The sequence below is a fragment of the Hypomesus nipponensis genome, chromosome 22 (assembly GCF_054491055.1).
Source record: "Hypomesus nipponensis isolate SF chromosome 22, ASM5449105v1, whole genome shotgun sequence".
Lineage (NCBI taxonomy): Eukaryota > Metazoa > Chordata > Actinopteri > Osmeriformes > Osmeridae > Hypomesus > Hypomesus nipponensis.
This window is the reverse complement of record NC_140382.1, coordinates 17,832,501-17,952,500: the sequence shown is the minus strand read 5'-3', so window position 1 is coordinate 17,952,500 and position 120,000 is coordinate 17,832,501. Positions and strand designations below refer to the sequence as shown.

General features: G+C 47.1%; 7 protein-coding genes across 17 annotated transcripts in view; 5 read left to right on the top strand and 2 right to left on the bottom strand.

The window, feature by feature from the left end:
- Positions 1–13,038, top strand: part of arvcfa (ARVCF delta catenin family member a) — an 18,505-nt gene extending 5,467 nt beyond the window's left edge. The window contains exons 3-17 of the mRNA XM_084687058.1: positions 1–633; positions 3,165–3,643; positions 4,163–4,346; positions 4,825–4,942; positions 5,182–5,350; positions 5,788–5,805; positions 5,925–5,996; positions 8,601–8,728; positions 9,517–9,667; positions 10,162–10,354; positions 10,620–10,731; positions 11,168–11,255; positions 11,483–11,559; positions 12,004–12,122; positions 12,324–13,038. The exon at positions 1–633 is cut by the window's left edge and continues 92 nt beyond it. Coding sequence (XP_084543184.1) covers positions 1–633; positions 3,165–3,643; positions 4,163–4,346; positions 4,825–4,942; positions 5,182–5,350; positions 5,788–5,805; positions 5,925–5,996; positions 8,601–8,728; positions 9,517–9,667; positions 10,162–10,354; positions 10,620–10,731; positions 11,168–11,255; positions 11,483–11,559; positions 12,004–12,096 — 2,515 coding nt within the window. The 3' untranslated portion in view covers positions 12,097–12,122; positions 12,324–13,038. The remainder of the gene's footprint in view (positions 634–3,164; positions 3,644–4,162; positions 4,347–4,824; positions 4,943–5,181; positions 5,351–5,787; positions 5,806–5,924; positions 5,997–8,600; positions 8,729–9,516; positions 9,668–10,161; positions 10,355–10,619; positions 10,732–11,167; positions 11,256–11,482; positions 11,560–12,003; positions 12,123–12,323) is intronic.
- A 138-nt stretch (positions 13,039–13,176) lies between these two features.
- LOC146236983 (uncharacterized) lies at positions 13,177–19,147 on the top strand. 10 transcript variants are annotated; one of them, XR_014740958.1, is made up of 9 exons: positions 13,181–13,333; positions 13,597–13,646; positions 13,881–14,569; positions 14,793–14,823; positions 15,039–17,285; positions 17,400–17,734; positions 17,905–17,951; positions 18,362–18,418; positions 18,643–19,147. XR_014740958.1 is itself a non-coding variant. In XM_084687239.1 (8 exons), exons 1-8 carry the CDS (start codon positions 13,296–13,298, stop codon positions 18,363–18,365), a joined length of 3,438 nt encoding a protein of 1,145 aa, XP_084543365.1. In that variant the 5' UTR covers positions 13,177–13,295; the 3' UTR covers positions 18,366–19,147. The 10 variants fall into 10 exon arrangements, 5 of the variants coding, with proteins under 5 accessions (XP_084543365.1, XP_084543366.1, XP_084543364.1 ...); XR_014740954.1 differs by having other exon boundaries at positions 18,525–19,147; XR_014740957.1 differs by having other exon boundaries at positions 18,362–18,451; positions 18,669–19,147.
- Positions 19,148–21,457: 2,310 nt separating this feature from the next.
- On the top strand, positions 21,458–25,113 carry npffr1l3 (neuropeptide FF receptor 1 like 3). Its single transcript, XM_084687057.1, has 3 exons — positions 21,458–21,806; positions 23,346–23,445; positions 23,631–25,113. The coding sequence occupies exons 1-3, from the start codon at positions 21,458–21,460 to the stop codon at positions 24,586–24,588; spliced, it is 1,407 nt and encodes a 468-aa protein (XP_084543183.1). The 3' UTR covers positions 24,589–25,113.
- A 3,935-nt stretch (positions 25,114–29,048) lies between these two features.
- LOC146236981 (bone morphogenetic protein 10-like) lies at positions 29,049–30,941 on the top strand. Its single transcript, XM_084687377.1, has 2 exons — positions 29,049–29,406; positions 29,902–30,941. Exons 1-2 carry the CDS (start codon positions 29,049–29,051, stop codon positions 30,939–30,941), a joined length of 1,398 nt encoding a protein of 465 aa, XP_084543503.1.
- A 3,569-nt stretch (positions 30,942–34,510) lies between these two features.
- Positions 34,511–46,235, top strand: LOC146236980 (SMAD family member 4-like). The gene is made up of 11 exons (XM_084687654.1): positions 34,511–34,860; positions 36,155–36,563; positions 36,719–36,893; positions 36,977–37,006; positions 37,309–37,518; positions 37,977–38,084; positions 38,836–38,886; positions 41,036–41,219; positions 41,487–41,655; positions 42,325–42,463; positions 44,484–46,235. Exons 2-11 carry the CDS (start codon positions 36,324–36,326, stop codon positions 44,693–44,695), a joined length of 1,518 nt encoding a protein of 505 aa, XP_084543780.1. The 5' UTR covers positions 34,511–34,860; positions 36,155–36,323; the 3' UTR covers positions 44,696–46,235.
- A 124-nt stretch (positions 46,236–46,359) lies between these two features.
- Positions 46,360–70,305, bottom strand: rfx3 (regulatory factor X, 3 (influences HLA class II expression)). 2 transcript variants are annotated; one of them, XM_084687652.1, is made up of 17 exons: positions 70,190–70,305; positions 64,773–64,867; positions 63,629–63,717; positions 60,062–60,332; positions 59,329–59,403; positions 58,624–58,805; positions 58,067–58,186; positions 57,829–57,953; positions 57,482–57,597; positions 56,821–56,936; positions 54,642–54,796; positions 53,506–53,603; positions 53,066–53,215; positions 52,463–52,671; positions 51,764–51,917; positions 51,588–51,630; positions 46,360–51,066 (listed from the first exon to the last, which is right to left on the bottom strand). In XM_084687652.1, exons 2-17 carry the CDS (start codon positions 64,860–64,862, stop codon positions 50,786–50,788), a joined length of 2,274 nt encoding a protein of 757 aa, XP_084543778.1. In that variant the 5' UTR covers positions 64,863–64,867; positions 70,190–70,305; the 3' UTR covers positions 46,360–50,785. The 2 variants fall into 2 exon arrangements, with proteins under 2 accessions (XP_084543778.1, XP_084543779.1); XM_084687653.1 differs by having other exon boundaries at positions 60,068–60,332.
- A 610-nt stretch (positions 70,306–70,915) lies between these two features.
- On the bottom strand, positions 70,916–85,314 carry glis3 (GLIS family zinc finger 3). Its single transcript, XM_084687056.1, has 12 exons — positions 84,880–85,314; positions 83,241–83,424; positions 82,319–82,964; positions 81,809–82,258; positions 75,682–75,843; positions 75,390–75,500; positions 74,717–74,855; positions 74,252–74,327; positions 72,406–72,457; positions 72,234–72,312; positions 71,497–71,667; positions 70,916–71,412 (listed from the first exon to the last, which is right to left on the bottom strand). Exons 1-12 carry the CDS (start codon positions 85,247–85,249, stop codon positions 71,279–71,281), a joined length of 2,574 nt encoding a protein of 857 aa, XP_084543182.1. The 5' UTR covers positions 85,250–85,314; the 3' UTR covers positions 70,916–71,278.
- Between the last annotated feature and the right edge of the window lie 34,686 nt (positions 85,315–120,000).

Genomic DNA, 120,000 nt, shown 5'->3' with positions numbered 1-120,000 from the left:
GGACACCGGCGCCCCCAAAGACCCACCGTCAAATGAGTCCATGATCCCCAGTGCCACCCTGATCCCCACCCCCACGACCAGCCTTGCCAATGCCACCACCCCTACCAACACTATCACCACCACCCCCACCAACGTCATCACCACCACCCCCTCCAACGCCAACGCCACTGTCATGTTCAACATCGCCACCAACGCTGTGCCCTCCATTGTCACCACCGGTGACGACCCCACAAACGCCAACCTCACTGCCACCGCCTCGACCATCTTCACCCCTCCAGCCCCTCGCCCAACCGACCCTCCACCATCCACTCCTGATGTGCACGGTCTCCTCAACCTCCCTGGTTCCTACGGAGGTCTAGGGGGCGACCTGTGTATCGGGTACGGGAGCCTGTCTCGAGGGGTCCACCACAGCTATTGGCCTCCCAGGAACTACCCTCCCGGGGGTCACTACACCCTGCCTCTGCCCAGGGATAACTACAGGCCTGAGGGCCAGGACAGACCCAGGGAGGGACCAGGAGAGACCCAGGAGGTGAAGGCTGAGTACCCGGCCGGCAGCTACCCAACCCTGGGGGGAGTCCACCAGTTCAGACCCATCACCACCATGGAGCTTCTCAGGGAGCCCTCCAGAACCAGGTCGGGCCCATAGTTTCCATTTCTTGTTTAATTTCACCTTTATAAGCCTATATCAGGCAAGTCAGTTAAGAACACGTTTTATTTACGACAATGTTCATCATACAGTATACTAAATGAAGAGTTATAAACTACAGTACAGTAAAGTACAGTTCCAAATGAAATCCTACGCAAACATGACCTTGGTATGGGCATTCATACAATGTTATTGACTCAGTGAATGTTGAGTTTCTCTAGTTTCTAAGACAGTGGCGATGTTGTGATCTATAAATCAAATCAAATTTATTTGTATAGCCCTTTTTACACGCAAGCATGTCACAGAGGGCTTCACATACGCCCATAGAACTGCCCCTCAACCAACCTAAACCCTCAAGGATCTATATTGATGGCTTTGGTATTTGTCTCCATGGTGTTTGTACCTCCATGGTGTTTGTACCTCCATGTTTTCATCTTATTAGATCGAACTAAAACAACAAGGCATTTATCTGGCCTTATATTGATCTATATCCATGTGTTTCAGTCATGTTAAGAACACAGTAGCGCTGCAGCCCACACAGATCAATATCACGGCTCTTGAGCTTTCCAAAAGCTAATGCGTTACTTCAAGACTATATATTTCCCATTTAGGTTGTCATGTATTTGGAAGAATGACGATAATTTTTAGATTGTTGTAAGCCGAGGAAATATTCCCGTTCTCAACACAAAAATTCGATTCTATCCACCTTATTCCTAGCTCCCATGATCCATTTCCTGAATTATGGGCGCGACTTCCGGAGCAGGCGATTGTCATGGTAACGCTCATAAACATCATTGCGGTAACCTAATTCTGATGCGAAATAAAACATGTGGGAACACAGCCTGTTACACCAGAATCGGGACAGTTTAATCATACCTCTGCCTTCTACTATCGAGGGATGGGAGGTCGACCTGAAAAAGTGGCCTCAAATAACGTACAATAGCATATTTAGCTCCTTTATTAACTCTGTTGCTACTGACGGTGAAGCGATAAATACCCTGAAAAGCTTTGAGTCTTATCAGTAGCTAGGTACCTCCACAGCAATAAAGTTGGTCGCGTTTTAATAAAGGAGGTGGGACACAACCTTATCTACCTTAAAGCAGATATAGAGCCTAGTCAGAGCCTCAAAAATCACCGGTCCTGGGTTTTAGTTTCATCGTCAGGTGAAATAGAAACGGCTGGGTGCTCATGTGTAGCTGGACCAGCACACTACTAACCCACAAAAATTCATATATGAATAATTGCATCCCACCTTTACTGACAGTACTGGAACTAAATCGGTGGATGTCTTTCGTAGCCTTAACAAGATATGCGGATTTCCTCCGTCGGCTTTTTGTCCACAAAATGAAATGAGTACACATACGATAGTGTTTTGGGTGGTCTCTTCAAGGCTAGGTTTTTCAGCTACATTCTTTTGTAGTCCTCATCTGTTGGCAGGCGAAGATAACTGTACCGTTTGTCACAAGAAATCCATTTTGTTGTGGGTGTGTGTTCAACACACTGTCGTTGAAGCCACAGATTTAGCTAAATCTGGTTGTTAGCCAGTAACGTCGCAAACAGCGCAACAGGTAGCCTACCAGAGCTCCGCAATGACATTTTATAACAATGATAATAACAATCAAATGACAACAAGTGTTTAAAAACAAACCAGTTTTAGTTAAATTACAGAAATTACTTTCGAAAGAATCACTGTTGACGGCTAGCTGGGACTAATGTGTAGCAAACCGCAACTTCCGCTAGTCACCGGAACTTGCAACCATAATCATTTCTAGACCCCCTGAGAATAAGGTGGATAGAAAAACTGTTATAGTTAACAGCACGTGACATGTGTCTCTTCCATTGGCATCCAACCTACCAAAGTGTCTTCTTCGTCACACTGTATAAACACGTCGTTAGATAGGCCAACGGTAAATACAGTTAGTGGAGGAGAGAGTCTAGCTACATTACAGGTTCTCTATCCAGCAGACTTGTTTAATGAAAGAGCTGCACATATAGTGCAGATATAGCGTTAGCTCTAGCCATATTGGCACATCGGCGCGGAGTTTTCCACAGAGCTGCGGGGGATCGTACACACTACAGAGCAGACTGTGAACTTCCCCGGTCGGGTCCGCCATCCAGACCAGCGCCAGGGGCGTCAGTGAGGAACGCACGACAGACAGATGGGCAGCCGTTTAGGAGCAGGTGTTATCAATCAGCCTGCAGCTCCGTCGATAAATAAGGAGTTTTTTTCCAGTTGGTGACGGACAGCAGCGCTTCCCATCTGCTCGTAGACGGAAGACGGATCTGTTGACACAGCGTACTGGACACTCAATCTGCCCTTTCGTCTTTCTCAGACTGACAGTTTAAAATATCCTGAACATGAACCGTCTCAAAAATACCTTATCAAAACTGATGAAGTGACATAGAATATCATAGCTGTTTCCGTTTTCTGTCGCCCCACCTCTGTTTCTCTCTACCTCCCACTTCTCTGTAGCATGTTCTTATGTTGTCTATTTTGTTTTCTTTTGTTTCTTCTCAGAGGGGGTTACGAAGACGGCATCATCCCCCAGGTGGACGTAGACCCCGGCTCCTTCTTCCACACCATGTCCAGGGCCCAGACCCTCCAGTTGCCCCACAAGCGAAGCAGCATGGTCAGCCTGGACGGCATCCGCAGGGACCCCCGGTGGAGGGACCCCAACCTGCGGGAGGTCATCACCATGCTCAGCCACCCCATGGACCCGGTCAAGTCCAACGCGGCCGCCTACCTGCAGCACCTGTGCTACGAGAACGACCGCATCAAGCAGGACGTGCGCCAGCTGAAGGGGCTTCCTGTTCTGGTGGACCTGCTGGATCACCCCAAGGCTGAGGTCCACCGCAAGGCCTGCGGAGCCCTGAGGAACATCTCCTACGGCAAGGACCACGACAACAAGGTGGCCATCCAGAACTGCGACGGCCTCCCTGCCTTGGTCAGGCTGCTGCGGAAGTCCAGTAACATGGAGGTCAGAGAGCTCGTCACAGGTACAGAATTGCAGAGCAATCCTGAGGGGAGCTCAGTTGGAATGTGTTTGTTCAGGGAGGGAATCGAACCTCGACTTTGCCGTCAAATGCTCTAACCCAGAGGTTCTCAATCCTGGTCCTCGTGCTCCCCCTCCCTGCGTGTTTTAGATGTGTCCCTTCTCCAACACACCTGATTCAAAAGAATGGGTCGTTATCAAGCTCAGCAGAAACCTGATAACAACCTATTCATTTTAATCAGGTGTGTTGGAGAAGGGAAACATCGCGATTCGAACATGCAAGGCAGGGGAGCGTGAAGACCAGGATTGTGAACCACTGATCTATACCCCATATCAGGGTAGATGCTTCCAATGCTGACTAGAATCCTTCCAATGGGTAGAGGAAATGGCTCGGTGGTTGAAGCATGTGATTGCTGATCAAGGGGTCATAGGTTAAAATTTAAGTAAACAAAAGTTTCTGCAACCTGATGTTCTCCAACCTACATCTCAAGACTCACCCTCCTTCGTGTTCTTCATACAAAAGGAACCCTCTGGAACCTCTCATCCCACGAACCCTTGAAGATGATGGTCATCAACCACGGTCTCCAGACCCTGACTGATGAGGTCATCATCCCGCATTCTGGTTGGAGGAGAGACCCTACAGAACATTCCAGGCCCCGGGAGACGGAGTGGACGACCGTCTTCAAGAACACCTCCGGATGTCTGAGGTACGCACACTGACCGGGTCAGGGAAGCAGAGATAGGTACCCGGAAACCAAACCAACTGAATGGAAAACGTGAATGACCCCAAATGTAATAGTGTTCATTCACAGACAATTACATTACATTTACATTTAGTCATTTAGCAGACGCTCTTATCCAGAGCGACTTACAATAAGTACATGGACATTTCCCAGAGGCAAGTAGGGTGAAGTGCCTTGACCAAGGACACAATGTCATTTTGCATGGCCGGGAATTGAACCAGCAACCTTCGGAGTACTAGCCCAATTCCCTAACCACTCAGCCAACTGACTCCCACAGACACTTCTCCAAAAGCAGGACAGGGAGGAGGGGGGGATTTGAACCTGGGATACTGCGATGTGTAATCCAATGCTCCATCACCAAACTACACCTGTACCCCCATACTCCACAGCATCGCCGACTACTAGTTATCGACAGGGTCTTTCGTTGCGGTTTTGTCCCCAGGAATGTGAGCTCAGATGGGGCAGAGGCTCGCCAGAGACTGAGGGAGTGTGAAGGGCTGGTGGACGCTTTGCTCCACGCTCTACAATCCGCAGTGGCCACCAAGGACACAGATAATAAGGTAGAGACCCACGACCACCTGATAGGAATTCCAATTCAGATGAATAGAAACTGCAGCAGAAGTGCAGATAAGCGCAGAGACTGGAAGTGTCTCGGACCACAAGGTCACGAAAGGGATTTAGAAAGGGTGGGTTTACCCTCCTCTTAATGTCCTTTTAAAAAAAAATGTTGTGGTTTTCTAATTTTGTTTTTTTTCTCGGTATTCTTACTTTTGTGTTTTTTCTATTCTTACCTTCCCAGTCGGTAGAGAACTGTGTCTGCATCTTAAGGAATCTCTCCTACCACGTCCACAAAGAGGTCCCGGGGGCGGAGCGCTTTCAAGAGCCCCCGGCCAATCACGTCCCCCGATCTGGAGGACAGCAGAAGAAGAAGGCGGAGGCTGACTGTTTCGGAGGCAAAAGGGCAAAAGGTTTGTTGTCGATGTAGCAAATGAACAGGAGAAAGTGGGTTAGAACTAACTGTGCGAGAGAAACTGGATTTGTGACATTATGACCACTCAAGAATCCATTTGCCAAGCTTTATCCATTTGTGCCCATATGACATTGGTTTGGACCAATCAGCATCCTATGAGGAAATACTGGCAGCGACAGGTGTTGAAGTTAGCCTGTGATGTAGAATGATAGACAGATGGTTAATCCAATCACCTGTCAAGTATTTTTTTTTTTTTCAAGGATAACTTCCCAGATGGATATGTGTAACAAGTAAGTCAGGTTAGACCCATCAAGTTGGTGCAAGAGACAGACCTGGGAAAGCCTCTCATTGTTCCATGCTGTGCTGTTTTGTTCCCCATCATGAGTCACAACGCTTTTCCAGAACTTTCTTTCTATTTCCTCCGCTGCCTGTTAGAGGAGTGGTTCAATCAAGGTGAGTCTCGCAGCTTCTTCTCTGTGTGCTTCCTTTGTTTTCAATGGAGGTCCCATTGTGTGTAGGAGTGTGGTTTTTCCACATGTGTAAGTGTGTGTGTGCACTTGTGTGTTTTGTAGGTTGGAGAAATGGGCTTCTGGACAAGAAGTATGAAACGCTGGATTTGCCAAAACGCCGAGAACCAATGAAAGGTATGAAACACTACTGTGATGTATGACAGGTGACACTTCACCAATCAAACATGGTTGGATATCAATAAAACTGACAAATAATAACGGATCCTGATCATTCTTATTCACATGTGTTTGTTATTTGAAAGGCTAAAGTTGTGAGGTTTCACAGTTTGGCCGGTGAAGACTTACTTTTGATCCACTGACTGTTTTTAGCGTGTTCATTATGGGATGTGAATTCTACCGCAGCAGGTGCACCAGAGGCAAAGAAGCACTCTGGATAAGTCCAAACAATAGGTCAAACGGTTGTCGTGGAAACCATGCATTTCGCGTGAGGGGCCGAGCCATTGGCTCGCGTGTGTTAATAATGTGTGCGTCCATGTCTTTGTGTCTGCCTGACTTGACATTCTGGTTCTGGGAATATAGATGCACTGCTATTATGTTACATTCAGTATCATATTACAGGCTCATTAGTCGTGTCATTTGTGTTCCCAGATAGACATTTAGAGTCAGTGTTTGAAGCTCATACCTGTGGCTGAGTACATGGTCTCTATTATCATCATTGAAATGCAGTACAGCAGACCTACAATTACACCTCCTGAAGGATCGTTGTAGAACTGAGTGAACAGTTACAGGCTAGTATTTCTCACCTGTTTAAACTTTGCACAGAAAGGTGTTGGACCTGGGAAAGGTGTGTGTGTGAACCTGGACGTGTGTGTGTGTGTGTGTGTGTGTGTGTGTGTGTGTGAACCTGGACGTGTGTGTGTGTGTGTGTGTGTGTGTGTGAACCTGGATGTGTGTGTGAACCTGGATGTGTGTGTGGACCTGGATGTGTGTGTGTACCTGGATGTGTGTGTGTGTGTGTGTGTGTACCTGGATGTGTGTGTGTACCTGGATGTGTGTGTGAACCTGGATGTGTGTGTGAACCTGGATGTGTGTGTGTACCTGGATGTGTGTGTGTACCTGGATGTGTGTGTGTACCTGGATGTGTGTGTGTACCTGGATGTGTGTGTGTACCTGGATGTGTGTGTGTACCTGGATGTGTGTGTGTACCTGGATGTGTGTGTGTACCTGGATGTGTGTGTGTACCTGGATGTGTGTGTGTACCTGGATGTGTGTGTACCTGTACCCAGGCTCCCCCCAGCTGTGGTGTGTTGTCCCTCCCCCTGCTGAAAGCTGCAGTGAAGGTGATAAGGAGGCCTGCTCAGGGTTTAGACAGGAGCCGAGATGCCCAGTGGACTTGGCTGACTGATCACGTACACCTGAACAGACACGGAGGATTCCAGAACAGGTCTTCTGTCTGGGTTCCTCTTCTGGTACCTCAAGCAGGAGTCTACTCCAGTGGAGATGGAGAGAGATGCTGTTTGAAAGAGTTGTCCTTGGATAGGATTATCCTTTACATTGTTTTGTCTTTAGAAAAGTGTTGTCTTTAAGGAATGTTAGGGAGTACGAACCTTAGAGTATTGTCTTTTATACAATAGTGTTGTGATTAAATGATTGTCCTTAGATGGTACTCTTATAAAACAGTGTTGTACTGGGAGAGTATTATCCTTGGGTAGCGTTGTCGTGACAGATTATTGTCCTGAGATGATGTTTCCTTTAGAGTTGAAGGAGTTCTGTGTAAACTATCCAGTAATGAAAACAGTGAGTAATGACATTTCAAATTGAATCCAGCTCTTATTCTGCTTTCTGGGCAGACACTTTTCTATTGATAATTCATACTTAATACGTTGATGCGATGCATGCACACACAGTGTCTCAACGGTAGGCAGAAGATTTTGGAAACAAACTGCCCCTGTGGATAATCCTTCAACCATAACGGTACAAAGACTCTTCTGTGTTTTGTAAAGTTGTAATTTGCATCTATTTTGTTTTTTAGAGGCTGCACTAAACCATAACCAAAGTGTGATTAAAATATCCTACTTAATTATTTCATGGCTACTGATGTTTCAAGACAGCTATTGTTTTCCAATAGAAATGATGTTTCTCTTTGCCATTTAAAATCTCAACATCATTTAGTCTACAGTACTCTAAGATGGAGTAGTGCTGGAATATTTTGTATTCAGTTTTCATTTGGAAGCCTGGACTAGATATCTTTCATGTGTGCGTCCTTAGAGAGTGTTTGAACGAATAGTGCTGGTAATGCACCCTCCATCTGGAGCCTGGTGCTGTTAGCGTCTTGTTTCTGATGGTGTCAGCCTCAATATGCCTCAGTGAGAGCTCTGATGGTTAGGGGTCTCTCTCTCTCTCTCTCTCTCTCTCTCTCGCTTCTCTCTCGCTTCTCTCTCGCTTCTCTCTCGCTTCTCTCGCTTCGCTTCTCTCTCGCGCGCTGCCCTCTCTCTCGCGCTGCCCTCTCTCTCGTGCTGCCCTCTCTCTCGCGCTGCCCTCTCTCTCGCGCTGCCCTCTCTCTCGCGCTGCCCTCTCTCGCGCTGCCCTCTCTCTCTTCCCCTCTCTCTCTCTCTCTCTCTCTCTCTCTCCCTCTCTCTCTCTCTCTCTCTTCCCCTCTCTCTCTTCCCCCTCTCTCTCTCTCTCTCTCTCTCTCTCTCTCTCTCTCTCTCTCTCTCTCCCCCTCTCTCTCTTCTCTTCCCCTCTCTCTCTCTCTCTCTCTTCCCCCTCTCTGTGAAGGTCTGGATCTGCTGTATCAGCCCGAGGTGGTGAGGCTGTATCTGTCCCTCCTCACCCGCAGTCAGAACCACAACACCCTGGAGGCCGCAGCAGGAGCGCTGCAGAACCTCGCGGCGGGACACTGGGCCGTGAGTGCCGGGCTCTGGGGGGGCTGGAGAGTGGGGAGTGTGTGTGTGTGTGGAGGGGAATGGGCGTGTGTGTGTGTGGAGGGAGTGGGGGGAGGCTTAGTTGTGTGTGTGTGTGGGGGGGGGGGTGTGGAGGGGAATGGTGTGTGGAGAGGGTGGGGGGGAGGCTTTGGTGTGTGTGTGTGTGTGGGGGGTTTGGCAGTGGAGGGTGTGTATGTGGAGGGTGTGTGTGTGTATATGCTGTGTGTGTCTGTGTTTGAGTCTGGGGAAGAGAGGGCTGGTGTATACTATGCATGTGTGTGTCTGTGTTTGAGTCTGGGGAAGAGAGGGCTGGTGTATACTATGCATGTGTGTGTCTGTGTTTGAGTCTGGGGAAGAGAGGCTGGTGTATACTATGCATGTGTGTGTCTGTGTTTGAGTCTGGGGAAGAGAGGGCTGGTGTATACTATGCATGTGTGTGTCTGTGTTTGAGTCTGGGGAAGAGAGGGCTGGTGTATACTATGCATGTGTGTGTCTGTGTTTGAGTCTGGGGAAGAGAGGGCTGGTGTATACTATGCATGTGTGTGTCTGTGTTTGAGTCTGGGGAAGAGAGGGCTGGTGTATACTATGCATGTGTGTGTCTGTGTTTGAGTCTGGGGAAGAGAGGCTGGTGTATACTATGCATGTGTGTGTCTGTGTTTGAGTCTGGGGAAGAGAGGGCTGGTGTATACTATGCATGTGTGTGTCTGTATGCAAAGTGTTTGTTGTTTGTGTGCTTAGTATTTTGTCTGTCTCTCCATCTGTGCTCCCAGTGGTCTAGCTACATCCGAGCCACAGTCAGGAAGGAGAAGGGACTCCCGGTCCTGGTGGAACTTCTGCGTTCTGATGCTGACAAGGTAGTCCGTGCTGTGGCCATAGCTCTCCGCAACCTGGCCATCGATCGCCGCAATAAAGACCTCATAGGTAAGACATGCGGAAATATCTCAGTTCAAACATTTCCATCCAAACTTTAAAGTTTGTTCATTCAGCAGACGCTTTCATCGTGACACACGGATAGTGCCTATAGAAAGTATTTTATTGTCAGATGAACAGAACAACACAAAGTCAGACTGGGCACTAAAATTCTTATGACAAGACAATGCAAAGCAACCTCGCATAACATAACAAGTACAGCAGAAGATCAAGGATCAGAAGTGCAGTATTTCTAACTGTGTTCTGGTGGTCCAAGACAAGGAACGGCCACACAGTAACATCATCTCAGCTAGCTGGCACGGTGAAAATAATTCCACAGTGCAACAAGAATAACTCAATTCCTTAAATACAGTGCAACAAGAACATGTCAATTACTTTAATACAGTTAAGCTAGCTAACCAAGGCACAACAAAAAATGTAACTATGGTGGCAGTTTAAGCCACAGATCCTCCTCGTACACAAACAGTGTCCCTGTTTGTTCCCAGGGGGCTATGCTATGAGAGACCTCGTTAGCAACCTGCCCTGTGGCCAGCAGAGGCCAGCCAAAAATCTGGAGGGGGACACTGTGGTGGCCGTTTTGAATACCATCCATGAGATCATCACAGACAGCCTTGAGAACACCCGAGGGCTCATTCAAGGACACGCCATCCAGAAACTGATTGCCATCAACAAGACCAGGTACATTTGGAGCACACCTGCATTGCATTTGTATTCGTGTATCTGCCACTTAGATCTAAAGCGGCGTATGAGTAGTGCATTTAGAAAACACAGTAGAAGATCTAGGATCAGAAGGTTCTGACAGTTTTTCGGGACTCAAGGAGTTGTCCTTGGTTACACATGCGCGGGGGGCGAGGTAATAAGGTTGTGGTAATCTTGGAAATAAGTCAAGTGAGTACCATGCTGCTCTTGTCTCCCATGTCCTCGGGCGTGGCCGGTCTGTCAGCCAATCAGTGCGTGAGACGAAGGCAGCCTCTCACGTGTTGCAGACCGTGTGGGCCTACAAGGACCTGAGGAACAATCTGTTCAAAGCTGGCTGGAACAAAAGCCACTTCAAGGTAGTCTTCATTATTTCATTACTCACTAAATGCACTTTATAAATATGTTTTTTTTTGTAATTTAGTGGACACTTTTACCCAAATATACTTGCCAGTTATACGTGTATAGCAGACATTTATCCAAAGCGATATTTTGATCTGTAATCAAATGCTCTACTGCACCACTGAACCCAACTTTCATGCTTTATATGTAGAAATTTAGTTTATAGAAGTGACAGCAAAAAAATCCAGGATCAGAAGTGCAAAGTTAGTCTATTTTACCAGGCTCAGTGCAATAATAACGTTGCAACAACACTGCAACAAACCATCTTACAGAGCAAGATTACACAGTCCGGTGTCATGAGTGCTTCGTCTTGTTTAGTGTTCTGTGTGGTAGAGGATTCGGAGCAGCATAACATACGTGTTTATATGTGTCATCCTTTTCCTCATCACTCAGCCAACAACAACTGGAGTGCCAAAAAAAAACAAGAATACAAAGCAGGGCTACGATGACATCACCCTGCCCCTCATGGAAAAAAATCAAGGTCAGCAAAACATGGCTGTGCTGAAGTGGATGTTTTCCTATGCAGTTCTTTTTCAAAGGTCTCTGTTGCTGCCGAATCTTTCATCCAGCCAGGAATGCTTCTGTGGAACAGAATCTCTATCTCCTTTCTCTCCTTCTCTCCACCTCCTTTAAATATTTTGTTGTATTCTTCTCCGGGTGTTTGTGTGATGTTTACCCGGCTCCTGAACAATGCCCTCCCACCCACAGAAGGATACTCTGTGTCAGAGCAGGCTGACAGAGTGGCTGAGGGGCCTGGCCACGTGTTGGAGAGAGAGGCGTTCCAGGTAGGAAGTTCTGCTTGTGAACGAGGCTACCTTCTCACTGATCACGTTGCCTTGATCTTGTATCCAATTTTGTTTACATTTAGTCATTTTAGCAGACGCTTTTATCCAGAGCGACTTACAGTAAGTACAGAGACATTCCCCCGAGGCAAGTAGGGTGAAGTGCCTTGCCCAGGGACACAATAGAAAGTTTTTGGCATGGCTCGATTCCCTAACCGCTCTGCCACCTGACTCCCTCTCGTTTTTCAATAAACATAAATATCTATTTTAATACTGCAGATGTACGTAATGATGACATTTTACTAATGTAGTAGTTAATTAAATCAAGTCCTGGAGGAGGTGCAAGGTTTATTAAATTGGGGGGAAAAGCTATCATCCGTACTTGTTATCATAGGTCGGATACTCATTTGTACAACAACAACTAACGTTATATTTGTGTTCTGTCAGACGGTTCCTGAGAGGAAGCACTTTATCAGAGCTGTGAGACCTTCGGTGGGTCTCGTGGACCGCAAACCCCCTCCTCTCGACTCCTGGGTGTGAAAACTGCTGGGTGGGCTGTAGTGCAGGTACACTCCCTGTTTCACCTGAGACGGTACACCCACCTGAGGGTATTTCAGGTGGGGTTTTAGCTCCAGATGTGCCGAGATGAGATGCGTTAACATTCTTGGGTGTGGGATGTGCTGTGAAACTGTGTAAATATGTACTGTTGACATGGGGGGGGATGGAATGTTTTGTTGTTTCTCATAAATCTTTCCTTTTCTTTGCAGGAAACATTATATTGCAGATGCATATAGAGGATGACAGACATTGGTAGAAGCCATTGGTGATGTGGATCATTTTACATGGAGGAAGAAGATAGATCCTAGGCAATAGAAGCCTTTTCCTCAACAGATCTGAATAGTGTGTATACTTGGTCCTTTATTTCATGTCAGTGTCTTCAAAAAAATCTAGGAGAATTAATACTACATTTTCTACACATGTTGTATAATAGTCCAGTAGGATAAGTGGAATTATCCAGAAAAATATTCAGAATTCAAAATGCATTACAGAATCTATGCGATTAGAATTAGTAAAGCTCGCGTCAACACGACTTTGAAGTTACAGTGGAGACTACTTTTTAGAATTTCCTGACCACCCTTTGACTCTAGTGATAAACACTGTTGGTTCATTTTCCTGAAGTTGTGCAGAATTTCCTTATTTATTAATTGAAAGGCCAGTTAAAATGAGATTGTAAATGTGTAATAAGATTGTTAATATTCTAAATGAAGGCATTTATATTGTAATATTCATTGTAATACTCATGTTATTTATTAGCAATTGTGGATGTTGTTACCTTGTACCCACAAAACGGAATGGATACCTTAACATCAAAATACTAGTGTCATTTTACCAGAAGCTGAAATTCAAGATTTTTGCTTAGTGTTTGTTCTTGCATCGCAATGTTGAATGGAAATGGAAGTAAATAAAAATCGATAATTTCTATATTTTGTATGTATTTTATTGTTGTAAAAAAAGTTGTATTCCATAAAAATGTTTTTTTATGGACTTTTGAAAGTTGTTTAAGCACTGGACAGCTCCGCTTCATCTGTTTAATAAGATTAGTCCTTGAACTCTCGAGCGCATAGAAGTGCATTTTTCAAAAGGAATTGAACGTTTCTTATGCACGCTTGCTATAATCTTTGCAGTACCATATTTAGCTTCGGGCTGGTTTAAGGGTCTGCTACATTCTGTTTGCAAACATGAAGATAAATGATGCTCAGCTACTGAGAGGGAAAAGGTTGGCGAGTTAACTAGCTGTTGCGAGGTTATGTTCTTTTAGTAACTTTGCCATCACTTTATGCGGGCTAGCCTATTGTACTGTAGCGTTAGAGCTAGCTAGTTTTAATTAGCCCACTGTAAGTACTAGTAGACCAATTTGTAGCCAGGTAAATTACACCACAGCTATTAGACTTAATACTTGTACAGTATTAGCAGTTTAAAGTACAGTTGCGTTACTTCATCTTTTTTTCTGTTTATTTTCCCCTGTACTGTATTGTCAAGTAGAGTTCAAAGGAGGGAAGACAATTTGAGACCGAGTTCGTGTTTAGCAGGTGAGGATATTACGTTCAAGTCAATGAAGGGACATTTATTAAAAGGAAACATCTTAGAAATAGAAACAAATATAAAACATAAAAATGCTATACTAACTGATCACCTAGAGTTGACCAACTCACCTCACCAGACCTTTGAGCAAATACACAGTCGGCTGACGATTATCTGGATGAATAAATAAATGATATAGTAGCCTAATAACCAGCCAGATAATCTTGACCTTTATTATTTAGCTGCTCAATTGTGCAAGGATGCAGGAGAAGGGTCGTCAGCATCTCCTCTGCCCAGCCGTCACCCCCCGTCAGGCCCTAGTCCTTCTGGATGGTGTACTCTGCCTCCGCACCCTGATCTCTCAGCTAATGCCAAGATTGCCATGGCTCAGTTCCCTGGCTGGAAAGGAGATCCGTACCCCAAACCGCTGGTCAGATACACAAGAGCCCTGCCCATTGGAAGGATATCCACCGCGGGCCCACAACCACGGCTCAATCCCAGGAGACCCATACCTATTTCTAGCACCAGGACAGTCAAGTTCTCCCACCCAGAGAAGACCCAGCGTCTGATTCCGGCAATTACAAGGCAGAGGATCCCTCCCAGGGTTCAGGCAGGAGGCCAGCAGGTCAGGCCGGTCACACCCAGACCACCCACACGCAGGCTGGGTCACTCTGCGGGCCGAAGGCGGAACGCCACCCTGACCGAGGCTCAGCTGGCTGGGCGGGGGGATGGCGTGTCCCTGTTTTGCGCTGTCCGAGATCAGTTGCTGCTCACCTCCAGCTCCGAGTCCTCCCCCTCCCCTCGCTCATCCCCCTCCTCTCCTCCGCATCGATGCAGGCGCACCCGCCCGGCCTACCTCACTCGCCGCTACGTGACCCAGATGAAGCTGTACCAGGCACTGAGTAATGAGAAGAAGAAGAAGAGCAGTCAGGTATAAAAAAAATGAGGCATTAACTAAACTGAAACACAAATACAAACATTACAAGAGATATGAAACTGAATACGAACGACAATTTAGATTGACCCATAGGCTCTCCGAGTTATATTTACATTAATAGAAAACACAAGCTATTGTCAAATTTTTATCATGCAGTGCTTTGTTTTCCTGACACAATAATACCATAATATAATTTTTTTTTGTTTTAATTTCCCAGCGGACTTTAGAGGGGAATTCGATTCGAAAAGGTAGGATGGAATTAATGACCATGTAACACATTAGCCGTACACTCCCTACACAATTTTTCAATGAATACATAATCTCCTACCGACAGCTACACAATAGGGTCTACAGATAATGACTGTAGCAGTGAGATTATGTTAATAACAGTAAACACTAAAGGAGAAAAGGACGGTGGAAACTAATAATAATAATGAGGTCCTTTGGTCCTCTTCCTGAGTAGGAGCTGCCTCCTGTCGCCATGTGAAGCCTCCTCTGTGTGGAGGAGAGGGACTGTCCTCCCATAGCCTCTACAAAGTCAGCAAGAGGAAGCGAAGCCCCCAGTCTGAACAACAACCCTCGCAGCCACCCTCACGGCTGGCGAGGAGATCCAGGACCCGTCCGTGGCGTCGCCAGTTCGACAGCAGCGCCTCCGACTGCCCGTCGTCGGACGGCAGCCCCGTCCTGGCCGACAGCGGCCAGTCGCCCCGCTGCTTGGCAGCCCCAGACACACCCGACTGCCCGGGCCCATGCTCGAGCACGCCGCGTAAGGCCCCCGTGGCCTCCCAGTCGCCCTCCAGCTCTCTCTCTGGTGCCACCACGCCTTACGACACCTCAGTGATCGATCGGTCGTTCTCCAGTACGCCCTCCAGCGCCCCCACCACTCTGCTCTACCCCCATTCCTTCACCTCCAGTGCCCCTGGCACACCGCTACGCAGTCAGATACTGCTATCCAGTGCCCCTGGCACCCCACTGTGCACCCCATTATTTTCACGCAGTGCCCCTACCACGCCCCTCCCCCCTAAAGCAGAGCAGGAGAACTCTCCAAAGCGTTCTTTGTCTCACTCCAAGAACAGGATGTTCACAAATATGGTGGGGGATTCAGGCTCATGTTCAGCCAAAGAGTCCAGCCCCAAAACGAGAAACCCCGAGTCAAGATGGAGAGACAGGAGTCCCACTGGCAAGGCGTTTGGAGATCCCCACAAGGGTCCTGCAGCGGAGACTTTGAAAGTTCCTGAGAAGAAGGAGAAGACCAGGCAGACAAAGGAGCACTGTACGCCAAGAACGCGTCCGAAAGCCGGTGGAACGAAACAACCAGCAGACCTCCAGCCAAAACGCCTCAAAGCCCCACCTGAACCTCCCTCACCCGGCCGGAGCAGCCTATCAGACTGCCAGCTGTCTCCGCCTTTCTTCTTCTTCTGCCGCGAGGAGACTCCGCGCGGCCCGAGAGGCCCCGCCCACAACGCCAACAGGAAGTCCTCATGCAAGCCTCCCTCAACATCCTCAACCTCGTATTCCCCGAAAACAACGGAAACAGCTGACAGACATCTAAAAGCCAAGACTTCGGTGTCAGTCCCTACAACGCCCACATTGGCAAAGTATTTCCCTCTGCCGATGTGTCTGTTCAAGAGGCCTCCTACACCCAGGAGTTTTGGCAGCTGGGAGACTGGCTCTCCAGCCTTTCATCACTCTCCACCTCCCCAAAGTCCCAAATCTCCCGACACAGGCGTCTGCCAGCCAACCAGGAAGATCCCCTCCACTGGGTACGACCTGACGACAGCTTCCACCGGCACACCCTGGGTGCCGAAAACGGAAGAGGATTTGGGGAACGCTGTGGGACGATCCCCGTCCGTCTCCAGAGACGTGGAGAGGAGGCGCCCGCCTCCTGCCTCAGGCCCGCCTCCCGTCTCAGGCCCGCCTCCCGCCTCAGGCCCGCCTCCCGCCTCAGGCCCGCCTCCCGCCTCAGGCCCGCCTCCCGCCTCAGGCCTTCACAGCCACATATCCGTGTGGAGCAGATACTTAAGCCCGAGAGTTAAAACTCATGCGGATAAACAGGAATTATCCAGGACCCCACTCAACAGTTGGCCTGTTTGCCCATTCCAGTGTCCCAGTTCAGCCACCTCCTCCAGTAAACAGAGAGACTCCAGCATGACCTCACAGGGGAGGACAAGGCACTCTTATCAGAAACCTGACACGCCGAGACCAAAAAGTTGCCCTTCCAAGACCCAACCCTCCGGGACGCCGCTCCGCCTTCGTCCCTCAAACCCCGGCAGGAAGAGCGAGAGGAAGTCCGCCGCAACCTCCGCGTCCGGCCCTGACCCCCGTGTGAGGCCAGAGACCTGCCGTTCTCCCCGCGATTCCCCCTCTTTTGCCTCCGAGTTGCTACTTGAGAAGGCCAATCTTAGCAGCTCTGCTCCTGTGAGGGCTGGATCCGGGGAACCTCCGCGTAAGCATGGAGAGAGGGCCTCGCTTCCAAAGGCGGAGCTGGATCCTGAAGAGGGCTTCAGAGGTGACAAGAAAGCCAAAGCATCTAAGGGACAGGTGCTCTTTAAAGCCCCATTTCCATGTGCACCCAGCAACAAACTCTGTGCCTGTCAGAGGAGCCCACCCTACGCGGTGCCCGCTCAAAGGTCCCCACTTAGCAGGAATGACACATATCGACACTTCAAAAACACCAAAGCCACCCAGTCGCCTTCAACTCAGCCGAGATGTAAGTTGCCGGCGCCTGTGTTCCATTGCCATTTACGTTTTTATATGTGTGTTTGTGTGTAAATGTGTGTGTGAGGGGATCAGTCACAATTTATTCTGAACTGTCTGGTTGCAGTGGAAGAATCCGGCGACCCTCTGCCCCTCCAACCCCCCTCCTCCTCCCCTCCTCTGCTGTCCCCAGCCCCCAGCAGCCCAGACCTCATCCACGCCATCGTGAGTGCCATCAGTCTACTCCTGGGTCTGTCCTCCATCTCCTACCCCCAGCTCTACCCTGCCCCTGCCGTTCAGGGCTCCCCTGCTTCACTCCCCACAGCGGAGCTCCTTCCGCCCTCCTCTGACCTGGACCCCGCTCCCAGAACGTCCACTACAACAGCAGGCCCGGCCCGGAGCCAGTCTGACCCAGGGCTGAGCTGCAGATCATCAGACAGACCACCTTCCCACACACAGCAGGTGACATGATACCTGCATGATCATGAACACTATATGCTACCATAACACTATATATATATATATATATATATATATATAACATGTTATCTTACTTGTACAGTAACGGTAAAATATATGACAACATTTGTTAGATATTTTAATGCATGCACTGCACTCTCCACTTCTACCAGAGAGCAGGTCAGAAGATAAGTGCACCGCCACTGAAGAAAGCAGCACAGTAAGTACAGACCTTTTAGTCACATTGATCAAACTAAGTGTGTCGTCTTGAAATTCAGCCTGGCAACGGCGTATTCCTGAGTGAACAGAACACATGAATAGATTGACTGTATAGTCCTTTTTCAAAAACATGTGTTGCCCCCTTCTGAGCCTTAACCTAGATTACATAAAGGTACAATATACACACATGACTCGCGAGTACAGTATACACTAACGTGATTGGCGTGGATGATTTAGCAGAGAACGTTTGAATCTCAGAGGTTCCCATGGCGATTACATACACTGTACGTCTGGTGTCGACGATCCAACAGTCCATTCTAGTAATGAGCTCAACCTGGTTAGGCTGTAAAGGAAAGTGAACCTTGTGTGTAAGTAACCCCTGTGTTGGATGTGCTGTTGTTGTGATGCCAGGTGACAGGACATGTGGAGGAGGGAATAGCTCTCAGTGGCAGTAGAAGGCGACAGGAGGTCCGTGGTCGGAACAGGGATAGTGTGACCCAGGTTTAGGAACAAATCAACAGTCAGTGTTTAAATCAGTAGGGATTCACCCACCACTGTGCATCCGTGTACCTAGGAAGCCTGGAGCTGATTGACTCTGCTTCTGTGCGAAAGCACGGCCAGTAGATATCCTTAACTAATTCCTGATGAGAAGAACACAAGATTCCAATGTTTCTGTTTGACCCCCGCTGCAGTTTCCTGCTTCTCTGTGCTCTTACAGTCCAACTTCTCCTGATCCTATGACGCCGCCATCACTTTGCCTCGGTCGTCTGTCAAGAGGGACCCTGGTTACAGCTGTGCCACTGGGATGTAAACAAACTACGCAGAATGATCTGTTCCTCCATCCAGAAGGGAAACGATTCTCCTATTAACCAAACAGGATGGCTTCATTATAACCACATCTAACCACAAGAGGGCGCTGTCACGCCTAGGAAATACAGCCTTGGACGTTGAGTCTAATACTTGGAGGCGGTTGTTTATTGAGCAGAGGATGCATTTTATCTAAGTATATTATTTAAGAAAGATTGAAGTTTTAATTGATTAAAAGAAACCCTCCAGTTTACATAACACCAGTGTACACTGTATGAATATGTTGTTGCCATACTCTTATGATCTTTGCTGTAGAAGAAATGTCAATAACATACCACAGGCAATAACACAGGACGCTTGATGTGAATAAAGTATTTTCATTACTGTTACAACTAGAATTTCGTGGTGCATAATGTTGGATTTTAATTGGATCAGATTTGATTTTTTTTTTCTTTCAAAAATTCATAGTCATACTATTGAATAGCATGTAGCCCGTGTGGATTCCACATCGCCCTGTTTTGTTAAGTGTTGAACCACAAACCAGGGTCTACTGAAGCTCTCCTAAACTTTAAGAGAAACAGCTGGATCCGTGCTGGGTGGCCTGGTGACGCTACAGACCATCTGAATGTTGTTAGAACCATTTTGAGGTAGGGTGACATACGTCTTCAGAATATGCTTGTTGAATTGATGAAATTATCCCAGAACGCAGGAATGAAAGCCTGAAGGTCGAAAATTCAACTGCAACGAAAAGGTGTCGAGATACAGATATCGGTTTAGGAATGCACTGATTAATTTATTATTTCATCGTGAAATAATTGACTTCTTCACAGCATAGCCTCGAGGACAAGACTGACCAAATGATAACTTAATTAAAGTTAAGTTGTCATTTGTCTACAGTTTCTGCCATATAGGTTATTTCTATAGGCTCGTCGGTGTTTATAAAGGTAGGCTATTTTGTTTATATCGTTGTAATATGGAGTACTTTACTGCTCCTGTCTTGTGTGTTTTGAACACCTCTGTATAGGCTACAGCCTGCCTCTTCCAATGAGCGAGCAGCTATTCACTGATTTTCATTGAGCTATTCACGCTCCTAGGTCTGTAGCGCTGCAGAACGGTACGAGGACACGACGCTAATGGTTGCGCGTGCACTTATAAAAGCCGTTCACGTAACCTTCGCTCAGTCGGCAAGATGGCATTTCTAACTGCTGGATTTGTGTCATAAGCGCGGGCGAAGTTTAATAAAGTTTCACCGACCGTTGTTTAAGGCGACCTTCTTTTCTCCTGATTTAACTGTACAAAAAGAACATCTTACTGAGCCACCATCAGGTAGGCAACATTTGACCATTTGGATTTTCAGTGGTAGGCGAATTCCATTTAATAACGGTGTGCATTGCCTTTGTAGTATGTTCGTCCGTAAACCACGTTGAGATTAAACAAACAATACGTACATTTATTATTTATGTATTGAAAAATGTTTTTCTTGTGGGTGTAATGTAGCCTACTATTAAATTGGCTGTTTCTCAGAGAAAAAAGCCCACATTTTGGACTGTTATTGGGTGAATGGAAACCTAAAAGCTGATTCCATTCAATTGATCGATTTCACTTTCATTCACCATCTTCTAAATTAAGTTTATTAGAGATGTTTAGAATTCGACCTGTGATAGTAGGCCACATGAGCACGATCATTGGAAGTCTATGAACAGTATTCAATGTTATTATATCCTTTGCATAATTATATGATTTTTACGTGTTTTTGTTAAATATTGCATAGGCCTACTGAACAGTATAGGCTATGGATATCTTGTCTGCAAGCAGCTGCACCTTTGCACTGTAGCCTTCAAAATAATTTAGGGACGCACACTCCAATCATGTTGACGTTGTAATCTGTGTTTTTGTTGCATGCCATGTAGCTTGATGGTCAATTTTGCACAGCATTGTTTGACATGATTGGGAATTTGAAAACGTTTGTACATTCTTCTTTTACTGCACGTTTAGACAGATTGTCAACAAATTGAGATTGCGATCAATTGTTTTCTGTTTACTATGTGGATATAAGTGCTCATCAGGCCACACATAACAGACGAGGCAAATCACTTCAGAAAACACAGTTGCATTAATCGTGAAATTGTTATTATTTATCTGCAATTATTATTTATTCAAATTGCATCGCATGTATCAAAAAGTGTGAAGATCGTTAAACCATTAATCATATTTAAACGGCATGTTTATTTGCAGTTCTTGGTGTGCTTCGGTATATATGAACATGAGCAATCTTGAATCAATCAGTTGCTCAGATACCTAGATTTTAGGTAATCGGAATACCTGTGCTTCCTCTCCACTTCACTACATTTCTATTTGAGGAACACACACCTCTAAATACCATCTGTATTTTCAGCATCAACTGAACTGTGTACACATTCCACTTTGAAGTTAGCTCCACATGAAGTGATGTGGAAATATCAGTCCGTGCGTTGATTATCTATACATACTGAAAATGCACCCTTACCTTCACATGTAGATATGGAAGATAATTGTGTACTGTGTTCATTTAGCAAATGCTTCATCCAAAGCAATTTTCATGGGTTGGGGGTTGGAATTTGAGTCTAAAACATCTTGATTTGCATTTAAATGTTCTACAACTAAGCCTCAATTGCCCCCCATGGGGTGGGGTGTACTTATTTTTTTAAAGCAGAGTTAACGATGGAAGACCTGTGGCAACAGACCACTGTTTATACGACCTCTGACCTCTACCCCGTCAACCTCACCGGCCTTAGCAATCTGGAGAACTCCACAAGCTCCAGCTGGGTCACCAGCATCAAGTTCTCCCCTTACTACCAACACTCGGTAGCTGTGGCGATCATGTTCACCCTGGCCTACATGTTCATCTTCCTCCTGTGCATGGTGGGAAACGGTCTGGTGTGTCTGATGGTGGTGAAGAACCGCCACATGCGGACCGTCACCAACATCTTCATCCTCAACCTGGCCATCAGCGACCTGCTGGTGGGAATTTTCTGCATCCCAACCACGCTGGTGGACAACCTCATCACAGGTGAGGCTCAAGGTCAACCTCATCACAGGTGAGGCTCAAGGTCAACCTTATCACAGGTGAGGCTCAGGGTCAACCTCATCACAGGTGAGGCTCAGGGTCAACCTCATCACAGGTGAGGCTCAGGGTCAACCTCATCACAGGTGAGGCTCAAGGTCAACCTCATCACAGGTGAGGCTCAGGGTCAACCTCATCACAGGTGAGGCTCAGGGTCAACCTCATCACAGGTGAGGCTCAGGGTCAACCTCATCACAGGTGAGGCTCAGGGTCAACCTCATCACAGGTGAGGCTCAGGGTCAACCTCATCACAGGTGAGGCTCAGGGTCAACCTCATCACAGGTGAGGCTCAAGGTCAACCTTATCACAGGTGAGGCTCAGGGTCAACCTTATCACAGGTGAGGCTCAGGGTCAACCTCATCACAGGTGAGGCTCAGGGTCAACCTCATCACAGGTGAGGCTCACAGAGTGCTGGTTTAGCCTTGTGTGACGCGCAGAGGTACTTTGAATGGTATTATTCCTTCATCGTTGTTGTTGTGTCTCACTGAATGCTCTCCGTTTGCTAGCTTGGCTGACATCTGGAGATGACTTGTTGCCCAGGCTTGTGTGGATGACAAACGAGAACTTCCTGACCATTTGTGAAATGTGTGACTCATGGGTCTACTGTGTATCTGAGGGGGGTAGTCGCTTGTTTGAACAAAAACATAGGGCTTAGTACTGCTAGAGAACATAATCATCAGCTGTCACTGTTTGTGTTTCTCATCCATGTTTTTCTTTCAAATCTTCGGTCACCAGACAAAACAAAAGCTTTGAGAATCATCTTTCACAAAATGAAAAATGTATCTTCTGTGATCTGAAGAAAGGCGTGTTGGCAGAAGCTTTTTTAAATTATAAAAAAAATACTTCAAAATCACGTCAATTACAAGTCAGTAACATCACAAATCTCCATGTCCCATACAGAGGTTAAGTATAGCTACTTAATGGCTTTATTGAAACATAAATAAACAACTGCGCTGTACTGCAACGCAGATTTCCCTGACCTTAATCAGTCAACTAAGTCCACAGCTGTAATATTAACTCAGTAACAGAAGTCGCCATTCTTTATAAATAAAATATCATGCCTGTTGTTACCGCATGCAGACTCAAACCGATTACACCATTAATTAATTGAGATGTTGTGTTGATTTTTATGTAATGAATACTGGCAGCTGAATCATTGTTATTTAATTACAGTTTTATTTACAATTAACTTCATGAAACTGCTAGTGTCAAACTCTATTTGAGACCTTCTTTCTAGTCAACACTTTTAAGTATGTGACAGAATACATTTAATCAGTAAGGGCTATGTACATTGGTAAACTGTTAACTTTTAAAAATTGATGCAACTGTACTTCCAACTGTTGAAAGTTCTAGAATCTGACTGAATACTGCCAGAAACTTGTACTTCCAAACCTGGATTTTGTGCTTTACTTTCTCAATGCTGCTTTGGATAACAGTGTGTCTGGAATATATTGTCAAATGTCTGTCGCAATATTTGTCTCACAGGTTGGCCCTTCAGCAACGCAGTTTGCAAGCTGAGTGGTCTGGTGCAGGGAATATCTGTATGCGCATCTGTCTTTACCCTGGTGGCCATTGCAATACACAGGTAAGTCAGTCAGGTCCTGCTGGAACATTTGTGCCTTTTCACCCGAAATGGAAATTAAATTATGTTGTTTTCGAACAATGTCCCCAGAGTTCAGGTTGTCGTGAACTGTATACAGTACTGTTGTAAAAACATCTGAATGAAGGTTGAAAATTCTGACCAATACTTCTCCGGTATTTCCTTGGCAGGTTCCGTTGTATTGTTTACCCTGTCAAGCCCAAGCTAACACTGTTTGTTGCTAAGGCAACAATAGGTTTAGTGTGGGCTTTGGCGTTGGTGATAATGGTGCCTTCAGTTGTTATGCTGACGGCCGAGAGAGAAGAAGGCCACTTTGTCGTCTCCGTTGACAACCAGACCCTCCCTCTGTATTCGTGCTACGAGACGTGGCCAGATCCGGAGATGAGGAAGGCCTACACCGTGGTGCTCTTCACTCACATCTACCTGGTCCCTCTGGCCCTCATCATGATCATGTACAGCTGCATCGGAGCCAAGCTCTACTCCACAGCCGTCATGTCCAGCTCGGAGACTCCCGATGGCGTGCGAGTAGGCAAGCCTCCCATCTCGCAGCGGAAAGTAAAGGTCATTAAGATGCTAATATTGGTGGCTCTGCTTTTCACGCTGTCTTGGCTTCCCCTGTGGACCCTCATGCTGATCACAGACTACGCCAGGCCGGAAGGAGCCCAGCTCGAACTCCTGACGGGCTACATCTTTCCCTTCTCCCATTGGCTGGCCTTCTCCAACTCCAGCGTCAATCCCATCATCTACGGCTACTTTAATGAGAATTTCAAGAGGGGCTTCCAGGCGGCTTGTCGCCCCGGCTGCTGCTGCGACACGCTCCCGCTGGAGCGCAGCGTCCGCCAGAATCTCCCCCGCAGCAAGACGCAGACGCAGACCCAGCGCGACACAGCCCAGAGCGTCAACCCCCTGATCCTGGGTGTGAGGAATCGTATCTACACAGGCAGCGACCCAACTGGCTGCGTGTGCCTGGAGATGGAGCAGAAGAGAGAGGAGGGGAACATGGAGGCAGAGGGCTCGGGGGCGGAGGGCAGCAATGGCGGGCTGGCGATGAAGAGGAGTCCCTGTGTCGACGATGGAGATAGGGTGTCTGCTGTGGGGGCCGTTGTGTGTCGAGCGTGGGAGCTCTGAAGAGACGGTGGTGCGAGAGATGGGAGACTATGGGATGCTTCGTCTCTTGAGTCCTCCTAGTGAGGGATGATAGTCTAGGATGGGGGGCTGTTTCTGAGGATGTTCCGAGTACCTCTGAGAATACTTGGCTGAGAATTGTTGCTTTCAAGTGTCCAAGCCTGAAGATGTATAAATTATGAAGGGAATTTTGTTATTTGTTTACGTAAAGCAGAACTTCCTAAATTAAATTCAGGGAGATTAGAGATTATTGTATTTGATAAATACAAGTATGTTGAATCCTCAACTTGACGACCATAATATGGATATTTTCATTTTGAAGAAATGCCACTTGATGTTTACATGCACTTAATGAAATCTTACAGTGCTGTCTTGTTTTTAGCTTTGTGAAATAAATTGATACGTGTTGTTCCTTGCTGTGTCATATCAAGGATTGTACAATGTTATTATGGTTGTATTAAGTGTCAGTAGTTGACATTGCTGAAATAGACTGTTTCATAAAAAAATGTATGTGCAAAGTATTTAAACAGTGGAGAATGATAGATTAAACAATATTATTTGTGAATGACGTGGGTTATTTATTGCTCTTTTTGGAATTGAAATTCACCTCATTTCTTTATGTCCTCCCTAAATACCAATCAGGTATTATTTTTTCAATCAGACTTCCTTTCACCTGCAAATCAGACAGACAGCATATTTTCAGCAGGGAATGTTAAAAGTTATTTCTGCATAAGATTGCTGGTTGATTTGTTCTTTGAACCCCAAGTCATAGACACCTTGGTCAAGTCCTATTCAAATGCTTGATAAACTGTATTTTTAAGTGAAAAAATCATTGCGAGGTCAGAGAGAAAAATGTGCACTACTGTAAATCAGAATTAGAATCAGAATGGGATTTATTCGCCATGAATGCACAGACAAGGAATTTGCTTTGGCAGGAAGGTGCATAAACATATAGGAACCTCTAAATTAAATACACAATAGAATAAAATACAAGTTGCCGTATTTAACAATATAAAAATACAAAAGATACAAATGTTACAAAAAATACAAATGTGCAAGTGTACAAATATACAAATATGTCCTAATTAAGGTTATTTTCATTGCTTTATTACGGAATCTTTTTGATCAAAAGGACGTATTCTGATGTCAATTATCTAGCACTGAGTAATGACATTTGCATGCAATTTAAACTGACTCACCCTCAGAGTAGATTATAAATTGCGCTCTGAGCACAGACCCTCTACAGCTTTCTGCTCTGCAGGCTGACAGACCCTACCATTACAACTTCATCACCATAACAACCAGGTGCCTCACAGGCCACAGGCACAGCTGATTGGAAAATTGTCCGGAGATGTTTTCTGCCCGTATGTTCAACATTTCAATTATAAAAGGTGACTGTCCAGAAAGGTTCGTTGGTTGAGTTAATGCTATGTAGCAGCGGACTATTAGCATGTATACGATACTGTCCTGTAAACACTGTCTGATGTGGTCCTGACAAGCCAGTTTACACAGAATAACTTGTTCATCCATGTACAGATAATTGTCTGATAGCATGTCACCTCACTGAAACATTCAAGGCTCAATGTAGACTTCCTGTAATATATTCTCCCTCGGCTGGTGGTAATTAATGATTATTCTGCAGGTGTACGGCACCTGGTGTTCGTTGCGATTCAAGTCACACGTTTTATGAACAGATCCATGCAGGATGTGCATTTTTAACAACTGAATGTTTTCACGTTGTTTCAGAGACTTGGAAATTGTGCCGTTCTTTGTGTCTGGCTTTGTTGTTGTGATTTAACATAGACTTTAGATTAATTTTGTGTCAAAGTAAGTTCACTGTCATGTCGAAAGCATTCAATATGGATAAAAACGTCTGCTAAATGGCTAAATTATTATTATTATAAATTATGCTTTATCATTCATTAGTATTTGGCATCTAATGGTTCGATGTGTACTGAATATCCTGTGCCTATTGAGGAAAGATATGTTTGTCTCATTGGGAACAATGTCATTCAGATGGTTCTGAGTTTATAAGTAATGTAAACACGTTAGTAACAAAGTCTCTTAAAGGTATGAAGGTGCGCGTGTAATAGACGTGAACTTGCACCGTCAAAGGCATACGGGCCGATGCTCATCTCTCACTGTAGATCGAATACGCCACCTCTGACTTCCCATGCGTGACCACTACCAGCTACGCCAAGCTAGCTATTAGTTGACGCAGGTGGCCTGATTACATGCTTAAAGAGAGAGTTTGAACCGATACACACAGGCTACGAGAGGACAGAATTGATAGGAGAAATAGAAAAACGAATGATGTAACAGCCAACAGGTGTTTGCACATACGAAATCCCTGATTTCATCCAAACTGCTTGCTTATGTTCTTGGCTTTTCAAAGACCAAACATTTCTATCACACGAGATGTACTCTAGCAACATATTGTGTAGTGCAACTTTAATGTCAATGGTTTATGGTATGTCAAGACTAAAATGCATAACATCAATGAAATTCCTTTCATTTACATTTTTAGGAGCATTGGAGAACTGTTCATTCAAAGTTCCAATTCATGTTTAAAGCTAAGTAAATAAAGATGATAATGACTAAGAACAGCCTGGAGTGATTTGATTACAACAATCAACAGAAACATATTAAATAATTTTGAAAAGGACAGTCAGGGAACACATGCCACCCTTTGAATAACATCACAGGAGTGTTCTGGACAAGGTCAACAGACTCCATCATTGAGACAATCACAATAGCTCAAGATTGGACAAATCAAAGTGAGCTGATTATTTGATGATCAAAGAGTCTACCCCCTGCCATTGAAGTACTCGGAAGGCCTCTTAGGTTGTTTGTCTCGAGTTGTTATTTGTCTATTTTTTGGATGAGCAGCATTCTAGCAGAGGCTTGTTTTGAACGAAAGGTATGGACGTTATTCTCAGGCAGATGACTAAGCTACAATGTCCTTGTCGAAAGAAAAGGTAACTTAATGGGCAACAGTTTTTGCCTAAATACTGACTTCTTCTTACTCCCTGTCTGTCCGTTTGAAATGTCAATAAATTCAAAGATTTTCAGCAGCTCATTGTTCATTGCCTCACACTGTGGAGTGTGATAGTTGTACTACAGTTTCAAGCTAGTCTGTATTGTATAATCCCCTCACTCCCTTCCCCACCAGTGGTTGGATATCAGCAGAGATGCAATTGATATTTCAGTTGATTAACTGAGGCTGGATGAGGGTATGGGCATTTTAATGAAGCTCATCCCACAGCCTCCCCCTGCTACTGAAATATCAGAACACTCTGGGCGAAATTTCCACACAGCAGGAATACCACGGTGGATACGACGACATGTCAATCAATCACGGCTAATTATTCAACAAGCTCCAATATCTGAGCTCTTTTTAGCTTTAAATGATATACAAATGTCAAGGTAGAACAAAAGGTTTTCTAAAAATAAAGAAATATTTCAGTATCAACCATGAACACAAATGTACTATGACCTCTTGTGGGGTCCTTGCAGTACTACATTAACTTATTGCCAAATAAATTAAGTATGTAATAACAATAATATAGTGCTTTTTTTTATTATTTTTTTTATTTAACCTTTATTTAACCAGGAAAGTCCCATTGAGATTAAGAACCTCTTTTTCAAGGGAGCTTTCATTTACCAGAAGCTTACATTGAAAGTGACATTATTGAATCTGAACCTGCAACCTCTTGATCTGCCGTCAAATGTTACCACTGGGCTATAGCCATCACAGTATTGACTATTTGAACTGATCTAATATATAAACCATAACCAGAAGGTAGTTATCTTGTGATTATGCTTGAACCAACTACTGATGTTGGATGATTTGTTTTCATACATTTTTGAAGTCAGTATCTTAAATATGGATCAAAGAATGCTCTCTGGTGTCTGGCAAGTGATCGACATGGACACAAACTTTGCAGTAAGTTCTCATGTTCTCGGAGGGAAAAACAACATTGACTACAACATATAAAACTGCGGGAAACAAACAAGAAAGTGTTTTTTCCCCCACTTATCTCAGACTCCATAGTAAGTGATAAGACATAGGGGCTGTAGTTTTTGTTGTGATGAACAACAGCCGGCACTCTTTCAGTGGAGACAGCCGGCACCCTGAGAAAAGCACGCATGGAAAGCAGATACAACTCGAGAGGGGTTTGTGTTCGTCACCCGCCCCTGGCCCCTGGGGGAGGCGGGGTGGTGGGCGGTGAGCGGAGCCTTTGTGACATCTCCAAACATGTCACAGGAGCACATTTGACAACACAGTCCGGCCCTCTGCACCCAATCACAAGCTGCACAAGGACAAAGCAATTTTTCCCGTCAACCCCCTAACGCTGCTAGATAGCAGGGTGCACTTCTCTACAGGTGTTCTCTGCCGTGGAGTCGATCCTATTTCCATATCTGACATTCTCTTCGGACCTGAATCTGACCTTGAATCAACCATGGCTGCTCAAGTGTCCTGTAGACCTGTGTACAGCTACGCTCTGAGCGTCTTGCTGGTGCTGCTGCCTGGGGCAAGCCAGGCCAGTCCCATCATGGCCCCCCAGGACACTCGCCGCGGGCCTGGGGCGAGAGGGGTTTTGAACACCCCCCTCCTGGAGCAGGAGAGTGACCTGGATGTCCAGGACCTTTTGGGGCAGTTTCTGTCCACGTTTAACCTCACCGAGCTGGGGCCTTGGCCAAAACCTCGCGCCTCCCGCAAGGAGCCACCAGAATACATGCTGGAGCTGTACAACCGATTTGCCCACGATCGAACCACAGTGCCCTCAGCCAACATAATACGCAGTTTCAAGAATGAAGGTACAACTTTTTCTTTTGTAACACAATTTTTTTGTTGTTGTTAGGAGAAACAACACCAGAAGCTTCGTCATTTATTCATGACGTTGATTGTAAGTAAGGTAGTTATCATAAAGATACTTGGATTTTATTTGATCCAAGAAATTTGTTTTGTATTCAAGAAGGGTTGCTCTGCCTGGACATGAATTTCCGTACACAATTATGGTAATGAAATGCAATTAGTTTCCCCAAAATAGTTTTCTAATAGTTGCATAAATAGGCTTATGTTTTAGATAAATAAATTATGAGTTTTGAAATTTTTTGGGTTAGATTCCACCTTCTAACCATTCCTTTTAATCATTACAAAGGCTTATTTTTTTCTGTAGAGACATGATATGTCAACAAACAAAAATTCTAATTGAAAGTTAGACAACACAATTAATACAAATTCAATCAAAACTTATCTTTTAAATCTGTATGTAAATCCTATTCAGACCCCTATTGATATTTTAATTCCAGATTCCTCCCCCTACAGTGTGACTTCCATGGGTGTAAGGAGACACCCTCTGCTGTTCAACATCTCCATCCCCCCCCACGAACACGTCACCACCGCCCAACTCCGACTCTACACCCTGGTGCAGAGAGACCGCAGACGTTTTGCTGGCCTCGACCGCAAGGTTACGGTGTATAAAATACACAGCTTGGGGTTCTGGAGGGCACACGGGGGGGCAGGGAGGAGAGGGAAGGAGGAGGAGATCAGAGAGATGGAGGAGCTGGCCACCAGACGTGTCCGCGGCGAAGACGACGCCTGGGTGTCGTTTGATCTGACTCACGCCCTCCGTGCTTGGCGGAAGACGGATGGCACCACCCACAGGCTGGAGGTCCACATCGCCAGCCTGGAGCCTGAGCATGAGGAGACCCCTCAGAAGACCACAGACGGGGTGGAGAATGTGGCGGGCGTGGACACAGACCGGAGCTCCGAGGGGAAACGCAAGCCCGTCGTGATCGTGTTCTCGGACGATCAGAGCGTCCGCGAAGACAAGCGAGAGACCCAGCAGCTGATGGAACGCGACAACGACCTTCCTGCAAACCTAGACGTCAGCCAGCAGCCACTCAGGGCCGGTGACAACCGGAACGGTGGCGTCCCTGACAGTGAGGAGCAGGACAAACAAACGTCTCTAGCGCGGCTGCACTCCAACCTTATCTACGACACACCTCCCAGAGTCCGTCGCAATGTCAAGGGCGAGTCCTGCAAGAGGACGCCGCTCCGCGTGGAATTCAAGGACATTGGATGGGATTCCTGGGTCATCCAGCCCCTGGGCTACGACGCCTACGAGTGTAACGGCGTCTGCAACCCGCCCATGACCTCAGAGGTGTCGCCCACCAAGCACGCCATCGTCCAGACTCTTCTCAGCGTCCGCAGACCACAAATGGCCTCTCGAGCCTGCTGTGTACCGACAAAGCTGGAGCCCATATCACTGCTCTACGAGGACGGCGGAGTGGTCACATACAAGCACAAATATGAGGGCATGGTGGTGGCTGAATGTGGCTGTAGATAGTCCACACACCTGGGCCTGCAGCAGACACAGACTGTGGATTCATATGAAGACTGAGCAATTGTCAGTTCCACAATAAGGGCCATGTACCACAAACACATAACTATCCTTGCTTTGTAAGTTAACAATCAATAACTAAATAGCTGCTGTATCATATTTAGGGCATGGATCCTTTGTGTGGGCCCCAGAGAACGAAGGACAAGTTTGTGCATTTCATGATGTAAATTTGCTTTTGTATAGAAGTATTTAACATGGTATGAAAATTACTTAAAATGCTATTTAACATAGAGAACAAAGTTGCAGTCTTTGCATATTGTGTTGCAATAACTAGTTACTGTCTGATTTTTTTCTTTAAATCAAATCCTTTTATTGTCACTCCATCATATACACAAGTGCAACAGTGGGGGAAAGTCTTGGGTTCAGTTTCAAGCAGTGTAGCAGGGTGACAATAACACCATTACGCATCTGTTACACAACACCATGCACAATGTATACCTCAGAAATACATAACGCAGTACACACAAAAGGAGACTGATGACAATTTTTTTTTTAACTTACCGGTACTGCCTGTAATCCCAGATACGATTTGATGCAGTGAAGTATACAATAAGCTGAAAGGTTTTCTCTCCCTGTGCTAAGATGAAAGTGAAGGAGCAACCATTCACTTCAAAGACACCATATGGAGCATGACTTATATTCCTCCTCCTTTACTGTGTGTGGTTGGTGACGTACAGTTTGCTTGAGGGTCGATATTACTGTTAAACAACGGCAGAAGATACCCAAGAAATAAAATGGTCATCTGGTCTGAAGAGATGTGCTGCTTATAAGAGGCCTATCTAAAGCACATTAGAAATCCCTACGAACGTGTTTTAGGTATTTAAAACCACTCTCTGACACTCATTTCAATCTGGGTAATTGTGTACCATTTGTGCATAGCCAGGGCTCTCAAGTTTTATCAAAAGAGAAAGATACGAGAGCCCTATGTGTCGCTCTTCCTCGGGAGACGGGAAAACACTTTTCTTTACAGCTCTCAAAACATTCTCAATACTTAATTGTTGCTCATCAACTGGCTTGTATGGGATCCAAAATACCATCTCCAGCTACAAGACTATGCAGCCCATGTCATCTTAAGATTCATATACGCAAGTTCCCCTGACCTAAATGTCCTTCTTAACCATGTCATTTGGATTTTAGTAGCTACTAAAAAACACTTTCAAAACCCTTGCTTGTCAGGTTATTTCTCTCTGCCTCCAGCCCCTTTAGGCTTTCCTACTCTCCGCACCACCCCTCAAAGCCCCACATGCCAGGCCACCCCTCCCCCTTTATGCCACGGTGATAACGAGGTGTCTGGACCTGCTAACTCGTAGGCCGTCACTCAGGATGAGACGCCACTCGAAGTGGGCAGCAGTTGGGAGAGGGTGCTGTCAGATTCCTGGTCTTTGCACTCCGTTCAGCCTTCCACCTCGCTGCCCAACGGCGGCTGCTCCTGCCTGTGATCTTTATAGCCTACTTTCCTTTGTTGACGCGGACACACCGCTATCCTTATCAAGTCTGGGTCGAAGCTAAATGAAAAAAAAAAGAAGGAAAAAAAAAACCCCACACGCACAAAAAACGTCACATCATCACCCAGCTTTAGATGTCAACAGCCTGATAATGGCAACCCTAATGGAAAACCACAATGAAACTTTGACGTTTTTTTCGTCCGACGTTCATTGCCATGAATTCACCTACGTTTCTTTTTTTCTGTTGTAATGCCTCTCTATGAACTTTTGGCCTATTGTTTAGCAGTTAAAGTGGGTGACATGGAGGGTCGGCAGATGAGATTGCTCCAACAATCCCTCCATTCTTGTCTGTTTTCATTGCCTCGGGACTTCTGGTGAGAGTATGTGTTGAGAGTTAAGTGTCCAACCCATTATCGGTTTCCAACTGGACCACCAGACCGATGAAGTGAAGAGGATAGTGTTGTCTTTGGAACGTTACAACCGATGATTGTTTGAAAGTATGAGGTGCGAAGTGAACGCTGAAAGCACAAAATACACAACTGGAAAAGCCGTATTGTCGAAGAAACCACTTTTTCTAATGGGTTAAACCTTGTCTAGTGATGTGATGTATTTATAATTTTGGCTCCAAATTGTAGGGGTGGGCGGATCGATTTAAAGTAATCCTATTTGTATCAATACCAACATTGCTATCAGCATTGATCGATACTCGCGTGAAAAGATCGATAATTACGTTTACGTTTATCTTCAGTACACAACTCCCTTTACATCAGTGATTGTGCAAACACCGCTCCTCGTACTTCGCTCAAGCTCACTTTGCCCCTTCCCTGCTATGCTGTGAGTTGTTGCCGGCGTGCACATGCAGTACATGACTCAGCCAGCAGCAAACTGATGATGCACAATGGCAGAGGGAAAGAGAAGCTCAGCTTTTCAACTAATTAAAGGAAAAAATCTTTGAAGCATTCAATGAAAACGCAAATCAGAAGAATCAGAAATGTGTTTAATTGTCAAGTAAGTGTACACAAACAAGGAATTTACTTTGGTGGGCAGGTCCATACAATAAACATAAGTGTTACAATAATTACATATTAATTTTATATTTTCATTCAAATGTACATATTGGTGATTCATTGACTTCAAGTTGGAGGCATTGCTTTCCCCTACACAAAAGTAGGTCAGCTGCTTTTCAAAGTTAAAAAAAGTATCGGTATCGGCAATATTAGCCCTGTATTTACTTGGTATCGGATCGATACCAAATTTTGCAGAATCGCCCACCCCTACTACTCACGTCTATATCAATGCGACAGAGCATACATAAGGCACGGTATTGATCTTTTCTGCTCTTAGTGGCAAAGTGGAGTTTTGAACTCCACGTAGGTTTGAAGGAAATCTTTCTTTTTGGCTTCTGAAATCCTACGCGAGTGGTAAATTGCGACGGTGGGCAGGAAGGGTCAAAATGAGGACAAAAGAGCAAAAAGGAGGACACAAAACAGCGGTCCGGACAAAGGGCTGGAAAATCGGAATGTCCGGACGAAATCCAGGTGTAGCTGCAGGCAGTCATACATGCATACTGTACATGCATCAGTCATACAATCACAGCGAGGGGTCTGAGGAGAGAGGTCCGGTCTGAGGCAAGCAATACCTTAGTATTTCGGATGTTGCAATCAGAATTTGTTCGGCTCTGATTTATGCGATCTGAATTTCACTGTTCGAATTTGAGCGACCTGAATTTCTGATCGTTGAATTTTTGTATCAGATTTTTTTTTTACACTGAAATAAATTCATATTTACATTTTAAAGAGATTAAGTCAAAATTTGGTGGTAGGCCTATTTAAATTTCAATATTAAGTACTCAATGCATTTGAAATGCTTGAGAAACATCCCACGGGCCCAAACAAACAATGGCCATTGGTTAGATTTTTCTTAGATCCAATGTACATAGAGGACTGACTGTACTGAAATAAAAAAGTTGACTCACGTAAATCTACATTATTGCATGAAACGTACATTAAAATGGGAACCATTTTGCTTCAAAGTTATATACATATTTGTTTGCATTGAGGCGGTTTATTGTATGACGTCCATCTACTTTTCTGCTCTCTCTGAACCTGGGATGTAGATACCACACTTGTTTACTTTCTTTAGCAGTCGTGCTAACTCGTTAGCTATTTAGAGCTGTGCGCCAATACTAGTTACATATTATTTATACACGTTTTATTTATAGATAAACATTACATTTATTTATCCATCTAGATAAAAGCAATATACAGTTGTCCTTATTTCCTATCGATATACCATTTACTAGGTAATATCCAGAGACTGGGCTGGACTGGCAATCGAGCTAGCTCTAGCGTTTGTGGCTTTTCTCTCTTCGTCTGGGGAGCTACGGCTAACTGATCTGTGTGAGGGGAAATTGGGATAAGGTAAAGCTTACCTCAAATATTCCTTATTCAAGTACTTCTCTAGTAATATTTAGTTGTTGTTGATTTAATCAAATAAATGGTCGACAAAAACGAACGTAACTGTAATAGTTACAAAGCAAACAAGTTTTGAGTCGAGCTAGCTCTACTGTTGTCTAATTAGCTACGCCAGCTAGCTAGTTGCTTTGGGTTTCTGATAGGAGCAGAAAATCCAGAATTAGTAAACAATTGGTTAGCTAGCGTGTCAGTGGAACATGTCTGAAAGCTTACCTTTTTACTCTGTTTGCTCTTTATTCATTTTAGGTTCGAAATTACTTTATCATTACATATGCAGTCAGAAACTATTCACTAGCCTTTAACTCTGTGCAATAACCAAGCATAGGAATAGGATATTAGCTAACTAGTCGAAATAACTGATAATGAATTCATTTAGTATTCAGTTCACGACTTCAGTAATCACACCATAGATTGAATAGACGGCTTTTATTTAATCAGGGCTGGTAGCAGAGCCGAGCTCGATGGTAGAGGAAGCTGGTAGCAAAGCCTAACCTAATGCAATGAGGTACAGGCTGGTAGTGTGATGGTAGTGTAATGTGCTAAATGACTAAATGTAAATGTAAATGTGTCGTTCGTGACCGATTCGTTCATTTTGAAACGATCCAAAGACTCGTACCCGGCAGATGAACCAATCGTTCCTCCCAACCGTGTCTTCGGATCAATGATTCGTTCATCTGACAACCGGGTCTTCGGATCAATGATTCGTTCATCTGCCGGGTACGAGTTTTGGATCGTTTTTCACGTGACCTGAATAGGTTCAGAAGAGGTAACAGAAAGGATTTGTTTACTTTGTTCACTTGACCGATGACCATTTCAAATCATACAAACTGTCATGGTACATTATTTTAATCCAGGAATTTCTTTTAAAATAGTATCTGCAGGTTTACATGCACTAACATGAGAATATGATACGTGTTTGCAGTGGACGTATTTAGGCCAGGGAATACGCCCCCCCTCCCACCCCTTGAAATGAACGAATGACTCGATTTTGAACGTATGACTCATTTTACTGAACGAGATTCAAAGAACCGAATCAGTAAAATGATCCGAACTTCCCATCACTAGTTAGTTGATTAGTGGAGGAGGAGTCTTGGTTCGCTATCTTCCTCCCGAACTTTAGTTAGTTAATCAAACTCCCTTTATGAGTAATGAGACAAAAAAAAAATCTGAATTGAAATGAAGAACACCATGTTATATTAATTCACAGTGTTTACCTGACTATATGTTATTTTCCCTGCAGACTGCACTCTGTGACAGCATTGGATAGCCCTGTATCAAAAACCCGATGCCGTTCTCGCCCTAGTGTAATCCTGATATCGAGTTTATCAAGAGGGCCTTTCTGGCTTTTTAGACTCTTTTGGGAAATTGAGCTGGAAATCCTTTAACCTGTCGCAGTTGGGGCGAGCAGGATGTCGCTCACTAACACTCCCACCAGCAACGACGCATGCCTCAGCATCGTACACAGCCTCATGTGCCACCGGCAGGGCGGCGAGAGCGAGACCTTTGCCAAGCGGGCCATCGAGAGCCTGGTGAAGAAACTGAAAGAGAAGAAGGACGAGCTGGACTCGCTCATCACGGCCATCACCACCAACGGAGCGCACCCCAGCAAGTGTGTGACCATTCAACGAACCCTGGACGGGCGCCTGCAGGTATAGCTCACTGCTTGTGTTGGAGGTCTTAGAAACATCCAGCTGGTTAGTACAATACAACTTCCTACACATCTGCCTCTTCGAACTGAGGGGCCGCGTGTATTTTGGCCAGACGACCGGCGCCTTAACAACCGCTGTTGATTTGTTGTTCACAGGTCGCGGGGCGCAAGGGGTTTCCCCATGTGGTGTACGCACGACTGTGGCGCTGGCCAGATCTCCACAAGAACGAGCTGAAGCATGTGAAATACTGCCAGTTTGCGTTTGATCTCAAATGTGACAACGTGTGTGTCAACCCCTACCACTACGAGAGGGTTGTGTCACCAGGCATCGGTGAGTCGGAACTGCTGTTTAGCTGAACGGTGTCAGATGTGTTTCTGGCGTAAAAAAAAACATGAATCTGTTTATGTTTTCAGATCTCTCAGGACTGACTCTTTCAAGCTCAGGTACGGTACGCACTGCGTCATTCCCAAACGCTGTTCCACTGTGTCGATCCCACACACACTTGACAAGTTTAATAGGAGGCCATAGCTCAGTGGTTAGAGCACCTGGACTAGGTGCAGTTTCATCGGCGTATGTAAAGCCCTCTGTGACACAGCCAGCAAAAAGGGCTATAAGACTGCAGATAGAGATTGAAGATTGAAATCCCCCCCCTGTAGGCTACTGTACTGTTAGGGATCTAATGAATGACTGTGAATCTGCTGAATGAAGACATTCCTCTCGCCTTCCACCCGTTCTCGTCTCCCAGGCAACTTCACAGTCAAAGACGAGTTTGATTACGACAGCCAGCAGCCTCACACCAGCTCTGAGGTCCACCTCCCCACCGTCCAGCACCCCCCCTCCAGACCTCAAGGCTCCCAGGAGGCCTTCGGCAGTCCAACCCTGCGCCCCCCAGCCGAGGGCAGCGGCTCGGCCTCCACCTCGGCCTTCTCCAGCATCACCGCAGCTGGATCTTCAAGTGAGGTTTCCCCTCTCTCTCTCTCTGTGTCTGTCTGTCTCTCTCTCTCTCTCGCAAAAAATAGAGTTGTGACCCCTAGAATCGATTTGAATTGAATCGTGAGGTACCAGAAGATTCCCATCCTACTAACCACCCGTTGCCTAACCTAGCTGCCAGCCCAACTTATCCCCGCCCACAAAACAATTTGGTCGGGAAGTTGGGTCTGGGGGGGCACGTTTGGGGAAAAACTATGTCTTTGCAGGAGCTGTTCGGACCAATGAAATTGTCAGGGCGGGCTTTATACGATGATGGACAGATGATCAACAGTAACGTAATCAACAACGTCACCCAAAGAGCGCTTGGATTGAATTCGTTTAGACTAACTGTTACACGTCCTTCAACTGCCACCTGTGAAAAGACCACCCGTCAGTTGGCTGCTCCCAAACAAAGCTGTGATTCACGGAGGCTTTTGTGTGCAGGTTCTGCCCCCGACTGGACGAGGAACGGAAGCTTCCCGCCCACGGTGTCTCACCACCAGAACGGTCATCTGCAGCATCACCCTCCCATGACCCCCACAGGGCACTACTGTGAGTGCCCCCCCCCCCGCTACGCCTCGCAGGCCAGCGCTAAGAAGCATCCTGGGAATGGGGGGGAGGGGGATTTGATCCTCATCGAAGGGGTCCAAAGGGCGGAGACAACTTTTGTATTTTCTTTGCGTTTGTTTATATGGTCTATATGGGGTAGTCAGGTGGCTGAGCGGTTAGGGCATCGGGCTAGTAATCTGAAGGTTGCCAGTTCGATTCCCGGCCGGGGACATGACGTTGTGTCCTTGGGCAAGGCACTTCACCCTACTTGCCTCGGGGAAAATGTCCCTGTACTTACTGTAAGTCACTCTGGATTAAGAGTGTCTGCTAAATGTAAAATGTAAAAAAAAATATGGTAATAGACCTCAGGATGGCAATTTCAGTGGAAAGTTTAAAACTTGAAAAACATATACCCTTGTATTGAATAAGTTCTCCTTCTTGAGGCTTTAATGACAGTGTGCTGACCCTGGACTTGGCTTTCTCAATCTTCAGTTCCCCCCATTTAGATGTTGGTCTCAAATGTTTGGACTACTGGAGTAATGGTGTTATGTTATATGAATGCATCGATCAGTTATCAGAATAGCATTAAAGGAAGAAGATGTTAATGAGCTCCTACTCTGAAATATCCATAGTGCTAATGATGTGTTTCCATATCAACATGGGTTTGTTTTGATTAAACAACCCACGCTTCATGCAAACATTGCGGTGCTCTGAATGGCCACATATTAATGAGTCTCACCATTTCTCTCTGTAGGGCCTGTAGCCAATGAGATTGCATTCCAGCCTCCCATATCCAATCACCCAGGTGAGTGGGCCTAACTGGAAGTGGGATGTGAGTCCCTCTGGGTCTCTTTAAGAGCGTGTGTGTTTGTGTCAGTACAAGGTGTCAGTACGGTGTCGGGTGTTTCAGAAAACAAGTTAGTTGACTCAGAGTTGATAGAGACTCTGTGTAGGTGAGATAATAAAGTGTGTGTGTTTGTATATATATATATATATATATATATATATATATAGGTGGTTCGTGTTTTGTGTTCTCTCCCAGGGTGTCTGTTAGGACACAACTCGTAGACACGTCTTTCTCTTGTTGATTTATTACCCATTTAATTAGCCTGAGTTTTCCGATTTTGTATGTATGTATTTCAGAGTGTTTTTTAAAATCATGAACGCACCATTCTGCTGCATTAAAGATTGCTCACAACGAGAATAATAAAGAAAACTTAGTGCAGGTATTAGAGTAGAAGCCCAACTGTAATATCTGATATCTGTAACTGATAACTGATTGACTTCATCTGTGGGTGAGACTGGTAATCGTAGTCTGTCTCCTATTGGCTGATCCCACCACCCTTTCAAAGAGCCAGTTACTACTGCATCATACGCCGTGCAGCTAGCCTGCTAGCTAGCAGGTTTTATTCAACTAACCCAGAGTTTTTCCAGCTCTACTCTTCAACTAAAAGCTGCCCTCCGATTATGTCAGACATGGCGTGTCTGTAAGAGCTAGTTGATTTTGAAGCAAAAATACTCAGTGTGTGGAGTGTTGCTGTTTTCTCTGCAGAACCTTTTATCCGGACATGTTCTCAGTTTGAAACACGGATCATGTCATACAGTGCGCTACAATCATTTCTAATGGACTCATCACTGCCCCAGTGTCATTTAAAGACAATGTGCCTTTCATTCGTTATTCCCTTCCTCTGGGGGGGGGTCTGTTCCCTTCCTCTGGGGGGTCTGTTCCCTTCCTCAGGGGGGGTCTGTTCCGTTCCTCTGGGGGGTCTGTTCCCTTCCTCAGGGGGGTCTGTTCCCTTCCTCTGGGGGGTCTGTTCCCTTCCTCAGAGGGGGTCTGTTCCCTTCCTCTGGGGGGTCTGTTCCCTTCCTCTGGGGGGGTCTGTTCCCTTCCTCTGGGGGGGTCTGTTCCCTTCCTCTGGGGGGTCTGTTCCCTTCCTCTGGGGGTGGGCTAAAATTGATGTCAAATTTGAATATGTCCAGTAAGCACACATTTTGTGACTTGTAGCCTATGTATAAAAGCATGTACTTTCAATCAAATAGACAAAGTGCTCTGAAAATATAGGCTCTGAATGCTCTCTTATGAAGCTGAACATCACAATTGCTTGTATTTCAATTATACCTTACCGGTTATACCCAGCCCTACTTACTGGTTCAAAGTATTTTTGTGTTTTATGTTCTGTTGCCTCCCAAATGCGTTTTATGCATGTTGGATTGCACAAATGTCAAACTTGAATATTGGTTAATATTCCACATTAGCAGTTCCACTGTGTAAAAATGTCTTTTTTTTCCCCACCTGTTGCCATGCTGAAAAGTTATGTGTTCCATAGATGAGGTATTTTTATATCCTTCTGAGCCAGCTTTACTCTGGGTTCATCAAACTCAGAGTTGACTGAACAGTTCTTTACCACCTCTTCTGAAACCGTCTACCCTGAACCTTAAAAACTCAGTTGTGGCTCTGAATACGTCGACCCTGCTTTCTGAAATACATTACCAGGGCTCTGTAGGTGAGCACGACTCCTTTCACAAATACAATTAAATCAAAATGTATTTGTATAGTCTTTATATGCAAGCATGTAAGCTTCACAAATTTGTTCACTAGAGAAGAAAAAATGGAAGAAACCTTGGGAGGAGCAATTCAGTGAGGGATCTCATCCTCCAGAGACAGTTGGTGAGAGGTGCGGAACACAGGCTTAACATAGTCATACAGCAGGGAAGTGTCAATGGGCGTTAAAAAATAAACTAAATCTTGGGTTCAACTTGGGTCAGTTGGTAGTTGTCAGTATAAACAGTGGTAGCCACAGGGCTGGGGACTGATCGGCGCAGCATCACAGGTCGGGTTCACAGCAGATGAAGGGGTTGGAACGAACCTCTGCAGATGAAAAATACTATTATTATCTTTATAATAATTATAATTATTATGAGGAGGTGTGATCCTGTGGTTGATGCTACTTTAGCTCCTGAGTACTGGTGCTCCGTCGCCTACTTTGAGATGGACGTGCAGGTGGGGGAGACCTTCAAGGTGCCCTCCAGCTGCCCCGTGGTGACTGTGGACGGCTACGTGGACCCTTCAGGAGGAGACCGCTTCTGCCTGGGCCAGCTGAGCAACGTGCACCGGACGGAGAACATCGAGAGAGCCAGGTACGGAGCCTGCGGATCCACCGCCATTCCCCTCCCCACCCCTCCCCCTCCCCACCCTTCCCCCTCCCCACCCCTCCCCCTCCCCACCCTTCCCCCGCCAAAACAGCACGTGTAGAAAGTACGCCGGAGGGTTAAGGATGAGAGTAAAGGGCCTCGTACCGGTTCTGTGTTTGCGGCAGAAGCAATCGATACTGCAGGGAGCAAACACAATCCATTGTTCACTTTCTTAAGGCCCTTCTGATGACGTCGAGACCTTTCCCCTCGCAGGCTCCACATCGGGAAGGGCGTGCAGCTGGAGTGCAAGGGGGAGGGGGACGTGTGGGTGCGTTGCCTTAGCGACCACGCCGTGTTTGTGCAGAGCTACTACCTGGACAGGGAGGCTGGCCGCGCCCCCGGAGACGCCGTGCACAAGATCTACCCCTCAGCCGACATCAAGGTAGGTAGGAGGGAAGAGGGGAGGTAGGGAGGGGAGCACAAGATCTACCCCTCAGCATACATCAAGTTAGGAGGGAGGGGACCGGGGGGGAGGGGGAGGTAGGGAGGGGAGCACAAGATCTACCCTTCTGCCTATATCAGTGCAACATGACCATCAATACTACATGGCACCGTGTGTACAGTGCAACATGACCATCAATACTACATGGCACCGTGTGTACAGTGCAACATGACCATCAATACTACATGGCACTGTGTGTACAGTGCAACATGACCATCAATACTACATGGCACTGTGTGTACAGTGCAACATGACCATCAATACTACATGGCACCGTGTGTACAGTGCAACAAATCATATTTTTGCACTCATATCCTAAGTGCTTTTTCTCAATTTATATTCTATAACACAGTATTACCAGTGCCCTCCCCAAATGTACAACTTATTTATGATAGATTTGGATTATTTATCATAGGTTTAGATGGTCTCGGCTCGGAAACTGAAAGATTAGCAGGATCAAAGAATTCCAATGTCCTTCTACTTGTTACATATTCAAATAAATGTGAAACTTCCCATAAATCCAGGATTGTGGCTGTGCCTCAGGTTGCTTCCCTGCCTCGCCGTACCTCCCCCCTGCCTCACTTAACCCTCCTCTCCTCCCTGGAGCAGGTGTTTGATCTGAGGCAGTGTCACCGGCAGATGCAGCAGCAGGCGGCCACAGCGCAGGCTGCGGCGGCTGCCCAGGCTGCGGCGGTGGTCGGGAACATCCCCGGGCCTGGCTCCGTGGGGGGCATTGCCCCCGCCATCAGTGAGTACCCTCCCTCCCTCCCTCCCTCCCTCCCTCCCTCCCTCCCTCCCTCCCTCCCTCCCTCCCTCCCTCCCTCCCTCCCTCCCTCCCTCCCTCCCTCCCTCCCTCCCTCCCTCCCTCCCTCCCTCCCTCCCTCCCTCCCTCCCTCCCCCCCCCCACCAGTCATGTTCCATGATATTTTGCCTCACATCTGCCAGTCGAGTGCGCTGAACACTGAGTTGCGTCCGCCCTCAGGTTCACTAAGCCAATGCTTTCTTTGAAGGACATTTCCAAATATGTTAAAGGTACAGGAGAAAGTCAAGGGTCTGAAGCGCTAGTTTTATTTATCCTTGTTTCGGTGGTTAGAGATAATCATCGGTGTACTTAAGAGCTATGACTCATCCATCCTCTTTCTAAAGTTGGTCTGCCTCCTACGCCACCTTGTGACAGGTGTCTTTTCTGTTCTTGTGACCGTCACCTCCGAGGAAGGTGGTGCTTTATGTTAGCTGGAAGGGTTTTTATGTTTCTGCAACTGAGCTTCCATGGGGCGCCTCCCTCCACAAAGATACGCCCCCTCCCCCCCGCCTCTCTCTGTTTCTTCTTTCTGAAAATCTTCTCTGAGACCGGAGAAGCATTTCGTCCTTGTCACACCTGGTCTCCTAACAGCCGGTCCTCAGCCTTGGGGCTCAGGGCTGCTCCTGGTGACCCCACCATGACTCCTGCTTCACTGACCCTCAGATCTTCTTCCCCCATTTGAACCTGGTCTCTGAACTGGAGATTTCTGAAGGCAATCCTGAGTTCTGTCTCTGTGTGAACTCCCCTTTATGAAGAAGGCTCAGACAAACCTGTTTGTCTTCCAATCCCTTCAGCGGGACTTTTATGACATCTTACTATAAAGGCAGGAATCTTTGTCTTCCTGTGGCTTGATTATCGAGAACCGGGCACTGAATGATGCATTGCCTCCTCTGAACCAGGCCTAGCCTGGGTCTCCCTTCCCCCGGGCCCCTCTGGTCTGGTGCCACCCTGGTCCTCCACTCCCCCCCTTTGGGAAGATATTTCTTCCCTTCATGCAAATACTTCACGTCTCACTAAATCAGCAGATGTTCCTATCCAAAGAGGATAGTGAATGTAGTGAGCACAGTAGAAAACTAAGGATCTCAAGTTTACTGTTCAACAATGTTTTGGTGGCAAGGAATGGGCCATTTTTTGTGTAATTTTTTATTATTATTCAGGCATTGCAACAAAAATGCAATCCCAAGTTTCTCAGCTCTTGCTGTGATGAAGTGTCATCTTGACTGCAGCTCGGTCACATCGCTTGTCTTACAGGGATGGGTTCTGACAAAGTGTTTGGGTCGACAAAGTGCTCTCACTGTGGGTTTGCTCACTTCAGGAAACCACTTGGAGGCTTGAAGTTGAATGCTGTTCACTCCTGCTGAGGAAACAGAGTGAGGGAGGAACTGTGCCTCGGTCAGCGTGAGGAGTCATAAGTATTGATGTGGAAAAGTCCAAAAAATAATAATTAAGTAAAAAAATACAAATGAAAAATCCACGGTAGACGTTGCCACGGCAATGGCGCCTGGAGTTGTCGACGGGGGTTCCGCTCCATTAATAGATCTGTGGAGACGGGGGACTAGAAGCTGCTGTATTAAATCAGACAATTGGATGTTTTCTATATATTTATTTCTTTTTTCTCTATAAGCAATTATGTTCCTGTGAGGTGGAACTGTGGAGCTGGGGTTCTGCTCTGCCGAAGTCCCAGACGTTCAGGGCTGGCCTGTCACACGAAACAAACCACCTCATCGTCCCCTACCCTCTAAAGCAGGGCTCTTCCACCCTGATCCTCAGGAAACCCCTGTCCTGCATGTTCTAGATGTTTCCCAGCTCCAATACACCTAAATGGTCATTATCAGGCTTCTCCAAAGCTTTATAACGACTCGTTCGTTACAAGATTTAGTGACTCACTTAGGCTTTATTACCTGTTTTAAATAACGCTTAGTTCCATCACCTGTACCCAGAGTATTAACACAAGTCGTCCCCCCAGGCCTGTCTGCAGCGGCGGGGATAGGAGTGGACGACCTGCGCAGGCTGTGCATCCTGAGGATGAGCTTTGTGAAGGGCTGGGGGCCAGACTACCCCCGGCAGAGCATCAAGGAGACGCCCTGCTGGATCGAGATCCACCTCCACCGGGCCCTGCAGCTGCTGGACGAGGTGCTGCACACCATGCCCATCGCTGACCCCCAGCCCCTGGACTAGCCTGACAAGCCTACCCTACCCTGAAACCATGAACCCAGCCTCTACCCTACCCTGAAACCATGGACCCAGCCTCTACCCTACCCTGAAATCATGGACCCAGCCTCTACCCTACCCTGAAACCATTGACACAGCCTCTACCCTACCCTGAAACCATGGACACAGCCTCTTCCCTACCCTGAAACCATGGACCCAGCCTCTACCCTACCCTGAAACCATGGACACAGCCTCTTCCCTACCCTGAAACCATGGACACAGCCTCTTCCCTACCCTGAAACCATGGACCCAGCCTCTACCCTACCCTGAAACCATGGACCCAGCCTCTACCCTACCCTGAAACCATTGACACAGCCTCTACCCTACCCTGAAACCATGGACCCAGCCTCTACCCTACCCTGAAACCATGGACACAGCCTCTACCCTACCCTGAAACCATGGACACAGCCTCTTCCCTACCCTGAAATCATGGACCCAGCCTCTACCCTACCCTGAAACCATGGACCCAGCCTCTTCCCTACCCTGAAATCATGGACCCAGCCTCTACCCTACCCTGAAACCATGGACCCAGCCTCTACCCTACCCAGCTCAGTGGGATCTTTGGAGAAGAGGGCACCTGAACCACTGCTTAGCTTCAGAAGAGGAACAGAGGGTTTTACCCCAGCTCACTGCAGTGTCACAGTCTCCCTACAGCGTCCAATCCAGATGCATCGAGGATTGGCGGTTTGTGAATTTTACGACGGTCGACCTTGAGTTGTTTTGAAGGGGTTTTAAGTCTGTCGCGACCGTGGATTACTATGTTCAAAATGGTTTTAGAGATGACGTACAGCTATTGGCCAGGTTTCGTTAAGAAGCTCTTAACGCTAAGAGCTTCTTAGGAGCATTCTAAGAGCACTCTAGAACACTCTTAAAACGTTCCTAAGAAGCTCTTAGCGTTAAGAGCTTCTTAATGAATCTGGGAAATCCGGCCATTGTTGGGGTTATGAGCTTAATGGGTGCACTCTGGTGATTCTGTCATTCACTGGATGCCTACTGGTCTGACCTTGACTAGCCTTCCCTAATGAACTCCACCACCCACAACCTCCAACCCTTTCCTACCACCTACATTAATGGTCAAGACATCCCTGAGTAATGAATTGAAAGGTTTTGAAAAATGTCTACCACCACTTGGAACAATTTTGATTGTTAATTTTTAGATTAGATGTGAGGTAGGATTTTTAAGATGGTGTACTGACACCAGGTTTAAGGTTACAGACTATCAGATCAGGTTAGTATTATAAAGACTGAATGCTTCGTTGCTGGTTGATATCAATAAATCCAAACATACTTTTGGCGTTTGGCTCTATGTTGACAGTTTTCAAATAACAACTTTTTTGTACTTTTTACTATATTTCCAATGACTAACCCTAAAAAACTATTGTTCTGAAAATATATGTATTTAAAAATGTGGTAAAATGTGTGCTTGACCATGCTTGTACATTGCTATACCTCATTCAACTATTACCCACAATTTATTAAAATAAATTCAGAATATTGTTTGCCAAAACGCCATGTTTTCTTTTAAAATGATCTCCTTGTGGTCTCAAAGATAACTGTGACAAACATGCCTATAGTGGCAGTCTAATGACAAAACAGCTGGCAAGACTTTTCAACAAGGAAAAAGTTTATTAATGTAAAGACAAGCCACAAATCTTAAGAAAACCACACTAATAAGCTAGCCTGAGCTCAAGTCTGAAATATTCAGAAAACCAAACTACATGTGTCTTTTAATATTTCCTATATTTTCATCATTACGACACACTAAATGTTATTATATACCTTTATAAATATAAAAGTTCCCCAGTGTTCCTCATTGTTTTATGTAAAATACACGATACAAATCACCCTACACGTATTGGTTTGCTCTTGCCGATTTGAGAAGATATATACTAAGAGGTAACTTGAAACAACACACAAAAGAAAGTCACATGAGATATATGTGTGTATATATATATATAAATACAATACATTATCCGAAAAGAAAGATCAGATGCCAACATATCTGAGTAAATAAAATGCATTCAAACGGAACAAATAGTTAAGACACTGTAAATAAATATTCTTCCTTCCCATGTGGACTTATTTACATAACGTCTGAGGTGAACTCTTACCACCTCCAGGTGACTCCTCCACAGCCGACTGCTTGTGCTTGCTACAGCTGACTCCTGCTAGTCTGTCAAATGGCACTTAAAAAAGGTCGAAAATCTAGTAGTCAAAAACCGAACTGAACAAAGCAGTGGTCAGTAAGCACCCTAACAATAATTGTACAGTGACCGTAATAAACAATGATAGTGCAGTGAGGGGATATCCTAATCCAGCACGTTTTAAATATGCCTGTTGTGATTAGTGATAAAATATGAAGAAGTCCCAACAGTGGATATGTGGTCCACTGTCCACCAGTCCCTTCCAGTGTTTGAGATTGTTGGACAGTTTGAATGAAAAGCTGAGGCTAAACGTGTGTGAGAATGTGTTGAGACATTTCCCAGATCTTTGTACGCCTATATGAGGACACGTAATTAGCTCATGCACTTTAGGTTGTGTGTATGTGTTTGTGTGTGTGTGTTTGTGTGTATGTGTGTGTGTCTAGAAGGGGATTCCCTGGACAGTTGTCCCCATCTCAGGGATGAGGATCTGGGGAAGGGGCCAATGCCTGGGTCCCCCCAGGTCCAGTTCCCCCAGGCTGCCGTGATCCCAGCAGGCCTTCCTGCGTAGCGGGGTTCGGAATGAGCTGATATGTTTGCAGGCTGCAGGGGTTCTGTCACTGTTAGGATATCTGGATCTTTTAGGGTTTGGAACGGGCGTCTTTGCGAAGAAAATTGTTACAAAAGCCAAATGGAAGGCTGTCTAATACAGGATGTTTTAAACACGCCCCCCCCCCCTCCCCCATTTCAAATAAAATCTAAGTATGTATTGGCAGCATTGGCTTCTGTCCAGTGATTAAACAGATTGGATTTGTGAGGTTGAATAAGTCTATATTTACTGTCTGGCACATGTTCAAAGAAATTGTAAATGTAAAATAGACCAACAAATAGAATCTAGCAGCACAAAGAAGGCATGCAGAAAAAAAAATCACGTAAAAAAGATTATAAAGCACATATTTAGGTAAAAAAAAAAAAGTCTGTAAGCCATTTGGACTCCAGGCACAAATGATCACACAAATTTACATTTACAGTATTTTCTTTATATGACAACCAACCATAAGATTTCAGTTCACAAGCCATCTGTAACTGCATGTAGGGTGACTGTTGAATGAAGGTTGTCAAAATAAGATCCATCCTCCAATGTGGACAGAATGTAAACCAATGTCCAAGGTTGTCAATTACCTGTAGGGCCATTCTCACACACACACACAACCCTTGTCAAGAACAGTACAACAGGCCAGGAATATAAAGCACACAACAAACATGATTGCCATGTGGAAAGTACCAAATGCATCTAAGCAATGAATTCAAATTTACCCTCACTGATATATACACATATCAACAAGAAAATAATTTTTCGTTAATTTTGTTTCAAACTTGAACAGTAGAATTAGTCATTGATTTCATTTCAAGACTCAAGCATGAATGCAGGTGCGTAAGTATACACCATGAACATAGTCAAATAAAAGCACAATAAATATCAATAAATAAAGTCTATGCAAAGCATTGGTGCAGACAGTTTTCCAGATATGAGGCAAAAAAAAAAAAAAAATCAGTAGTAAGAAGTTTCTCATTCAGCACATTTCGCTTTTAGAGTTTTTCCATAACGCAAAAAGCTATCAAGAACAATTCAAGTACAAAATCTGTCTCCAGTCTAGTCAAGATGCTGGTCTCCAGGCCCCTCCCATTTCACAGTCAATCCACCAATTACAAAAGAGCTACTAAAGAAACCACCACAGGGAACAAATCAGATCAACCGTAACAACCACGAGAAAAAGAAACTAACTAAATGAGCACATGGAGCGTTTCATCCTCATATATTTATATATATATATCTTTAAATATCAGAAAATATCTACTTTTGGTCCACTATATAAAAGATGCACTTTAAGCAGAGACAGACAGACAGGGGGGGGGGGGGGGTATCCAATGGAGACTTAGTGGTGAGGGCAAAGAAAGGAACTTGGTTTAGTGTTTAAGAGATTAGTATAGTCCGATTGATTGTGTGTGTGTGTGCGCTGCATGAATTGAAGGGCTGGCACCACTGGTGTGAGGTAGGGTGACTAGTGGACATGTTCAAACACACATGCTCAGACACGCTTGTGTGCTTTCAAACACGCAAAAAAAACAAAAAACAATCAAAAACATAACATTATGCCCACAAGAATCAATACCAACACACACACACACACACACACACCACTTACACACACACAGCACAGGCCAATGCAGGAACAGGCAATGAATGGAGCGTAGGAGAGAGAGGCCATGGACCAGTGTAAGCACAGGCAGGACCTCATTAGAACCCACCCCACCACCCAGCAGGTCCTCACAGCCAGCATCTCCCCGTCCCACACACCAGTAAGCCTGCCCACAGCCCCCCCCCCCAGGGAGGGCCGAAGCAGTGGCTGCTGGGACAATCAGTCAGGACTACATACACAGCTGCAGTTCAAGGGTTAAGGCACTACAATAAAGCCGAGGTACAAAGGATCCCTGACATTCACTCTCCTCTCCGCGACAGGAAACGTAGACGCCACGTCGCTTCCTTCTCTGGTTTCTGTTTGGTCCACTCAGAATCCCAAGAAATTCTTTCAAAGAGTGCTTGGAAAAAAAACCCCACCAGACCCCCCCCCCCCCTTCCCCCACAAGGTACAAAGGTACAGCCAATCTTGGCTACGCTCACACCACCGAGGATGAAAAAACCAGCAAAGCAAAGGCAGTAAGAACACAACGATGGCGTCACGGCACGGAGGGGGCGAGGGCCAGTGTTGGATTAGTGGTTGAGTACAGCCCGTCTCATCTCAGGTTCTTTGTACAGTAGCAGCAGGAGTTGAGTTCCAGAAGGTTCTGTGAGGCTAAAAGGCCGCCAGAGGTTCTCTCCTCAAGGTCAGGGCTAGCTACGTTACACAGGATCACTCAGTCACAATATACACACACACACACACACGGCTACCCTCCATTCTGATGTCACCACACACAAATACTAAAACAGCTAGGTATACAAAACCAAATGCAATTAGAATCTTTTTTTTCTCTCTTTTTTTCCCCCTCTTTTCTCCTCCTTTAAAAGTCAGAGATTTTTCGGCGGTGTTTCGACAAATTCTTCCTCTCGTCTGTGGAATGTGACAGGGGGGATTTTGTCCGGACAGTATCTGACCTTGGTTACCACGGGGTGCCTGCTCGAGTCGGACGATAGCACCAAAAACGTTAAGCGTTTGTTTTGTGTTCTCTATACAAAATAAACCCAACAGAAACTATGTACACAGTCTAAATCTAAATAGAAGCGATTCTTCAGTCAGTAGGGAGGACTGGGCGTCTCCTCTGGAGGGTTAGGGGTCGAGCTGGGAGACCGCGGCGGCCGAGCAAGAGGCATCATCTCTGGGTTCCCTCACCCTCCCTCCAGACCCCCTCCGCCATAGCTTCCAGCGGCACAAGTCGCTCATCGCCTGCCTTTTCGCCCCCCCCCACCCCCCTCCCCCTCCCAGTCCTCTCTGGTCACCCGGGCCTCAGAGCCGGGAGCCCAGACACACACCTCTCACAGCAGACGGACAGGCCAGACGCACACCTCTCACAGCAGACGGACAGGCCAGACACACACCTCTCACAGCAGACGGACAGGCCAGACGCACCAGTGAGTCTAGACAAACAACACATGGATAGGTGGGGAGGAACGAGGAGAAGGAGTGAGTGACAGACGGAGAAAGATAGACAAAGACACACAGATCTCCCGGGTAAGAGGCTGGTTCAGAAGTATAGAGACAGACAGATCTCCAGGCTGTAGCTGGGTCAGACAGACAGACAGACAGACACACAGACAGAGATCTCCAGGCTGTAGCTGGGTCAGACAGACAGAGAGAGATCTCCAGGCTGTAGCTGGGTCAGACAGACAGACAGAGATCTCCAGGCTGCAGCTGGGTCAGACAGAGGCATAGGTGTTGCCCGTGGCGCTGCAGTGGCGGATGGTTGGCATGCCGGCCGAGGGGGTGAGGATGTGCTCTGCGTGGTCCTGAGGGGGCTGGGGCAGCGAGTGCAGGATGCCTGGCTGGACCACGCCCACCACGGGGCTGGAGCTGTCCTCCAGAGCCCCCACCTGGATCACCTGGATCCCCTCATGCTCAGCCTTCTCCCTCTTGGCCAGGGGCTCCCCGGTCTCGTCCATGTCCTCGTCCAGGTCGCTGTCCATCTCGCTGACCTCGTCTGAGGAGGACACACACACACACACCGGGTTGGTTTTTCTATCTTAGTGAGCCCTGACCCATAATGGTATTCTAACCCTAAAACCTCCTTAAACAAAGTATCTGAAGCTACAGGGCCCCAAAAGTTTTAAACAAGACCACAGACAGACACACACTCAGGATTAGCTACTGCCCTGCTCCAAAACAGGCTCATCCAACTGCTAACAGCTCTGATTGGGATTCAAGCCCCAAAGCTAAACAAGCATAATAATCTAGACAAGCTAACCAACCTAACCAAAGCCCCGTCTGACTGAGATGCTGCCAAGAGCCATGTTCCAGCTACTATGGTTTCCTTGGGAACGCCACAGCGACCTAAATCTTACTAAATCTTGTATTTTTTCACAGAAAACAGAAAATTCCCCTCTCAGTGTTCTGGAGGAGGGAAGTGGCTGTATGTCGCACAGAGACACACACACACACACACACACACACACACACAAAGGACCCCCTGCTTCCCAGCCGGCTTGCTGAGTGCTTACATACCTTTGTCCATGTTAGCAGGGGACAGGGTGTTAAGGCTGTCAAACTGAAACACAGAGGGCAATGTTGACACGGTTGTTATTGTTCAGCATTTCTGTGTGTGTGTGTGTGCGTATGTACATTGTGTCAGTCTGTGTGTACAGTATGACTCCAGCGTGTGTGTGTGTGCTGTCCCTCACCTCTCCCATGACTCCGATGGGCGTCTCCCCGGTTGCCTGGGCGACGCGGTGCTCCACCAGGTAGAACATGTACTCGTCGTAGAGCAGGCGGATCAGGTGGAAGGAGCCGAAGCTGGCCGCGCTGCGCAGGGTCAGGTCCCTGATCACCATGGAGCTGGGGGACGCGCGCACACACACACGTCATCATACTGTACACATGCTGACACACTGAAAGGACTGTTTGTGTTAGCATCCTGTTTTTCTTAGTGTTTATTATGTACGTATAAATCATTCCTTGGTGCTTTGTGAATCTATTTATACATACACTTTTTTCTCTCCATAAATCTGCTATTGGTCACCCTTTACAAATGGTTTTACACATTCAACCAATGAAAAGTATAAAAAGGGAGCTTGTGACTAAATCTCGTAACACCATTGGATCCGCAAACTGTCTGCAAATCCTCCTAGCTCTAAGCCGCCGGTGACAAAGGGACTGTCTATAATAAACAGCTCAATAAAAGGTTTTCACATCAGCCCTCGGCTGACATTTTGATTTCCTAAAGAAGAAGAAAACGAAAAGCGGTATGAGGTTTCTGCCCTACAGCGACAATGTGTTCCTAGATGATGTGTGTGTGTGTGTGTGTGTGTGTGTCTCTACCTCTGTGTCTGTGTGTGTCTCCATGCTCTGTGTGTGTGTGTGTGTGTCTGCGGCGTCCTGACCTGTAGAAGGACCACTTGAGCAGGAACTGCCTGGCGGCCCTGGGGAAGCTGGGCCGGTGCTCGTAGGGCTGCAGCACCTGGCTGACCACGCCGTCCAGCCAGGAGGCCCACTGCTCCAGGGAGCTCTGCTGCTGCAGGGTGGCCTTGAAGTCCTGCTCCAGCCTCTGCACCACGCCCTCCTCGCACTGGCACACCCACGAGGCCTGCTCCTGCAGGGGGGAACACACACACACACACACACTGAGTCACATGCAGAACCCCACACACACACAGGTGCACGGCTATACACAAGTACGGGGGAAACACACGTGCGCACACACACACGCCAGAACACACACACAGGCCAGGTCAGCGGGGTGATCCCAGTGTGAGGAGGAGGAGTCGTCCAGCTACTTCAATCAAAGAGGAGGGATGACCAGACGGAGGGAAAAGTAGAGCTGTCTACAGATTACAGCTGACAGGTGGCCGGCCTGCTCGCTGACCCAAACACAATCAACCAGACAGGAGAAGGACACACACACACACACACACATACCCTGAACCACACAGAGACACACACAATCACAGCCACAATCCCGGGCACACACACAGCCCCAGACAGACCTGGACATTGGCGAAGTCGACCCGGTTCAGGTCGCTGAGCATCTGGTTGATCTGGGAGGTGTTCTGGAGGACAGCCCGCGCAGCCTGAGCCAGGTGGTTCAGAGACGTGTACCTGCGCAGCGTCTGGGCGAAGGCACTAACAGCAGCAACCTGGGAACACACACACACATACCACACAGAGACAATCAGACCAAAGACTTTGTTACTACTGAAAACCATTCCTTCATGTGCCATCTCATTTCTAGACCATGTCAAACCAGATAGACTGAATCTGGAAAACATGAGGTGCCCATTTACGTGTTCTAAACACGGTGCCACTTCAGGTGGAAAACAAGGATTTCCTACGTACTCAGACTACCTTTACCGTGCTTTTGTGTGTACCTGTGTGTGCGTGTGTTCCTGTACGTGTGTGTGTGTGTGTGGTGCTTGCGTGTCGCCACCTTGGTCTGGATCATTCTCTGTGGGACGGCGTTCATGGCAGTGTTCAGCCAGCCCTCCAGGCTTTTGGCAAAGTTGCGGATGGCTTGAGTCAAGGCACCTGCAGAGAGAACCACCCAAACACATCACACCACCAGGAGTGCCCGTCTGAGTGTGTGTGAGCGTGCGCACGTTATGTTACTGTGTGTGTGAGCGTGCGCACGTTATGTTACTGTGTGTGTGTGAGCGTGCGCACGTTATGTTACTGTGTGTGTGAGCGTGCGCATGTTATGTTACTGTGTGTGTGTGAGCGTGCGCACGTTATGTTACTGTGTGTGTGAGCGTGCGCACGTTATGTTACTGTGTGTGTGTGAGCGTGCGCACGTTATGTTACTGTGTGTGTGAGCGTGCGCACGTTATGTTACTGTGTGTGTGTGAGGCGCGTGAGCTTGACCTTGTGACGTCGGAGTGTGTGTACAGTAAGTGACTGGTGTGTGTGTGTGTGTGTGTGTGTGCAGTAAGTGACTGGTGGGCGTGTGTGTGTGTGTGCAGTAAGTGACTGGTGTGTGTGTGTGTGTGTGTGTGTGTGTGTGTGTGCAGTAAGTGACTGGTGTGTGTGTGTGTGTGTGTACCGTAAGTGACTGGTGTGTGTGTGTGTGCCGTAAGTGACTGGTGTGTGTGTGTGTGTGTGCAGTAAGTGACTGGTGGGTGTGTGTGTGTGTGCAGTAAGTGACTGGTGTGTGTGTGTGTGTGTGTGTGCAGTAAGTGACTGGTGTGTGTGTGTGTGTGCAGTAAGTGACTGGTGTGTGTGTGCAGTAAGTGACTGGTGTGTGTGTGTGTGCAGTAAGTGACTGGTGTGTGTGTGTGTGCAGTAAGTGACTGGTGTGTGTGTGTGTGTGTGTGTGTGTGCAGTAAGTGACTGGTGTGTGTGTGTGCAGTAAGTGACTGGTGTGTGTGTGTGCAGTAAGTGACTGGTGTGTGTGTGTGTGTGTGTGTGTGTGCAGTAAGTGACTGGTGTGTGTGTGTGTGTATGTGTGTGCAGTAAGTGACTGGTGTGTGTGTGTGTGTGTGTGTGTGTGTGCAGTAAGTGACTGGTGTGTGTGTGTGTGTGTGTGTGTGTGCAGTAAGTGACTGGTGTGTGTGTGTGTGTCAGCCTCACTGGGGATGGGTCTGAGGACGTCAGGGATGAGGATCTCCACCAGGGCCTGGTACATCTGGTGGTCGCAGGTGCTCATCCACCTGAGCACAGCCTCACTCCGGCACAGCTCCAGCAGCCTGGAGCAGGGCAGCCGGCTCTCCATCTCACTCACCCCACTGGGGGGGGGGCAGGACAGGGTCAGTACACACACACACACACACACACACACACACTGGGGAGGCAGGACAGGGTCAGTACACACACACACACACACACACTGGGGAGGCAGGACAGGGTCAGTACACACACACACACCACTGGGGAGGCAGGACAGGGTCAGTACACACACACACACACACACACACCACTGGGGGGGGGGCAGGACAGGGTCAGTACACACACACACACACACCACTGGGGAGGTAGGGGTTACTACACTGTGTGGAAGAAATTGGGATTTCCTGTGTGTTCCTGTCACGATAGTCAATATATTCACTTACTATACGGCAACGACGGTACGAGCTTTCTGATTGGCTAATGGGTAGTCATGCCAGCCGCGTATTGCCCTCCTTGCCGGTCAATACGGATCCGTATTGCCCTCTGACGTCAGCTTCAAAATGAGCGATATCGACGAGTCAGCTGCTGAGTTTTACTATCCAGATGATGCTGAACAGATTTGTCATCGAAAGTGAGGATGAAGACTACACTCTGTGAATCACTTGTGTCGTTATTTTGTGTTGAAATTAAAGCCATTTTAGCAGAACCATGTTGTCCGCTTTCTATCAAAAGTAATGAGTTGCTAGGCAACACATGAAACACACCGTGAGAAGACTTGAGAGCTAGCTACAATTAGCCTTGAGGTACTATTTATTTTTGTTTACAAAATGAAAAGATGTTTAAAATGCCATATAATAAAACTACTTACTAACCTCGACCGTTCGGTCATGCCGGGAAATATCAAACCTCGGCTTTGCCGTATCGACCGAGCAATACGTTTCAGCCTCAGTTTGATATTTCCCGGCATGACCTCCTCACTCTCGGTTAGTAAGTAGTCATTATCCACGGTATATGGAAATGAGCGCAATAATTTTTGGTGCTGCGATATATTGCAACTGATCATTTTTATAACAAATAATGATTAAATTAATTTTTACATAAGAACGAATGTCACCAACATTTTAGTAGATCCCGCTGCCTCAGTTATTTTCTCTGCTTTCTGTGTCGAAAGCGTAGGCGGGACTAGCGTCTCCACACACAGAGCGGACACCGACAGGTGAAGAGAAGGCGTGAACTCACTGTGTTATAAAATGTTCTGTTTCGTGACATCTACAGCTAGTTAGGAAGAACAAGTTAAAATGGACTTGGTTTCAAAGCCGCAATCTTCATCTCCGGTGAGGGAACATTCATTGTGTGTTGGTATCAACAGTCATTATGTAATCAGTGGCATAAAATGGACTGAAAATTACAATTGACGTGTGCGCAATAATATCGTTTATCGCAATGCATTTTGGTGCAATATATGCACAAGAAAAGGTAATTATCGTGACAGCCCTACCTGTGTGCTTACATTATTCACTAATCAAAATAACTAGTCATTGGATACTAATTAGTATGTTACCATGTAAGCTTGCTAAATTGTGTCTATCTGAAGAGATGGACAAAAAACGTTGTTCATCAACTGTCAATCGCATTCTTGTTAGTCAATATGGTTATTGTTAGTTGGAATACCTTTGTATGCTGAAACCTTGTAGCCTAGCTGGAGCCTTTTGTGCTGTCACTTTCTGCACTGATATGAACCAAAGCCTGTTTTGTTTAGGTGACTGCAGAGCTCGTTATCTTTCTTTAAAAATCTTGTCGTCCGAGCGTCCTCTTGCTCAGCATGTACTGTGGCCTTGGGTCTCTTTCAGCACAAACATTCACATCAGACACACACCCTCGTCCTCACTCCCTCTGCTGGGTGAGGCTGTGTGCGCGCACACAGACACACGCACACAGACACACGCACACAGACACACGCACACAGCCACACGCACACAGACACACGCACACAGCCACACGCACACAGACACACGCACACAGCCATTTCTACAAGGGCAATCTATCCCTCATGTATGGGTCTGACTGGTACTGTATATAATAAGAAACTTCAAAACAAACATGTAACCTGTCGGTTGGTGTACTCCCAGGGATCCATGCTCACCTGTTCTCTGTGATGGTGGCGCCCTCTACAGGGTCAGAGGGGGTGTAGCGCCAGAACGTCTGCCACAGCTTCTCTATGAGGCTGAACTGGAGGTTCACCACCACGTCCAGGATGGCCTGCAGGGGAGGTGGAGGAGATAGAGGGAGAGGAGATAGGAGAGGAGACAGGAGAGAGGGGAAGGAGAGAGGAGACAGGAGAGGAGGGGAAGGAGAGAGAGGAAGGAGAGAGGTGGATAGAAAAGAGGTCTGTGTTACAAACACAGCAACTGCAGATCCCGGATGTTCCGATAATGGCTGTTCCTGATCGGTTCTGTTTATTGAAACAGCTGTTTAGGGCACAGAGGGGGGTATAGAGAGAGAGTGAGAGAGAGACAGGGAGAAAGAGAGAGAGAGAGGTGGAGGGAGGGCAGAGGAATATGTGTGCAGAGGGAGGATAGATGGGTAGGAGTGAAGGAAGGAAGGAAGGTAGAGAGGGATGGAGGGATGATAGCGGAGGGAAGGTAGAGAGGGATGGAGGGATGATAGCAGAGGGAAGGTAGAGAGGGATGGAGGGATGATAGCGGAGGGAAGGTAGAGAGGGATGGAGGGATGATAGCGGAGGGAAGGTAGAGAGGGATGGAGGGACAGAGGGATGTGTTGACAGAGGCAGGGGCAGGACTGACCTCACAGTGCTCTCTGTAGAGCGTCTGGAGAGCTCTGATGTCGTCGGAGCTGATGCCGTTTAGGCTGCCATCTCCCAGGTCCAGCTCCATGAAGTCAGGCAAAGCTCTGGACGCGTCTGCCCACCCGCCACCAGGGGGAGACACCAGTCACACCCTGTCTCAACGCTTCCCTGCTCTCCTGCTCCCCTCCCCTCCTCCTCCTCCCCACACCCCTCCTCCCTCTGGGAGGGCAGACATCTTCCAAGAATGACTACAGATCCTAGCCCACATTATTCTACTCAAAGAAATCACTCTCTCTCACACACTCTCTCTCACACACTCTCTCTCACACACACACTCACACTCACCCAGGAACTGCTGGTGTTGCTGGCTCTGGGCGATGACGGTCTGTTCTGCGGCGCTGGGGGTGTGCTGAGCGGCCCCTGAGTAGGTCTCTCCAGAACCACTGTCCACCTTTGCCACCGGCTTGAACCTGCAACAGCACACCTCCAGTCATCCTGCCTGTGTGTGTGTGTGTGTGTATCTTTCTGTGTCCATGTGAGTGTGCATATATGTCTATTGGTCCTGTGTGTGTGTGTGTGTTACCTCTGCTTCTGCTGGACCGGCTGCTGTCTGAGAGCCATGTACTGCATGTCCTCCTGCAGCCTGTTGAGAGGAGAGTCTGGCTTCACCCTGATCCCGTAGTAGTGGTACTTGGAGTTCCCTCTGAAACACACAGCAGCACAGGGGTCAACCCTGCAGCAACACCTGCTCACCTGGAGCCGAGAGTCTAGAAGAGGAGGTGAGAGTCTAGGAGAGGAGGTGAGAGTCTAGCAGAGGAAGTGAGAGTCTAGGAGAGGAGGTGAGAGTCTAGGAGAGGAGGTGAGAGTCTAGGAGAGGAGGTGAGAGTCTAGGAAAGAGGAGGTAGGAGTCTAGAAGAGAGGAGGAGAGAGGGACAGGGTTGTGGCAGAGTGGAGATGAAGAAAGACAAGGAGAGAGATCAAGTGGAGCAGAGAGATGGGAGAAAAAAGAGCTGCAGCCTTTGTGCGTGTGCATCAGTACCAGTGTGGGTGTGATTTTGTGAGTACATGTCCCAGTGTGTGTGTGTGAGTACATGTCCCAGAGTGCGTGTGTGTGTGTGTGTCTGTGTCCTCGGGCCTCACCGCGTGCCCAGACGGCGTGTCCTCAGCCCCATGAAGATGGAGCGGATGAGCTTCCCGAAGGAGGCCGCGTTGACCGGGTCCAGCTTCTGCTCCTGGCAGTGCCGCAGGTAGTGGTTGTACAAGGTGGAGCGAGGCAGGCTCACCCCCTCCGCTGTCTCATAGTTGTCCAGCAGCCACTGGAGCTGTGGGGCGCACACACACACACACACACACACATCCATCCATATGCACGCACACAGACACACACGCACACAGACACCCCACCCACACACCTGTTAAAACACTGTTCCCAGTTCCTGTAAGGTCTCTGTCTGTCGACCCCCACAGACAAACACTACAAGTGTTGTTGCCCTGCGTAGCATTTCAAGCAGAACCCAAGAGGAGCGACAGAGGGGGTCAGAGGTCAAATCAAAATATACAAGCATAGAATGCAGCTTCATCCCCAAGGAGAGAGAGAGAGCACGCTTAGGAGAGAGGGAGAGTGAGAGAAAGGGAGAGACAGAAGGAGATAGCGAGATAGAGAAAAGGTAGAGAAGGAGCCATAGAGATGATTTTGAGAGAGAAAAGAGAGACAGATTGACAGCACGAGTTTGAGAGAAAGACAGTGAGAGAGAGATAGACAGAGACAAACAGAAAGAGAGAAGGAGAGAGAGAAGGAGTCAAGCCACAGTGAGGGGAGGGGAGGTGTTGAAAATGGCGACTTACATGGCTGTTGAGCAGCGAGCTTCTCTGACTGGATAAACCCTCACTCTTTTGAAGCGTCTCAATCGCCATTTCAATCTGATAGGTCGAGGAGCGGAAGACCACAGAACAGAGGAGGGGAAAACAAACAATAGAAAGACAAACACAAAACCCAAATAAATTAAAACAACAACAAAAAGGAAGAGAATAAGCTGTTGCGGACACAGAGAATCAGGAAAATTCCAGAAGATCCCAAAGCAAGCATTACTCAAACCAGTCCTGACAGCCCAGCATAGCAGAGGTCCCTTACTAGTTACAACTACCGAGCAGCATCTGGGTAAAGGGATACATCCCGCAGTGTGTTCATGGTGCACGGTAAAAACAAAGCAAGCAGAAGAGTTTCCCATCACAAGGGGGCAGTAGAGATCCACAGATGAGACTTGCTATTAAAATGACCTACGTTATTAACACATAGAGAGACATGCTTGGACTTGGACGCACACACACACTCCTGCAGACACACACACACTTCGACAGACAGGCACACACTCCGACAGACAAACAGTCAGTCAGACAGACAGAAAGACAAACAGTCAGACAGACAAACATTGAGACAGACAGTCAGACAAACAGTGAGACAGACAGTCAGTCAGACAGGAGCTCGGACAGTCAGACAGACTGTCAGACAGTCAGTCAGACAGGAGCTCTGACAGTCAGACAGACGGGCGGTAGAGGTATAAAGGTGGGGGTCCCGTACGCTCACAGTAGCAGGAGAAGCCCGGGTGGTCTGGACGGCTGTGTGGGGGGTGCTGTTGTCCATGAGGTAGGCCCCGGAGCTGCTGATCACCTGCCCTCCGGCCAGGCCCATGTTCAGCCCGCCGCCCCCGCCGCCTCCGCCCCCGCCGCTGTTGCTCATGCCGTGCGACGTGACCACGGTGGACACCTGCGCTGAGCTGCCCTGCGTGTCGAAATAGCTCCCCCCGCTGTTCTGGCTGTATAGCTGCGGCTCCGAGTAGGAGTAGCTCCGTCTGGGGCAGGGACACACACTTAGGGTTAGGACACACACACTTAGGGTTAGGACACACACACTAAGGGTTAGGACACACACACACTTAGGGTTAGGACACACACACTTAGGGTTAGGACACACACTTAGGGTTATGACACACACACCAAGGGTTAGGACACACACACGTAGGGTTAGGACACACACACTTAGGGTTATGACACACACACGTAGGGTTAGGACACACACCTAGGGTTAGGACACACACACGTAGGGTTAGGACACACACACTTAGGGTTATGACACACACACTAAGGGTTAGGACACACACACTTAGGGTTAGGACACACACACTTAGGGTTAGGACACACACACGTAGGGTTAGGACACACACACTTAGGGTTAGGACACACACACGTAGGGTTAGGACACACACACGTAGGGTTAGGACACACACACTTAGGGTTAGGACACACACACGTAGGGTTAGGACACACACACGTAGGGTTAGGACACACACACGTAGGGTTAGGACACACACACTTAGGGTTAGGACACACACACGTAGGGTTAGGACACACACTTAGGGTTAGGACACACACACGTAGGGTTAGGACACACACACGTAGGGTTAGGACACACACACGTAGGGTTAGGACACACACACTTAGGGTTAGGACACACACACTTAGGGTTAGGACACACACACTTAGGGTTAGGACACACACTTAGGGTTAGGACACACACACGTAGGGTTAGGACACACACACTTAGGGTTAGGACACACACTTAGGGTTAGGACACACACACGTAGGGTTAGGACACACACCTAGGTTTAGGACACACACACGTAGGTTTAGGACACACACACGTAGGTTTAGGACACACACACGTAGGGTTAGGACACACACACGTAGGGTTAGGACACACACACGTAGGGTTAGGACACACACTTAGATTGGGACACACACACTGGTTAGGGGACACACTCAGATTTGGTGCACAAATTGGTAGAAGGAGGAGGGAGAAAATAGAAGAAGAAACTTTTTGAAAATCAAAAATAAGATTAAAATTTAAAAAAGAATACTTTCGAACTGAAAAGGAGGAGGTTGAAAGTACACTTCAGGTGCAACTTTCAATGTCAATTAGCTGTGCCATACCACTCGCTCTCTCTCGGCATGCAATATTCTCTGTGTTATTGAAAATGTGGTTTCCATGGCTACTCAAATCACCTGTGGATTTCTGGTTAAGGGAGAGAGATTTCTGAGACTTTATTGAAGCCACTTGTGTACTCTAACCTCCATCACTAGTACTGCTACTCTAACCTCCATCACTAGTACTGCTACTCTAACCTCCATCACTAGTACTGCTACTCTAACCTCCATCACTAGTACTGCTACTCTAACCTCCATCACTAGTACTGCTACTCTAACCTCCACCACTAGTACTGCTACTCTAACCTCCATCACTAGTACTGCTACTCTAACCTCCATCACTAGTACTGCTACTCTAACCTCCACCACTAGTACTGCTACTCTAACCTCCATCACTAGTACTGCTACTCTAACCTCCATCACTAGTACTGCTACTCTAACCTCCATCACTAGTACTGCTACTCTAACCTCCATCACTAGTACTGCTACTCTAACCTCCATCACTAGTACTGCTACTCTAACCTCCATCACTAGTACTGCTACTCTAACCTCCATCACTAGTACTGCTACTCTAACCTCCATCACTAGTACTGCTACTCTAACCTCCATCACTAGTACTGTTACTCTAACCTCCATCACTAGTACTGCTACTCTAACCTCCATCACTAGTACTGCTACTCTAACCTCCATCACTAGTACTGCTACTCTAACCTCCATCACTAGTACTGCTACTCTAACCTCCATCTCTAGTACTGCTACTCTAACCTCCATCACTAGTACTGCTACTCTAACCTCCATCACTAGTACTGCTACTCTAACCTCCATCACTAGTACTGTTACTCTAACCTCCATCACTAGTACTGCTACTCTAACCTCCATCACTAGTACTGCTACTCTAACCTCCATCACTAGTACTGCTACTCTAACCTCCATCACTAGTACTGTTACTCTAACCTCCATCACTAGTACTGCTACTCTAACCTCCATCTCTAGTACTGCTACTCTAACCTCCATCACTAGTACTGTTACTCTAACCTCCATCACTAGTACTGTTACTCTAACCTCCATCACTAGTACTGTTACTCTAACCTCCATCACTAGTACTGTTACTCTAACCTCCATCACTAGTACTGCTACTCTAACCTCCATCACTAGTACTGCTACTCTAACCTCCATCACTAGTACTGCTACTCTAACCTCCATCACTAGTACTGCTACTCTAACCTCCATCACTAGTACTGCTACTCTAACCTCCATCACTAGTACTGCTACTCTAACCTCCATCACTAGTACTGCTACTCTAACCTCCATCACTAGTACTGCTACTCTAACCTCCATCACTAGTACTGCTACTCTAACCTCCATCACTAGTACTGCTACTCTAACCTCCATCACTAGTACTGCTACTCTAACCTCCATCACTAGTACTGCTACTCTAACCTCCATCACTAGTACTGCTACTCTAACCTCCATCACTAGCACACTAATGTCCACCACTTGTAACCTAACCCTCCCTCTCCTGTACATAGGACTTCCCCCCCTCCAGTGCCCTTCTCAAAGAACGGCCCGTTTGACTGGGCCCATTTCAATTCTTCAACATGTTAACTTGGCAGCGCGCGCTGCACTCCCTCTGCGTGGACGCTGCTCTCAATCACAGTTTGGGCGCATTTGATAAGCAGCAGGTATTAACACACAAACGCACACAACCTGAACCTGACAGTGTGTGTGTGTGTGGGGGGGGGGGCTGGCTCAGTCAGGTGGTTTAACATGGCAGTCTCCTCTCCACTGCCATCGTCAGTGGCTACAGTGACAGTGTGTGTCTGTCTCAGAGGGACACACACTGCCTGGCTACTGTAGTACGTGGATAACCCTGTCCCCCAGGTAGAGGAGGGGGTGGGGGGGGTGGGGGGAGAGTCACAGAGGAGAGAGAGAGATGAAGACAAAGACAGAAGGAGAGAGTTGGGGGGGTGGGGTGGACTAGCTTCAGCCCCAGCAGCACTCACAGATCCTCCAGGTCATCTTCAGGTGACTGCACACACATCCCCCCCCTCCCCCTCCCCACCCCTCCTTATGTCATGTGCGTGTGGCGTAGAGGGTGCTGTGGAGGGGGACCGTTGCCGAGGACTACGGGGAGGCGTGTGCGGCAGGCGTGTGCGTGACTCACATGTTGCCGTTGGTGTAGACGCCGCTGTCCTCCTCCACGTACTGGACCTGAGCGGCATACACATGCTGTACCTGCTGAACGCTCTGGGCCTGCAAGCACATGGCAGGGGTTACACACACACACACACAGAGTGAGAGACACACACACACACACAGAGTGAGAGACACACACAGAGTGAGAGACACACAGAGTGAGACACACACACACACACAGAGTGAGAGACACACACACACACAGAGTGAGAGACACACACACACAGAGTGAGAGACACACACACACACACAGAGTGAGAGACACACACAGAGTGAGAGACACACAGAGTGAGAGACACACAGAGTGAGAGACACACACAGAGTGAGAGACACACACACACACACAGAGTGAGAGACACACACAGAGTGAGAGACACACAGAGTGAGAGACACACACACACACAGAGTGAGAGACACACACACACACACAGAGTGAGAGACACACACAGAGTGAGAGACACACACAGAGTGAGAGACACACACAGAGTGAGAGACACACACAGAGTGAGAGACACACACACACACAGAGTGAGAGACACACACACACACACAGAGTGAGAGACACACACACACACACAGAGTGAGAGACACACACAGAGTGAGAGACACACACAGAGTGAGAGACACACACACACACACAGAGTGAGAGACACACACACACACACAGAGTGAGAGACACACACAGAGTGAGAGACACACACAGAGTGAGAGACACACACAGAGTGAGAGACACACACACACACAGAGTGAGAGACACACACAGAGTGAGAGACACACACAGAGTGAGAGACACACACAGAGTGAGAGACACACAGAGTGAGAGACACACACACACACAGAGTGAGAGACACACACACACACACAGAGTGAGAGACACACACACACACACAGAGTGAGAGACACACACACACACACAGAGTGAGAGACACACAGAGTGAGAGACACACACACACACAGAGTGAGAGACACACACACACACACACAGAGTGAGAGACACACAGAGTGAGAGACACACACACACAGAGTGAGAGACACACACACACACAGAGTGAGAGACACACAGAGTGAGAGACACACACACACACACACACACACACACAGGGAGAGTGTACCTGCTGGGTGGAGCCTGCAGACTGGACAGGCACGGTGGTCTGGAGAGAGACAGTGGAGGCAGAGTCAGTGCCTGCCTCGGGGGTCTGCATGGCGCCTGCAGGACACAACACAAACACACAAAAAATGGCAAGGAGTGAGTGGTTAGCCGTGGGGCTCCGGATGTGATGTTTCTGTGTGTCAGCCCGCGTCTTGATGATCACACTTTCTGTCCCTCCTGCCTGGAAGCGCTTGTCCGGCAGGTCACATGGTTAGAGATGAGAAAGATAACGTTGGACGCCTGAATGAGATCGTTGTCGAGGCCACACACATTCACCTGCACAATGGCTGTGATGTCACAGGCCAGATAGGCAGGAAGTCTGGGGGTGGGTATAGCTCAATGGTTAGAGCATTGGACTGCACATCAAGAAGTTGCAGGTTCAAATCACCCCCATTACCTGTTTTGTTAATCTGTTATGTTAATCTGTTATTACAGGGTTTTGCTGAAGTAACGACACAACACATCAAACCAACCAACTATTAAAATCTAGCTAGAAGCTATCAAGCGACAAGCTGTAGCCTAAATAAACTGTGTTGGGTGCCTTGGTGAAAACAATAATTATAATAACAGTATGTGAAAATGTAAAAACATTCCATCAAGGAAATAAACGCCCTAATGATCTCAAATTCACGGTTTAAGTAGGCTGCCTTTAATAGGCCTAATTGCGATGCGGTTCTGAGTTGTGTGTCCAGGTGAATGATTTTTGCTCAGGACAGACAATAAGCAGGTTGAGAACTGGCTGTGCTGAAGCAGACTGGTGTGGCTGCTGACTCCAGTAGAACTGAATGTACTCCATCCAGTCTGTCTCCCTGCTCCTCCTCTCCACACAGCAATAAAACAAGTTAATGTTTAACAAGCCTCCAGAGTTTTCTCCAAGCTCGGACTGACTTCCTGCTCCGTGCTAGTCCGGTGTTTGGTGTTTCGGCCACCGGCTACAGAACCAGGTTAAATGTCAAACCACTGGGCGAGGTCTCCATCTGTACGCAGCCCTTTGACTGGGAAGGGACAGGGAGTCAGGATATCTGTGAGTCACTCCAGGTGTGTTGGCTCACCTGGGTCACAGGTAAGAAGAGCGATGGGGGGGGGGGTGGCAATACGACAAAAAGAGGAACACCGCCACCCCTCTCTCCAGAAGCTACCCTCCCCCGCCCCTCCTCCTCCTCCTCTCTGCCACAACTTAGTTTCCATGACCCAGCCTCTTCTGGGTAATTAACCGGCTCTCCAAACAGCTCTGGTAGTCTCAGAGGACTACCTCTCCCTCGTCCTCCTCCCCCCCTCCACCTCCTCCCCCCCTCCACCTCCTCCCCCCCTCCACCTCCTCGTCCTCCTCCCCCCCCTCCACTTCCACCACCTCCCCCTCCCCGATCTCATCTCCCTTTCCTCCTCACCAACCACCGCGTCTTGATGATCACACTTTCTGTCCCTCCTGCCTGAGGGCGCTCCTCCGGCAGGTCACATGGTTAGAGATGAGAAAGATAACGTTGGACGCCTAAATTAAATCGTTGTCGAGGCCACACACATTCACCTGCACAATGGCTGTGATGTCACAGGCCAGATAGGCAGGAAGTCTGGGGGTGGGTATAGCTCAATGGTTAGAGCATTGGACTGCACATCAAGTTGTTGCAGGTTCAAATCACCCCCATTACCTGTTTTGTTAATCTGTTATGTTAATCTGTTATTACAGGGTTTCGCTGAAGTAACGACACAACACATCTAACCAACCAACTATTAAAATCTAGCTAGAAGCTATCAAGCGACAAGCTGTAGCCTAAATAAACTGTGTTGGGTGCCTTGGTGAAAACAATAATTATAATAACAGTATGTGAAAATATAAAAACATTCCATCAAGGAAATAAAGGGTTAGGGTTAGCCCTAACCCTAACCCACCTTCCCTCCCCCCTCCTGCCCTCCCCTCCCCCTGTAGCATCTCAGGTTAACAGCTTCTGCTGGGAATCTCCACTTAATGGCAGGTACCACTGTTCAGCATTGTGTCTTGAGTGTTCACCGATGTGACAGACAGCTTAATAGCCACAGTTCCCTTTGACCAAAAAAAGTAAACGTAGGCTATTCAAATCAAAAACACATGTCATGCATGTCCAAAACTCTAGCTGGAGTCTCAGCCAGCCCTGTCAGAACATCCTGCCAGACCGGGCCACAGCCTTCAGCACCGACACCACCTCATGAAGCACCATCTATTGCTTGCTGCCTTTTCAACAAAACAAAAAAAAGGTTGCCGCATAGAAATCTAAGCATACGGGTTCAAGATCCATGCACTCCCTCTCACAGAGCTGGACCGACGGCCAGCCAAAGGGTTCTCTCTGCTTCCCGCAGACGGAACGCGCCGGGTTCATCTTTGCGCAGGGGGAGGGGGGGGGCTAGGGGGCCCCTGCCGGGGGGTGGGGGGGGCTAGGAGACATTAACGACACATAAAGGGGACGTAGAATAAGGCGTGTTGATGCATCTATGGTACGTGGTTCTTTTCCTTTCCACAAGGTGGAACAGGGGACTTGTGGCTGCCCCCCCCCGCTCCGACAGACAGGAGCCCCGGAGAGCCAGGAGCCCCCAGGATCCACCTGCTCCCTCCTTCCCTCCCTCCCTCCTTCCCTCCCTCCCGCGTGCCCACAGTGGAGCCTCCTGATGATTAGGAGGAGGAAGAGAGGAGAGACTTCCTTCGTGTAAACAGGGGCACCTGCCTCACTCCTGCAGCCTCCTCTTACACCAACCAACACCACCCCCGCCCCCCCCCCCCCACCCCCTTTCAGACACTCCCTAGTGGCCCACTTATACACCGTGCTCTACTGAGCTTCTGCGAGCCTTACAAAGCCACACAGGAACAAAGGGCACAGAGGAGGGCCACGTTCACCTCCTAGCGCCCCCCACCCCCCCTCCTAGCCCCCCCTCCTGTTTGACTGACAGCCGGGAGAAGGAAAGGGGGGAAGGGGGGGGGGGGCAAGACCAAGGTATGGAGGGCTTTTGCATCCTAACTTCCAGTCCACAGTTAGTTTCCAGCTGTCCACATGTCACATTTACCGCAGCATAAACAGACCCGTGCTGCGGAACACAGGACGGGCACCAAACAAGCGCAGGACCCGGCTTGAGCTGAGAACCCAACAGAATGAAAGCAGATCTTTTGTTGAGCTAAAACTCTAAACGATGGCCAGGCTTTACTCCCGAGAACAAGAACTTTTCTTGAAAGACGTGCACAACAAACCGAGTCAGCACACAATCCTCCATGACAACACAGCTACAACACACTGGAAACGAGCCATCCGTCTACTCCCACCATTCACCTTTTAAAAACAGAGCTGAAGAGATCCGTGGCCAAACATGCACTGTATTCCCTTCAGCCTTCAGCCAGCAGGAGAGCTTATGGGTTACACACACAGGCATTGAAGATCTCCCATTCCATAAACAATGTTCTGTATGTGTGCACACAGCCTGTAAAACCAGAAAACAAGCCAAAGTCATTTTAAGCTGCTAAGCCATGAAAATAGATGGATGAATAATTTAATGAATTAGCCCCTCTTTAACTGATTGGAAAGGGAACTGGATCTAGTGGACAGGTGGCAGGGCCCTATTTTTGCCGTACACCTGACTTCAGGTCTGAGGTAACCTGATCTGATAACTAGGTTTCTAAAATCCTATCCTCATGGCGCATCTGAGTGTGTGCAGTCAAGGACCAGCCTCATCCACATACAACCCTGGATGTAGTTCAGCCTTTATTCCTCCACCTGACTAAATGGTCCCTGGCTTAGATAATCGCATCATCACATGGAAATGAGTAGCCGTGAGAGTCCAGACATTCAGTAGGTAATATAGTCACAGGCATGTTTACTATTTGGCTTGCTTAACATTGAGGAGTATGTCTTGTGGGATCACAAACCATTATACCTGGTCATCCAGGAGTCCTGCCTAGACCCACACCATAGTCAGGAGCCCCCATGCGACTGTGCACCTGTCCTAACACCCCCCCCCCCTCCCCCCTCCACACACACACACACCTGTTCCCCAGCTTTAATGGGAACAGAGCGCTTCAAATACAGAGAGGACCCAATGGACCAGGGACGGTAATGATGCAACACAGAGAAACCTGCTGGAACCTTTACCTGCCACAAAATATGAGAGGACCTGAAGTAAGATATTATAAGATATTGAACACAACACCTGTATGTTTCTAAGGGGTCCCTGTCGCCCAATTCATAATAATAGTTAAAAAACGAAAAGTGAGTAGGAGCAAATAAACATTTTAATTGTCTATCTATGTCTAATTAATTTACAATAACGAATTTGTGTGAGTGCATTATTCCACGCCAGCTTCTCTTTCTGCATCGCAATCGAAAAATTACAAGGGAAACGCGTCCTATTACACACCCTGAAGAGCCAATCATCATCAATGGCGTGCGCGCACACATACACATTTATTTTAATTCAACATCACTTTTCCACAACTAGCCACCTGGTTTACTTAGGCAATGATAAGTTGGATGGGCGGAATTCTATGTTGCTGTAAGGCTAGTTGACCGTTGTGGGAAATCCCCTTCTAGCAAATTAAAATACACAAGTTAGATTTCTACCGAGCGATTAATTTCTAGATATATAGTAAGCTAGTCTAATTAGCGAGCTAGCTAGCTCTAATCAAATTCGATGCATATTGACTATATTTAAATCTTGATAGCCTGCAATGATATCTTGCTTGGAAGCTAACGTTAGCTAGCTACGTTAGCTACACAGAGACAAAAGGGAGAAGAAAGGCTCAGCTAATGTCAATTAGCAATTGAATGCTTACAGCAATAGCTCAGCTATGAAGTCAACGCTATAAACGTTCATAAACATATGTGCTTGGCATAATAACAAGTAATAACATTGCATTGCTGACATATCGGTAGAAATGAAACACTCCGACCATCATTTTAGCTGGTGCTACCAGGAAGCTATGTGGCTAGCGATGGACATTAGCTAGCTAAACCAGCTAGCTAGCACTGTCCATCAATCAGACACCTGCTCCCTGGCTAACGATACACACGACACAGCTAACGCAGTTAACTTTCATACACGCTAAACGTCACAAAACGTAACAGTCGACAAGGCAAGGAGGAGTTGGCTAGCTTGCATCTAACCATGCACGTAGGTATAAGAAATATGTGGAAGCCTATAGTTAATTTAGCAAAGAGTAGATAGCTAGGCAAGTTAGCTATCCAGATGTATAGCTGGCTGAGGTGTTAGCTAACTGAAATTAGCCGCTAGCTGACATTAGCACAGTCCATCAGCCAATTCATTTTACAAAGAGCACACAGATGCTTGCTGTAAAAAATATATGGAAATAAAATCCTTAAAACTGTAAATACAGAACGAAGTTAGCTCAGAAAAAGAGTTTCAAACCTGGGCACAGGACTGGTTGATGAGGATGAGGATGGTGGAGGTGGTAATGATGGAGCGAGAGGTTGTTGTTGTTGGTGGGTTACAGTCGCCAGGGCTACGGTGACTATGGCGCTGCCTCACACGGCAACAGTTGCTATAAAGCTCACTAGGCGCAACCGAACGTGATTCCAGTGGTAGTGGGAGGGGATTGATGCTACATTTTATTACAGTCAATATTTGAAAGAGCAAACACATTCTTAATATAATATACATTCGAGATATTATCATTTATATCAAGTAGCATGATATATTTGACATGATTCAGTCTAACTCAGCTATATAGGCCACTATATAAAAAAGGGTGCATGCAAGCTAGTGTTGGTAGCTAAAAGCCACATGTACATTAACATTATGAAACCCAGGCTTTCCTTCTTTACCAACATATCCCTAATTTTGTCAGTTACTCGTCATTAACTGACAAAGGCAATGATTTTATCAGCATATAACGTCTTTAGTAAGACATCTGAGAAAGAGGTTGCAAAAAAGACGAGACGTTGTAGCTCCCGTTCTCAGGACCGCTTCAAGGCGGGACTGTCGTTGCCTATTAAAGATTGGTTGAGATGGCACAGGCGAGAACATGAAAAAAGAACGGCATAGCCTCTTCAGAACACACACTTGATAGAAATGTTTGAGCTTTATTTTCTTAAAATATTTACAAATTTAGTATTAAAAAAAATTGTAGCCATTTAATAAAGATCACAGCCAAATGTATACCATCATCTACTCAGATTTTTGTAAAATAATGTTGATATATCCGCATTTGCTTGGTAATAATTTGATAATGTGCTAATTTGTGCAGTATACATTTTCATATGGAGAGCTAAAACAGGGCTCAGAAAGAAACAATATTGTACTCTACACAAATATTGCAATATATCATAATCAATGTAAACAGTTCTCCATTTTCAGTAGCCTACAAGTTGATGTAGTAGAAACAAGTGCGTGTTGTAGAAACAGTGTCTCGCAGAGTATAAAGGCAATGGTTATCTTCAGAAGATCCCCAAATCCCTTCTTTTCTGATACATATTTCCCCCTAAGACAGGGAAGAAGTCAGCCCTCAGTGTAGATACAGGACAGCTGGCTTGGACAGCGATCTGCTGCATTGACGTGTAGGAAGCTGTCATCTTGCATGACTCTCACTGGATTGCCATGTAAGTCCTGGGATCCACTGTGAAGATCAAATTCTGTGGGCAAAGACAAACACATTTCTATTAAATTAATTCAAATGAATCTACAGCTTGTATCTCAATCCATGATGTATATATTACCAAGGGTTCCTGCGAGAGTTCTTGATGATGAAATGTCTCCATTCTGATTGGTTACTGTTAAAGCTTGGTTGTCATCTAATTCTGGAAATTGCATCACCTGGCAAAGGCTTGTAGGTAGAGTGATACCACTGTACGGTGGAGAGTTGATCATCTGGACGTGGCCAGTGAACCCTGAAAAGTCATACGGATAACAGTACAACAACTTATTCTGACTACCAAAGACAAAAAATGTCTTATCGCTGTGAATCCTGTGAGTGAAGTTGTCACAACCCCATCATGTTTAAAATGTCAATTTAATGTTTGCTAGGAGTGATTTTAAGCATCGCTCTCATCAAGAAGAAAGCTGCACTGTTTGTGAACATCTTTGCTGCTTCTGTCAGGTCTAGAGGGAAAAGGCAGCGATCTATTTCAAGCTACAGGAGAGTGAAGCTGGCTCTTCCTAGTAGATAAACACCAACCACCTGCTGCCTACTACACATACTGCATGATCAATGTACATCTGGAAAGTCTCTGTCAAAACAGATTGTCATACCACCCACACATTTGTTAATAAGATTTTTAGATTACAACGCACGATAACTATCGCAGTGGAATTTTGAGACAGAAATAATTGTGCCCCCCCCCCCAAACCCTCTCTCTCCTACTTGCGATATTCACAAGCAGCATTTGTAATCTGATCTTTATCTTTAATTTCTAACAAATCCTGAACAACAGGTGCACTAATCTGAGATTTGTACCTGGGTGGGAAAGGTTAAAAGCGGGATTGGGCAGGCTCTGTACGTCTGGGCGGTGCTGCTGGGACTGGGGTGTCACTGTGGGGGGATGGGGGAGACATGGGGGAGGATGGGGGAGGCATGGGGGAGGATGGGGGAGGCATGGGGGAGGATGGGGGAGGCATGGGGGAGGCACCGGCACACAGTCCCCCCCTGGGTGGAGCTGATGGGGGGAATTGTCAACAAACCTGAAACGATTCAAACATAAAGGGAGGACATGTTTAGGTAAATACGAATAGTATAAGGATATTTTAAGTTTTGGTTTTATGCCCATTTAGTGTTTATGCCCATTTAGTGCTATGCCCATTTAATGTTCACCTTTTGTAACTTTTTGAAAACTAACAGCAGTCGTTTTGAACAAGTCTACCTTGCAAAATATATGCAGCACTGTAAAAACATCTTACTGCTACAGTGAGCCATGGCAAATTGCAAGCTGAACAAAAAATGCCAAACAACTGCTACAGAATAACATCTTTCATTCTCTTATTGCCATCAGGGTTATAAATAAAGGGATTGAAATTAGGACAATGCAATTGATTGAGGTGGTAACTAAACCAACCTAAATAACGACAGAAAACCCCCCCATAAAAGACCAGGGGGAAATGGCAGCAGGGATTTTACAATCGATTTAACATCTAGAAAAGTAATTACAGCAATTCTCTCCATCCAGACTTGAAATGGTATTTTGCAAATTTTATGATTCACTTATTGAATTCCTGAGCCACTCCAGTTGGTGGCTATAGCGTCCAATAATGCTAGCCCTTGAGACCAATGAAGCAAGGCGAGGTCCACTTTCACAGGACAATTGTCTACCCAGAAGCCTGCGGTGAGGCCTACTGCTGCTGCTTGCACAATCACAGCCAGTTAGAGGCCTAGCATCTGGCTGGCCTACACTCAAAATACACCCCCTTCTCCTCACCGACTTTGAAGTGGATGGATGAAGGAATGTAGTTTACTGGGCCGGCCATGCAACAGTGTTGCTGGCCATTCCCAACCTGTAAATGTTCTTCCCAGCCTCTCTTCTCACAGCAGAGATACAGAGCCCACAAAAAGCCCATTGGAGTCTTTCAAAAGGATAGAAAATAGAGCTTTATCTTAATCTGATTATTCAAACTCTGGTTTTAGCCATAAAGCCATGACAACCAATGTACTTATTTGTTGCAGATCAGTAAAACGAGAGAAAAGGGGGAGGTGGTTAAATCAGTCATGGCTGCAGACACTGTGCCAGTGGGAACTTTAAATGAATAGAATATACCCAATGGGCTGCCCAATAGACATTTTAAATGGACCGAGAACAGTTGGCTGTTCCAGAGGCTATGAACATGATTAAAAAAATGTAATTACAAATATATAAAAACTTTGTAATAAAGAATATACATTTACTATACTATTTACATGTTTTATGTTTACATTTCTATGGATTAAGTCTGCAACCTTTTGGTGTATAATTCTGGATCTAAATACTTCTGAAGTGCTGACTAAAGAGTTTTGTCAGGTAATGATGGAGGCAACTGGTTAGTCATTTGAACATGGTCATAATTTAAAGATATACACATGTATGTTTAAAATCTACAGTCGTATATCTACATACAAAAGTATCCTACTAAGCTATAAAAAAAATATTAATATACCTGAAAGGATCAAATAAGATCTCATTAGATACAAAGATCACACTAAGTCCAGGATGATAATGTTTAGTGGGGTGAATCAGCAGTACTATCCTGTAGTGAGGGCAGGAGAGTACCTGTAACTATCCTGTACTGAGGGCAGGAGAGTACCTGTAACTATCCTGTACTAAGGGCAGGAGAGTACCTGTAACTATCCTGTACTGAGGGCAGGAGAGTACCTGTAACTATCATGTAGTGAGGGCAGGAGAGTACCTGTAACTATCCTATAGTGAGGGCAGGAGAGTACCTGTAACTATCCTATAGTGAGGGCAGGAGAGTACCTGTAACTATCCTGTAGTGAGGGCAGGAGAGTACCTGTAACTATCCTGTAGTGAGGGCAGGAGAGTCTGGTGGAAGTGGTTTGAGGTGTTGTGACTGTGTGGAACAGCAGGGGTGGACAGAGAGACAGCATGGTCCGGCTGAACACTGGAGAGAATACCTGTGACACACACAACACAGAGCTGGGCACTTCTGATCCTTGATCTCCTGCTGTGCTTTCCATGTCATCACTTTGGATACAAGACTGCCCAATGAATCACATGTAAAAGTGTAATGTCATGCCATACTAGAGTTAAGGAATCATATGAAGACTGTACTGAGACAAGTCAACGAGTCTGAGCAAGCATCTTTTCCATACTGTACTACTAATAATAAAGTATTTATTTAGCACTAGCAACGTACGGAGGTGTGGGAGGGGGGGTATTTGAATCTGCGATCTCTCGATCTGCAGTGAAAGACTCAGCCATGTACACATCTCCCTACTGTAACCATTTATACCTGTGTATAGGTCATGAGAGGGACCAGGGGATTGGTCCAACTTGCTGTCAATCATACCCAGAGGGGAGAGGCAGGGTTGCAGAGGGTGAATGGTTAGGCAGTCTTTTAGTGCCTCTTGGGTCACTTCAACTGAACACCTCAGCTGTAGACCAATCACAAACCAAAGTAACCAGGATGTCAGACATTTTAGACAAGAGGGATGCTGTGTTAGAAAGTCTTATAATATTAATATAAGATGATATAAGAATTATATTATAAAAATATATATAATTAATAATTATATATATATTAATAACAATTAAAATTAAAAGAGAAACTTATAGAGAAAAAATAAGCAGAATGTATTTTTGTGTGTACTGTAGATTAATAACTTGCAAGGATTAATGAATCATAATGAAAAAAGACAGCTTATTTATTGACTGCTTAATTTCTTTTAACTGCATATTTCTGTGGAAGCGTTTAAAAACTGTAACTTTTACAGACTGAAACCGCTCACCTCTTATTTCTGTATCTATGGAGATAACCTCCACAGCAACAGTGTGTTAATGAGCGTTGTTTCTCACACTCAACAATGTTAACAAGCTCGCTGTGGCAGCCGAGCAACAACACAAGTTGTTTATCTGTGTGAATAATGACTGGATGGGAACAGGATGAGAGGCAGTGTGTGTAGTTTTACCTTCTTCCTCAGGTGTCTCTGTTTGGAGGAGTGAGACTTGACGTGTTTTCTCAGAGAGCTCGGGTCTGTGTATCTCTTTACACATCCTGGGATCTGACAAACATACGGCTTCTGCAAAGTCACAAATGCACGCCAAACACAAACACGCCAAGGCCACGTAACACACAAAACACACGTAACACACAAAACACACGTAACACACAAAACACACGTAGAAAATCAGCCCTGCTTCAATCCAACTTGGCTTAATCACCGCCAGTATCCACGCCGTGGTGACAGGTGGGACACTCACAGTGTCCAGGTGTGTGCGCTGGTGTTTGGCTCTGTCGCTGGAGTTGCTGAAGGCTTTGTGGCAGCCGGGATGCTGGCAGGGATACGGCTTCTCTCCGGTGTGACTACGCAGGTGGATCTTCAGGTTCTCCAGACGAGAGAAAGCCTTCTGACAGCCATCGAACTGGAACAACATCAGAGGACACAGAGTCACAACACTGTGGGGGGCGGGGAGGGGGGGGTTGGGGGCCTGGGGGGGGGGGGGTGACCAGTGTGATTGTACAAGTCTGTTCCGTACACCAAGGAATTCATCATCAGTGGCCTCGTGTCTCTTCAAGCTGTTGGCTTCAGAAGCTTATGGCAGCAAGCTGAAAGGGGTGTGGTGGGCAATTTTACCAGCAGGGGTCAGTGTCTCTATAATAATCGTGTCAGTAGTTCAAATCACAGTCTGTATGCATGGAGTTCGTAGCCAATTAACAATGTGCAAAACAACTAAATTAGCTAGAAAACCCCCCCAGCAAGGCATAAGATGAGAGCAGTTGTATAAGTTCCTGCTACATGATGATGTAGTGGACTATTTAGTTTCTTAACTGCCTGGAAATGATGGATACTGTATGCTTATTCAAGTCAGCAGAACTGTTCTCCGGTCAAGAGCATTCCGATGACCTCACTCCTGAGGTATGCAAGGTGTCATGGATTCCGATTGCCAGGCCAGCACTTTACTCTCTGTGGTTGAAGCCTTGGAATGTCCTTTCTCAAGAGTAGGGGCTGAATCACATACCGTGACTGAATTTATTATCATTCCTCCCAAGACTGGATTCCTCACATACTGCTCTATCTCCCTCTGGCCTTTCATTCAACAAATGAAGCTTAATATTTGACTCATCACATTCCAATGCTTCTCGAAGGAGAAACCTTTTTCCATTTCGGTGCAACCTCATGGAGAATATAAAAATCACATCTCACTGTCATAATAACTGCCATTATGTCTTATTTTAAGAATATCAAATGATGTCTTGCGTTAGCAGGGCTACCTTCTGAAGCAGTAAAAGCATGATTACCCAACTGAAGAACAACAGCAGCTTCACCACAAAACCTGCTGGGAAAATTTCCCAGCACTCCCAGAAGGCTGTCTCCTCGCTGGGCCTCTCTCAAAAAGACTACCTCTGAAGAACTATGTGTCTACGGACAAGAAGAGGAATGGGAGGTGGGGGTGAGTTGGGGGCAAACGCACAGAAAAACATACAGAAACTCAGGCAGACAGACAAACAAACAGATCAACAGTTAGACAGACAGACATTTAGGCAGGCAGACCGACAGCCAGGTAGTCAAAACATATCAACAGTTATACAGTCAAACAGACACAAACAGGCAGGAGACTTTTCCAACAGCCAGACCCTCAGGCATACAGACAGACTGATTATGTACAGTGTATAAGGACTGTGAACACAAAAGACATTTGCGACACAGGACACATTTTGTGGTCCTGCTCCTCTCCACAGGGACAGGTTAGCGCCACATTTGGGCAAGTTCCTCACACACAGGGACGTTGTCCTTCTCACACAGCGGGGATTCTGGGTCCCAAAGAGCTTTACTATGAAAGTGCCCACCAGCAAAGTAGACCATTAACGGACCCTCCAAAACAAAGCAGAGACAAAGAGGTCAACGTCACACCATCAGAAGAACAACCTGCTGACAGCACAAACAGGGTAAACCCTTCATTCAGTCTGGGGTGGTGGTGGTGGTGGTGGTGGTGGTGGGGGGGTTGGGGGGGGGGTAGAGAAGTGACGACCAGATTCAGACCCAAACACACAGCCAGGAGTGCAGCGGTGACCAGGAGCAACCCAGTGTGTGTTTTCTCTTTCACCCTCTCTCTTTCTCCATTTCTCTCGCTACCCTTTGAGCTGCGGCGAGGGACATTGTGTCTGAATGGACAGCGACATGGCTCCTTGGTGCAGCTCGATGCCACGGCCAGCCTCTGACAGCTCCTGGCAAACGGCCGCGCCCCGGTTGAAAAACGAGGCGCCATCGCCGTGCCAACAGTCAGGCCGGTGCCCTGATGTACCCCTTCCCCCTCTCATCTCTGCTCTGTCTTGTTTTTTTGTGTTTAAATCTCTCGTCTCTTGTGGGCAGGCCAACTCCTTCGCCTCATGCCCCGCTCGCTGAATACAGAGCCCTGCTCTCCTGAACGTGTCTGGAGAACGGCCGGCGAACCTTTCTGTATGTCTGCACCGCTGTGGTTGTGTGCAGTTGTGCTTTTTAACCAGATTTTTCTTCCTTAGCCGCCTTCCCCTCACCCTCAAAAAGCTGTGCTTTTTGCCAGGCCATCACTGAAAATAAGAATTTGTTCTTAATGACTTTGCCCGGTTGACTAAAGGTTCAAATCTACCCACTCTCTCACCTCCCCTTGGCTCACTGGTATTCCACTGAGATAACAGTTGTAATATGATAAAGTGAATGGGAATGACCATTGGATGAAATTCATGAGATGGAGATGGGTTTAGCCCAGTGGTTAGAGCATTTGACTGCACCTGGATGCTGGTTCTAATCCCCTTTTGATAGCTTTGGAAAAAAGCTTATTATAAAGGAATGCATTCCTTTATAATAAGATAAAACACAATAACAGGCTGTTATTCTGCATTAGAACAGCAATTCAACACTCGTTCAGCAATTGCACAGGCTACAGCATCTCCAGAACCATACTTTTCTTGTGTGGAGAGCTGAACTGTAGAGCATTGTTGCGAGCCAAACTGCAACGGGATAGTAGGAGGGACAGTCTCTGAAGTGAGTTTCTGGCGCTAAAATGAATTATTTCCCTCCAAACTATTGTGAAGATGCCGCTAAAAATCTTGGCAAACCATAAAATCTCATCAGCCCACAGCATTCAGTGGAGGCAAGCAGGACTTGAATTTCAAGTTGCTAATTGCAGGGAAGCTAACTGGATTAGCACGCCGCTGTGGCTGTCTGTCACCTTGACGTGGTTTCTGGTTACATTCGATGCTCAAACCCGACCAATCGTGAGCGCATGCATGCACCGTGATTCCTTGAGTACATTCACCTTCAGGAATTGTTGGGGCAGATCAGTTAAGCAGAAAAACCGGTTTGACTCTGACTCTACAACTGTAAGGGCCAAGCAATCAATCTTAATAGTTCTTTGTAATTAGCGGTATTCTTGGTAATAGTAAATTAAACTATTTATTTACTATTAAGTGTTTTTCCTATCCCTACTAAGAACATTTATGCGAAGATTAGTAGATATTATAGATACTTATCCAAACATTTCCGCAGTGTCTAAACACAACAAAGTGGACCTGTGTATGCAACGAATAACCAGGGCAAACTTTCTCACCCACAGTGGGTCAGAGGATGAGGCTTCCTTGCACACTCCAGAAAGTTGTATTAAACTACGGACCCAGAATTCCCAGCTGCTAGGGCACACACCACCTTCTCAAGCAAACTACAGATCTACCATTCAGGAAGCAAAAACCTGCCTTCAAGACAATTTCACACATGTACAGAAAAAAAGATCACTTCTTTGCCCTGCCAACATTTGAAAGAAATTCAAATACAGTTTCTCTGTGACTATTTAGGGGGAAAGAAAAAAATAAATAACAAAAGGCTACTTGTGATACAAAACATAATTTTAACTAAAGTTAAGGAGGATAGAATGTAATATTTCCCTCAAAAGTATCTCTCAAATTGATGTGTTTGTAGATGAGTTGACAAACCAGCGATGCTTCGTATAAAGGAACTGCAAATCTGTAAAAATTCAAACTGGTTCACATGTTTAGGAGTGAATTGCTGTCGGCACACACTTGTCCAACCTCAACTATGGACTCAGTGTTGACATCCCAGTGGTGTGGTTCACGCTCTACACACAGGTAGCGTTCAAGCATGTGTTCCATCACCATTAAACATACTCACAGTGACAAGTCATGGCTTGCCTCCTTCAGTTTGTTGTGTAATCAGATCTGCCACATTGTTCTACGGCCAGTGCCTCGTGGCTCAGTTAAACTGTCAATTATTCCTCACAAAAGAAACACACTTCACGGCTAGAGACAACAGGTGTCTCTGACTGTTTTGTGAGGTAAAACGGGTTTCTTCTCAATCTACATCCTGCATTTCTCAAGTTGCTGCAATTACGACTTTCTTAGACCATCAACTGTGATTTTAAGTCTGATATTTTAGCCTTTGCTACTTGGTTGAGACTTCTGAAAAGACTGTAAAGTCACTTAGGGGTACTTTTTCACCCTATTATTTTCCCAGTGGTTCGTCACCTTTCTCTACTGAGTGTGATTGCATGGTAGAGAAAGCCATGTAGCGTCTACAGCCTCCATGGCAACAGGACGGGTAAGGACTAATAAGTGAGTGTTTTGGAGCGAAAGGTCAACCGCAGGCATGCAAGATGTTAATAATTGACCAACCAAAAGCAGCGAAATGGGACATTTAAATCAGTCAGATGGCTGAGCGGTGAGGGAGTCGGGCTAGTAATCAGAAGGTTGCCGGATCGATTCCCCGCCGTGCCAATTGACGTGTCCTTGGGCAAGGCACTTCACCCTACTTGCCTCGGGGGGAATGTCCCTGTACTTACTGTAAGTCGCTCTGGATAAGAGCGTCTGCTAAATGACTAAATGTACTCAACTAAATGTACTCCCAACCTCCAGCATTCTGGGGGACTGAGTAAGACATCAGGCTCAAACCTGAGTTGGTTTCACATATTCATCTGGGAACTCGTCCACAGAAACTGTTTGGAAAAGGGTTCACTTTCAAAAAGATACTACTTGGCAGGTGATTGGATGAACCATCTGTCTATCACAAGGTAACTTCAACCACCTGTCGCTGCCAATAGTTCCTCATAGGACGCTGATTGGTCCAAACCACTGTGCCTTCTTGCAAATCCAGCAAGGTTAACCCCACTCTACTTGAATTAGTAGTGCAGTTAGCATGACACACTGCTCAGCAGCGAATCATTCAGAGTCTGAGCCCTTGGTACCCTACATCATAGGCCTATGAGGGTTAAGGAATTAGAATATTCCTTCAACTCCAACAGGATTCACAGTGATTTTACAGTAGATTTACTTTGTCCCAAAAAAATATATTAAAAAAACATCTGAATAAGCTACCGTTACCGTTAAAAAAACAAATCCCATCTCGATCTTAGGTTTTGGAGTCTTTCCTAACCAGGAGGATATCAGCGGTAAGAGGCAGCCTTGGAGAGCACCTGTCTCAGCCAGTCTGGAGAACAAAAACAGCCCTTCAACAGAAGCAGGTCCAAGGAGACTAAGCTTTGAGACCACCACAATTCAAGCACTCTTCTCTCTCCCGCCACTGGGCCAGCACTGATCAGACGCGGGCCGGCCTGGAGCCAGCACCTTCCCAGAACCAGGGCCAAGTCTGGGGCTGGCTGGCTGGCTCTTGGCTGCCCCCAGCCCCCACGGAGGCTCACTGGAGAGCCTTTAGACAGGGGAGGCTGAGGCATGTAGGGAGGCCCATCTGGTTTCCTGCCAGATCTAAAGCGCCGGGCTGCTTTTGTGCTGATTTACTACAACTACATAATTGAGTTAACTCCCATGTCAATTATCACAGAGCTGCACTAATTAGGCCGTGGCTGGAATTATGAGGAGGGAGAGACTGCGTTTCTGACCTCCTACCTGACCACGAAGGCACATCACAGCACACAAAGGCAATAACGAAGAACAATGCGTGTGCTATACTGGACTTCAGACAGCCTGTTTCTAACTGAACTACTAATACAGTAACGTTGACAGGCTCTTTAGTTCATCCTACAGGTGACTAAATGTGAGAAAGAAAATGTCAGATCCCTCTTTGGCTCTGCTCTAAGAATATCTCGGGCTGCAGACCTCTGTCACACTTAATCATGCAGTTAAGGAAAAACATTCTCGCTACAGGAGAATAAGTCTTATTGGAACTGTTAAGCAGAATTCCACCACCGTCGATTCTTTTTTGAACATTTCTGTGCAACTGTGCACATCATGGGGCTGCCTGAATGTGTCAAGTCCCTTTGTGATTAACAGAGTGGAGTGAACTGATGGTAGTCAGACAGGGTGTGGGTGGCGGCGACTTTGATTGGTTAAAGGACATTAACGCTTATCCGCGACGCTGCGCCACAATGCAAGGAGACGGCGTACCGTGCACTTGTTGGGTTTCTCTCCGGAGTGGACCCTCATGTGGATGAGCAGCTTGTAGCGGGCGTTGAAGGGTTTGAACCTTCGAGGACACCCCGCCCACAGACAGGTGAAGTCCTCTCCCTTCCTTTGGTCCACGTGCATCTTCTCGATGTGCCTGACCAGCTCCTCCTTCAGGTCACAGAAGGCACTGCAGTCCATCCACCTGCAGTAGTGCGCCCCGCCGTACTCCTCCAGCTCCCCCTCCTCCTCCTCCAGCATGGGGACCAGGGGCTGGAAGCTGGGCCCGTGCCCAGGGTGAGGTGCAGGAGCCTGGGGAGCGACACCTCGAGGCTGGGCCTGAGGCTGGATCTGCCTGTGGAGGAGGCTGTGAGGCCTGTGGAGGTGCTGGTGGGAGTGGTAGGGGGGCGGTGGGCACTGGGGAGGGCTTTCCGACCGGATGATGGTGTTGAGCTGCAGCTGGAACTGTACGGACGGCAGCAGGGTGCTGGAGGGCTCCTCTCTGCTCCTCACGGACGGCTGTAGCGTCCCTCCCTCCTCCGGGAGGCACTGTTTCTCCACCACCATGTTCGCCATCTGGCTCTCCAGAGCTCCACCCTGCTCCAGCCTCTGCATGCGGCCGCACTCGGGGTTGCTCTGCGGGGCGACGGCCAGCGCAGAGCCTGGGAAGCTCAGGGCGTTGGCCTGAGGGATGCAGCTTCCTCTCACGCCCAGGAAGTGTCCGTAGACCTCCGGCTGGAGGGGCGAGAGGCCGGGGTGGGAGGAGGGCGAGCTCAGAGAGCTGTTGATGTAGGCCACCAGCGAGGTGGGCGAGGTGCGGATGATGGAGTTGAAGTCGACGCCCATCACGTCGGAGAGGGGCGACGTGGAGAGGGCTCTCTTTTTGGAGCGGGCCGAGTGGCGGGGACTGCCGGCGTCGCCCCCAAACAGGTAGGAGGGCAGGGAGGCGGAGTTGCTGGTGGCCCCGGACATGGCAGTGCCGGAGGGGAGGCTCAGCTGCTCCGCCCCCTCGCTGGGCTGGGCCGACCCCTGCTGGCCGACCCCCAGGGGGGGCAGGACCCGGTAGCCGTAGGGCCAGTCCTGTCGGCCACTCAGCACGGACTGGGTCTCAGCCAGGCTGAGGGTGGTGGAGGCCAGGGACTCACGGGAGAGCAGAGACCTGAGACACACAACATCCGACGTCAACCTCCATCAGAAAACGTCTCTTGCTACCGTCAGTCTTGACAAGCCTGCCCTGGGAATCAGCGCCAAACCTCAACAATAAACACAAGCTGGCAACAATATCATTAAATGATTCATCATTTAATGATGATATGCTGATGTTCCCCCCCCCCCCCCCAAATCAACACACAGAGAAGGATTTGAACCTGCGGCTTCTAGATCCGCAGTCACATGCTCTAACCAAAGAGCTGGGGGACTGTTTGTTTCGTCTCACCTGGCCTCGCTGTAGGGCACCACCAGGCCCTGGTTGTGTGGGGCCCCGGAGCTGTGGGTGTGAGCCAGGGCTGCAACTGGGTAGGGGGTCTGGTTCTGGATGACCATGGGGCTACTGGTCACCCAGAGGTTGGCTCCAGCTGGGTGGCCAAACACCTGCATGTCAGCCCTGGTGACTGGAGGACCTGGAGGACAACACAAAACCATCGTATACAAATGTGTTTGCAGCAAAAGACCTGCATCCTTGTTAAAACAAACACAAGCTACTCTTACAGTCTTTTATGTGTTGTGTATTACTAACGTTGAATCCAAATGATCTGAATTGTGATATCCATGGTTAAATCATTGACATATAAATACTTCACAGGAATGAGACGATGTCAAAAGTACAGTTACAGGGAAGTTTTTCTTAAATGTTGCGGTAAGGTTAATCGTGAACCTACCATATGTGGTCCTCACTCTGTATCATGGGGATACATAAAGCCCTTTCTCTCTTGGCCCTTCAAGCTTTCATGCGTGGTTGATTGTGACAAGAGCCTAATCAATCAAGCCAAACACAGCGCGATCTAGAACCACAACTACCCTGCCCAATTTCCTTGATTATGAAACCAAGCTTTTCAAAGAGAATTACAGGCTGCAGCACACACTCCATACAGGAGCTCTAATGGTGTGCATTTGCAACTAATGCTTCAATTTTTGCACACTCTGTATATCACTGATGTGGTTGTTTGGCAAAGATGTAGACGATTGTAATTCAACCACAGTTCACTTCACGTCCCTATTGTTGGCACCACGGGGACCTGCAATGCAAAGGCCTTGAACACAAATCACACCCCGAACACTGAATAGCATTTTTCCTTTTTATTCACCTTCTCATTTTCAATAGAACCTTATGAATACTTGAATTCCCTCTAACCAACAAGACGCTTTCTGCTCTGTTAATTACTAATGAGATGTTCTGTCCTTCCTCTTTCTCTTCCATTGATAATTTAGGGACAAGCGTTCTGCTTGGTTACCTATCAATAAATGAGAGAACAAGCGGTTTGGGAGGAGACACAGTGAGGGCTGGGAGGACAGCATTGAGAGGAAGTGAGGGATGAAGATACGTGTGTTCGCTTGTAGTTTCAGAACGGAGGGAAGGAGCGTTTTAATAAAGGGGCGCAGAGAGTTTGTTGTGCATTGTGTTTATAACGTGCATCAGAAAAGGTATCGTACCTTTTTTTTTTTTTTTTCTTACAACACGACCCCAGCTCTGCTGCAACATATTGGTGGGGATGTTTCAATGGTCTTTTGACATTAGTCAGGACATGCCCCTAACTGTCCGCCCCAAAACCTGGGGAGTCAGGTGGCTGAGCGGTTAGGGAATCAGGCTAGTAATCTGAAGGTTGCCAGTTTGATTCTCAGCCATGCAAAATGACATTGTGTCCTAGGGCAAGGCACTTCACCCTACTTTCCTTGGGGGGGAATGTCCCTGTACTTACTGTAAGTCGCTCTGGATAAGAGTGTCTGCTAAATGACTAAATGTAAATGTAAACACAAGATGGTAACTCTACCTTTAAAACCACTGTCACTCCCAGAACACGTATTATTGACAACAGCTACCGCCGTTGCCGGGGACAACTGGAGGACAGGTGCCTGACGAGGGGGCTGGGAAGCAGCCAGCAAGCCAGGCTGCTTCCCATTGGTCAGCACCTGCCTTCGGAGGCTCAGAGCAGGAAGCTGGACGGAGCTTCCTGTCTGAGCCCCAGGCCCCAGGAAGTGGAGCCCCTGGGCCGCTCCAGACGAGGGGCTCAAGCTGGCACAGCGTCCAGGGGAGAGAGAGGGGCGGGCGGGCATCCGTACGGAGGGGCGCTGGTGCCCTGGGATCATGCCCAGGGATGGGTGACCGGCGGAGGGAGACACCAGGAGCTGACAGCCCTTCCCGTTCATGTCTGAGCTATTGCGTCTTAATGGGTGCTTTCGGTGGAGTGCTTCGGATTGGTCCACTGTACTCCTAGTCTGACCAGTCATGGAGACAGGACGGAGAAGGTGGAGGAAAGAGCATGTGACTGATACTCGAAGGTCTACCTCCTCTGACACATCTGAAACTAAACAATGGCACAGAAAAGTTATGGATCGTAAGGATATAAGAGGTTAAGGAGAGAATTCAATAAACACATGTGTATTCTTTTAGCAGGTGTTTTAATCTACAGCCACTGAGCACAGGAGGGGTACTTGAACTTACACTCTCTTGAACAGCAATCAACCACTCTTTTACACCTATGCCCAGATATGAAAAATAAATACACCGGACTACAGTGGACTAAGCAAAAGTACATTTAACATTCATACTGCATCGTTATCCCAAGGAAAGTATATGTTAATACAGTAAAGCAGAAATAAAACAATTTATCCTATAAAAAGGTCAAGCCTATAAAACGCTTGAAAGCTAAACGACGAATTAAACTTATTATTGTGACATGGAACAATAAATCAATGATTTGCCAAGATGCTTACTGTGTGACCAATGCATGCCGTTGCTAATTTATGATTAAGAAATAGATTACAAAGAAATAAATTTACAGTAGTGCAAAAACTCCACTTCAAGATTAAATAACCGAAACTTGTCATTCACTTAATGTTTATCATCATGTGATGATATGCAACATAATTCAATCAAAGTAATAAAACGATGGTATCAATTCGTAAGGTTGCTAACAATGTACTCACCTGGAAATGTGTCTGCCTCAAATCAACTAAATGAAGTAGCTCTGACATTTTAAAAATAAAATCCACTTCGAGATTCGTAGTTAATTCCTGCTGGTCTCAAGAGACGATCAAAAAAGTTTTCAGTTTGATCGAAATGTTGATAATGGACTGCCTTGCCTGTTCTCCTCTCTCTTTCTCTACAAGTTTGTCCACTGCAGGAATCCCCCGCGGAGTTAGGACGCGTCTTGACTCCAGTTGTGGTCATAGTCTCTAGGAAGGAGTATCGGTTACCCTTTAGCCCCTGAGTGATGTGCTTAGAGGAAGCTCTGGGTGCATTATGCAAATGTATTAACAAGAGTTTTTATTTATCACGAACCTTGTTCAGAGTTAAATATTTGCCTATAACTTAAGATTGTAGCCTATGTTTAATTATTAAATTACATTTTGATTGCGTTCTGAGAAAAATGTGAAATCCCCGCCCCATCCAGGGATTGTGTGTTTGTGAGTATTGTAGGCCTGTGTGTTTGTGAAACGGACAGAAAGACTGACGAGAGGATATTATAGGCCTACATGTCGCCTATGAGACTTTTCTTTTAATTGTATAAAAAAAAAAAGCAGGTCTCGATTCTCGCTTCATTAAGCGCATTTTACGCCGTTTGAAGCCCTGTATTTACAGATGTAATACTCACAATCTACAAGTGGCCCCACTTAGACCTAGAATAGGGCACCAAGCTATCCTATCCCGTCCTCTCCCTACAGCCCCACACAGGTCCGCCTCCGTCGTTAAGCACTATCCCCCTGGCTGCTTGAATGTTTGCTCGTGGAGCGTGCTCCGAGTTGGCATGGCAACCGCTGTGTTTACACTAGACGTGACGAGAGGAAGGTAAGCGCTAGCTGGCACAACAGCCTAGCTCAAAATAGACAGTAAATGGTTTATAACTATTAAATAAAACATTCTGTCCATAGGGACGTGTGTCTAACCCTTTCAAGATAGCGGGTATGAAAGCAAGGTGAAGCACATTGTAGGACGAATAAAGGTAGTGCTATATCTTATATCTTATCTGACAAAAATGTCCCAAGGTCAGAAGAACTCAGATGCTTGATGAGGGAAATGTTCTCTCCCGACTGAGCGTGTGTAGTACTGTATTGTAGGCTACTTACTCAATTAGCGAGCTAGACTAGTAGCCTACTGAACTGGATAGATTTCCGATCTTTTCCACTGTGCGACCCACTTGCATAGCTCAAATATTTTTGCGATTGCCCAACACATCCTTTCACTTAATTCGCGTTTATCACATATGTTAACAAAAACACAACCGGAGCCAAACAGTTAACTTTCATGGACACATTTATTTGAGCGAATCAAAGACAAAGTGTCCATCATCGCCACAGTAAGCACACATTGTAAAGAAGTAGCTAACCTGCACAACTAGTAGCCTACCACAGCCAGGCCTAGAACTTCCTGCTTGACTTTTAATAAACAGGTTGTTGCCCAATAGCTATAATTGCTCTCTTAACCCAACACTGAGATTGTGCAACTTGTTGCTTTTTTTCATCAACCGGTCTCCCTCATGGAGATCTCTCCCGTTTCCAGATTTTTGTTAGAAACTGAGACAGACATGTTCCACCTACATTATCCGTTGGAAACAAATATGACAGACCAATTATTTATGTTAACATTAACAACTAACAAGTTGATAGATGATTGAGTAAGCTACATTATAATGTAGTTAAAAATGTGTTAGCTAGCTAGCCTAGTTAACATTACTGCTCAAATCCTATAGCTAGCTAGCTACATTTACTGTGAGTTAGATAAACCGTATACCTTCATAATTGTCAATTTCACTTGAAACGTGTAATTTGAACCCCCTTTCCCTCTTGCTTGAAGGGCAGCAACATAGAATCCTATGTACATCGTTGATTGTCATTTTGGGGAGGCTACCCAAACTCTACAAAATGGCATTTTGTGTTTGAGAACTTGCATAACTGCACTCTACCGGAAATTGTCGACCTGGCTTGTGGAATATGCAGAAGTAATGCGTGCATAGTGGTTTGAAGCGACATATGCAAGTTAAGGTGGAAATGTCAGTTGGTCTTTCGTAAACGCGTAGTGTGCGAATTATACAAATGACAATCAGGGGTCAACTTCTTCTCCAGACATTCTTAACATTCTTGTAACTGCCATCACAAATACAATCGTGACAAAAATATCATAGATCTCAATCAATTATTAATGTTTTGGTATTAGCTTGCTAATTGACCTTTTTCTTGCACTTTCTCACTATGCGGTAGCTACACACTGAGGTGTGTAGCCCCCCAATTCGCACACTGGTCAAGCATAACTATTGGCGTTTTGGTCATGATGAATTAGGTACAATTTATTTTAAAAATGACTAAGAATTTTCATAATGATTTACCAAGAGTATATATCGAGTATTATAAAGTATTTTCATACTTTAGTTTTCATTGGTTTGGCGGTCCACCTGTATTACCCTAGCAGACCACTAGTGGGTGTGGCCCACAGGTTGGGAATCGTTGGGCAAGAACATTTCATGTGTTTGATACGAGTGAACTAGTTCCTTATCTTTACAGTCTTTTTCCTCAAGGCTTTCAGTCATGGTGATGTTTGATAAAAAAAAAATATATATATTATTTTAAAAAAATCATTTTACAAATTGACCATTTGAGCCCATAATAGTTGGAAGAATGTGCATCGGCTTAAAGCAGTGACGAAAACCTGTGATGACCTCTGGTGGTTATTAATGAACAAGGCATTTTGTCCCAAACCCTCGCTCCTCACAAAAAAGTACAAATAATGTATTTTTAATGACATGTTGCCATTACAGATTTGACATGAATGTTTCACAAAGACAGTAGAGTAGGCCTACTGTGTTTTGATAACCAAGAGTGCTTTCAGCTTGGGCTTGAAGGCCAGGTTCACAGCTGAGCGTTCCTCAGGATAGTGTGAAGTATTCCCATCTTGCCAGCAGGGGTTAGTCTAAGGACACCAATGAACAAGGATGCCATGAGTCTCTAATAGCAACCAAGAAAATCTGGTTTTGGGGCTTAGGCATTCCTAATGACTAATAAAATGCATGAAAGGGCAACATTTGGAGCTTGTGAAGGTCATCTAGATGTGACAGAGTGCTGTTTACATGATTATCACAGACACAGTGTCCTTGATGGGGGTGAACGTCCCCTGAGCAGCTATCTTCTACCGGTCCTACTGTGATTTGGCCTCTCCTTCCCCCGCGCTAAGCTAGTCACGGTGTGTTTGCAAATGTCAGAGCGTGGTGTAAAGTAGCAACACTAGAGGCTGGGGGCAACCACAACAACAACAACAACAACAGCAACAACAACAGCAGCAACAACAGCAGCAACAGCAGCATAGGAAGCTTGTCTGAGACACTCCCAGACAAACCTACATGTTTGTGCCCCTGATTGATCATATTTTGGAGCTTGGTCTTGAATCATTTAGGTCACTCCGAAACAAGATGTCATGTTTTTTTGCCTGGGGGATGTTTTTCTCTCAAGCCATCTATTCAGGCTGTGTGTGCTGGCTGTAAAGTGTGGAGCACACAGGAACTGTCTATATTAACTAGTGCAGTTCAGGTCTATTTACTGGGTTATGGTCTTTTCTATTCATCTGACTTAGGTTCTAGGAATCTATGTATCTGTTGTGTGCGTATTTTGACTATTTCAAGGATTTACCCTAACCTATATGAATGTAAATTGGTGTGTCTTTAGACAAAATATAGTATGGGTGGTAATAGGTGTGGAGGTGTGTGTGTGTGTGTGTGGGGGGGGGGGGGGGCAGGGGGGCGGGCAGTAAGAATTGAGAGAGAGAGACCAAAGAAAGAGAGCAAGTGAAGAAAAGAGAGGCAGAAATGAGACCTGGGATTGGCCCGATAAGAGTTTTTTGGAGATCTACATTTGCAGCCAGATGAATGCACTTGCTAGCTCTCTACCACTCAGGGAATCAATGCCTGTTCTTGATGACACTAGCAGCACTTCCAACAGTGGTAAAGCACCTCATCCATTCCTTCCAATGCCAGCAAGAGGGATCATTGGTGATTTTTCTCCGAGCTATATTACAATAGTCACTTAAGGTAATGCATGTCCTCCCGCTGGTCTTGTCATTAATCCAAATTTGATTTTTCTAATGACAATCCCAGTCAAACATAAGGTTACTGAGAGCTGACTCACCCCTTTTAGTGCAGCCAGAGAGAGAGAGAGAGAGAGAGAGAGAGAGAGAGAGAGAGCACACCAGAGAGAACGAAAGAGGGAAAAGTGATTAACGTTATCAATCTGGTGGAACTGTCCTCCACCAGCTAACAAATTGTCAGAGGAGCAATCAACACTGTTGTACCCTACACACACCAACCCCAGCTGAAGGGATTGAACAAACTGGCCTTGTGGAGGTCACATACCTAGCACTGTTTTAAACAAGTTACACTTGTTGGAATTGCATGCAGTTTCTCATAATCGTCTGACAGTGTTTGCGTGTGTTCTGTTGTGTGTGTGTGTTTGTGTGTGTGTGTGTGTGTGTGTGTGCTGTTTCTCATAATCTACAGTGCTCTTTAATCATCTCGTCATACATCATCATCCCGACAGGGATGAGTGGAGTGCCAGAGTGATGGTCCTGGAAATGCCTCATCCCATCATCCACAGAGATCCATCAATCTCACTCACTCACTCACTCACTCTCTCTCTCTCTCTCTCTCTCTCTCTCTCTCTCTCTCTCTCTCTCTCTCTCTCTCTTTCGCTCTCTTTCTCACCCTCACTAATGACCTTTGAAACAAAAGATCCTCTGGACAGCTGAGAGGACTGAACAAATGGCAGGAAATGCCGGTGTATCTCTCGTTTTCTTCACAAGTATGTGTTTGCCACTGTTGTCTTTTTAAACAGGAATGTTCTAGTAAAAGCCTGCTGACATGACAGCTCTGTGTCGAAAACAGCCGGTGGGCCAAAGGCTGCTTCTTCATTTCAGCATCCCTTCAGGGGTCAGGCCTAGAGGTGTCTGCTGTAGGCTGTCCCTCTCCCTGGCTCTCTCTCTCTCTCCCTGGCTCTCTCTCTCCCTGTCTCTCTCTCTCTCTCTCTCCCTGACTCTCTCTCTCTCTCCCTGTCTCTCTCTCTCCCTGACTCTCTCTCTCGCTCCCTGGCTCTCTCTTTCTCCCTGGTTCTCTCTCTCCCCCTTCATAAGTCTGAACATGTCTATTCTGGGACCACTAAGATGTCTCACGTAGCGCGTTCCCGTCCTCCTGTCTGCCAGCCAGTTAGCTGGAACACGCTGCGAGAATGCTCAGAGGACAGGGGCTGGAACAGGGTTGAAGGACACGTCACCGCGAATGGAACAGGAAGCAGAAACAACCCTCAGAGGAGTATTGAAAGTCGCAAACACATTTGTAAACAAATCATGTCATTGTGGGAATCTCTTTTTTTTTAGAAAAGGTCTAGAGTGCTATTTTCGAGACGATTTCTTGTCTGGCGTCCTGGTTTTTGTTTACTGCTGCAGTGAGACAGGAAGATAGAGTTTGTGTGCGTTGACGAGACAGGGCTGTCGGTTGGCTGAGCTGTTGTGAATACATCAGTGTCAGGAAACAAGCAGGGTAAGTTCCACTTCAGTCTTTCAATAGGTTGCCGTCTTCTTGTGAGCTGTTATTCTACCTATCTTTTATATCTGGCAAACTTCAATTGGTTCCAACCTTCTTTCAAACGGGTGCTTTCAGTTCCCCTCTTGACGGAATAGGTGTACACCAGTTCTTCCTGAAGATGAACTATTTTCCTGCTCTCCATTTCAGACAGGCTGAAGGTGAAGAGCTGTAGAGGCGAGACAACCACTCTTCTTAGTGGCTAGTCTGCACATCAAAATACTTCACTTCACTTCAAATCAGTATTTTCTTCTCACAGACTGCACTTATCTGGGGCCTTCGCTAACTTTTTTACCCTCTTGAATTATGTATGACCTCTACAGCCAAAGACCGGCACAGCATACAGAGCTTCAAGAGTTTGGAGCCAAGCAATCTGTACCTTGCACCTTTCACTAACTCTGCAACAGCATCCATTTACTACTCATGTAAGAGCTTGATACAATAAAGCGTCTCTCTTCACCCTTTGTGGACAAGGTTGCTCTCAGACAGCAACTAATTAGCATGGAGTGGTGTGAACAGCTTCTTAATGCACCTATTACCAACAGCCACGGAGGAAGGGACGGATAATGGGTCATGTGGTAAAATGGAAGTAAGAGTGGGTTGTGGAGAGGGCGAAGTTGAAGTACAGAGCATTGAATCCAGGAAGAGCATTTTGCCAGTCATGTCTCTGAGATCTGGTTCTATGAATATGGTTCTCTAGTTCTTTGGATCTCTGGTTCTCTGGTTCTCTAGTTCTCTGGTCGAGGAGGGTCATTAGCCCCCCGCCTGCCACCTCCTGGTCAGCTCCTCTCCACATTCGTCTTCATTAAGGAGGCGATGCCTGCCCCCTCTCTCCCAGCAGATGGTCGTTAACACCCCCCCGCCCGCCCCCAGCCGGCGTGCCCCCTGCACCTCCACCCAGAGGTCACCCGTCAGACACCAATAACACCTTGGAACCCTGGGAGAGGACAGAACCAGACACACCACATGACACACCACATGACCAGGACACCAGCTAACTCCAGGTATGGGGTTTGTTTTCATCTCAAATGCTCCGAATGACATCGAAACACTGCAGGTGAAACCGGCAAACACCGCAGAGTTCGTTAGGGAACATTTACCTGTGTCTGTGTGGCACGCGCACACGCGCTCCTGGGTTTGCATCGCCCGAGGGCCCATCATCAGGCTGCCTCTCACACTCCCGTCTCTCAGCGTAGCACCTCTCACCACCTGCCCCTGAGGTCCACCCCCAAAGAAGGCTGGACCTCAACCCACCTGCCTGTGCCCCACGCAAGCTTCCCAAGACAGACGGAGAACGGTATGGATGGAGAGACGGAGGGATGGAGAAAAAGAAAAACGAGTCCCTCTGCGTTGTTCCCTGCCGCTCGCCAGCGTCCCCTGACGCGTCGTATGTTGTTTGGGACGAGAGTCACCTTGAAGACTTCCGACTCGGCCCGAGCTGTTGTTTCTGGTTCCCCTCGGCGACGTAAAGGACACCGCGCCAGGCTCCAGTCATCCAGACTGGCTCCCGTCCCTTCCTACAGTTCGGGGGTTGTCAGTGGTGATTTGTGAAGCCGTGCGTTCAGGTTTGCGTCTCGGGATGAGTAATGTCAATATTATCTGTATTCCTGTCATGACGCGATCATCAGTGGCTACACCAAGAGTCACAGAGGATCCCAATTACTGGTGAAATCACCCTCCGCTGGAGAGCAGTGCTGCTGGGGAGGCAGGCCGCTATCCATCATCATCATATTCATTATCCGCCGGCAGACGCAGGTGTCTTCAACTCCCTCAGCTCCACACCATTAGACTGACTGAATGACTGTTAAAATGACCGGCTTACTGACTGACTGATTGTTCAAATGACTGGCCGACTGACTGACTGTACAAAGGACTTGCTGACTGATTGACTGTTCAAATGATTGGCTGGCCGACTGACCAACTGACTGTCTGAGCGTCTGGCTGTTGACTGATTGACACCCCTACCCTACAAAAGCCACCACACAGTAGATACTGTAGGTGTCATTAGAACAGATCTTGAGTGTCCTATCCAGTAGGTGCCAGCCAGGCTGCCACTGTTAGCTAGCTGCCTGGGATCCAGCCTGTGGCTGTGCAGTGTGTGCTGTATAATGTTCATGTTAGAGGTCAGGGGTCACTCTCCTGGAGAATTCTCACTGGCTCGTTCATCCTGTCCTCCTCAGTCTCTGCTGTCAGTAGAATGAGTGTGACAGACAGTCCCTGGTCAGGAGGAGGGATTCATGTCAGTCCAGTACACACACACACACACACACACACACATGTACACACACCCAAGTACACACACACACATGCATGCACACCCCAGTACACACACACATGCACGCATGCACACACTCACACGCACACACACGCTGCAGGGAGAGCCCTGAGCAAGGCTGCAGAACACACACACACATTCAGCATAGGCAGGACCTTTCTCTGTTTCTTCTTCTGACAGTCTGCAGGGCTGCAGATGTCCCAATGTATTCCTACACACTGTTGTACTTCCACAACACTGTACAATAGGTTCCTGAGACAGCCCTACATGCTTCACCCTGCTTTGGGGTCCAGGTACTCTCATGCTCTCTGGCACCTGGAATCTGTCATCCCATTAAGATAGTAGATTTACATATAAATTGAACAAACATTCCACAAACGCTCCGCATGCATTTAATTCCCTTTTAAATGGGCGTGCGCTGCATTATGTTTCAACGTTATTGATTAAAATGCATTTAACTAACACCGTTCCCCAAGCCCCGCCCTCTTTTCTTCACCCAATTCCCACGACACACCTATTGTAATGTGTTCTGGGCGTCACTGTGTCCCGGAGCGCAAAAAACAGCAAATGTTAAAAACAGCGCAGAAATATGAAAAAGCAATCACATTTTCTGTATCAGTAAGCAGGTCTTGGGTAGCTGGGGGTCATTCCCGCTCCTGCTTGGGGAGGCATTTTGCCCAGGGCCCCCAGGCTTACCTAGTTAATTAACTTCTCCCACTTTCAGAGTGATGTAATTCTCGATTTTTCCTCACTCTGCGATGCAAATGGCGGCGGCGTTTTCGCCTCAAAGAGGAGAAAGACGTTACTCAAACCTCTGACTCTTCACCTGCCGGACTGAGTTCACACCGTCATCAACAAAAATGGTATCCAAACACTGGGCAGGCCTTTGGCGACGCCTTCCTAGGAAACAGGAAGTGTGGTTGTGATGGCAGAGGGGGGTGGGAGGTAAGTGAAGCTCTGGGTAAGAGTTGTCTTGGTGATCAAAGAACGCAGGTGGGAGGACATCCAGATATATGTCTGCGTGTGGGAGGTTGTTACCAAAGTCACAGAAGTCATTGGGAAATCTGGTCTATCAAATCTAACGCAATAAAAACACTTAATGAATGAAACATTGCCAGTGGTAAACTGGTGTTGATTTGAGGGCTGCCCATTTGACTGGGAGTTGAGTTCTTCATCTACAGTTTATACTTTCCTCCCCAGTTCACTCCCAGCCTATTCTAGGTCTGAGTACCTCACTACGTCACACCCCCGCGCCCCCCTCATCCCTCCTCCCCCCTAATTGCTGTAAGTAGAGGAAAGGGATGTAAGCTAGTGTACTGGTGGTGTGACCTGCGATGTCGAAGCCCAGGTCGTTAGTTTGATGAAGTTCTGTTGAGGAGGAACATTGTGAGACCTTGGCTTTGATTACTCTGGTATTGCATTAGAGACAAGCATCCCCATTCTTGTCTTATCTTTCTCTGTTTCTCCTTCTCCCTCTCCTCCCCCTCTTCACCACTCTCTTCCTCTCCTTGACTTCTCATCTCCCTCTCCTCCTCCCCCCTCTTCTCCCCTTATCCGCACCTCACTCCTCTCCTCCCTCTCCTCCTCCCCCCTCTTCTCCCCTTATCCGCACCTCACTCCTCTCCTCCCTCTCCTCCTCCCCCCTCTTCTCCCCTTATCCGCACCTCACTCCTCTCCTCCCTCTCCTCTCCCCCTCCTCCCCCTCTCCTCTTGCTTTCGGCACAAATAAGATCCTGTATCCCTTTGAAGTGCCTGACAAGGGTTTCAAGCTTGTTTGAAAAAGAGAGCTACAGAAGCACTCTTTGAATCCGTAAATCAAGTGCCAAGCGGGGATACGTGGGCTGATCGCAACAGACGTGGAGGAGAGGACACCCAGGGATGACTATTGAATTTAACAGATGTATTTGTCTCAGCTAAATTCTCCCGAAGTGTGAAGGACGGTTGCGTTCTTACGTGGCAGAATGACTAAAATGTGTATTCACACGAGACGTTCGGGAAATGTTTTCCTTTGAAATTCCGCTCATGTAAATACAGTCAATATGAAGATAAAAACGATCTCTACTCGTACAAACATCCTGGCTGATGGAGCTTGAGAGAGAGGGAGAGAGATAGGGAGACGAGATAGAGGGAGAGAAGTAGAGAGGGAATGATAAGTAAGAGGGAGAGAATGATAAGTAGAGAGGGAGAGATAGAGAAACACACACACAGTAGCACTCTGTGTTTGATCTGGACCCTGTAAAACTGCTCCTCTTAGCTATAAAGTGGAGAGGTGGAGAGGTGGAGATGAATAGGTGGAGAGAGTGAGAGATGGAGTGGTGGTGAGGTGGAGGGGTGAAGAGGTAGATGATGGGTTGTGGGTGATGTGTAAGAAGTGTAGACAGCCCACACCAAAGCAGACAGCTCTCATCCTGCCATCCATCTCTCTCCATTGACAAACACACACACAGCTCTAACACACACAACTCTACTGTAAGCCTAACCCTCCCTTCCACAAACACACAAATCAGTGGAAGTCATGTCTCTCTTTTCCCCCTCACCAGCCTCTCAGCCTCCTCTCTCTCCCAGCTGAACACAGCTTCCTCAGCCTGAGCCTCTGCCCCTGTCTCCTCCTCGTCCTCATCCCTGGGCCTCATCCCTGGGCCTCATCCCCTGGCCTCATCCTCATCTCCCGGCCTCAGGATGAGCAGGCCAGGCCTCTGCCAGACCCAGGCTGATGAACCATAAAGGCCAGTTCACACTGCCCAAACAAACACCAACAAACACCAACAGCCAACATATGTTGGTTCTGTTGGTTTGGTGTGATGTGCCTGTTGGCGTTTGTTGGGGCAGTGTGAAAATGATAATCATCTTTCCAAACTCTGCCAACAGTATACTGTTTGGAGTGTTTGGTGTTTGTCGGACGTTGTTCGTGCAGTGTGAGCTGGTTGTAAGTCATGTGATGATGGCCGGACCCTCCAACTTATCACAAAGCTGTTCTGTCTCAATGGCAACCATGCGCAGTCGAACCTTCCTGTGAAGACAACTCCCTAGTGTTTTACTGTGCTCGTATATCAACAAAAGTAGATTGTAAAACCGCTTAAGCTTGGCTTGCTCTTTAGTTTATGAATGAAATTAATAAGCAAAAACTAAAGGTGAATAAACAATCTGTTGGGTGCCCTTGAGAACAGGAGCAAGCTGATGGATATACAAGCCCTCTTAAAACCATAACGTACCTGGGGTGGGATGTGTCACACACACACACAGGGACAAACACACATATGCACATACACACACACACAGGGACAAACACACATATGCACATACACACACAGACAAGAAATTACAGCATGCACCCCCACCATGCACAACACACACACTCACAGACACACACATGCAAGCAACACCAGCACACACAGGCACACACACACACCCACAGAGAGACACACACACTCTCAAACACTCTCACACACACGGAGAGTTAAGCAGTGTACACGGTGCCAGGCAGAGTTGTTGATCAGCGCGGTTCCTATGGGCGTAACAGATCAGTTTAGCGTTAATCAATGTCTCTCTGAGCTTCATTGGGCTGCTCAGTCACCAGCGCCCGCTTCCTGCCTTTGTGTCTCCGAACCTTTTAATCTAATTGGACATTAAACTCCTGTCATTATTCCTGCGGCTCCCAGCCTTATTGATGTCTCCCCGGCTTGCTTGTCTTTACCTTTTCATTACACCACGTCATTCTGCATCAGCTAACTCATTAGAGAGAATGAATCAAGTGGGGGGAAAAAGGGGGCTCGGTGTGGCAGAGAAGTGTGATGTCATAAATCAGCGCGAGGGTGAGAGGGATGAGGGAACATCGTTCAACACTGTTTACTGGCTGTGAGGCACTTTGGGGTGAGGGCATTTTGATGAGAGAGACAATGGAGCCGCACTCAGGCAAACACCAGCGCTGCGTTCCGACGAGGAGGGACCCCGTTCCAGACTCCCCGTTATCATAGGCCCGCCCGGGAACGTTTGGAGCTGCCAGGGCCTCAGAAAGGTGTTTGTCAGTGTGTGCATGGGAGCATGGGTGTTTTGGCACGGCCACATGCGTGTGTGTGTGCTAATCCATGTGTGTGTAGATGTGGGTGCTGTGTGTATGTGTGTGTGTGTGGGTGTCTGTGTGCCAGACCATGTGTGTGTGATTATTGTCATTTTCCCTCCATTTCACACTGAGTGTAAGTTGTCTCAGGGCACTGGTCTCATTCAGACCCAGCCTGAGAGTGGGGGGGCAGTGGAGGATAGGGGGCGGAGGTGGAGGAGGAGAGTTGGAAGAGAGGGAGAGGGGGGAGGAGGGGAGGACGAGGACGGAGGTGAAGGGGGCGAGAGGAGAATGGGAGCGAGGGAGGAGGAGGGGTAGAAGTGGGAGGAAGATGGAGGACTGACGAAAGGAGGGTGACAAAAAAGGAGGAGGAAGAGGAGGAGGAGGAAGAGGAGGAGGAGAAGAGGTGAGAGCTGGAGGGCTCCAGGGTCCTGGGAGGATGTCCCCTCATCACTGCATGCGTGGCACCAGGGAGCCCTCCTTCATGGGTGTTTAAGCAAGCACTTTAAATGGAAATGGACTTGACACTTTAGGATATGTTATCATGGGGGTATTAAAATGCTGCTCACTTGCTCCATAATCTCCCTCTCTCTCTCTCTCTCTCTCTCTCTCTCTCTCTCTCTCTCTCTCTCTCTCTCTCTCTCTCTCTCTCTCTCTCTCTCTCTCTCTCTCTCTCTCTGCCCTCCACTCCCTCTCTCTCTCTCTCTCTCTCTCTCTCTCTCTCTCTCTCTCTCTCTCTCTCTCTCTCTCCCTCTGTCTCTCTCTGTTTTTGTCACCCACTACCCCCTCTTTCATCCCTACTGTGCTATCTGCCAATCCTTAACAAAGCCAACATTTTCAAAGACAGGATATGTTTGTGTGCTTTTGTCTGTTATGAAGAACATGTGGGATCTAACCTTGACAGGGGGTATTAATGGTAGAAGAGAATGTCTGCGAGTCTCAAACACTTCCTTCTCCCGGAAGCATCCGCACTCTTGGCAGGTGTGAGCTGTCTTGGGGAGAGATCAACAGAGAGTTTACTATGCATGGCTGAGGTAAAAATCAAACCCTCCCAAAAAACAGGAAAAATCACAAATTAAAAGATTCTTTCTCAGAGGAAATTGTCTCTATCCAGTCTAGAGATTAAACCGCAATGGTTGTGATGATTACCAAACACATTAGCTTGATAAGTCTGGTCCTCCAGGCTGTTTCCTTGCCTGTCTGCTTGTCTGCCTGTCTGTCTATCTGTGTATGTCTGCCTGCCTGCCTGCCTGCCTGCCTGCCTGCCTGCCTGCCTGCCTGCCTGCCTGCCTGCCTGCATGCCTGCCTGCCTGCCTGTCTGTCTGTCTGTCTGTCTGTCTGCCTGTCTCTACCCTCTCCTGGGCTACTTGAGGGAGTTGGCCTCCCATTACCACAATTACAGCCTGTGCACATTTCATTAGCCTAACGTGTCTACAGCTTGGCTGCTGAACACTTCACCCAGCTGGTGCCCCTCCCCTCTCCTCTCCTCTCTTTCTCCCTGTCTCCTCTCACTCTCTCTCCCTCTCTTCTCTCTCTTTAAGAGAGATGGTTGGGAAGCATCTTTAAGAGAGAGAGAAAGACAGAGAAACAAAAAGAGACATATGAGAGAGAAAGAGAAAGAGAGAGAGAGACAGACAGACAGAGAGAAAGACAGAGAGAAAGACAGAGAGATGAGACAGAGAGACAGAGAGAGAGACAGAGAGACAGACAGACAGACAGACAGAGAGATGACAAAGAGAGAGAGACAGAGAGACAGACAGTGAGAGAGAGAGAGCTAGAGGGTGGTAAGGTTCGGGGACAGCACAGGGAGTGTTACTGAGAGGGACTGCGCTGCCTCCGTACACAGTCATGTGCCCGGGGCGTCCCTCCAGCCTGCCCCGGTCGAGGTGTGTGTCCAGCCCGGCGGGGGCTGCTGTGGCGGAGGTGTGTGTGGCTGGTTGGACAGCTCCTTTTTTTGCGCGTAGCGCTGACAGCTTGTCATCTGTGCCTGGCTCGCTGGAGGCAGTCTGCTCCACATTACAGGGTTCAGAGGTCACGCCGGCAACATCATCAGCTTTCATACCCAGCTGGAAATCCCTCTCCCCCTTCTGGTCGGTGAGACACCACCTTGAAAACATCCTCCCGACATTAAGGTGATAAAACATATTTGTTATGAAGTGTGCTTACCTTGCTTGTGGGGTATGAGTAAGCAACTATGTAAACGCTGCGAGAAAAAGAAATCCTTAATAGTGTTGGAAGTCTATAAATGCCACAGTGAAGCAAAACAACACTGCAAATTAGCTCCTGGTCAGCCATTTTGTTCCCTCCTTCCACTGTCTCAGCTCACTGTGACTGTCTCAGCTCACTGTGCTTTGTCAATCTCATACACTTTCCATGGGAAATTAATTCCATTATTAAACATGCCACACTTCAGAAATTTCAATTACTGGAGGCAGTGTGTGGAGGGGAGACAAACTAATGCCTGTCCTGGCTTATGCATGAATATTGTATTAGGCCAGGAGAGCAATCACGTCGTATAGCTGAAAAGTCAAGTGTCTGGAGGTCCATTTATAAAACATGACTTCTGGCCAGATGGTCACTGAAGACAACAGGTCCATTTACGCCATCTACTTATGCAGACGTGAAGAATGGAGATGTGTAAATATGGTTCAGCAAAAAAAAACAACTAGATACTGTAGCGTACCCTTGTCCAGGCTGGGTGAGCTGATGGGAAGAGATATGACAGTGTCAAGCCTGAATTACATCCATGACACATTTATCTCATATTAAATGGAGTATTTCCTGTTTGCGAGACAATGTTTCATTTGATCATCGCCAAAAATGAAAAAAAACAACTAAAGATTCATTGGGGTTTTAATCCCACTATCACACAATGAATGCAATTTCCTCTGAGGGCTGAAAATATATAAATAAATAAAAACGTCAAGGTTCCTCGAATGTCTTTTGGGAAATTGGAAACGCATATTCCCAGAGGATTGGCGTTGTGATGTTTTGCCCCCTTGGAGGACAAACACTTACCTCTGCTAATTTCAACAACCTCCATTTCCCCCGTATTTTGCAGACTTGAGCACTATTTCCAGTTGGCGTAAAATGTCCCCTGTCGCCACCGAGCCATGAGTCTGAGAGGAAAAAAGGTCAAAGCAATTTATATTTGACACGTGGAGTTTGATCGCTCTGTCATCGCCTCAGGGCCCAAACCTGCCTTCCTCTCTCTCCCACTCTCTCTCTTTCTCTCTCTGTCTCTCTCTCTCTCCCCCCTTCCTCTCTCTCCCTCTCTGTCTCCCCCCTGCGACTCTTTCTCTCTCCTCCCTTTCTCTCTGTCTACCCCCTACCTCTCTCCCCGCTCCTTCTCTCCCTGCTCCCTCTCGATTTCTCACACATGAGCATGCATGTGCAAACAAACTTACTATCTCTGTCACACACACATGCACCCCCCCCCCCACACACACACACACACAGGAAGCTTCTGTACAGTACTTCCATCGTCATAGTCACAGAGACTGTTGGAATGTGACAGTGTGGGAGATGCTTTCATGACGTTGGGGAACGACGCAGTGGTCCAGAGCAGGTGCTGCGTGGTGAGGAACATGAGAACATCTCCCATCGTCTACAGACCTCCCCACCCCCCACCCCCTGCTAGGAGGGGATAGGAGGAGTGGAGGGGGGGGTGGGAGGAGGGTTGGAAATTTGGGTGAGTGTGCGCGACTGAGGGAGAAGGGGGAGAGTAGGGGCAAGGGGGGGTGGGAGTGGGAGAGAGTCGGGAGAGAGGGGGAGGCTGGGGGTGACTGAGTAGCAGGGAGCTGCCTCCATGAATACTCAGCATGGCCATTCCACAGTGATTTATGATCAGGCAGGCCGAGTAGGGGGACAAACGACCTTCACACACACAACCATCAGAGGGAGATATCAGAGCACAGCCGCCTCTGTATCGCAGCCTCTTGTGCCCCTGGGACCCCCTGGGGTGTCTGTGTGTGTGTGTTCTCATTCCTGTGTGTGTGTGTGTGTTCTCACTCCTGTGTGTGTTCTCACTCCTGTGTGTGTTCGCATTCCTGTGTGTGTGTGTGTATTCCACGACAGTTACAAATGAGCTTTTCTCCTCAGCCAGCATAAAGCAGGGGTTAGTGGGGGGCCTTAGAAAAATAGACTTCCCCATGAAGAGTCATAATCACAAGTTATAATCACTTACAGTACAAGTCCCATGCACGTAATCACACTGTCCTGGCTGCTCAACCATCACTCAGAGCTCACGTCCACAGGCCTAGGCTGTCCATGACTCACACCTGATACATCCCAGACATCATTAAACATTTAGACGCAATCCATCTACACAACAATGGGAAATCATTTTGTCATTCCATTCCATCCCGAGGTCAATTATAAACCGTTTATATTAGACATTTTGAACAAAAATTACCTTGTATTTGATTAGATTGTGTGTGTGCAGACTGGTTGTGTGTGCGCTGACTGGTTGCGTGTGCGCTGACTGGTTGCGTGTGCAGACTGGTTTTATGTGTGTACTGCCTGCTACAGCAGAGGGTAGTGGGGCTGAACACTGGGAAACAGTCATCTCAGTCACTGTCTCGCATGGATGCACGCCGTCACATGACCTGATCACAGCGTCCCCCGTCTGACAGAGATCCATGGCTGTTTACATGCATTGCTGCTGCGTCTGTATAATTACAGACCAAACGCTCATAACTTAGTCTAAATGCCGTTGCGCTCATGAGAATGAATGGCACACAGACAAGGAGATAATGGATACATTGGGTTTAATTGGACTCAACTGGACCACAGAACAATCCGGGGTCAGTGTTTGTCGTCACTGCTGTCGTGGGCTCAGAGGCTGCTGGACAGAAACAGAGGCAAAGAGAAAGGGATTGAGAGAGACAGAAATAATAAAGACATACTAGATATTATATGAGAGAGGAAACAAGGGTTTGGATGTGTGTCTCTCTCTCTTTTCATCTTTCTGTCTCTTGTTCTCTCTCCTATCTCTTCTCCCTTTCTATGTGTGGTTGTGTGAAGAGTGAGTACGCGCGTGCTCGTGTGTGTGTGTGTGTGTATCGACTGGGCCCGGCCGAGCAGGTTCCCTCTCCCTGCTCGGGGTCCTAGTGCCAGCCCAGGTGGCTGTCCGTCTCATAAATCACTCAGACTCCATTATAGACTAGGGAAGTCTCGTCCACCCAGGTAATACAAACTCTGGCAGTAACTCAATCTCCTTCCGCCGACACCTCCAGTATTTTTTAATCTTTGTAATAGCGTTGACTGGCAGAGAGAATCTGGCCGTCCCATTTGTCAGGCCGTTTAACTGGAGGCCCTCGACTCGCGGACCCACAGATCACGAACCCAATTAAAGCAGACAATTTGTGTTAAATTTACTAGGACGCCGCCGCCGCCACTATTGGCTCGCGGGCTCGTCAGTCGTCACCTTTATCACTTGAAGTGGTGCACCCTGGGACACGGTCACTCCTGTTATTGTTGAGGTGATTTATCAAGTTCCAGGGACCGAGCCCCGAGAACAGGCTGGACACGTCCCGGCCAGCCCAGCCCGCTCTGGGGAGCTCCATAAAGCGCGCCTCCTCATGAGCTCTCCTCCATCCTGCCGTCAGAGGGTGACGAGAGACACGTGAAGAGGACACGCTCACATGCTCCACAGGAAGTGGAGGGTCGGAATCTTCACAAGTGGGCGAGGACGGGGTAGCTGCTGGACGTCGTCAAGGTTACCATCGTCTGCTTGGTTTTTCCATTTGTACCCCTTTTTCAAGCTTTATTAACAATCTTTAATTAAATTGGGTTCAGTGTGGTGTCATTTCAGAACGAATCGCGAAGAATTCATCCTTAACAGATCAGGCGAGCGAGCCGGCTTCAGTCAAGTATGATAGAACCCAGTTCTAGAATCTGGTAGAACCTGCCCCTGCATCAGTGGAGGTCCAATAGAACCCAGTTCTAGAATCTGGTAGAATCTGCCTCTGTATCAGTGAAGTTCCAATAAAACCCAGTTCTAGAATCCAGAACCTTACTCTGCTTCAGTGAAGGTAGAACCCAAGTCTTCCTCAGACAGTCGTTGAACGCCAGTGAGCCGTAGAGATTGGGTTACCAGCCACCCGACTGCCACACATTTCTCACTCTGTGTTTTGGGGGACGGAATGAAACTAATCTAATCCTTGTCCACTGGCTCCTGCATAGTGGTGTTATTTAACACGTATTAAAAGCGTGTCATGTCTGGGGAGGAGGTGACTGAGGCATTGTCCCATTTGGGAGCTGTCAGACTGACTGATTACTCCTGAGGCTCCCCGTGCTCCCCAGACTCAACCCACAACGCCAGATTCACAGCTAGAAATAACCACACAAAAAATACAGAAAAGTCTTATAATTAGGAACCATGGTTAGTTAGTGTTTGAGTCAGGGTTAGTTTGTGTTTGAGTCAGGGTTAGTTAGTGTTTGAGTCAGGGTTAGTTAGTGTCTGAGTCAGGGTTAGTTAGTGTTTGAGTCAGGGTTAGTAAGTGTCAGGGTTAGTTAGTGTTTGAGTTAGGGTTAGTTAGTGTTTGAGTCAGGGTTAGTTAGTGTTTGAGTCAAGGTTAGTTAGTGTTTGAGTCAGGGTTAGTTAGTGTTTGAGTCAGGGTTGGCTAGTGTTTGAGTCAGGGTTTGTTAGTGTTTGAGTCAGGGTTAGTTAGTGTTTGAGTCAGGGTTGGCTAGTGTTTGAGTCAGGGTTTGTTAGTGTTTGAGTCAGGGTTAGTTAGTGTTTGAGTCAGGGTTAGCTAGTGTTTGAGTCAGGGTTTGTTAGTGTTTGAGTCAGGGTTAGTTAGTGTTTGAGTCAGGGTTAGCTAGTGTTTGAGTCAGGGTTTGTTAGTGTTTGAGTCAGGGTTTGTTAGTGTTTGAGTCAGGGTTAGCTAGTGTTTGAGTCAGGGTTTGTTAGTGTCTGAGTCAGGTCAGTGGTGTGATGTTGAGAGGGGATGTCAGGAGATTCTCGCCCAGCTGAAGACCCCGTAGCTGTTGAATAAGTCTCAGTAGGGCAAACCATAACAAGCTTAAACGTTACGCTACACAGTGTCACACATGCACACACTCTCAGACACCAACACACACAAACCCACAAACCCACACACACACACAGTCTTTTATTCAAAGAAACGCTGACAAACGAAGTCTTGTGAGTTGGTTGTGAGTCTCATCACCACATATCCGTGCTAACAGCTACATTTTTCTCCAGACAGACCCTCACAGACCTCTCTCTTCTGCCAATCTGTTCCAGGAACCGGAACATGTCTCCAATTGCTCTGCTTATTAATTTCCCGGTGACAACATTAATAGGGTGCAATGGTCCGTGTAGCTCTTCTGCCTCTCAGTGTCCCTGGGCCCTCCTCCTTCAAGTCTCTCTCTCTCTCTCTCTCTCTCTCTCTCTCTCTCTCTCTCTCTCTCTCTCTCTCTCTCAATGCTTTCTTCTGTCTTTCTCTATTCTATTTGTCTGTTTCTTTCTCCGTCTATCTTTCTCTTGCCTTTCCTCAGGAGGAGAGAGAGTGGTGTGTCGTTGTACGACTTGATCACGCTAGCGCTCATGGGACACAAACACACAGATGTTCATGGTAACCGGTGCTGGCACCTGCCACGAAAGGAGAAAAGGCATCAGAACATCTTGGTTTCCTGTCGGAGGATCGTCCACAGTGGTACAGTGTGGCACAGTGTTATGTGTGATAACGTTTACCTTTAGCAAAGAATTGTATCCAAGCAACGCACAGTACAGGGACGGATTTAAACCTGCTGTTGAGTTCTCCATCCACTGTTCCCGCCCCTGTTTGGCAGCACAGCCTGCCAATTAATGAGATGAGTGTCCAGTGCACAACACCTAAAGGTCACACAGAGGTCAGATGACAGTCGGTTACTTAACTACCTGACAGTGTCCAGACCCAGAGTCTCTGCAGACGATAGAACAATTATTAATACGGTTGCATGGCAACAATGAGCGGTTGTCCAGGGGATGGCATGATTGGATTGTAATAAATGGTCTCAGGAGAAGAAGATAAATTAGCACATTCATTCACCAGGAGTGGTGAATCTTGGTTCTTGGTGTATTCGTATGTTGACATGCATCAGTGTCTTGATATCAGTATCATTATCTTGGGAATATTATTTAGTAGATATGATACCAAACTTGGGTTGTCCACGTGGAAACCTAACATGACAATCTGTGTGTATATTGTAAAATAAACTGAATCAAACAAGGATTCTGAAAATAATGTGGAGATAATTTGAATGACAAAAAATGAAATCAAATGAGGAATAACATGTGTAATAGAAATATTAAGATACTGCACGGTGTGATGAATTGATAGTTTCCTTTTCTTGGTTAAAGGTATGAATGCACCTGAAAATAGTTAGGCTCAGTAGTAGAACGTCAGTAGTAGAACATCAGTCGTAGAACCTCAGTCGTAGAACCTCAGTCGTAGAACCTCAGTAGTAGAACCTCAATCGTAGAACCTCAGTCGTACAACTTCAGTAGAAGAACCTCAGTAGTAGAACATCTTTCACCAAGCACCAAGGTGGCATGAAGGGCTTCACATGCAGGGAGGACAATGTAGAAGGCAATGAAAGCTGCCAAGCACACAGACTTAATCACGGGCCCTTCTCAGCAACCACCCAGTCCCTCTGCAGAGCCTTGTGCTCTTACACCGAGCTGTCAGAGGATTCAGCACACATGAGCACATGCATTCACACTCACGTCAGGAAAATAAAGAGATAATATGTAAGGTGTTATTTACTGAGACGCACACACAGCTACACACGCACTTAATACAAGTGAAAAGATAATATGTAAGGTGCACACACACACACACGCACACACACAGACTGAGGCAGTGCATTAACAGGGAGACCCATCTGGTAGCTTTGCTGGTGCAGCACTCAGTGGACCCTGATTTCATTATCTCAGCGTGTTCTCCGTGACCCGGAGAAAAGTGACATCTGATTTACCTCAAGATCAATTTGTATGTAAATCAGTGGAGAAACTGCGGGGCGATGGAGGGGCGGCGCAACAAAAGCTGTTTTCAAGTCCAGGGGCGGGTGTGAGGGCCGCCTCAGTCCCCCACAGAGGGTCTAATGGAGCTGATTTAGGTAATGGGACCCCTTGGGCCTGGGGGGCCTGGGGGGCCTGGGGGGGCAAGCGGCCCTTTGATGCCCCCCCCCCCCCCCCCCCGCCGCACGCACAAAATATTATTTTACACCTAACTGCACCCCTATAATGCAAATGTCAAGAGTCACTCCCACTTGCGCGATTTTCCATTTACAGATTTCTGGCTGTTTCGTATTAAAAAGCCATCACAGGGCGGCCTCACAAAGGGCTCTCCGACGAGGCAGCGGTCCGCGACGCGCTCCGGCGCTCCCCGAGCTAAAGCCCGTCTCTTTGTTTAAGCGGAGCGCGGACGACAAAACGAAACCTGCCGTGATAGAGCGCGGTGTGTCTTTGATGAAGTTGCTATCTGGGGTGACACGGTGTTGTGCGGTGGCACTGTCACAATGAAGCCTCCCCCACCACAGCACAGCATCGACGGGGCTGTAAAACAGGCAGCCGGGGAGGTGACCTTTAATCTGGTCATGATGAATGGATGCTCTGGCACACTGATATCTTGGGCCAATTTCCTCCTCTTTGATGGGAGGACGAGGAAGATTCCTCCCAGAACACTAATGGAGCTCACAGGAAGTTTACATCTACAGCTACTGATCTTAGATGTGTCATCCATAAGGAATGGGGGAGGGAGCGGAGGAGGAGAGAGAGAGAGAGAGAGAGAGAGAGAGAGAGAGAGAGAGAGAGAGAGAGAGAGAGAGAGAGAGAGAGAGAGAGAGAGAGAGAGAGAGAGAGAGAGAGAGAGAGAGAGAGAGAGAGAGAGAGAGAGAGAGAGAGAGAGGGAGGGGGGGAGAGCGATAGAGAGGGGGGGGAGAGAAAAAGAGACAGGGGGGAGAGACAGAGAAGGGAAAGAGAAGATAAAGACAGAGAAAGGGGAGAGAGAGGAGAGAGAGACAGAGAGAGAGGGGAGAGAGAGACAGAGAGAGAGACAGAGAGAGAGGAGAGAGAGACAGAGAGAGAGGGAGAGAGAGAGGAGAGAGAGACAGAGAGAGAGGGGAGAGAGACAGAGAGAGAGGGGAGAGAGAGGAGAGAGCGACAGAGAGAGAGGAGAGAGAGACAGAGAGAGAGAGGAGAGAGAGAGAGAGAGACAGAGAGAGAGAGGGGAGAGAGAGGAGAGAGAGACAGAGAGAGAGACAGAGAGAGAGGGGAGAGAGACAGAGAGAGAGGGGAGAGAGAGAGGCTGCTCACAAGGAAAGGTGGAGCCAGAGCTCGACTTCTTTACTAAATGTGACCTTTGAATTCAAAAAACAAAGTTCCCCAAAAATTATTAACAAATTGAAAAACTTCGGAAATGTTACAAAACAGGAAATTATTTGATGTGAAATTAAGCATATTGTTATTTTTTTAGCAGCAAAGCTTGTGACAATCTGGCATAACCTTAGCGACAGCCAGTGGAACAAGGGACTAATATTTGGGGGTATTCTATTTAAATCACCGTTTTGTCTGAGAGAGAGAGAGAGAGAGAGAGAGAGAGAGAGAGAGAGAGAGAGAGAGAGCGAAAGCACTAGAGAGCTCTTTACCTAGGCTGTAGTGTTGTGCACTTAAAACACAGTGCGGTATATTTAGCCGGAGAGACTTGAGCCAGAGAGGAGTGAGTGCTTGCATACTTGAATGTTGTCCCCAATAGACAAAGTTCCTGTCAGAAGATGCAGAATTAGACGGCTACTCTATTACAGCTGGGGCCACAGTGGGTTGCATAGATTAATATGAAATCTGTTGCTTAAAGCAGTAAGCATCGCAAAAAAAACCTCTTAATTTGATTTGTGTCGAGCTAACATTTGTTTTAAGTGGACTGAGACAGTGTCTGGGGGGGAGGGAGGGAGGGAGGGTGGGGGAGGGGGGCACCTAGTTAGAGGGGAGGGGTCACGAACCCTTGTTAGTGCTAGTCATTGACAGCTACAGTGACCTTGACAACTGATGACTTTAGACATGTGACAGTTCATCAATATCCACGTTGCTCAACTTTGTCTACTGAATCAATATCGTGGGTCCCACAGGGTTCACAAATAAGAAGCCTTGCCAGGGTAGGAAATGAAATCCAATCATTTTTATCTCGCAGTGAAATGATACATTTTGATTCCAAATCATTTCAGAATTGTTAAAACACATCTGGGAATAGACTCGGGGTACATTTGGCTGAAACGTCAACATGAAACCGGGACCCAAAGTCTCCTGACACAAACTCACAAACCATTCGCACACCACTAAACCTCGTCCATAAACCACATTAAAGGTTGTTATATTCTATTTGCAAAACAAAAACTGACTAACCAGCCAATCATAGGATGATGCCAATCCAAATGACACTGGAATAAAAAAGCTCTTTGTGTTATTGGATGGGTATATCATCTCTGACTGATGCCAGCAGTGAACATGACAATGGCTTCATTACTCTCAAAATGGCCCCCGTTTCTAAGTGTATTAACCTACCGTCATGGCCTGTGATAGGGCTCTATGTCGCTCTGTGATGCTCTGTGATTCACTATGATGCTCTGTGATTCATTATGATTCACTATGATGCTCTGTGATTCACTATGATGCTCTGTGATTCACTATGATGCTCTGTGATTCACTAAGATGCTCTGTGACGCTCTGTGATTCACTATGTCACTCTGTGATGCTCTGTGATTCACTATGATGCTCTGAGATGCTCCCAGACAGCCTTCCAGACCACATAAACCATCACATGCACATTACAGTAAATGACTCATGCAATACGATTGGGTTAATGGCAACTATCTAAACTTTTCAGCAAAATGAGATGCATCCCTTTGGCTGTTTAGTGTTATTACATGGTCTAATCCATTAGGGAGCATGGTGAAGAAGCACATATGGAAAACATCGCTTCTGTTTGATGGAGTACAAACACACAAGGCAATTAGAATAGCTGGCTAGCCGTACTATACACACACACACACACACACAGGCCAAACAAACACACACAGCCAACACTCACACACACACATATACACAGACCAAACAAACACACACAGTCCAACACTCTCACACACACGGACCAAACACATACACAGGCCACACACACACAAAGGGTTAGACAAACACACACAGTCCAACACACACACAAAGGGTTAGACAAACACACACAGTCCAACACACACACACAGACCAAACACATCAAGGCCAAACCAGCCCCATTCTAAATCTGAAAGACAAGCAGTCAGCTCCGGCGCTGACGCGTTACGTGTTTGACAGACGGGCGCTTACACATTTTAAAAGAGTGGAAAACTAGGTAGGGAATAGGGCCGGGGTCCAGTTGACTGCATCCAATTTCCTTCTATCTGTGACTTTCTACACCCTTTCCTTCAGTTTGGGTTCCACCAGGGCAATGAGGACTGGGCAATGGGCCGTTAGCAGCGCATCAACCCCTTCCAGCACTACAGCTGTGTACACCACGGAAGGAAACCATGAAGGTAGTTCACGCTCTGTGTGACATAATGACAGCATGATTCTGTTCAGATATAAGTGTCCTGCTGAATAGGGCCATTACACAGATTCTTCTAACGTAACAAATTCAGACACAATGTGTCTCCGCACAATCCATGGAAATTATTTCACACACTCTAACTGGAAGTGTCTGTAGGTACTCTGAACCATGCCCTCTTCAAGCCATTAGCGTTCCTTATATCCCCTCCTCTCCCCTCCTCTCCTCTCCTCTAGTCCTCTCCACCTCTATCTATCTCAGCAGACCGGAGGAGTGGAGATGCCTGGCTTCACTTTAGCATCGTCCATAAACGACTCCATTAAGATCTCCATAAAGACACCAATAGTGACATAGGGTGTCCAGCTGCTTTCTCTCAAAGACACAGCAACCAGCTAGAGAAAGAGAGACCAGCTAGAGAAACCAACTGGAGAGACCTTCAGGAGATAAAGAGACCTGCTAGAGAGACCAACTAGATATGACCAGCTACAGACGGAGAGACCAGCTAAAGAGACCAACTAGATATGACCAGCTAAAGATGGAGAGACCAGCTAAAGAGACCAACTAGACATGACCATTTACAGATGGAGAGACCATCTAAAGAGACCAACTAGATATGACCATCTACAGATGGAGAGACCTGCTAAAGACAGACATCACCGTGGAGTCTGTCACCAGGTGCAGCTGTAGACAAACTCCAACTCCCAGGATGCACTTCAGACCAAGCTGCTGCTTCCAGGAAGCAGAGATGACAGTAACCTCAGTTACCTTTCCTCTGAGGAAGGTCTCATCTCAGAGAGCGAGCAGACATACAGGAGCCTAGATCAGATTAAAATGCAGTCCTATTCATTCGAAACCAAGAAAGATTCTCGAGATCCATGGCAACAATCAGCAAATGATCTTTTCTGGAGGAGAGGGTTACGGAGTAAGCAAACCCAGTTAGCCAGACATAAACAAACATGGGGACCTGACTGATTAAATGGCTTTTCCTTTATAAGGAGCAATGTACGCTTGCAACAACAAATAAGCAATTTACTTTACTGGTTTAATCTCAGGATAGCAGGATAAATGGCTGGGGTGGTTTCGATAAAACGGGACATGTATTTTTATGAAAGACAGCAAAAAGAGGGGTGGTGTGTCTGTGTGTGTGTCTGTGTGTGTGTGTCTGTGTGTGTGTCTGTGTGTGTGTGTCTTTGTGTGTCTGTGTGTCTGTGTGTTTGTGTCTTTGTGTGTCTGTGTGTCTGTGTGTGTGTCTGTGTGTGTGTCTGTGTGTGTGTCTGTGTCTGTGTGTCTGTGTGTGTGTCTGTGTCTGTGTGTCTGTGTATCTGTCTGTGTGTGTGTGTCTGTGTGTGTGTGTATCTGTCTGTGTGTGTGTCTGTGTGTGTGTGTATCTGTCTGTGTCTGTGTGTCTGTGTGTGTGTGTGTGTCAGGGTTAGGGGTGGGATCGAGCAGCTTGCGGTTTAAAGATCAGAAAAAGAGACTTTCACTTCTTCACAACAAAACAGAATCTCCGAGAACAAACAGACAGTATAGGACAAAGGAACCCGAACACAAAAGAGCCAGTGCGTATTTGAGGTCGTCCACTCTCCAAAGGGTGAATCCCTCAATACTTTTGACAAGCACCGCTGTGGGGGGTGGCTAATGTTATGGCAAGGGACTCCACTTAAGCAGACTGGCTCATCATTTCTTTTCTCCCCAAACTGAGTGATCTAATTATTGCATGTTAAATGGGCATCTGGTAAATGGCGCGTATAATGATGCGCTTCCACTGAATTAAGTGCCTGCTTGTCCTGCTTCGGGGGCTAACATACAAATTGGCCCTCTCCTGCTCTCCTCCTCCTGTCCCCTCCTCCTCGCATCCCTCCTCTCCTCCATCCTTCATCTGGGTTCCGGGGCAGTGTCGTCCCCCCCCCCCCCCTCCAGACACGCCTGCCCTGCCCTGGGTTCTGTCAGAATTAATGAAGCTTCGCCGACTAGAGTTCTGGTCCGCGACCCACCGCGGTCGGGGGCGCGGGGAGGAAACGGTTGCGACCATCCCCAGTCTAAATCAAGCTAATCGAGTGCGGAGGAGAATTAAACTGTTATTCAATGAGTGGATGGAACATCTCAAGCTTGTAGTGTTCCATTTTTTTTACGCTGTATAAATGTTTACTTGCATTACATGACTAATACAGCATTTTTATGTTACTGATTGGGTACAAAGTGTTTTGGGTGCTTCACTCAAGTTTTCCTTTTCATGTTGTTTACTGCAGGGGAAGCTTTCAAAATGTCATGCGCTCTCAACCAAAGTACTTCAAAACCACCCATCTTACATAACTTTGGTTATTTTTCGATTAGTTCCCATGTCTTCATGTGGGTGTGTGCGGCCTTGCGCGTCTCTCTCCGCAGTGCGGAGACGGTTCCGCTGCGCTGACCTTTACTGACACGGATCAACGTGTCTTTAACCTTTAAGAGTTGTGAGTCCACGCTCCTCCTTCGACACGAGGGCAGGGGATGAGGGTCGAAGGATTTTTTTTTGTTTCATAAAACAACATGAGTGGTCTTAAAGGTGGAGGATGATGCGGTAGAAGAGAGGTTTAGATGTTAATGATATAATTTTAATATAATTACTTTTGGTGTCAGCGCCAGCTGCCACCTTCTAGAAGGATGACAGGATAACAGTGCCTCGTTAAGATCAGTTTGGTCATTGTCCTCATGATAACGACAGTTTACAGTGAAATCTATAGTGTATCTCTGTGTAACTCACCAATAGAAATGTGACATCACCACATGGCATTTCAGATCAAAAGAGAGCGCAGGGATCCCCGCCCGGACATCGCTTTAGATGAACGTGTCTACTACTTAAACACACCGTTATGATTTTTTTTTTACAGTGAAGTGATCTTAAAATGAGGTTACTGGGGCTAGGACAGCTATGGCCACCAGGGGCAGCGGAGGACAAACAGTGGATGTGGACGTTTCTCTGGTGTTGAAGAAGCATGGACACACAAACAGCTCGACTGAACATCCGTAAGCCACAGGGAGCAGGGAAGCAGATTGTTTTCTCTGTGGACCACTGGGGTGAAGGCTTGTCATTGTTATACTCCACATGACAGCAATCACTGCAACACGTAGAGCACTGGTGATAGATTAGACTGGCAGGCTGATTTCAAAAAGCATCATGGAGTCCTATGCATCATGTTCTTTATATTACTGTAGATGACCAGTGGGTGAAGAGGCACCCATGGTTCTATATGTCTCCACTGCCCCTTTCCCCTCCTCTCCCCCCTTCCATCCTCCCCTCCCTCCTCTCTACTCGTAACCTCTCCTCCTCTCCTCTCCCCCCTTCCATTCTCCCTTCCTCCTCTCTTCTCAGAATCTCTCCTCTCCAAGCTCCAGCCTCTCCTCCTCCTTTCTTCCTCTCCTAACTTCTCCTGCCTCCCTTCTCTCCTCCCTCCACTCCCTTTCCTCTCCTCCCTCCTCTCCTAAGCTCTCCTGTACACCCTCCTCTCCTCTCCCCTCATCCATCCTCCCTCCCTCCCTCCTCTCTACTCGTAACCTCTCCTCCTCTCCTCTCTTCTCCCCCTGGCTCCTCGGAGCTCGGCCCAGACCACCTGACCTTGGGCTGCCTGACTGATGGGGGACGAGGAAGACAAGCGCTTATGCTTATTGTCCCATTAACAGATACATCAATCAGTCACGAGTCAGACACTCGAATTAGATATCATTAACTCTGACAAGATGAAGAGGATAAAGAGGTGTGTGTGAGCGAGTGTGACCGAGTGGGAGAAAGAAAGAGGGAGAGAGACAGAGTGTGTGTGAGGATGAGTGTATGACAGAGAAAGCCAAGTGACACGAGACAAAAGGGCTCGTCTCAAAGAGGACACAAGCTAATAACCGCCAGCTTGGCGGTTATCGTGTCGGGTCCGAACACAAGCCCACGTTCACGCTGAGCGGTCCCCCTCGCGGACTCTCTCTCCAGCAGCTCCTCCCTCTGAGGAGACGGAGAGAGAGAAAGAGAGACCAACCAGCCGGTCTAATTATTGAACAAAAGCGGAAAAAAAAGCTTGGCTGGTAAGACGCTTTCTTTCCCTGACTGTGGAGCCTGGAAGCTACTGGGAAGCTACTGGGAGCGGCAGACTGGGTCTGTCCACTTCACTGCCTCTGCATGTGGAGGACAGCTGACACAAGCTGACTCGGGGAGAGGCACGTCGAGGGTCCGCCGTCAGAGAGACGGCTGAGGAGTTCCAGAAACCTGCTAGTCCTCACTGGAGACCTCACCTGCTCCTCTGACACAGAGCCAAGTTTCCTCCCGGTGTACACACGCTCACACTCACACACTCACACACTCACACACACACTCACACACTCACACACACACTCACTCGGTTTTTCTACGCACATAGACGCTAGAGCGCACACACACACACATACTGACGCTAGAGCGCACACACAAAAACACACACTCACTTTCACAAACACACACTAACTGGATGTAAACTAGCACACATACTAGCTCACAAACACCCACCCACCCACCCACCCACCCACCCTCTCTCTCTCACTCTCTCTCTCTCTCTCTCTCTCTCTCTCTCTCTCTCTCTCTCTCTCTCTCTCTCTTACACACACACACATCAGATGTAAACAAAATCCATCACTGACTGTCAATGATCTCGGTCCTCTTCCTGGAGTGCGAGTCCTGACCACGTTCTGACCACACGTCCTGACCACGCGTCCACTCTTGACCATGTCTGCGGACCTGGCGTGGTGACTGCCAAGGTGCGTGGAGAAGACTATGGAGCCTTGCTGGAGCGGTTTGGAAGACCGCCTGGCTGACAGCTTGTGTTGGTTGGTGCTGCATGTCTGCCACCCTGCCTTAAGCACTGCAGATGCCACCCTCACCAGTGGGTACGGAAATCGCGGGATGGACATGGACTCTTGACTGGCACCAGAGCTCAGTCGCTTGGCAGAAATAAAGACGAGCGACCATACGCTCCCAGCTCTCGTCTGGTTCGAGGAGCTTAGTGTGGATGTCAGTGCAGATGTGGCGTGCAGAGTTGGGTTGTGTTGTGGCTCCGATCTGTTCCCGAGGGGCTGAGAGACACGGGAGGCAGAGAGGTAGAGAACTGGCAGATACAGAGGCAGAGAAGAACAGAGGTAGAGGCTGAAAAGTAGAGATGCAGAGAGGTAGAGAGGTAGAGAGGCAGAGAGGCAGAGAGGCACAGAGGCAGGGAGGTAGAGAGGTAAAGGCAGAGAGGCAGAGAGGCACAGAGGTAGAGAGGCACAGAGGTAGAGAGGTAGAGAGGCAAGGAGGCAGAGAGGCAGAACAAACACAGATGAAGGTCATGGAGGTTTACAGCATGCTTAACGCTACGGCACCAAACAAACAAACATGTCCAACACAGATTCATGTCCTTCCCTCCCTCCTCTCTCCCTCTCTACTCTCTCTCTCTCTCTCTCTCTCTCTCTCTCTATCTCTCTCTCTCTCTCTCACCAGGGAGTCTGTGTGGGCGGCTGGTTGGGCCGGTAGCGTCAAGGTCACCTTTCACGGCTTCCCTAGGTCCTACCTGCACTCCACCGCCCAACAGGAAATCCATCACCTGGCGTCGCCATGGTAATAGACTCATTTTTTCTGGCGGCTGGTTGTCAGGGCGATCCACGAGGGACTCAGGTGTGGTTCCCGCGCGGTGAATAATTGACCCTGTGCCAGAGGGAACGAGGAGGTCATCGGCAGCAATGACAAAGAGGACAACTCTGTGCTCCACGCCACCCTGCACACACCACACTCAGAGTAGGGGGTCAAGATGAGAGAGGAAGAGAGAGAGAGGTAGGAGAGAGAGAGGAAGAGAGAGAGAGAGGGAGAGAGAGCGGGAGAGTTAGACAGGAACGTATGGGAGGGAACAAGAGAGAGACAGTCAAACCTGCTAGGTGTCTATCAATTACACCACCCTGGACATTGGATGAACCTACTGTCTCTATCTCACATTGATGAGATAGGGAAAGAGAGAGAGAGGTAGATAGAAAGAGAAGGAGAAAGCGAGAGAGAGGTGCTGTAGATAGAAAGCTAGACAGAGAGCTACAGAGAGAGGTAGAAAGGCAAAGTTAAAGAGAGAGAGAGAGAGAGAGAGAGAGAGAGGGAGAGAGAGAGAGAGAGAGAGAGAGAGAGAGAGAGAGAGAGAGAGAGAGAGAGAGAGAGAGAGAGAGAGAGAGAGTGAGAGAGAGAGAGAGAGAGAGAGAGAGAGAGAGAGAGAGAGAGAGAGAGAGAGATAGAGAGAGTGAGAGAAAGACCACAGAGAGAGAGGGAGAGAGAGAGAGGAAATTAGAGGGAGACAGTCAGGGGGCATGGAAGATACAGTTTTATTTGGCATCAAGACTGTGGTAGTGAGAGAGAACCTTGACTGGGTAATACCATTGACTTGGGAGGAGAGATCAGAGGGGTGGTTTGCATACTGTTTATCTTTCAAACTAGACCCTGAAATGTTCTTTCACAGCGAGACCCAGAGAGAACGATAAGGACCCTTCAAAGACTGCGCTTGGTTTAGCATGTCAATCACATCCATGTGAGAGAAAATACTATTTTGGTTTGAAAATACTAAATATAGTTCTGTATGACTCAACTCAATCCTTCTCCCTCTCCCTCCCTCTATAGCTCTCACTCAATACAACGTCACTCACTCGGGGCACATAATAAGTTGACCCATCTTACTAATGTAAACAAAACTAAAATGACCAACCTTAACATCCCCTTTAAGGACCCTTCTCAAGAAAAACCCTAAATGTAGCAATACAAATAATATTAAATATGCTGTTCGGTTTAGTTATTTTTATTTTATATTAGATTGTTAATGAATAGAAAAGAAATTGGACAAAGACGGTGTTTAGCCTACAGTAATATTATACACACAATTTTGTTTGGTTTTCCCTCAGTAACTTTGCGAAAAAAACGCAGTGTTTAACGTTTTAATACGATACTTTTCATTTGGTTTCCCCACAGAAGGTTCTGGTAATGTTGTTCCTAAGTGCGGGAGAGGCGGGCGGGTCCGGCCGTGTCGCTCACCACGGGGCACGGGGTCCCTGCTTCTACACGTGTACCCAAGCTCCGAGCGCTGGCACGCGCCAGCGGATGGCAGTTGACTTGGCACGCGGCCGTCGAGCGCTTGCCAGGGCCGCGGTGTTCTCCTTCTGTTCATCCTGACACACGGTACAGCGCCGCGCGCGGTGCGGTACTGCCTCGCGGAAGCGCGCTACAGTTTTTGTTTTGTAATATTGACAAGAATGTGTTCGTTTAGCAGACGCTTTTGTCCAATGCGACTTGCAGGACGGGATTTCAACCTGCAATCTCTTGATTAGTAGACGGCAGGCAAATGCTTTACCACTGAACTATACCCATCACCAGTTATAAACCTTTATTGTACTGAACATGTGCAGAGATTAATATGCACTGAAATCTGAGTGTATAACAGAGAACAGCCAACCAAACCAACCAAACCAGTTTATTTCTGCTTCTGTCTGGAAGTCAAAGTACACATCTCGTCTGTTTGGAAGTTTACTTCAGTTGAGTAGATAATTACTCTTACGTGTAAATACAACCCATTAAAATGTTCCCAGGAACCACACCACCATATTAACAACAACATTTCGATAATGAGTCAAGCCTTTAAATTGTCCTAGTTGATTTAATCCAAAAGTGGGTGTAATTAAACCAGATTGCTGTACGACTCAGAGAGCGGTGGGAAGTATAATCATTTTCAGAGAAAACGAAAAGAAAATCTCTCCTGTTAATCCGCAACAAGCGACTGTGCTCTGCTCATCAACGTGAAACAGCACCCAACCCTTGCGTGGTACGGCTTTCGTTAAACCGAGTAATAAGGATGGGTATAGCTCAGTGGGTAGAGTATTTCCTGGGGGATCAAGAGGTCCCAAGTTCATCTTCCCTCTCTGGAAGTGGCCGGGGATGACAGCATCTGCCACGTAAATCAAACTCATGTAAACTAAGGTGTGTAATTCTGCTGTCATTAAAACGATTACTGACTTAGTGTTGTTCTGTCCCAGACAAGCCGACATGCTGCCTAGGTACCAGACACAGCCAGGAGACCCTCTTTGTTGTTCAGTAACAAACCTGCCTGGACTTAAAGTCTTACAGGGAATCAGGTGGAGGAGGGATGGGTAATGGGGGGGTTTTAGATGATAATCGTGGAGGCTCAGATTGGCTGTGGAGCCTGTGTGTGTATGTTTGAGAGAGTGAGAGTGGGTGTGTGAGAGAGTGAATGTGTGTGTGAGTGTAGGCTGTGCAGCTTAGAGAGGGCTGAGGCCCAGGACTCTCACAGATGCCCTGGAGTGTGTGTGTGTGTGTGTGTGTGTGTGTGTGTGTGTGTGTGTGTGTGAGTGTGAGTGTGTGAGTGTGTGTGTGTGCATGTTGGGGGAAGGGGGCTAGAGGCAGACATCCTTCATCACTACACCCTTTACTGTACTTAATGTTGGATGTTCTGTTGGATGTTCTGTATGTCTGTTGGGGGACTGAAGTGTCATGTGACCAGCTCCACTTCCTGGTTGGGCTCCTGGCTGGCAGCATAGATACCAATCCCTAGCCGACAAAGAGTAAAGTCAAATCTAATTTGTATGTTTTAGATCTTAATAACATTTTTACTTGCATTTAACCTTTCTGACACAATTGGAAGTGTACTTAAAATAAGACAAGTTTTGTGTCGCTTTTGTGCACATCTTCCAGAAAGACCACACACGGGTGTGTGTGAGCTGAGAAGTGTACCATGTGTGTGTGTATGTGTGTGTGTGTGTGTGTGTGTGTCTCCACTGCTCCACAGAGACGGCAGCTTGCAGCAGCCAGACTGAACACACTGAAGTTTAGAGCTGGCTGGAGTTCCCAGCCTCCCAGTCACACAGAGACAGAGATCCTCTGGAAGACTGGAGACTGTCTGCTCTGCTCTCATTTCTTCTCCTCTCCTTTCCACTCTTCTGCATCTAACCTCACCTCACCCCTCCCTTCACTTCATCTGAATTTACCTCACCTCATCCCGCCCCTCTCCTCTCTTCATTTAATCTAACCTCACCTCACCCCTCCCCACCCCACCCCTCCCCTCCCCTCCCCTCCTCTCTCTGGACCATGGATCCAGGCTGCAGCTTTATCAGGTTTGGCCACAAAGCCGATTAGTGGCTTCCACTCCCAGTCTGGTGGAGCCGAGTGGGCCTCTATGCCTCGGCCTGCCTCTCTGAGGAAGGCTCTCACTGCCTCCGCTGGTCTGTGAAGGAATGAGGATGACAGCGAAGACAGAGAGAGAGACAGAGAGAGAGACAGAAAGAGAGAGCGACAGAGAGACAGAGAGGCGGAGGAGATCAGCGAAGGAGTCAGACCATCCCGGTTGAGGGGGGTTGGGGATGGATGGAAGCCTTTCCTGCAGCCTGTCTGCTAGTTTTTTCTAGAACTTTCTGGCCGACGCCTGGACACACGGAGGCCTGAGGGAAGCGTGTCTGTGGTTATCTCTCCGCCTCACGACTCCTCCTCTTCCTTTTTCCTCCTCCTCTTCCTCATTTGCCCT

Bases quoted from the DNA above. Each gene is read 5' to 3' on its own strand.
- rfx3 (XM_084687652.1), bottom strand. From the start codon at position 64,862: ATGCAGACCCCCGAGGCAGGCACTGACTCTGCCTCCACTGTCTCTCTC. The intron at 57,954-58,066 runs GTAACACACACA...GTGCTGTTGCAG, and splicing joins CCGGTCCAGCAGAAGCAGAG to GTTCAAGCCGGTGGCAAAGG. The intron at 56,937-57,481 runs GTCAGTCCTGCC...CCTCCCCTGCAG, and splicing joins TCTACAGAGAGCACTGTGAG to GCCATCCTGGACGTGGTGGT.
- LOC146236981 (XM_084687377.1), top strand. From the start codon at position 29,049: ATGGCTGCTCAAGTGTCCTGTAGACCTGTGTACAGCTACGCTCTGAGC. The intron at 29,407-29,901 runs GTACAACTTTTT...TTTTAATTCCAG, and splicing joins ACGCAGTTTCAAGAATGAAG to ATTCCTCCCCCTACAGTGTG.
- LOC146236983 (XM_084687238.1), top strand. From the start codon at position 13,296: ATGAAGATAAATGATGCTCAGCTACTGAGAGGGAAAAG. The intron at 13,334-13,596 runs GTTGGCGAGTTA...TGTATTGTCAAG, and splicing joins CAGCTACTGAGAGGGAAAAG to TAGAGTTCAAAGGAGGGAAG. The intron at 17,735-17,904 runs GTGACATGATAC...CACTTCTACCAG, and splicing joins CACCTTCCCACACACAGCAG to AGAGCAGGTCAGAAGATAAG.
- npffr1l3 (XM_084687057.1), top strand. From the start codon at position 21,458: ATGGAAGACCTGTGGCAACAGACCACTGTTTATACGACCTCTGACCTC. The intron at 21,807-23,345 runs GTGAGGCTCAAG...TTTGTCTCACAG, and splicing joins GGTGGACAACCTCATCACAG to GTTGGCCCTTCAGCAACGCA. The intron at 23,446-23,630 runs GTAAGTCAGTCA...TTTCCTTGGCAG, and splicing joins GTGGCCATTGCAATACACAG to GTTCCGTTGTATTGTTTACC.
- LOC146236980 (XM_084687654.1), top strand. From the start codon at position 36,324: ATGTCGCTCACTAACACTCCCACCAGCAACGACGCATGCCTCAGCATC. The intron at 36,894-36,976 runs GTGAGTCGGAAC...TTATGTTTTCAG, and splicing joins GGTTGTGTCACCAGGCATCG to ATCTCTCAGGACTGACTCTT. The intron at 41,656-42,324 runs GTAGGTAGGAGG...TCCCTGGAGCAG, and splicing joins ACCCCTCAGCCGACATCAAG to GTGTTTGATCTGAGGCAGTG.
- glis3 (XM_084687056.1), bottom strand. From the start codon at position 85,249: ATGACTGGTCAGACTAGGAGTACAGTGGACCAATCCGAAGCACTCCAC. The intron at 75,844-81,808 runs GTACGCCGTCTC...ATGTTGTTCCAG, and splicing joins AGAAACCCAACAAGTGCACG to TTCGATGGCTGTCAGAAGGC. The intron at 71,668-72,233 runs GTACAAATCTCA...ATGACTTTTCAG, and splicing joins TTTTAACCTTTCCCACCCAG to GGTTCACTGGCCACGTCCAG.